The sequence below is a fragment of the Tinamus guttatus genome, unplaced genomic scaffold, assembly GCF_059628265.1.
Source record: "Tinamus guttatus ecotype Peru unplaced genomic scaffold, ASM5962826v1 Tinamus_guttatus_pri_ptg000213l, whole genome shotgun sequence".
Classification (NCBI taxonomy): Eukaryota; Metazoa; Chordata; class Aves; order Tinamiformes; family Tinamidae; genus Tinamus; species Tinamus guttatus.
The window spans coordinates 8,250,324-8,365,628 of NW_028288747.1; the positions used below are offsets into that span (position 1 = coordinate 8,250,324).

General features: G+C 36.9%; 3 protein-coding genes across 9 annotated transcripts; all 3 read right to left on the reverse strand.

Annotated features, from left to right (window-relative positions):
- Positions 1-219: 219 nt before the first annotated feature.
- On the reverse strand, positions 220-25,327 carry CEP135 (centrosomal protein 135). Its single transcript, XM_010218231.2, is given in 26 exon segments — positions 220-463; positions 466-479; positions 2,930-3,076; positions 3,442-3,546; positions 6,922-7,124; positions 8,388-8,597; positions 9,379-9,564; positions 9,640-9,750; positions 9,993-10,161; positions 11,290-11,345; positions 11,822-11,976; positions 12,062-12,177; positions 12,405-12,556; positions 12,701-12,778; positions 13,976-14,119; positions 14,683-14,826; positions 15,335-15,528; positions 16,426-16,576; positions 17,102-17,167; positions 17,430-17,645; positions 19,007-19,135; positions 20,109-20,193; positions 20,739-20,880; positions 21,921-22,088; positions 23,629-23,819; positions 25,072-25,327. Coding segments are annotated over 26 exon segments (3,477 nt in total). The 5' UTR covers positions 25,185-25,327; the 3' UTR covers positions 220-431.
- Positions 25,328-29,395: 4,068 nt separating this feature from the next.
- Positions 29,396-49,691, reverse strand: EXOC1 (exocyst complex component 1). 7 transcript variants are annotated; one of them, XM_088524693.1, is made up of 20 exons: positions 49,522-49,691; positions 48,651-48,781; positions 47,442-47,601; positions 46,629-46,649; positions 45,669-45,856; positions 45,123-45,350; positions 44,764-44,896; positions 44,469-44,578; positions 43,917-43,970; positions 42,348-42,497; positions 41,775-41,880; positions 38,386-38,430; positions 37,304-37,467; positions 35,778-35,888; positions 35,290-35,366; positions 34,584-34,812; positions 33,398-33,581; positions 31,766-31,965; positions 30,563-30,757; positions 29,396-30,061 (listed from the first exon to the last, which is right to left on the reverse strand). In XM_088524693.1, the coding sequence occupies exons 1-20, from the start codon at positions 49,643-49,645 to the stop codon at positions 29,909-29,911; spliced, it is 2,763 nt and encodes a 920-aa protein (XP_088380819.1). In that variant the 5' UTR covers positions 49,646-49,691; the 3' UTR covers positions 29,396-29,908. The 7 variants fall into 7 exon arrangements, with proteins under 7 accessions (XP_088380819.1, XP_088380820.1, XP_088380821.1 ...); XM_088524694.1 differs by lacking the exon at positions 46,629-46,649; XM_088524695.1 differs by lacking the exon at positions 38,386-38,430.
- Positions 49,692-56,542: 6,851 nt separating this feature from the next.
- On the reverse strand, positions 56,543-58,749 carry EXOC1L (exocyst complex component 1 like). The gene is made up of 2 exons (XM_010212309.2): positions 58,603-58,749; positions 56,543-56,845 (listed from the first exon to the last, which is right to left on the reverse strand). Exons 1-2 carry the CDS (start codon positions 58,702-58,704, stop codon positions 56,582-56,584), a joined length of 366 nt encoding a protein of 121 aa, XP_010210611.2. The 5' UTR covers positions 58,705-58,749; the 3' UTR covers positions 56,543-56,581.
- Positions 58,750-115,305: the final 56,556 nt, after the last annotated feature.

Genomic DNA, 115,305 nt, shown 5'->3' on the forward strand with positions numbered 1-115,305 from the left:
AATATAGACAAAATATAAAAGTAAAAAAAAATCTTTAATGTCACTTAACATGTTGCTTATATATTAAAGATGTTTGTAATTTTAGCTGGTGATCACATTTTTTTTTTTATTCAATGTGCAGTAAGAACAACACTACTAGCTGCCCATGCAAGGATGCACAACACCAGTGTGCCTTCCCACTTCTAGTCTTCTGAGTAACACCAACCAAAGGACCTGAATGGCACATAGTTATCAGAAAAGAAACATTCAGAATGAAACAATGATCTAATATATAATTATCTGTATGGGTGGAATTTAAAAGTTTTTCATAAGATTCTGAATGCTAATTGCATCTTTGCTGTTTTCCTCCGATAGGTATATTAGCTATTTTAAAGAGTAGTTGGCACTGCACTTACCTAATACGTCATAGTGTAAAGACCTGCATCACCTCTCTAACAGCTCAAGCGCAACTGCGTGAAGGATCCAGATTTTGTTCTGATCTTTTAAAAAGAAAATTTGAAAAATGTCTCCAGATATGATTTGAAGTACAATACTTTGAAGTAATCTTAAAATATTGGAGGCTTTCAACATTTTCTAAAAAATAACAGGTTTTCTTTTCATTTAGTATTGGGAAAATATGTAAAAGCTCATTTTTACAAAAACATTAAAAGCAGATGAGTAATTTATTACATAACAAAAATTATAAATAATGGATCCATTTAAGAAAAATCTATAAAGATTTTAAGAAAAGTCTATAGTAAACAGTATGAATTCTCAAAACATTGGCATTCTTCGTGTTGTTTAAAAGTGAATGTTTATTAAAGTTTATGTAAACAAAAAACACTTGTTAAAAACGAATACACAGGAAACCATCATTAGTATACATATACATGGGGTCATCATTTTTTTTAGATAAATAAACATGTTCTCCAATATTAATTCACACTATAAGATGAACTTAACCATATAAGATAAGCAAACAGAAATAAAATAATAAAATGAAAACAAGAGGCTGCCCTATCAAGTCGTGATAACAAAACAAGATCAAAACAGTAAGCAAAGATCTACACAACCCAGATAACTGGAAAGAAGAATTTTGCAAAGCTGGTTGTTTCACGGGTTTTCACAGATTTCAAAAGTAATAACTGATCTGGAGAAAATTCAGAGGTAGAATACACGTCAGCCTTCATAATTTTCAAAATAAGTCCTTGTAACAAGGTAATGCTTGTGCAGCTTAAGTATTGGTTATTCCTTGAAACTCACATTTCTGGTGGAGAAAGAAAAAATTTCAAAATGAAGCCATCTGCTTATTATATTTTTGACTATTTAAAATTAGGATAAAAGGTAACAATCAAATCTGATCTCATGATCTCAAGTTATCCAAAATTGTAAATGCATATTATTCTTAATTAATTGCTGAAGTGAACAGAAAAAAAATATTGAAAAGATAAAAAATCAGACCAGAGAAAGTTTTACTACTACAGAACGGTGCAGTATCTAAGACTACAGAACGAGGTACTTGCAGAGCACCTTTACTGTGGCAGGCTCCCAAGAAGGAATGAATAACTAATGCCCACAAGAAAAATGGTAACATAGAGATCATGCTAATGTAAAAATTTATAGGTTGAGAATGCAATATAGTAAAAATCTGCAAATTAATGCAGTTGTTAAAAAAAAAAAAAAAAAACACTTTCTTTAAAAATATACACTTCATGAAAAGATGAAATCCCTGATAATACACTGCACAGAGTCATTGTTAAAAGGCAGTACATAAACAGAAGAATAAAAATCATTCCCCCTACAATATCAGGTATAGCAGATGGACTGTTTAGATTGCTCTTGGCCAAAAGAGAACGTATTTTGACTTGCTATGTAACAAGGAAGAACATAGAGAATTCTCTAAGAAGGCTATTTATCCTCAGAAACATACCATCTAACAGTCTCTAAAGAATGAGACAAAAGTGATCCACCAGTTATTAAGCAAAATATTGGGCTTTTCCAACAGCCCACCAGTAGAGTAAAAGTTTTAAGTGCTACATCATCTCCCCTGTATTTGTGTATCATTTACTCTACCCTTCCTTTTTACTGTCTGACCATAAACTCTCAGAAAGAGAAAAAAAAAAAAGTTTGGAAATGTGGATCACATCACAGCAGCCTGAAAAGGGCAAGCCTGAGCAAAGCCTGAACTCTGACCAGTCTCAAATCGTCCCTAGGAGTTTAGCTAGTTAGGTCTGTGAGCATACTTAGCAATTTCCTAAAATACAGTGCTGGAGAGACAGAATAAAAAGTTAATAACCAGGTCTCTAACATCAAACAGACATTATCTAGAATAAAAAATATTTCTAAAAGTAGAAAAATGACAGTGAAGATAAACAGATGAGAAGTTGATTATGGTCTATGAAGAGCCTAACATTAGATATTAATAATCTTCAAGTACAAACAATGAAAAACACATTCTGATGATTATTCTCAGACACTCCTTTAGAGACAGTTTTGTCTAGCGTGCCAGAATCAACTGCATTTTACTTAAACTTTCCCTGCGGAGAGTCTTTCCTTCATTGCCGTAATTGAGAGAATTTCGTGGCATTTCTGGTTCACTTCCTAATATGAATCATTTGTTGGTTGGACATAACTAATAAAAAGAATAATTTTGCAATATATATTGCTGTCAGGAGTTATGTCCAAATAAGCAGGCAAGGTCTTTGGAAACTGTCAGTTGAAGCAAAACCATTAAAAAGGGAATTAGGGTCTGTTATACTGTCTGGTCTTTTGGAGAGCACTTTGCAGCTTACATTTTCCATCTTTTGTAGTATCAGAGTCAAGAGATGAAGAACTTACCACTTTCTAAAGTGTTTAAGAAGGTAATATAATCATAAAAGTAAATGTTTATAAACAGTTTAAATGTAACCCATATGGAAAAAATTAATCTGATAGAATTCAGATGAGTTACTTTTCAGGTACTGCTCGATCAGCTGCCCTTCCAGCCGCGCGCTCTGGGGAATGCGAAGGAGACCTTAACGTGGAGCTGAGCGGCGACGAAGCCCGTAACGAGGACGTAGCGAGGCCGTGTCGACGCATCTCCTGGATCGCCCGCTCGCTGCCGACACACAGTAATCACAGTTACATAGCACCTCAGCACTGCAGGATGTTAGAGGAGGAAAAACAAACCTTCCCAAGCTTTTTCCTGGTGATGCAGGCAAAACTTTTGTAAAGACCTTTGCTTTCTTACAATGTCACTCAACTTTCTTCTTGTTTTAACAAGAAGGAAAAAAAGAAATTAATGGTAAACTCAGAATATTTCAGAGGGAATTTTTCAACTGAGCAGTTTTCGAGTTGAGAACATTAGATTTTGCATGACACTAGGAACACCGCTTTCCATAAACTTGGAATAATAGCGTATTTAAAAAAGCAACAGTATTAAAGAGGAAAAAGACAGCTCACTACAAAATAACTGCCCCTTACCGTTCAAATCGTTCGGTTGTTAGCTGCCTTTTCAAAACATCGTAGTCAGTCTGCAGCTGCGCAGCTTTACTTCGAAGCATGGAAACCTCTCTGCTATGACTGCTCCTAAAAACCAACCGACCAAGAACAACAACAAACACACAGAAAAAGAAAAAAAAACCATGAAAAGCAACAAAGTTTTCTTTGAACTTTGTTCATCTAGCAGAATTAGTACAAACAAAACAAATACTCAACACCTTTTTCACACACCCCAAAAAGGAAACACATCAGAAGAAGGGAGAACAGAGTAAATAAAACAGCATGTTTCTAGAAGCAACTAAGGTGAGAAAGAAGAGAGAAGCTTGCAAGGCTCTCACCATATCTGTACTACAGTACATCATATTCTCTTTTGGCCAAACTTAAGCATAGACATGGTTTAAAGCAACAGATGAAACAAGTTATTGTTTTATTAATTTACTAGCTCTATTTCAATGTAGGAAGGTCATTAGGTGCACATATTAAAGAAGAAAAAAAATAGTAGCTATCCACAAAAAAATACAGATACGGCTTCAATAAAAAGTGTATCAAGCAGGCTACAGTTCTCGGGCTAGAAATGAACATAACTGAATCAAATCTAAGTAAAACTGGTATTAAAGCAAGCTCACACCAGCTACCTTGCCTGCGGGCCCATTTGCTTCAACAGCAAGAATTTGAAAGGAAAGTAATTTTGTCGATCTTAATAGCAATTAAATGTACTTCTCAGCTAATCACCAGCTTGGACAGTTCAGTGCTTGTTTGCAAAACACCACAAACACCATTAGAAAGCAAACAAAATTATCATCAATTTGAGAGCAAAGTTAGGGGTCTAAATCAGACTAATCAACCATATTATTCCATATAGTCTTCAAAGCCAGTGTGACAAAAGTGCTCAAAAGTCACTTCTGGAGGATGCGAAGATGTCCCAACTTGTGGCTAAAGACCTGGGCTTGAATTCCGCAGACTGGATCCCACTCCTAGCACCATCACAGGCTTCCCGTCTGGCACCTGCTGGTCTGACTCCAGGGAGATACAAGCTACTCAAGTGATTTGATCCAAAACAAACAAAAAAGCATATTTTCTCCTGTGTCCCTACTCTTCAGTAAAATTCTTAGAATGATTTCTTGATCCAGTGTGTAGTGAACAGATGCAGAAGAGAAAAGGTTTCAGCTTTCGATGGTAACGTTATTCTAAGTCCTTCAGAGACTGGCAAATGCTTTCAGGATGAAGGTATGAATTCGGGACCCAGTATCATTATTATGAAATAAAGAAAGAAAGCAAACAGTTCTGTAAGTTCTGAGGTTATTACATGTAAGTGACATTAAAACAAAACTAAGATCAGGAAGTCAATCATCCAAAAATTAGAAGAGACTAAGATTAATTTAATTTGGAACCTTCATATGTAGTAATCACCGTATAATTAGAATATATACCTTTTTTTTCCTCCCAGGACATCTACCTCTTCCACAGTACATACAGATAGCTCTTGACAAGTAGTTTGGCTATTCAATACATTCAATTCATTTAATATTTAATCAATGCAGAGTCTCAGATCTCATCTACTGCCTTATGACTGCAATAGTATACAACTACTACTCACTTCATAAGTTTCACAGACCTCAAAATTATGGCACCAAAGAGCTTCTCAAGCAAAATTTCAATTTCCAAATCTAAAAGCAGAAGTTGGAAGTTGTAATAACTCCCATTTTACCTACAGGAAGTAGAAGCACAGGCACAGTAAGGCAAGAATTGCAAGTAATGTTCAATATTGATAGAAGTTTTTGTTTTGCCAGAACTGAAAATAAGTCCACTGAATTATTTTATTTCACAAGATATGAGTATAACCACCATAGGCTTCAGGAACAGCTATATTTAAATCTTCTGTTCTTTAGTCTCCAAGTACTACAAACTCAAAAAGGGAAACAGGGCATAAACAAATCATTCCCTCATCTGAATATCTGACTAAGAAGATACAGAAAATTTGAGGTACAGATAGTAGAACAACTCAGTGCAATAGAATAGCCCCAGCCCTATCAAAACATAACTATTACTATGAAGTAATTTAAATAGAGCTGCATATTTTTTGTACACCAGAAAGCCAAATTAACATTAAGTGAAAATCTAATTCTTTCTTTCTTCAGTTTTTCATAACTTTTACATTGCTTATTTAGTAGTTAAGATATTTCGACAGTTCATGTTCTTTGTACAGGATCTCGATTTTGGGTAAACAAAACTCAGTGATTCGAAGATATGGAACACTGAGTTGCTCAGGGGAGATCAACAGTGTTGTCCTTTACAAGTTAACTACAGTCTGTATTTTATTAAGGGAACATCATCTATCCCTGTGTCTTCCATACATTTCCTTTCTGCCCTATCTTAGTACTTATTAACTGAGTGTATCTGTTCTTCCTTTCTTAAAATTCTGGATTTGACTTTATTCTTCACCACCTTCTAGATTTGGCTGGTACTGCTCCTTCTTGCTACCTAATTTAAATATACCATTATCTTCACTGGCAAATTCATCGCCGGTGAGTAAAAGGTATTTTCATCACTTGATACCTACAGATGAAACCTCAATTTCCCTGCTTCTAATCATAAGGAAAACTTATTAACTTTAATTTATTAAATCCTTTTCTTCTCTGTTAAATGAATTTCATATGAATAACATATATTTATCTTAACATTAACATATTCAAGCTCACAGATGCCAGTTCTTCAAAGACAAATAACAATGTGACGTTTTGGCTAAAAAGCAGAGCAGAAATCCATTGCTTTCTGAAGCTAAGAAGCGCATCAAAACCTATGAAGGAGAAGTGTCATGAACTTTAAAAAGTTATATATTAGGATGCAAAGTTTAAATGTCCAAACCGTAGTGGAATGCATGCATACATTTGCAGATGCAGCCAACTAAACAATTTTATAAATTATCACATCTTGTCTGGCTCTGAAGTGCCAGAAACAGATCAGCTAACTATGAAGCTTAAGGAAAGCATTTTAGTTACTATCCTGAAAAGATTGGAGTATTAAATCAGACGTGTCAACTTCATGAAAGACATCACCTCCTGTGCCTGATTCATGTGGGAAAGATGCTGATGTGAAAATGAATAACGACCAGCACAGAAAGAACTAAAATGAAGCAAACAATCTGGAGACAGACTGGGAAAAGATCCAGAGAGAGCTTGAGTGCTCCTTCTCAAGCCTGGGAAAACAAGCTCAGCTGGGTATACCGTCCTGCAGTAGGTGTCCCTTGGAACACTGCTAGTGCTAAACTGATGTCTACCACAATTACCTTTGAATAATCAAAGAGATCTGAAAGATCCAAGAGAAGCTTAAGGGGAAACCATGTCATGACAGACCAAAAGGCATGGCTGCTAAAATCCACTCAACCATAGTAAGTATTGAAGATCTGACTATGTGCAAAAATTTCTTTAAAATTTACATAAAACAAACACTGTTAAAACTTACAGTTTGCTCTCAGCGAGTGTTAGCTTGTCTTTCAGCAACTGAATTTCTGAATCTTTTTCATGGGATGTTAAATGGTTCTGAAATTCTTTATCTCTACTAGTAGCCAGCAGTGCTTCAAGGTTCTGAATTGTAAGTCTCTCACTGGATAACTGCTTCTTCATCAATTCCGCCTCTGATTTTATGTCTTCTAGCTCAGCTAGAACCTAAAGTACAAATTCATATTCATTATAAATTTACTGATTTACAAAGACAAGCACACAGAATTCTCTTTCCTGAACACTTGTTACACAAATTGAAATGATTTTAAAGTTCATAAAAATGAAAACTGAAGTTGAGCTCAAAAGATACTAATCCCCCAAAGTTACAAATTATTTAAATTATACTCAGTTATTTAATACTCAGATATGCATCTGTCAAGTGTTTTGCAAGAACTGTAATCACTGAATGCTAGAAATACTTGGGCACGTGATTGGAATACTAACCACTTTTCGCAGCAGTAGGCTACTGCACAGGTTAAAAAAATACCATTTACTTCATTTGATTTGATTGAAATTGATCAAAGATCGGCTTACAGCTAGCTTTTCAGCTTTTTGCAAAAAATAAATATACTTGTTCTCCTCAATCAATTTACAAATATAAACAACTGGGAGGATGAGACTCATTTTCCTCATTTTTGAATACAATAACAGAAAGACAGATCAAATCCCTAAGTATAGACACTACTTCATGTAACAACCAGTTGCAATGAAAAACATTCATCTATTAAAAATATCATATTTTTATTCTATTGAAGCAACTGTTTCATAGAATCACAAAAAAGATTGGGCTTAAAAGGGACCTCTAGAGATCATGTGGTCTAACCTCCTTGCTCAGGCAGAGTCAGCTAAAGCAGGTCGCCCAGGATCGGATCCAGGTGAGTTTTGATTATAGCCAAGGGGGGAGACTCCACATCATCTCTGGACAACCTGCCCCAGAGTTCAGCCACCCTCACAATGCAGAAGTATTTTCCTCTGTTCAAGTGGAATTTCCTGTATTTCCGTTTGTGCCCATTGCCTCTCATCCCTTGTCCTGTCACTGGGCAACACTGAGAAGAGCCTGGCCCTGTCCTCTTGATACACTCCCTTCTCATATCAGAAATGTTACAGTCCATTAATCATTCTTGTGGCACAATTATTTCAAAATATTTTACGCATTTCAGCATAAATCATTAGGGAAAGCCTTTGAGTTCTAAATAAGAGATGCACAATTCATCTTTCTAAAAGAAAAGCTCACATTTGAGTAATTATGGTAAAAAAAAAAAAAAAAAAGCATAAATACTAGCGTCTCTAGTTGGCAAATCTATAGCTATCACATATTGTAATCGTTAATGAACCAAATTCATCATTCCTGTACAAAAATATTATAATATAATGCACATGTTGATTAAAAACAAAATAAGCTATTTTGTTATTTCCTCTGCTACTTACCCTTTCATAATCCATGCTTTTGGATGTCAGCTGCCGAGATAAATGGTCTTTGCCAGACTCAAGCTTCACACACAGTTCTCTCACGGACGCCAGGTCAGCCAAGACAGAAGATTTTTCCTGATTTTCACGTTTAAGTTCCTCTTCCAGTTTGGACATATTTTTTGTAATAGAGGAGATCTGAGATTCGTATGCTTGATGTGCGACAATATGCTAAACAAACACAAGGCCCCAGTGTCAAATGCAATAATTCTCTGTTGAGTAACACTTTTTCCTGTACTTGCATGGTGAACTGAACTTTAGATTATCCTGATTGCCTCCCCTCTCCCTAAATCACAGCAAAGAACTACTACTACTAAGATCATTAAGATTGCAAGGCATTACACAATAGTAGAAGGAGGCTGTATTGCAGCTTAAACACACACAAAAAATACAATCTATTCTTTTCTCAGCTTATAATATCAAGTCTATTGCTCTTTTTTTATTTTTTGGGAGGAAGGGGTAATTAAAAGAAATAGAATATAGCAAGGCCACACGTACTATAGTCTAAAGCTTTCCTGACCTCCATAAACTTACTGTTTCTAAAATAGAAACTTTCCTATTTTCAATAATACTGGTATAGGTCTTTGCATTAATAGCATTCCTGATGGATAATGGTTTTCTCAATTTAGACTGTTCCCAGATATCTATCCATTGATTTGAAGCAATGATTCAAATTATTTATTCAAAACAATTCAAACAATTTAATAAATTTTCAACATAATCATACAGCAATTATTTTTTAAGCACATGAGAGTTTCTTACAGAACCTTTAAACAGGAAATGTGTCTAACCAGTATCCATTATGTTTTCAAAACCTGAAATGTCCACAGTTGAAGCATTCATGTGTACAAATCGTGTATTCCATTAAAACATTAAAATATGTCAACATCATTAGAAACAACTTGAGTGTAACTCACTTGCCTTGAAAGAATTACACTACATAAATTATTACCTCTTGTATCTCTTTTTCTAGAAGTTCTACTCTCTCGCGTAGATGCCTGCGATCTGTATCTACAGAAAGGAGTTCCAGCCTTATTGAGCTGCTTTCTCCTTCAGCTTGATGAGCCTTGATTTCCCAGTCTTCGGCTTGTGAATGGAGCATTCGGAACTTCTCTAACAAATCTTGATTTTCTTTTTCCTAAGGAAACAGTAAAACACTCTCAGTCCAATGCATTTACTGAAAACAATAAATGTCTACAGATTATAGCTTTACCTTTGATGCCATCAGGCTTTCAAATCTGGACACTTCAGTGATGTAATTATGAACTCTAGTCTTCATCTCTTCTTTTTCACGTATTGCATCTTCCAGTTCAGTACTGACAGCCTAAAAAGATTGCAAAAAATTTTGGGGAAAGGAGACTACGCTGAAAGCTTGTTTATTTCTTCTCCACCATATCAACTAGGCTAAAAGTATTAACACTAATTGATTTGCACTTTCTACCCAGTCATTACTAATACCCTAATATTCAACAAATACTGATAACTGCATATATCAAAACAAAACGCAGGATGTAGCAACTTGGATTTACAAGTTATTCAGGCAAGCAATACATAACGCTTCGATACCTGGTTTTCTCTGGTCATTGTAGCCAAGTCATCTTGTAACCGCCTGTTTTCTTTCAGAGCTATTTCCTTTACTCGCCCCATTTCGGCGAGCTCTACATGGGATGCATCAAGTTGGCGATGTAGACTCGTCATCTCACGGTCCCTGTTGCTCAGCATGTCCTTCAGCTGGCTATCAAAGGGAGGATTTTAACAATTTTATTTAAAATGTCCTTTCCCAAACTATAGCACATACTGCTGAAAATTATCAGATAGGGCTTCTCAATATGCAAAAACAAACAAACAACCCACCCCAATGCTAAACTTCTTGCCTGACAAGCAGGTTATTACACAGGCCAAGAGTTAATAAAGTAGGCAAACAAACTAAGGATTTAAAAATCACAGCATACTCCAACAAAATAGAATTCATCTTCAACTTTAAAGATTTAGCTGGCATGAAAAAAAAATACACATTTATTATGCAATTATAGTAATGACAGATGTTTTTGTCTGTGTTTGGTAGTGGTTACAGTTTGTTAGCAATTGCATATCAATATCACAAAAGAAGATGACAGATCCATCCCCATGTAGCTTACACTTGTAAGGCAACAATCAAAGAGTAAAGAAAAATGTAGACAAAAGAAATAGAAATATTTCATGAATGTCCACAGACATTTGCATTAGCTTTTTGCTACATATTCTTCATGCACCAAAGCATAAAAATTTCAGTTAAGCTGCTCTTCAGGTGATTAACCGTTTTCTACTGAGAAGTTATAGGTTGATTATTGAAAATTAATATCGAAAACTGGCGAGAAAGGATTAGATAAAACTCACTAAAAACTAGGAAGCAAGAATCTAAAAGCAGACAATAAATTAAAGTATTTTAATTAAGAGTGTGCCGGTAGTTTAAGCAGGAAGAATTAACTTGCTGATAATTAGAGGTCAATTCTGAGTCTGCATTTAATAATATCTAATCCAGTACATAGAATGCTACAAAGCCACTTTTAATTGAGAATTAAGGTTGTTAATAATTAGGAAAAACAGAAGTAGAAAACAATCATTAATACCTATCCTTAAAGTATCTTAGCAGTCTACCATGTAATTGTAAGGAAAGTGTCTTCAAAAGTCATATATAACTTTTTCAGTGTATGCTCCTTTACCTGACTTAAAAATAGAATAATTATATCAAAGGTAATTAAACACCAAAATAATTAAAACACCAGAGTAATTTTAAAAGCCATCTACTACAACTTTGAGACCACTGAAGATACTCATTGGAGAAAACAAAACTACTAATGAAAGTGTCTCAGTCTTTACTTACTCTGTTGAGGACTCCAACTCTGACAGAGTTAGTCGCAAATGAGTAATTGTTTTTTCCTATGGGAATAAAAGGAAAATTTGTATTAAGTAATATTATATTGCAACACACCAGGATTCTTCAAGTTAAAGACTTTTATAATTAAAAGCTTTATTTTAAGTCTTCAGGAAACAGTAATTGCATCAAGTAATTGCACTTTAAAAATTCCAAGGTTCCTTCCTTTATTGATAAAGAATTGTCTTGACATTCAAAAGAGTGGGCATTCAGCTATAGACTCTGTGACCTCAAGAAAGATCCTTATTTTGATATACCTCCAAATGCAAATAACACTCCTGTATTCCTTAGGATACTGAAGGACTACACTAACAATCATAATTACAATTTTGTTGAGCTGACAAATGACCCTTTGTATTGCACAGATCCAAACATAATACGCCCAGAGCTCTGTGCCGTCTTTATCATCAAGGTAAAGGATCTGCATAAAATTTAACTGCACTCCATATAGAACACAAAGTAGTACTGTTACTACGCATACCTTATTAGCTAAGTTGTCGTCTAAGCATGCAATTCTTTCCGTTTTTTCATCTACAGTTTCTTGAAGACTGTCCTTTTCTTTATCCAATACAGTAATAGTGCTTCTAAGCACATTGACTGTCTCATCCTGGGAGGTGCTCCTCTGGTTTAACCTGTCTACAAATAAAAGAATAAGTATTTTTGATTCTGAAAAGGCAAATAAAAGTAAAAAAAATAAAAACAACAACAAAAGAGGAATTACCTATTTTTTCCTCTAGTTTTAAAATTTCTTCTTGAGCTGACTGGAGTTCATCCTTTTTGAGAGACAACCGGTGCTGTAAATCTTCAACAGACCTCTGGAGTTGTTCATTTAAGAGCCTGGGAAATCAATATGGAGTTGAAAAAAAAAATAGCAATTCTCTCTAGTCCCACTGATGCAGCTTGCATGGGCATCTGCCTTTGTTTTAAGAAATAGCACTTGGACATCATTTAAGAAATTTCTGTTCCACTACATTTATAAGCAGAGAACAGAGTGCTTGGAGGAAGCAATTCTAGGAGGAGGAGAAAGTTTTCACAAGTTATATAATATTTGGTGTTAGACTTACTGAAGTGAACAAAGCTCAGCTTTAAACTGAGAAGAGTCATCTGATGTCTGGACAAGTTTGCTGGACTTCACTTTTAATTCATTTTCCAAAGAATTTATTGTTTCTTTCATGACCGAGATTGTAGCCTTTAGTTCACATCTTTCCATCTCAAACTACAATTGAAAAAGACCATTTACCGTGTAGAAACCTTCTACAATTTCAGTTTTTAAATAAATTTAAGTTGTGAACAGCTAACAAATTACTTGAAAAGTCTATCCTGTAAGTAATGGGAGTTTACTTGCTAAAAATGTACTTACTCCTTGAATATTATTTTCCAATTCTGAAATATCACGCTCCATTTTTGATTTTTCAAGGTTAGCTGCTTCCTGTTGAATCTGAGATAGAAGGATAGGATTACATGTAATAAGATACACATTTTTAGATACAAGCATGATTTTAAAAAGAGCAAGCAAGAAGAGTTTATGTTCTAAATAACTTGAAATTAATTTAAGAAAATAACACATTTATGCAAATACAACCCTGGAAATATGAAACATAACACACATTACAAACTTAAATAGTCCTTCACCAAGCCTATGGAGAAATCATATTTCAAGTGATTTGTCTGATTTCATTTCAGTGCATGAATGCAGTGAAATTATTTTTAAAAATTCTCAAACTTCCCAAAGGCCTGAGCATGATGCTTTTTGTGCAATGCTCTTTTCACATATGAAGTGACTCTAATCTCTAATCCAGTTTCCTTTTCTTCCAAGTGTATCAAAACAAGATCAGTTCCAACCCTTGCTGCTGCTTTTCTTTTTTAGAGAAAAGACATACAATTAAAAATCAAAGCATTTTTAAATCTAGACAGGAACTATTATTAAATAATTAATCAGTGCTTTATAGCTCTGAGAGAAATGCTTTATAACACTGAGAATGATATTTATAGTGCTTTATCTATACTTTACCAAGGAGTTAAAAATATTTGGTTTTCATTGTTTCTAGTATATGTATACATTGTTTACTCCCTGCCATTGCAGAGAAGAAAAGGTTTCCTTTCCATTATGGGATAAGGAGGCTTTAAAAGAGGTGGGCTAAGACTACAGGAAATGAAGCCCGCTTTAAACTGAGATGACACCTTGTGCAAAAAGGGGTTACAAAATGCACGCTGTTTTGCTCTCTGCAGATACACCAAGCTACAGCCATTCACTTAGATAATACACGTATTTTTTGCAACCAAATCTGAAGATGCCTGAGCACCACTTACAAGTAGAACATAAATAATGAAGAAAAACAAACATGCCCATGGTTGGGGCTTCACATGTGAACCCTTCACATCAGGATACCCTGCTTGCCTCCGTGTGTTCAGAACATGTTCCTCTCTCTTCATCCCCACATAGAGACTGAGGTTTCATTGATAATTCAGTCAATTCACCTACCTCTCTCAAGTGAGTTTGAAATCAGACTGTTTTGGATATTATTGAAAGAGGTGACTGACAAACAGCCTGACATAAACAGTATCATCAAATAAACCACAATGTCCTATATACCAGCTCACTGAAAGCAATGAAACTAAAAAAATAATAAATTACCTGTAATTTTTCTCTTAGGCTTTCTTTTTCTGCCATTAGTCTTTTGAAGTCAATCACTGCAATGTCTCTTTCATCTTCCACATGACTTTGAGAAAATAAATTATGTTTTGCTTCTCTTCTTAACCTGTTTAATTCAGCTTGAGACTTCAAAAGTTTGTTGTTTATTAGCATACATAGATTGCAATTAACATGACATATACACTAACAAAATGAGAGTAAGTTTAAATGGGGCCATTATAATAGAAGCGCTATATACCTCTTTTTCCCTAGACATTCAAGATCTTAAATCAGAGGCATGAAAACATCCTCCCAAACTTATATAATTCCATCTACCGCCTAACTTCTATTTTCTTACCAGTTACTTCTATTTTCTTACCTGCTTTCCAACCTATATTCTCACACTACCTTCTCATGCATTCTAGTGACTTTTGCTGACCTTTCTCATGATCTATCCAAAAGTCTGAACAATTACAATAACCTTGAAGCTAATACCCTGACTTTGCAACACACCATTTTACTAAAACAGATAAAAATAATTATATAATATTCTTGGTTATATTCTAATAGGTCTATACTCAAGTTATATGGATAGGCCTATACACAAATCATGTTATGGACAGACGTTTTTTCCCCTCTTTTTAAATAAGCAATAGTACAGTACATGTTAATTAGTTAATTCAGTGACAATTAAAACAATCTCTCTTTACCTGCTCACAAAGAACATTTAATCTGTCTCTTTCTGCAGTCAATAATTTCACATTGGACTGAATTTCTATCATGTGTTTTTCAAATCTGTCTAACATGGACTGTAACTCATCTCTTTCTCTGGTGACCAGTCTAAGATCTTCACTCTACAAAGAGATTAATAAAATTTATGTTAAAATGCACATTAAAATATTTGGATAGTGAAGTAATACAAGAAAAAAAACTCACAGTAGTAATAATATATAAAAAAATGTAATCCCAGAAAAAAGCCTGGCACTACTGGTATAGTTCAACAATAACAACTAATCATAAAAGCAAAAAAGAAAAAAAAAAAAGAAAAAAAAAAGAAAAAAAAAAGAAAAAAAAAAGAAAAAAACCAACAAAATTAACAATTTTCTGTTTCTTTACCAACTAAATTTACCTATTTTAAACAAAAAGGCCAAGAGTAAATTAACATTACAATAAAATTTGAGTAGGAAAATTAGAAGTAAATTCACTAGAGTTCCTCTTAATTATTTTTGTTAAAATTATAAATTAAAAAACAAATGCAGTCATTTGCTGTCACTGAAGTTAAAAATGCATTTGTTAGTTCCTTGAAGGGAACTACAGAATTTCCAAAATTTTTCTAACTGGTCTTGACAGCAGAAGCATTACCTTTTCTGGAGTCCTACGGCTTGGGCTAGGCCTTCGTTTTATCATTTTCTGAAGATATTCAAGTTCTCGCTTATAATAATCTCTATCGTCTTCTAAAGTCTTTACAAATGCATCGAGACGAGATGGAGATTTGTCTCCTAGAGCTATGCCATACCCTAATCTCATTCTTTCTATTTCTAGGACAAGTTCTCGTTCTGCAGAAAAAGAAATAATAACAAATAACTGCGTAAGGACCTCGTGGAAGTCCATGTTGGGATATTTGCTTTTGGGATGAACTAAATCCCTGCAGCAAGTCTACTGAGGACGTAAGGGTTGTGGTTCATGCTAAACACAAGCCAGCAATTGCCCTGGCAGGAATAGGGGCCTAACAGCACATCGGGCTGTAGCAAGAAAGGCACAGCCTTAGGGATGTGGTTATTCTCCTTTAGTTAGCACCCATGAGAACACATCTACAGCACTGCACCCAGTTTTGGCCCCCCTTGTAGAAGACAGACATTGATAAACTTTATTTGTCCTCCCCAGACTCTCCCAGCTGGGAGGGGTGACTAAGGGAACTGAGCTTTGTTCAGCCTGGAGGAGAGATGGTTCCAGGTGGGAACCTAAGGGAGAGCCTGCCAGTGCCAAGAGGAGGATATGCATAAGGTGGAGCCAGGCTCTTCAGTGAGCAGCACTGTGGGGAATAAGAACAATGATTCTGATCCAATACAAAGAAAATATTTTGGAATCTGAAGATACATTAAAAAATAAGTTGCCCAGAGAGGTTGTGGAGCCTAAATAGTTTTCATGTGTAGCTGGACAAAGCTCTAAGAAATATGGTCTGAAAGAGGGAGAGAAAATTTATTCTGTACAAAGCTACTGCATTATTAGTATTAGGGTGTCCTGTAGGATCACAATGAAAGGTTAATCTTTCACTCTGCAATTAAAGAGCAGACCTTTGTGGAAAAAAAAAAAATCAGTTTAATTCTGATTGAGGAACTACTTTTTATTTAACACACATCAAGCCTCTTAGTACTATTAGCTATATCTTAAATATGATGTTACTATCTCAAAAAGTATAGCAAGTTTAAAGGCATTTGTATTTGATAATTTACCTTTTATTTCTAAGCTTTCTACTTTTTCAGACAGTCTTTGTTTCTCTTGTCCAAGCTGGCTTAATAATAGTTCAAGATTCTCTCTATCATCTGATTTTCCAAACAGTTCTTCACTCAGTCTCTCTTTCTCTCTGTGACATGAACACAGCTCCTGAAATAACAAGCAGTGATAATTATTACCAAAAAAAAAAAAAGATATTCAGAAAAAGTTATTTAATATTTTGTTAGACTTCACTACATAAATTTTAAATTTAACATGAATGTTCTACACTCAATGCTTTAACTCCACGCTTACACAAAGGCTTTAACAGCATTTGTTAAAGGCCATCACTGTTTTTATACTAGTTTTATACTACTTTTTATTGAACCAGAATAAGCATTACTTTTGACATACTTTGCAATCTTTCAGCTTATTTTTTAACTATATTATGTAGCTCCTTTAGCTGTTAGATCTATTATTCTTTAAAAACCATTGAATTACTACACTTTACGGCATTTGGAGATAATATAACTTTTATGCTAAAAAAACAATTATCGGTGCTTTGCTTTTTTGAGAAAGGAAAGATCATCTGGATGTCTATGACAACAGTACTACAAACCAGACACGGTGAGTGAAAAGAAGAAATCGTATGAAGAATTTTTTGAAGAGACTTCAACTGAAATTATTTTTACTTACTGACTTAAGCCTTGCTATTGTTTCTTCAAGATCCTGTATTTCACTGTGTTTTCTTTCAATTTCTTTCTATCGACCAAAATTAAAGTACATGTTAAAAGTTATATATTCAAAATGACAACAATTCCTGTGTTACAAACAAACAAAAATACCCTAAGGAGTCCCACTACATATAAATAAATAGATAAATTCCAGATAACATTATGCAAACTGGAAAAAAAAATCTCTGTACTCTTCCTATACAAGTCAATATGTAGTTTGTTGCAGCTAAAAGATATAAAACTCTCTCGGAGCTAGCAGCTGTTTCACATTGTAAAGTGTTAATGATTACCTTGGCTTCTCCTATTTCCTTATCTGCTGTCTCAAGCACAATTTCCTTGTGTCTTTCCAACTCCTGAGCCAAATGGTCTATTTCATTTAGTTCTTGACACAGTTCTTCATTTTTATTGCTTAATTGCACTACTTCACTAGTCACATTTTGTTTAGAATCCAACAGATCTTGAATGCGATTTTCAAGTTCTTTGTTTGTTTGCTGAAGATACTCAACCTAAAAGATATTTTTCATTAAAATATTAATATGCATTGTTAAATAAAATACTAAAAGTTCCTCCAAATCTTTCAAATTACAGTATCTATTAATAAAAAAATGTTTAAAAATGGCAAGATTATCTATTTTTGGAACATAACTATCAACATAGAAAGTTAACTTTACAAAGGTGCAAAGTGAAGGAATTCACTACTACAGTGTATACTTTATATAACCTATCCAAATATGAGGTGTATTCTAAAAATACAAAGTAGTGAAAAGCAGAGATCTGTATACAAACTGTGTAAGGCATCAGTCCAGTAGACCCACAGTATTCAAAGATTTCCTAAACTACACCAGATGTGAGGAAAGTTTCTTTTGTCCACCTGCCTGGCATATGAGCTGGGCTTAGCCTCACCATTACCCCTTCTTGAAAAGGAAGCTTTATCAGATTCCTAAGACCTGTTTTGCCCCAACGCACCTCAGCATTTTAAACATAAGATCTCCAGTAATCCTGCTCTACAAACATTGTTTTTGAAAGTGTTTTTTTCTCAGAATAAATGGAAGAGAACACAGGGACATTCAGCAGCAGTAAAAATACATATACAATAACCTAAACTATCCAAGGAATATTTTGAAAATATATATACGTCAGCATAACAGAGGTGCTGTCACTTCCATCTCAGAATCATTTTTCTCAAACTCCAGAAGGAACATTAGTGTAGACAAGAAAGCAAGCCTAAACTCTCTTTTATTCACAAACACTACTTTGGGGAGGTACCCATCTTCAGAGACTATAATATCAGCACTGAGCCAGAAAAAACGAACCTGCAGGACTAAAAGTGGATTTATGTTGCTCTGGAAGCACAGTGCATGCATCAGGTCACACTCTCTGGGCAGTCAATTTGTGTTCAGCATGACTTACTAATTCAGGATCACTGAACATAGCTGTTCTGCTTCTAAGTTACAGCTCATTCTGTATTCCTGCAGCACTGAACCTGAGCTACCCAATAAGCTCTGCAACCTGACTCTGCAGGCCATTGTGCATCATGCACAACCAGGGTACCAAGTAAAATTCTGCTGGAAACGCAGAATTAATGATGTATATATACACAGGTAGCCTTTACTTTATCTGTAGTCTACCAATTCAGTTACAAATCCTTATTTTGAAAGCAATACTGAATGCATGCCAATATGCATACTGAACATAACCATGTGTATCTTAAGTTTCTTTCATTACAAGTCTTTGAAGAAGAGCAAACAATTTAGACTGAGTTTATATCCAACAGCATTTTTTTTGTAAAAAAAAAGAATAGCTGGAAAAGTTTTTTTTCTGTTTAAGATTGGTAGTATTTTTAGTTTACCAATAATATATCCATTACCTGTAAATTTAAATGGGCAATAAGCTTCTCATTACTTTTACTCCTTGATTCCAGAGATATAACGTCATGAGAGCGACCGCCATCCAATGCTAGCACTAGACGTTCTATTTCTTTATCTCTTAGCTCAACCTTTGAGGAGAAAACATTAGTTCTTTATTTATCATCTTCTACACTGTCTTATAGAACCTTTGTTAAAATGAACACTTATGTGACATGCAGGGAGAAAAGATGCACCAAATTATGTCATGTTCCTTTTTTACATCCAACTGTTTTTGAATTCTGAATTTTGCTGAACAAAGAGATTCTTTGAAAGAAAAATAAGTGAACCAAAATTCAAAGCTAACTTTGTGAAAAGATAATGAGAAAAATAATCTTATCAGATAATTTGCTTGAGGACTAATTAACAGCTTTCATTTCAAGTGAAATTAATAGATGTTGCAAATTAACCAACCGAGGTTAGCATTTACATTTGTGGAAATGGCTTTTAAACCACATAATTCTCTTCAGAATGAAAAACAGGAAGCACTGGAAGAGGAAAACCAGGCCACGAACAAACAAAAAGAAAAAAAAAGATGGTGTTCACTAACCCCCAAATATCTAAAGATATAACATTAAAATGACATATTTTATTGATCCATTCTAAATAAATACTGTAAAATCTCCTGGCCATAGATTAATTTTAAAAATTCAAAATCTATAATTGTTTGAAACTGAAAATATATACATATATACTTTCGTATCAATATATACTTGCAGATGAAATTACGATCTTCAAGCAATGATTCTTATGAACTTAAAAACCCTAGGCACAGAAACTCTACCTACAATTCTCAAAAATGGGTCTTTTGATGTAAATTTTAATATGGAAAGTACTACTTAACAAGAGCAGAAGGAATATTACTGCATTTGAAAGACCAGCAATGCTAAAATACTTTTTAAAATATAAGATTAAAAAAAAAAGTTGGAAAAAATAATTTACGGGATTTAATTTTTTTCTTTTAACAAAACCTTCAATAATTTCCACTAAGGTTAAAATATAAATTATAATCAAGGCTACTGCAATGACTATACAGCCAATTAATAAAAAGTCCTGTACGTATACCTGTTTGCTATAATTTTTCATTCCTCGTTCAGATATCTCCAATTTTTCCTGTAGTTCTGTGACTTCTGACTGAAGTTCATGAATTCTGAAATGTAGTAATATATTGTATTTGTGGATTCATGGAATAATTATGCATATACAACAATTTGGCATTAGTATTTTCTCTTTCCTCATGAAAAAATGTTTCAGTAACAAAAAATAATTTTGTTCAAAGTACTAATGCAGCAAGTGTTCAAAATAAGAAAATCAGAAATATATTTTTAAAGTGATCTGAGCCTTTCATATTACAGAGACCCAACCCTGTATTATGTACTAAATAATGAAGAGTGTCACAGACTTTCAAAATAATTACATTAAAAAAGCTTCTTTCCAGAATGCCTGATTTAAAAAATGGTATAACAGTAAAACTAATAAAGAGATCTTAAAAGAAAACCTTCAAGAAAGTAAACAACATATTAAACACTCATACAACATTATCTTAGGCAGCTCTGTCAGTTATAAGGAACTATATTGCTCTTGAAACAATGAAACAACATGAAACATCTCTTGATGTCTTGAAGCAAGATGATCTCATCTCTGGAAGGCAGAAAAGGAAAAATATATTTCTAATTTAAAAATTCTTTAAATTACCGGTTATCGGCCACCTGAAGCAGGTCTGCAACATACGGGTCTTCTGGCTGAGGAACCGGATAGGCCTGAACGCCTGAGGGGGGAACTGGCTGGTCTATCTGCATGCGTTGGCGCCTGAACGGAATGCTTCTTTTCCTGCCACCTAAAAAAGACCAAACCCAGCTTGTTTTTACAGTTTAAAAAATATTTTTATCATCCAATTAACCTCTGAATTGTTTATTAATTTTTTTCTTATAATTTCTTGTCATTTCAATTTATTAAAAGTTTTGCATCATAGTAGAGTAGGTTATTTGCCTAAATGCAAAATAAAACATAAGACTATTTCCAGAAGGAACGATTACTTCTCATTAAACAACATCACATTGTACGTAATGATGGAAAAATCCCTGAAGAAAAAGGAGTAAGTATAGAGAAAGACACAAAAAGTGGAACATAACATCTTTGAAGTGAAAGATAGGAAATACAAAAAGATGTAAATATATATATAATATATAATACATACACACATATATATGTATATATATACACACACACACACACATATATATAATGTTTTCCCCTAACTGCATACTGATTTTTTTCAGAGGTTCACATAGGTTATCAACAGATTGAGAGAGAAAAGACTTAGGTTCAAAACTTCACAAAATACTTTTCATCATTTCCCTTAGTATGAGAGGAAAAAAAAAAAAAAGAAGAAGAAAAATAGATAAAGGAGAAAGAGATAAATCTAAAAGTTACATCTAGTACATTATAATTTATCAAAAGACACTTTAAGAATTGTTAGCTTCCAGATGGTTGGCTTGTTTGTAACCTGCTACTACTGAATCTTGAGTACAAAAATCTGAATTAGTCCCTATCATCAGTTAATTGGCAAGGTCCAAGCATCAAACAAGACCTGCCTCTGACTAAATTAGCAGCAGCAGCATTAGAAAATTAGCTGTTAATTGAGATTTTCCAGCCATGTTCTAACTTAATGATCATCTGTTGACTTCATATTCTAACTTGCCTATACTACAGCCTAAACTCAGAGCTAAAAGTTTCACAAAGTAATATTATTGTGCTGAACAGTGTTATTTTAGTGTAATAAACTCCCATGCTATACACACACACAAAAGATAATGTCTAGAATAACCAAGAAAAGCCTAGAGAAAAGTAAAACTATTTATGGTTATTTACACTTACCTGGGGTTTGCACCACTGCTTGCAGATTCTTCTCCTGAAGATGCTGAATTTTTTCAGTCTTGGCTTTGTTTTCTTTTTCCAACATTTTAATTTTATGTATATATTGGTTATTCAGAAATTTCAGGTCAGCTGTTTCACGGTCAACTTTCCTTAAGGTTACTTTCAAATCTTTGAGGACAAAAGGAAGGAAAAATAAATAAATAAAGTATTATCCTCCTCATCATTCATTATTCTTCCATGTAGCATTAACATAGATATATAAACGAATTTTGTGTTCTCTTCCCTACAATGATATCTTCAAATGCCTTCAAAGGCATTCTTCAAATGTAGCTTTTATATTCTTTTAAGGATAACTAAACTTCTCCAGGATTCCTGGTTCAGCCAAATTGTTGGCAGTAAAAGGATAAAAAGTCTGAACTTGTTTCATATTCATTTTATTATTTGCTATAATTGCACCGATACACTTGAATTAGAACTTTTGGCATATTGCAATAGCTAGATGTGGGTGTCTACCCCCTTTTGCCCTGGTCAGTCTATATGATGGGAAACTGAGAAACAAGGGCTTGCCGTGGCTGCCCTGTGTCAGTAAACACAGCCTTTGCACACAGGATTAAGCTAGGTGAGACAGGACTGCAGTTTGCTGGTAGAGTAAAAAAATGTCTTAATACTGTGATGAATTACGACTTAAACCACAATAATAAGCAAATAACCTCAGCAAGTAGAATTATTTAAATATGGATTTATATTCCTTAGTCTTACAGTGTATTTCCTGGGTTTCTTTTCATGTTCCCACCACCACCCACCTCAGACCGCTCGCCATACTTTTTATTTTACTAAGCCAGCTGCCCTGCAAGAAACAGTGCGTGCTGCAGCTAGTGTCTAACCAGATGTGTTGATCGGCCAGACGGCTGCTGTCAGACTTCTCCCTCTTTTTCCATCTCCCTTCACTTTCCATCTACCCGCATGGGGGTTGTTTTTTTTGTTTTGTTTTTTCTTTTTGTTATGTTTTAGTTTTCCAAAAATCTTTTAAGACTTTGACACTATTAGAGACTTCAATTGTCCTATCAGATATTGGTGAAACTGGGTCAAACTTAATGGAAATGATAGATGGACAGCATAATCACAATACCTTTGTTTCATTAGGAAAACAAACCCAGAGAGATTAATCAACATACTAATTTTCATAACTTATGACACTTACAAGACTTTGCACTAAAAATAGCAGTGAATTCTTTTAAAAATGCATTATTTTATATCAGTTGAGTGAAATATTGTAGAAGAGAACTAAAAAAGCACTACACATACATATACACATGCAAAGACACACACACACACATATATATATACACACATGCAAAGACACTGTTTTCTATGTATTTATATATATTTATACAATTAAAAACTCTTTGGAGAATAAAGGCACATTTATCTTTTATCCTCCTTCTGAATTTTAACCAAGAAGTAGGATTTCAAGATAGGAAAGCATAAGTGAAAACGTTCAAATGGTTTCACGTTCAATTAAATCAATGATATGCAGAGGCTCAAAAGCTTTTTAACTAGAAAAGTATCTGTAAATGAATCTCAATTCATTAAAGGTGCACTCACATACATAACTATATATATGTGAATTTGTAGATCAGGGATTTGTCCTCAGTTTTATTTTAACACTGAAGGATAAGAGAAAAAAAATGCACAATTTTTTTATTACCTTTAATACGACGATCAGATTGCTCTTTCAGCTTTAGTATTTCTAAGTGTAGTTCATTATTTTCTCTGGTAAGCCTAGCATTCTCTGTTTTATAAGGTTCCAAAATAGCATCATAGTTGCTGAATTCTTTTTCAATCTTCCCAGCAGACAACTTTGCACTGCGCAGGCTCTCTGTTGTATGGACAAGGTCACTAGAATCAAGGAACATGAGATACATTAGACCTGATATCAAACTTGAAATTGCAGATGTGAATTTTTATTCTTACCTCAGGGAGAAAAAAAAGGAAAAGGAAACTGGAAAGGAAAGGGTTGACTATTTACTATAGAACAAAAAGAGTCAAAGAAGGGCAAACAGAGCATTCATGCAAGAAAAACTGAATCATTTACCTAAATAAATAAATACAAGACAGGACAAATGCAAAAAAGAATTGAAAATGTGGAAAAGCACGATCCTGCACCTGACAACCGAATAAACTCTCCTTTCTACAGAGAAAAAAAAAATTAAAATGAACAAATTGTTTTTTTTTTCTCCAAATACTATTTCAGTTGCCGTAATGCTTACTCCAGAAGAAAGTTAATCGAAAAGAATCGGAAGGGTACTACTATCTCCATGGAAATCAAAAACTACATATGATATTAGCGATAAGTAACTATATACACTCTCATGAAAATAATATCAAAGTCAAATGACTAGGAGATTGAAACGATCTGTTAGATATAAGAATAAGACAATGTTAAAGAGAATTCCTCTATAGGCAGATGTGGAATAGTATATCCGTATTAGACACTAGCTAGCACTGGAACTTATGTGCATGTTCAGCCAAATATAAATGGATTACTATGGAAACTACTATGTTCCTAATGGCATCAAAACCACAAAATGGCAGAAATATCAAGGTTAACAGAAAGCTTGTTTTTATTCTGTTATCTATAATGACTGCAGCGATAGCAAACTTAAACGTACACTTCTACAAATGGAATCATAAAAAAATGAGCTGTGAACATTTAGTCACAGTTCAAACATCAGCAAATATAACCAGTTTTAAATATGTCTTTTCAGTACATACCAGTAGTAAATATTATGTTAGAAAACTGTTAGTATATAAAAGAGAATTCTCATATAGGTGTATTATATAGTTACTGAACTCTTATGTAAGAGAACTAGTAGTTCTCTTATGAGGTTAAAAAGTAAAATTTTCTTAGACTATAAACCTTAGAACTATCTACCCATTCTAACAATTTAAATTAAATCTTAAGATGCTCTCATTGCTCACGTAAATCCATCCGACACCCTCACACACAGGAACTAAATACTAGTTTTGAGATAACATTACTGGAAAACAATCTTCAGACTAAGCATTTTCCTTCATATGCCCTAATCAAAAAAAAAAAAAAAAAAAAAGCCTATGACTTAGGTTTTTTTAGTGATCTCCTTTTGGATACCTAAAAAGCTTTTCCACCAGAGGCAAACTCTCCACTCCCAATGGCTGCCGATAGCCCAGCTGATCGAGACGCTTCCTGAGATTAATGAACTTTCGCTCTGTGGCTGTGGTCATTGTAAACACACCTCAAACTTGCTTTCTCCAACTGAAGAGAAACAGGTCACCTGCAAAAGATTGTCTGTTACAGTACCTGTCCTTTAAAATCACAGTAATGCAGAAAACAATGGTGGAATTGTAGACAAAACAATTAAAAACTTTCAGAAAAACATTTTTACACATTTCTTTACAAAGATATATTTACCTTGAAAATCAGTTGCTTCCATCTGAACATTTCATTACATTTTACAATATGAACAAAAAAATCTCTTTCTAGTCTGTAAGAACTGAAGTCTGAAAATCATTTACTATGGAAAGATATTCAAATCAGTGGATTCTGATTCTTTAAAATACATTCATGATATTTTCCACAAGCCAAAGAGGCAGTTCATTTTCCAAAATGACCCATACTTTTTTCTTTTGTATATAAACTTTACTTAGTAAGCCAACCTTTCATAAAAATGTGAAAATATGTAAAATTTTGAAGAGAATAACATTTTGAACTTGACCTTTCTTCTATGTGGGAAAAGAAGGAAAGAAAACGCCATTAGTGCAGTTCAGCCCAATCTGCACAGCTTCCTGAATTATTATTTAAATCATGCTGTTACATAATCCCCCAGAATTTAAAATGGAACCAAGAAAAAAAATGCAGGCATTTTAAAATGATTTGCCAAAAATTAAAATATTTCTCTCTTGTCTGAGGCTGAAAAGGAAGATTTCACCTACTAGTATCAAATCAATACAAACAGGTCTACCAGCAGGACTACAGGTGCCAGGCTCTGCTCACAAATGAGAGGAAATCACCACTCTAGTGAGTGCAGATCTGTGCCAGGCACTGCAAAATAATCATTTGAAGAGGTTCAGGCATTGAGATACTAAGGGGCAACAGCATGGAGAATAATTCCTTGCATGTTGTACTGGGCTGATTGAAAGAGGAAGAATATTTTCTTCTGCAAAACAGTAACAGGCAATCTCAAGCCATTCTTCTAAATGCCCTTCATTCTCCTTGGAGGGGAGGGAAAGGCTGTAAGAGATGACTTTGGTAATTGTGCGTTCACCTTGAGGAGTCTTTATGTTGAATTAAAGAAACGAATGATTGTGTTTTTATGGCTAAACCTAATCTCAGGTATCCATCTCATATTACTTACTAGAGAAGTAAGCTAATAACTCTTGAGCACACTTTTGCCTTAAAAATCATATCAGTTAACAATATGAAGTTTTATTATCACAACTAAAAGCATCTAGTGGTTCCTCTATCTGGCTTCCTTGTGATATAAAGCAAACAGGAGAACTACTGTACCAACTCAGCAGAAACCGAGATTAGTCTGACTCAAAAACCAGCATTGCCAATGTATGAAAGTATAAAACATAAACAAACATGAGTCTTCTTAATTTTCTTATTTTTCCGTAACCTTATATTGTAGTGACTTTGTGAGTCTGAAGTTATACCTAAATTGTTTCCTTAACAGGGCCTTGTTTTTTGAAACGTGACTACACTAAAGATTTATATAGCAGTCAAAGACATTCGCTGTAGTATTCCCTATTGCTAGTGATTCTAATATTTTTTTCCCTCTTCTGAGTGGTAACAGCTATCCCAGAGGCCATAGCCTGCACCATTATCACTTAACCCCATAACATTCTTTTGCAACTTTTTGGACAGCTCTTAACAATTTCATATGATGAGCAATTTTTATTCCTTACATTCAAGTCATTACTCAGATCACTTATCAGTGTTAAATAGCACAAACTTCTTCCTCCAAATCCATAAAAGATACATTTTCCTAAAGAAGTTGGTAAAGAACTCAACACCTTTCCGGAATTCAAGTGTTCATCAAGGGTATTATTTTTAGCCAGTCAGGTCAATCCAGAACGTTGTTGTCTTTAGAAAAAAACTTAAAGAGTCTTGTGAGTCTTTCTGAATCAAGTCAGCAAGGCACATTGAACCTCTTAGACTGGTGTACAGCTGTGCTAGGATGTACTCAAACAACCTTGTTTCGACATGGCATTTCCCACAGAAGGGCTACATGCACTACCTAAGTAGCTCACACAATCCATTATGTAAATATTTTAGGTGCATTAGCACTCCTAGGAAGAAAATACAGTTTCCATTTTAGATGAGAAACATAGAACTAGATAAAGAAATGAAAAGGGTATCTTCAAGCAGGCATCTCCAGACAAGAATTTATCAACATTTCTTAAATCAGTAGATCTTTCATTTACTCACAGGAGTAAGATACAGAGCAAATAGCCCCACATTTTTGTTTTGCCTTTGTTCATAAGAACTGTTAAACAAAGCAACCATCATTGCTCATTTAGTGAGACGTCTAGATGTTTGCAAGCAGAGATTTGAAACCTACATTTTCCTTATGACAATATATGTATTTTGCATCTGTGAACTTCCCTATCACAAGTGACAGAAATGGAACATCAACGTAAAAGATAGACAATAATGCAATTACAGTCTTGAAGAAGTAGGTATACTGATAGTAGGAAAGGATATTCCTTTTATTAGACCAACTGAAACAGGTGAAAAAAGCTTTAGCACGTTCAAGTTCTCCCATCGGCCTCGAAATATCACAGCAAACGTCAAAGTGAATACAGATTAAGGCTGTTCCATATGGAAAACGCAGCAATAAAAAGGAGAACAAAGATGTATCTTAGCAGTGAAAAAAAATGACAATATGATAATTAACCCACATGAAGAGAAATTAAGATTACATAGCCAAGAGTGGAAGGAAATTACCAAATTAAGATGCCATGAAAACAGCTTCTTTATTAAGTTCATAAAGTTAAAAAAGAGATTTTTTTTTCTTTTTGGAAAACACCAGATTCACTTTTCATTCACGAGAGCTGAGCAGAACTGAGGGCATTTGCTCCACAAAGCATCTGTTTCTGGCCTGGAGTAGCTGTAGAGCTCACTCTGCTACAACAAGGAAGATTTTTTTTTATTTGCTTGTTTTCCCAATCATATAAAAAAGGTACCTAGTGGACTAAGCTTACTCTATTCTATTGCACTCAGGAACCACAGCTGCACTGTGAGGGGCAGCTGCTGTAAGGCATTTCCAAGCTATCCCGAGTTAAATCCGAGTTTCCTGCTGTGGCACAACCTGCTGGCAGCCAGTGTGCGGGAGATTTTCGGGCCCTCACTTGCAAGCGCCACCAACCCGACAGCAGAAAGGCAGCCCCGGCTCTAGGAAGGCAGCTCTCTCTCGAGCCGCTTAAACTACGACCTTACCTTACGGCACCGTCTCCCCAAACCGCAACCTACCCGGAAGACGCCTCACCACCACAATCCAGGCCTACGGAGGAGCCGTTCCCTTTGAAACGAGATTATTTTTTTTTCCTTTCGCGCAGATGTTTCGGCAGCGGGAGGCTCGCAGCTAAGAGGGGCCGCGGGGCCGCTCAGCGGCCTAACGGAGCCCGGGCGCGCCCCGCGGGCAGCCCGCCCCCCGCCTCCCTGCCCTCCTGGGCAGCCCGCCGCAGCGCGGCCCGCGGGGCGCCCGCCGCCCCCGTCGGCGCTCACCCGGCCCTCCTGCCCCGCTCCGCAGGCCGCGGCGGGGCCGTTTGAAAATGGCGCGCGGCGCGGCGGCCGCTTCCGCCCCGTCACCGCAGCAACGCGGCGCGCGCCCGTGTCCGCGCCGCCCCCGCGCGCGCGCGCCCGGCGGCCCCGCGGCGGGGCGGGGCTGCGGCGGCGGGGACTGAGGCGCAGCCGGGCGGCGAGCGACCGCGTCCCCCGCGCTGGAGAGGAGGCACCGGGGCGCCCTGCACAAGCCGGCCCTGCACCAGATTGAGGGAGTTTCTCTCCCACGCCTTAATTCCCCCCACCTTAGACTGGTTGAGCACTTTGGCACCTCTAGAGACACTTGAAGGATGAAAGATTAATAAAATATAGCTAGGATTTAATGAGCTACAAGTTCAGGTCACTACAAGGCCCCCAGAAGGTCTTCGCTCCATCAGTTTTATCTTACAACTTGGCAACATCCTCATCAATGTGCTTAGATGTCTGGGCCATACTGAAACTAGGCCTTGCCGTGCAAGCAGTCGAAGCCCAAGAAAGGGCTGGAGTTATGTACAGGTAGAGCTATACTGATATTTAGTCAATATTTAGTTGTAAGAGAGAAAGCCTGTTGTGAAATTAAGTAATTCTAGTTCAGGCCCCAGAGACAAAACAAGGGCAGTAGTTCAAAAACATGAAAATTAACAGTTAACACTCCACAGAAAAAGAGAAGATGATGAACACACTTTAATTAAGAAATACAACCATTGTCACATTATGTCCTTGAACATGAATTCAGTATTCCCACCACCTAACTTCCACATTCCACCATGAGAAAGGAAAAAAAAATGGTAGTCTTTAATGCTTACATAATTTCCAAGAAGCAAAATATTAGTGAAGAGAGTAGCATCATTTTACTGTTCTAGGAAGTTAGTGCTATTTGCAAGAAAAGGGATTATAAATAAACATATCCGGACATTAGGGGAGGGGAAAAAAAAACCCTAGATCCAGAGTGTTTCACAGAATTAATGCTTTCAAACAGTACTTCAACCCAACAGGAGGAGAACCAGTTACTGAAGGTTTCATTTTACACTGAAAGACATTTGAAATAAGAACGTCTTGACATCAGACAAGTAATTATACATGTACATATATTTTCACCCTTTAAAACAAATTGCATTTATAGTGTTTGATTCCCTTACACCCAGGCACAAATTTTGTTAGCTTCTCTTTCCCTTTGCAGAAATTAGTGAGATTGTGCAATGCTGGAGCAGTAGTCTAAAATATCTTGTATAGTGAATTCCATAGTAATTCCTGATCCAGGATAGCAGCGAGCAATCAGCCCTTCAAAGTGCTTGTACTGACGTATAAACTCATCTTGCATAGAATGCCACACCACCTGCCAAAGAAACCAGACTTTAGAAACTGCCATCTGGCACCACGCGCAGCTCATTAACTGATTCTTAGCACAGAGAAGGCAATATATGAAAAATAAAGTTTGTCAACAGCGGGGTACAATAAACCGAGTTGTATCATTAGCAAAAATTAGTTTTTACCCAATATATGCTGCTATACAGTAGCAACTAAATTTCTGAATCACATTAGTGGTTCATTTAAATCTGGTTCACTCCTTTTCCAGCATGTCCCACAAAAAGGGGAATTAGGAAATCATAAAACAAGTTTCTGTGACCTCTTTCTCTTTACCATCATAGTTAAAATCAATATGCTAAACAAATAAAATGGCATGGTTTTATAAGAAGTCCAACTCAAAACAGTGTTTTTCAGAATTACTTGGAAGCTAGAAATGTCCTACAAAATATACATGAAAAAGCAGTAATAAAGTTTGTGCAAGTATTACAAGGGATTCAGAATATTCTTTTTAAACCATAATTTAGTTTACCTGAAGTAAATTCTCTTCTTCACAGAGATGTTTGTCTACCTTCTTGTAGAGGTTATCCAATCCCTTCTTCACTTCCTTACCAGGATATTCCTTTATAACTTTCCGAAGCTCTTGTTTATTGAAAGCCAACTGATAACTTACTTCTTCTTCACGTATCCCTTGAGCCACACGAGCTTCAACACCTTCAAAAAAATGCTAATAATGGTATTTATTAGTTTAGATTTCTCATAGTCATTAAGTATAACTACACGTATGCTTATTTCATGTCCTGTCTTGCTTCGGCTCAACAACATGGCTCCTGTGCACTCTCTCCACTTTTTTTAACTTTTATGGCAATATTGCTCACCGTAAACATCAGAACTCAGCTCACTGATATATCACTCCATAAATACCAATGTAAAACTAAAACTAAATATTTGTAGAAATAATTAGGCTTCTCTCTGCAACCTTATAACCAATACTGAGCCATTCTCAAACTCCTCAATTAATGAGATCACAGCCTAAAAGAGGGGGGGATTTTTAAAGGATAAACTTGGACAATTCATTTGAATAGGAATGGTCTCTACTTCTCTCTATACCATAATTATACGGCAGCAATTTTAATTCATAATTGCCTTCTTTTCTCACCTTCCTGCAAGTAGGTAGCTGAATTTATCATTAAAAACAAAGGGAAGAAGGCCAAACATCTGTGTAAAGCCACAACATCAACTGAGGTTGGAAGCAGTAATAAGCTATTTAATTCACAAAAAGAGAGTAGGTCTTAGACTTTTTTCTTCTCTCAATCTGTCTCTCATAAATGAGTGTCTGAAAGTAGCAGCAGGCTAAAGTTCTTATAAAAGAAAAAAAAGAAAAAAGCAGTTACCTACTTTCAGCAGGTGGAACTGAAATATTTACAGTCTAAAGCTCAGTCAGCATTTGATGGGGCATATTAGAAGTTTCTTACAAGAGTTATAGCAATTATTATTATTTTATTTTGTTTCTGAAACATCCAACATAAACTTCTCTGCAGTTGAGGTGGACAAAGCTCCTGATTGATCACAAGGACAGTAATCTTAGAGGAAAATAACCTAGCTTTTCATAGCAATGGCAGTAGTGATCAACTAATTTAAGGGTCTCAACTGTTTTTAAGGGAGGAAGTGAACATTTAGAGTTCATCTGCTTTACATCATTTAAATATATCAAGCTAAAGTGGAATATACTTGCATTTAATTTCTCAAGAGGCTGTCCAAGTGAGTAGATTACATAAGACTGAAGATGATCAGTATATTTCTGCTTGGCTTCCTTTTTCTCAGACTCAAGACAAGAAATTTTCAAGCGAGAAAGTGTTGCAAAAATATGATGAAAGTTCTCCATCATCACCACATCCCTTGGTGTTTTCTGGCTTTCATTTGCCACTTTCTCAACTGTAAGAGAAAAACAAAACATAGAAAGCTTAAAATACCTGAAGGACAGAAACAATAAGAAAAAAGAGAGAGCCACAATAATATCACAGGAAGAAATTTAGGATTTTATGCCGAAAACAATGATTTATATGATTGCCATAACTATTGTTAAATGAAAGAATATTTGAGAGAGAACAAGAGAAGAAACATAAATGTAGTAGTTCTAAGACTACAGACTTTATCAAAAATAACAGACAGAAAATATTCACTACATAGTCATTTACATAACAGAAATTATTAACATATTTTGTGAAGGCTTAAAAGTATGCTTAATTACCTTTTAAAAATTTAATGTAAGAACTACATAAGAAAATACTTTTCACCCTCTTTCTTACAATAAAAATCTTCGCTAACAATTCTTTTTTTGTTTGCGTTATTTCCCCCATTTCTCTTCAGCATTTTTTGCTTAGCGTATTAATTCTATGGTCAAAATTCATTTTTGTCATCAGCTCTGGGTAATGAAAGTGATAGACTTGCATGTGGGCCTATTACTTTGAAACAAGTTCAGGGCAGAAGAGAAGTTCCATGCTATTGCTCCTTCACTGTACCTACACACAGTGGGAGAAGACGACTTCAGCCACAACAAATGCAGCTCGCTCTGCCTGCTCCTCCATTTTCCAGTTTACCAAGGCCACCAAATCCGATGTCTTCCATAAGAATGTTCATTTAAGACACAGCTTCCTGGGCACCACAGTATCAATAAACAGAGCTGACCATTTTGGTCAGATAACCGAAAGGTCATTCGCAAAAATCTGCTACTGCCAATTTGAGTCTTTTCTTCATTCAAACTAAAGTACTACATCTTTCTTTTTCAACGCTGCATTAAATGTATAAAACTGGTGCAAGCAGGAAATTCTATCAGTTCAGTTTGGTTTCATCTTCATTCTTTATATTTCTTTCTTCTTCCTCATCATACCTTGTTCTGCAAGTTAGCTTTGTACTAGTCCAAAACAACTCAAATTCCTTTTGAAACAAGCTTTCCAAATTCTTCTTGTACTAGTTTTTCTACCATTGTATAGTTTTGCTTGTCTCTTGTCTTTGCTTAGTTTTATCACTTGAACTATACCTTCTTAAAGACAGAAATTTCAGGTGCAATCAACACAAAAACATTCCTAAAATTCACCTATTGGTGAGAATTCTACTGCTGACTGTATATGGACTGTGAAGGGATATCTGTTCAGGGTTGAGCAATATGTTCAGAAATACTGTTACAGTTTCTCAGATGAGCTTCATTGACACTATTTTGTCCTCTTCCCCTGAAAAAAGAGGCCGGGAACAGACGGAGCTGTTCTAAAGCAGGCAGGCAAACGAGCACAGAGAGATGGACAAAATGATACATAAACAGGTCAGAGGAAAGAATCACTTTTAAGCATAACCACCCCAAAAGACCTACCGCTGACAAAAACAGCTCTGATAAGTTTTATATAGGCTTTATCTAGGTCTCCTCGGCGCTCTGCATTTTTGAAAATTGATTCAGCAAGGCCTGCAAACTCTTCAAATTCAGCAACAAATGGAAGGATCCCGACTTTACTCTTCTTTGAAATTTTTACTTCATCCATCTGTTTCATCTGGTTACTCTTAAATTTTAAACAAAAAGAAGTTAATCTCCAATATATGACTTTGGAACATGCCATGAAAAAAAGTCATACTGAAAAACTGAAAAAAAATACAATCGAGAACTATATAAAGGAAGCAAGCAAAACTCTCTTCTTTTACTGGCTATTTACATAAACGTGTCAACCAGAAGCAAGTAACACTTGGACTTGCTTTCAGGTATTCTAACATGGAACTTTCCTGATTCCAAGCAAAAAGGTTCCTTTTGCTAGAAATTTCTTTAAACTTTTTACTGAAATACTCTACTGAATATTATCCAAGAAAGTCAGTCTCATTCATGCCTGGTTTACTGCCTGAAGTACCTCAATTAGAGTTACTATATTGGCTTAGACTCAAACTATAATAAAATACAAATTTAATAGTTATTCCAGCCAATGTGTTTTCATTAAACTTGCCATATTTCATGCAATGAGCGTATTGTATTAGGAAAAGCAAATTTCCAACAATAGCAGCCACCTCTCCTACCAGCAGAAGGTGTACCATTTTATCTCTATCAGCTTCGTGTTAAATAAGAGAAAAATAAATACATCAGAGATGTTTATTTGACATATAATAAGGATTTTGCTTTTCCATGAGCGTAAGACTAGGGAGGTTATTTAAGCAAGTCAAAAAGCAAGAGAGCTGGATTCTACTTGACTTACCTCAGTAAATTCAATAAAATTCCAATTTTAAATAAGTAAGTAAACAGGGCAGATACTTTTAGGATTTCATTGCTGTGAACTAAGTAGTCTTATTTCTTATAAATAAACATTCAAGAAAACCAGAATGGATCAAAGAAAAACACAACCAGCAGTTACATAAATTTCTTTCGGAAGTGGGACCGATACATGGCAATATAGTCACTCATTTTCACTTCAAATTAAAAGCAAAATCCAGCTATAAGGAAATGCAAAAATCAAACTGGAAAGTAATACGCTTCCTGTAGTGTTTTAGTCAGCTTAATCAGAATAACTAAAAGAACTTACAATGCATTTATCAAAGTTTCTTTTAACAGTCACCAAAACATTTCCAAGTGTCGTGCTGAGAAAGGAAGCTGGGTCCACATTTTGTGCTGTCCATACATGATGGCTCATCTTAACTAGCATATAAAGGGAATTAAAGCTATCGATCTTGTCCCCCAGTGCAATAAGATTATTCAGCTCAGGTTCAATACAGCGAAATATTTTTGTCATCATTTGTCGGATCATGTCCTTCCTATTAAAAAATAATTAAAAATTACAGAAAAGTATTACCCTGACAGTTTAGCAAGCTATCTTAGAGCCTCGTTTAATACATATTTTTTAGAAAAAATACATTGCATTTTTATTTAACAGATATCAAGGTTTTCAGAATGTAAAACTGAAAGTCACAGATTTAAAGTACACTGAAAATTGTTCTGTGTGGAGGCTACCACATGCAAATTCAGAATTTTGCTAAGCCTATTTTGCGCGGTAACAAAATCCTGTTTCCTTTCACTTTGTAAGCTATTACTTTTTTCTACTTTATTCAGAAGCATTCCTTCAATGTATTAAAGTTCAAATTTACTGGCACATCCCATGACTAGCTATAAATTTAGTTTATTATTCATTCACACTGAAGGAAACAATGTATCATTATGGAGAAAGAGATACCTTGGAAACATTCAGGCTTCAGCCTAATTAAAGACTAAAAATAAACAACATCAACACCTACTCAGATGATACAGTTTGAGGACCACCAGAAGTATATGAACGAGATAAAGTTCCTCCATCCATTTCCTCTGTTTCATTCTGTAAGAACAAGGAAAACATACACAGGAACCTTACAGGCTAGCTCAAATTCTGTATTAACTGACAAGTACATTTGAGAAAAACAACATAATTATCAGCATTTCTTCTCCCCAAAGAAGGAAATACAATAGTTTGCAAGGCTCTAGCAGAAAAATTCTGGTCATGCTGCCCACAGTGCAGTACTATAAACAATAAAACTCCTGTTGCGTAACATCCTACGTAGCTGACTTTGGGAGGAAACCAAAACATGGCAAGAAACCCATCAGTCTTCTTTAGTTTTTCAATTGGCTGTCCAGAAATAAAGATTCTGCCTGATAAAAAAGAATAAGTTCTGACCCACCTGTTTCACATAACCAACAAATAAATTCAAATAAATTTTTGATGTAGTGACAGGACTGAAATGTACCTTACCGATGTTGTTCCAGGGATGCTCTGATGTTGCTGTAGTTTGAAAAATTTGCTAATGAAGTCCTGTTCTGCCAGACACAGAGGCTCTAGCTCACTTAATACTTGTTCAAAAATCTAAAAGAAAGCCAAATATTAGATCAATATATTGAACAATTGAAACCATTAAAAATGCTTATTTTTTAACTGTTTATAAACTTTAGAAGGCTGATTTCTACTTCACAGAAATGCAAACAATTCATGTTTACCTTATAAATGTTAACTGCATCTTAAACATGTATAAATATGCTTCTTAGAAGGAAAGATGAAAAAGAAAAGAACAATAAACATTTTTCTGCAATGAGTCTAAGTTTTTCAATCTCAGCCCGCAGAAGACTTCCATGCTGTTGCAAATATTAAGTCATTGATTCCTATTTGCTCCTTAGTTGCTGTGAGAAGGTAAAAAGCCCCAGGGAAGAAAAATGAGTGAGCGGTACATGTAGAAGATAACCGCTTTACAGAAAAAAAAAAAAAAAAAAAACTGTAAATTACATCTCTAAAAACAAACTGCAAGTTTCATACTGAACTAAAAATACTCATCATTATTTTTAGATTTAATCTAAAATTGAACAGCAAGTATTTTGGCAATAATTCATTAAAATTTACTAATATTAATTACATTGCAAATCAAGTATTAGACAAATAATTCTAATGTATCTTTATCATCTCTACACACTGCAATATATTTTCTTTGCAAATATTTATGTAAATTATTATATGTTTTAATCCTTAAACAACAACAGGAAAAAATATTCTGGCAAAGTAGTAAATACTTTTTAGATACAAAGTAAATACAGAGTAGCAGAAGAAAAATACTCTTCCATCAAAAAGATGGAAATTCAGTAGAGAAGAAGTAAATTATTTTTATCTTCTACTCTGAGAATAGCCTCTTTCCCACACTTAGAAGTTAATTCCACAAGAATTGAGAAGTATTGACATTTTCAAGTTACCACTTCAAATGGATACTGAGGACAGCCCAGCAATAATTTGGTGTCACTGGTTATAGCAAACCACTTTGAAGGCTTGGCAGTGAAACCAGTATTAAAAAAAAAAAAAAAAAATCCATGCTCAATTCCCAGATGAAAATGGTTATATGTTTTCTTACATTTCACTTGTACTTACATACTGCCAAAATATAACTCATGAACACCTGAGTCAGTTCAAGAATTATTCAGTTCAACTTCTATTTGATTAAAAATACATACTGGGCTTTCTGCTTCATTTTTTAATGTTTTATATTCCTTACACATCAAGTCAATCTTACAAAGGAACTAGGTACAATGTTCTATAATTGCAGGGAAAAGTACACTATGTATTTCTTAGAAATTGCCTTTATTAGAGGGGCAGTGCACATCATTATCATGCTTTGGATTTAAAATGAGCTTTGGTAAATGTTCCCATGTAGTACACATTTATAAACTACACATAAAAGGCATTCAAAAAAGTTATAACACTAAAATAAGAAGAAATTCTATGTGACATTTCTGCTTTACCTTATCAAATTTTGTTCTATCAGCCACATCAAGATCAGAGGCAGACATGTTTCCCATATCCAACAGTGAGGATGACTGAGACCTACGGTTTCCTGAACTCTGAACAGAGAGTTTATTTAGGCTAGAAGTAGATCCAGTCAGTTTTCCAGAACTTCCATGGAGACCTATGAAATAAGAAGACTGTGAGAGAGTGAAGCTAAGGTAGAATAAAACACTTGAGAAGAACAGGTTCATTACAGAGTACCTCAGATGAGTGTTGCTAATAGCCCTGCATTAAAATTGAAGTTAACTGAGCCTTCATCTAAGCTGCAACTACTTTTGCTACATTTTTTTTATTTTTTTCACAACAAGGTAACTGCAATGCTTCAGCAAGTCTCAGAGCTATCGTCCTTTGCCTACATAGCTTACCCTAGCTATTTTTCCTGATCTATAACACTAAGTACACTCTACTGTTTGCTGATGCTTCCTCCTCCCTTTGATTATAATGAACATCAAGATGTTTCTACCTGATATTCCAGGGCCTTCCCTTAGTAGTGAGGAACACATTTTTTCAGGAATTTGGGAAATGTTGGAACATGGTAGAAAAAACTCAGCACAAAAACAAGGTATCATCAATATTTGATCCACAAGTAAACACCTCAAATTTCAACTGCAAAGGAACTTAAAAGCTATTCTGCAACATCTCATTCAATTGTTAGGCTGGTATCCCGTCACAGCTACCATGGTCTAGGGACACAGACAAGACAAAGCTCACATGCCTAATAAAAGATGCTACCTCAACCTACTGGAAAAGTTGGGAAGCTAAGACAAGCTTTCAGGTACTAACATTTTTTAGATCCATTAGTAGCATGGGAAAAGCAGATGGCACCTTTACCTGCAAACCTTGTCTTATCCAACTTTTATGTTGAGCAATTTCAGTTGCACTTCATTCTTGCCTTGCAGAAACAATGATTCTGCTAATGCTTATTTCATTCTGTACAGACTGCTTTAATGTTAGGTAAATGTTCCACGATGCAGCACGACATCTTCACATTGATACACATGCATTGACAATACCAACTAATGCAACTAGTTATACTCACTCTCCGTTTCCTGTTTGACAGCACTTTCTTTTCGAGGCAGTGTAGCTGGGATGGATTAGGTTGCAAGCATCAAAGACAAAGACAAGTTAAAATGCAGTTTGCACAAACCATGCACAAGATGCAAGTTAAGCTCTAACTGGAAAGAAACATGCAGAGAACTATAAGCAGCAAGTAACTACATTGCAAACACATTTAGTTGGAGAGGTACTACTCTAGAAACTCAGTGTCTAAACTACATGGAAAACAGGTAAGTATTAAACTTTACTTTTCCCTACATGGTTTGTTCAGACAAAAAGTACTTTCCTTAGTAACTTTTTTTTTAAGTTCACCCAAACAGAGAAGCCCATTAACTTACTTTTTTAGAGTTAATATTGCAAAAGACTCAGTTTCCAATATCAACTATTCTGTTTAATCTTAATCTTCTGTTTAATCTTAATAAAGAAAATATATTTATGTAATTTTGTACTGAGTCAAAATTTTGTACTGAGTTTCATGTTCTTTTAATTAAAGGAGCCCACCAATACTGTAAAGTAATTTTAACATCGCTGATAAAACTTGCCAGCCTGATGTGTTTTTCTGCTGTTAGTAACTTGATTTTTACATAGAAAATATACCTTTGTTATTCATGCTGCATCAAAAATGAATGATTGCAGATTCAGAGAGGATGAAAACAATTTTTTAGTAAAAAAAAGTATGTTTTTATATTTTTGATTGTCTGTGCAGAATAAAACAGTTTACTCAAGTGGATTTCAATCTGAAATTCAGGGTAAATGGGCATGATAAAACGTCCTCACATTTGTAGTAAATAGAGACTCCCTAACCAGTAAAAGGCATTTGCATACACACACTAAAAGCAATACATGGTATTAAGAGGACCTTGATGAGGATGGATGCTTCAAGCCCCCCAAAATGGAGCAAGCAAGCAAGACCTACTGTAATAGAATAAGTACATACTTATAAGTAAATGCCACAAACATGTCTTAAATACCAGATGTTCTCAAGTAGGAACAATATTGTCAATTTTCATGTCAAACTCATTAATTCCAGATCGGCTTTTATTTTTATCTTTTTTTAAATAGAGCTTTAAGGCTGGTGGATTTAGCACAAGCATCTGCCGCACATCAATTGTGGTTCTCCATCGTGCCCACTTTGCAAGCGCACGGGACTGCACTACAAAACGCAGGGAGGTGCAAAGTTCAGGCTCTGGACGATCAGAGGAGCCGCTCTGAATACTGCATGAGAGAAGCCACATCATGTGACCAGGTGAAAACAGTAGCACTCTTTCCCGCACTTGATTTTATGGTATTTAAGTATCCAAGTCTTGGCTTCATCAGAAGAAAAAACAACAGACTAAGACAAGTGTGAATGCTCATGACCCAGAATATTTTTGCCATAAAAATGCAGACAGAAAACTTTGCACTAACACAGAATGCCAGAATAATTCTCCCAGCATCCCCTCTGCATTTGAGGCATTCAAATAGCAGTGCTATTCCCAAAGCACACCAAAAAAAACGGGGGGGGGGGGGGGGGGAAGGGAGGAGAAAAAAAAAGGAAAAAGGCAAGAACACACACCAAGGCAGCTTGAAATCAGGTCTTCTTTAGTCTTGGAGTACAACTGGAGCATTATACACCTAACGCTATTCCTTAAGCATACTATTAAGAAATGTTATGTTTTGAATTAATGAAGTAAGGTCCATCTAGGAGTATTATGATCACTACCTTCAACGCATAACCCTTACAAAGTACACACTATAAACTGTTACAAAACAAAATCATTAACTGATATTTAATACCAAAATTAACTCACATTCATTTCATGAAACAACTTCTTTTAAAAAAAAGATATAACGTTTGTTTTCCTTCTTTGCAAATGGTACCATTAAGAATGGACCATGATGAGTACTGAGGAGAGAGGTTTTCTGCAAGATTATCTCATTCATTCTCAAATTTGCTTGTGGCCTCAAATATGCAGCCACACGTAGCCATTATTCAAAGTTTATTAAAGTTTATTAATAATCCAGAGTGTCCCACTGGATACAGCTTCCAATTTTGGCATTATTTAAAGACTACCAATTTTTTGAGTACTGTACACTTGGGTCAAGTTTTCCATGCCAAAAAATCAGTCACTAAAGAGACTTAAACAAAAGCATACTTTTTGGTATGTTCATGAAAGTGTAACCTGTTACAAAAATAATCAAATCAAGAGAACCATTAAAAAAATATACCCTTTGTTACTCTACTCCTGGTCTCCATTTTGTGCCGCTTTTAAGCATAATTCAGGTTTTCCAAATATTCAACAGAAACTTTCAAAGTGAAGGCTGGTGAGTTAAATAATCTTTCTCTAAATTGGCAGTACTTCAAAACACTTACAGAAATTAAGAATAATTGTCCTCACAAATGCAAATCACAAGAGATGTAGCAGAATAAAGTATTCTAGAAATCAACTTACGTTCAAGTTGTTTTTGTTCTAAGAGTAAGCTTTTCAAGACTTACAACATTAACTGTTGTGACTGACACACTACGGCAGCACTTGCTCTTCATGGCCACCAGCCTGTCAAGGGTTTTCTTTCCAATTCTCCTTCCCCACCTGGTCAAGGCTCCCCATGCTCCTGCCTTCTTTCTCTCATTATTTTTTTCTTCATCAGCTCAAGACCCAAAATAGGCTTGACAGAACTTATTAGTTCAACTTGTACTTTACTTCTGAATTTCAGATATACAAGCTAGTCAATTATGACAAATACAGATATGCTAAGCAAACACATTTTGAAATGCACTTTAAAATGCAGAATAGCTAATATATTAATGCACCTATATCACTGCTGTTTGCTAAGTGCTCAGGTTACTTTTAGAATCACTTCCCTTGCATGCTCATTTTCCCCCTACCAGGGATGCCTACTTCCTTAAGTGCAAAGGCCTGCAAGTTAATTGAGCATGATTTCCACATATGTAAATCCAGCTGTAAACACAACTAAATGTCACAGGTTTCCTCAGATAGAGTCAACATTAAAACTAGCTTCTTCAAAATCCACCATAAATCTCATTAAAAGCAGAAATAGCAGAAAGCATGCTACCCAAGCTTACTTTAACTAGAAAAGCTATCTATTCAGTAATAAATCGAGTAGTTCTTCATTAAAAATTGACAGTAGATCTGACATACTGTCATATACTGTCATATTTCACAAGATTTCCATTGTGCTCCTTCATCCTTGGGGAAGACCAAAGCTTTGGTACTTGTATTTACCATCGACATCCTACCTTGCCAAATGTAGCCAATTTCCAATTTAGGTATAGAACAGCATTACAGTTTTGGCACTAGAAGTTGTAAGAGGTTGGTTCGTTTGATTGTTTGTTTTTGAATAAAGGAAGATATATGCCTCCTAAAAGCTTACCAAACTTTTTTCCTTCTTTGGTTGTGCCTGTCATCTTGATCTTGGCAACTTCAAAGAAATCTTTTATTTCTCTTTCATACAGTCGTGATAAATAATCCATATAATTCTTAAATGAAAAATAGAAAATTAGTTAACAGTTGGGTGTATATACTATTCATTTTCAAAAATCAGCATGGGAATAAAGTGTACAAAATAAAGTGCTTTGGACATATACATACAAATATGCTTATATTCAAGACATTTAAGTAGTCATGAAGTGACCCATGCAAACAGCTTAATTATTCTTTTTATCATAAAATGAGAAACAGTTTTATGTAAACACTGAGTTTAATATTATATTATGCTTCAGAACAAATACACATAGAAACTTGAAAATAATAAGGATCTAATCAAATACCAACATGAAGTTTCCTATTCCAAAGAGGAACAGGAAAAGGAAAAGGCAGTAAATTACATTTAACATGAAGGAATATTTAAGAAAAATGCGCACAGTGCGCACAGGCAATTCTTCTGATTTTTGTAAAAATAATATATTTTGTAAATTCTCTAGAACCATCTGAGCATTTCGCATACCTTTGTCAGACCTTCATATTTTCCATAGTCTGTGTTCTTGAGCCACTCCATCAGTTTAGCATAACGAAGTAAATCTCTGTGAAACGGATGATGATTGGGTAATGTCAATTCAACAGAGTGCTGGGCAAGCGTGGAACTCTGATCATGACCCTTAACAAAAGAAAGTACTAAAATAAATCTGAAAGTACTGTACAGATATTGCAGAAATTTCCTGAATGACATTCCAAGATGAGATGCATCTGGTCTAACTGTATCTTCCCCACCAAAAAAACAGAGAGGCTTCCTCTCTTTATTCAAAGCATACAGTTACACTAAGTGCCACCAAATGAAGCTGCAAGTTTATTATTCAACTATTTCATTGCACTGTTCCAAAGGCAGAAAACTTAGTGCTGCATTTAATTGAATGCTGAACCTGGTTGTGGGGAAAAGAAAAACAACTTAAAAAGATTACAGATACATTTTTGCAAGTTAATCAATTATTAGGACACAGTAAAGACAAGTCTGTTAAATGTTAGTAGCAGTTTGCTGCAGATGATCTGACACTTCAGTGAGCTGCAATCCAAAATTGTGTTTCTGTTTAAAATTTTCGAAATTTGTTTTCATTTATGAAGAAGAGATGAAAATGCCCCAGTATTTTATGACAACAGCATGAATCACAGCATCGACTTTGTTTAACAGAAATAAATAAAGAACAAGCTCACACTTTCAAGATAATACCTTTAAGCTAAGCACAGCGGAACTTTATTGTTTTATCTAATGATTCCTAAATCAGAAACGTGATATTTGGGAAGCTGCTTTCACATTTACCTCTTCTGATTTAGAAACCTCTGCCTTCTTTAAATTTCACCTGAAGTGAGAATTGAGTATAATTATTTCAGCTAATATATTTAGTATTACACAGTAATAATCATTTAAGTTTCTCCTTACTCATTTTAAGGCAAAGACAAACGGGCTGTACCCAGTTTTTGAAAAAATGAGAAGCAGCAGGAGAAACATATTTGTTAATAAAAGCTAAAGACCACAATTTTGGCATGCCATATAACTGGAATTCTTCTGTAAAATGAAGGAAATACAGAAAACAATTATCCCTGCCATAAAGAGCCACATTTGCAATCTCAAATAAAATTTTCAATAAAATTATCTGGCATAATTCTGCTCCATTTTCTGCATAAAAACAAATACATTAAAAAGTATAAAACTCCTAAGACTGACTGCGCTAATACGTATAAAAGCTGAATTACTTTTCTATTTACAAATACTACAGTCACATGTAATTGTAATATCTGTACAGTTGTACAAATAGAGTTTCCTGAAAATGTTTTCTCCCTGTGTCTGTTTTTCACTCTCTCGGCAAACTCCACAGATCAGATGAATGCTATCTAGCACACAGATAAACAAAGCTTAGGAGCTGATGCAAATTACTAGACGTGAGAAGGGACATAAATCTGATGCTCCACAAACAGGATAGATTTCATATTTGTAAAGTCAAAGATGCAGCTGCTAGTTAGATAAGGCAAGCTTAAAAAAAAAGTTAGTTAGAAAAGCTTGTATCAAACCTGATGTACTCACTGGAACTGAAAGATTGTAGGACCTGTTATAGAGTTGAAGTAGGGTCTGAGTAAACTAATTGGAGATAAGAAAACAAAAACAAAAACAAAACAAAAAAGATACTTAAAGATATCCATCCTCAGGGAACACATCTCAGGACAGTGATTTCTGTGTATTTCAAATTAAGGCTCAAAACCAATGTTTAACAGTTTCACTTTGCATGATTTATGAAGCGCAGATAGCAAAAACTCTGGTGTTTTCAGCCTTCTAAACCCTTGAAATTTATCATTTTTTCTTCCGCAGTGTTGCAAACAAAGTAAATCCTTACATCTCGTGTGCTTAATGGAGATATCAAACCTACTACAGAGCTTTTTCTGTTTGTTTTGTAAATATGAGATTATTTCTAGAGTCACTATAGCTCAGCATGGTTAGTGACCTCTCCCCCTGAAGTGCCTCTAGCAGTCCATTCACTTACTGACCGTACCAAAGAACATGTCCAATTTCAGTTGGATTGTTGTTCTTTTTTGAAAGCGTCTGGGACTGAAGATTCCGAATAAAGTAGTAAGTTAATACCTGTTGAACAAATACGCTGTTCAAGTGACTGGCAAGCCTTCGTGCAAACTGTTCACGCAAGTCACTAAATCGCTGTTGCTGCTCTTTGACCGCATGCAGCATATCATGTCCTGAAAGCAAACAAAAAGAATCCCACAGAGTACAAACTACAGTTATATAACATATGTAGGAACAGAAGGGACCACGCATAACTATTCTGTCAGTGTACAAAAACAACATCTAAGACTATTTGGAAAGGGACTGAAAATAAAGGGAGTATCATAAAAAATAAATCCACGTGTTAGCGAGCCATTACCTGGACGAAGAGCGACATTCATACACTGCAGAAGGGCATCTGCTGCATTAGTGCAGGCCTCAATGCCCCGAGAAGATGTCAGATCTCCCTCTTGGAGGGCCTTTATATGACCTTTAGCCAAATCCATATGATTCTACAAAATAATAAAAAGTACCATTTATTGCCCAAAAGCAGCAATAGCTTTATGCTATTCTGTCAAACAAAGAATGATAAATACAATTCTGTCAGTATAAAAACTTACACAAGCTACTGTAAGAGTAAAACAGGCTTCGTAAGAGGTTGCTAAAGAGGGTGACAACATAAAGGAATTTATACCACAGGTAAACAGTCACGGTAGATGGCACAACAAACATGCTTACCACTAAGAACTCTATCTCAGACAGTAGCTTCACATTGTTCGTGTTGCTGAGATGGATTAGGTGGTTGCTTTCTGAAATCTGATCCATTTGTTCTTTTACACTCTGAAGCATTTCTTCATAACTGCTCAACTTCATTTCAATCTGATCAACTTCCTTCAGAGCTTCGTCCAGCAACTTCATCAAGATATTCACCTGTTTCTCAGAGGCCATGATTGACTGGATATTTGCCTACACAGAAAATTAAACCATAAGACTCTAAGAGACATATTTGAATCTCAAAAGGAAAAGTGAGGTGTACAGAGATTGGCTTCCTCTTTTCTTCTACGCCTCATTTATAAGGCTTACTGCAGAAGATCTGGGCAGTGAATACTGAGTTCCAAGATCTTTAAAATACAAGGCAGTAAGTAATTCTGCTTAGAAGTAGCAACACTCAAATGAACATGTTTTTAAACATGCAGCAGGACATTCTCAACAGACACTACATACTCAGTAGCAAGGCAAACATTTTCACATGCTAACACACTATACATTAGAATAATTCTTTACCCCATCTAGCACTTGCAGCTCTCTAGACAGCTTTTCTGCAAAGGCTTCAGCATTAGATATGGCATATTCACACCCTTCCATCATTATTTCAATATCCTGTTCCTCTCTTGCATTTAGTTCCTGGTATTCATCCACAGCTTCTTCATCACCTCCTGCTACACTTTGATTCTCTCCACTCGGAACTGATTCTTTACATAGGAAAGGGAAATAAAATACATGTTATGAAAAGCAGAAGGCCACAAGCATTTTAAGAGTACTTCAGCATGTTCACACTTATGTATGTTAAACTATCTTCTTTTAATTAGATGGATCCACTAAATCATTTCCACAACAAACACCTGTTGCTAGATAAACATTTCTTTTCAAGTTAAGTCTCAGTTTTCCATGAATTTCAATAAGATTGCCAGAACTGGTTCACAACAGCAATGCCCTCCAAACTACTTAACATATATAAAAAAAAAGCAAAGAGCCACCTTCCTGTACTGTATATATAAAGGGAGACACTGCCTCAGTTCATCCACCTCTCCTGCTGGTAATGAGCACCTGAATATTTTGCAGTACTGTTCTAAAATTACTAGCAGAAATTTCACAGAAACTAGAGCATCTCTTTTGGTACATATAGCACAAAAAGCAAAAGATACTATGGTTAGTTAAGAAATACATCATGAAATACATAAAAATTATCTTTCTGCTCAAGGTAAGTTTCATCACAGGAAAAGGCAATATTGAAGGAAATGAAAATTACATAAGTAAGTTTTTTTTCCCTCATTGCAGTGTTTAATTAAGAAAGCCATTCAAGAGCTAACAAAATTCACAGAACATTACTGTAATCCTTGTGTAATCTGAAACTGTAATCTGAAACTTATCTCTAGCAATTTAGTAAACTATTGCAAGCAGAGAGAAGTTAATTATGAAAACTTACTCACAAAGAAGAATAAAGGAAAAAAAGGTGTTACGCACCTTCTGCAACTTTAGGCAGTTCTGGAGAATTAAAAGGTATAGAAAAGCAGAAGAAAGGAAGCAGAGAATGTTAGCTAGGCAAAAGCATGTACAGCATGCGTACTTTTAAGTGGCAGTAAGTTGAATGTTTTAATTTTGCAAGAACTTGAAAAGTTATTGGTCAATGAAAAACAAATTTTGGTCAACATGGAAAAACAGAGCTGCTTTCCTCCCTTCTAATTACGCTAGTTCTTCTGTACAAACTAGTCTACTATTTAATACCAATCAACAGTTTGGCCACTTCTTATAGACGCACTATCTAGTCACTGTTCCTTGAGAAAAAAATAACTATTTAAAGATACTGTGAATGTAAAAATCATATTTGAGTATATAAAATATAAAGCCCTTACAGCATCCAGGCAGCCACTTAAGCTGCACTTCCAGAAGAATTTAACAGATATTTCATAGTTTGTGAACCAAGAAATAAACTAGAAACCAGATATAAACCTTATATAAAGTATAGCATGCTTTATAAATGTCCCTTTTTAAAGCATTTTTCCAGCTTAGGGCATGTGAGAACCAGAAAGTTTCAGGTAGGTTTTGTTTTGTTCAAGAAACAGAATATCCTAGAAAAGCAATATTCTTAATGATATGTAGAATTTCATTAACTATTATTTTGACACAGTTTTGCAATATAAGGTATGTTTTCCAAGCATCTTGTTTATACGAGGCTTTTAAAAATTAAAAAAAATACAGAATTTATTTACTCAATATACCTGATTTACTCTGACAATCATTAAAATTCACACTTAATATAAAGCTGTTGAAATTTACCTTCTAAAAGCTGGGAACTAACATTTATAAAGTCAATTTTCTTTCTAAGATATCTCTGATTAAGTTTCCAGATACATGAAATGAAAGTGTTCTTTTCCACTGTGCTGCTTGCAACCCATTTGTACACTTTGTCAAAATGTAAATCAAATTCAGGATTCTCCTGTAAAAGATGAGATAATTTCCAGGCTTAATAGTCATAAATAATTTTCTGAACAGCAGAGATGGTTTAGTCATTTAATTATTGAAACGACAGTATAAGAAGAAATTGCACAGATGTCAACCTTAAATTGATATACTAGTACAGGCATCTAGATGCACTGTAAAGAAGCTACAATGTTACAAGAATAAGAAAATAACATGAAGAAAATGTATTTTCAAGCTAGACAGGGCAACAGTAACATATAATACAGAAACCTGTGACAGTTTGAAGAAACACTTTACTTGCCTGCCAAGAAATTCTGTCCTCAGAACGACTTGCGCTGTTAGCCCTCTGCCCAAAACCCATGCCTGGAATTACTGACAATATATACAGCAGAGCACAAGAAAAATTTTCATCTCTGCCTGTTCACTTTAGATGAATTGAATAGGCCAGAATTAGATTATGCTTCTTGTTCTATGGAAAAGAACTGCAGCTCAAGGGTGTACCCTTTCCAATAAGCAGCCTATTTAGCAGTAATGAATTAGAAGACAGAGTTTACTTACACTCTTACATTTTATTCACTAAAAAAGTTTTGAGTGTCTTGTCAAAAGAGTATAGGTAGCCCCATGGGATGGCCATGATTTATTTCAAAGGAAAACTACATTTTGGAATCAAAATTTACATAGGAATTGAAGCAAATAATATGTATATATTTATATATATATATTTATATATATACACACACACATATGTACATGCTTGTCCAGTGTATGTACATACATACACACATATATGGACAAATACTGTACAGACTAGTACTGTACAGGTCCACAGAAATCACTCACAATAAATTAGGCAGACATTCTGAAGATTTCTATTGAAGCATACCTGCACTATTCACCCTCAATTTATGAGGGTTATGTAATAGACCCATACCATATTCAAGATAAATTAACACATTAACAATCAAAGCTATATGACAATGAGTGGCCAAGTAAGTTAACTCTGTATCAGAACTAAAAGTGAGCATCCTAGGTAGAGTATGCACCAAGAAAAAAAAAATCACGTACTTTAACAGCATCTTTGGCATCAACAACAGCAAGATCCCGAAGTGCCCACGCAGTCTGTCTTTTGTAGAAATCTCCCTTGTCAGATTTTTTCACCTTTACCACATTTACTTGCACTGGACGCTCTGTTGTCACTGTTAAATGAGGCACAAGAGTAGTTTTGGAACTGCTTCCCCTGAAAGAGGTTTCATGCTCAGCGCCTGCAGCTCAGTTTAAATTTTAGTCATCCAGATGTGCAGTTCTGTATAGCTTCTGAAGTAATTAAGCCAATTTATGGCTATTTCTTTGATTCATCAGAACTACGGACACATTGCTGCACTACTGGGAGAACACAAAGAAACCACTAGGGATTATACTCTGAATAAAAACACTTTCTTAGATTTGTCAGTTAAAAAAAAAATCTAGTTTGTTAATTTACTGCTATATTGGACAACAGAGACTTCTTGGAAGAAGTACAATATAATGCACTTGCTCTCAAAGGAACATTAGAACTCGGTTCAGTTTCTGTGCCTTTCCAGGGCCCTGTTTCTTTGACTCTAATCAGAACTCTTTACTGCATCATGTTTAGATTGATTAGCCTAGGAATCTACTAAATCTCCTTTTAAGCACTATACAAAGCCTCCTTCAAAAGCCCACTTCATCCCACACAAATAATTTTGATTCCTTCCTTGCTTTTACTCACATATCTTACCGTAACTTGCAGTGTTCTGTTTCTGTTTTAATAGAAGCAATAACACAAGTGACAACTTTTTGCATTAAAAATGAAAGCTTCCATTTATCCTTTTTATAAGCAAGAAATACTGTAAATAAAGCTAAGAAGAAGGCAACTGAATAATAAAAAAAGACATAAACACCATGTAGTATTACTAAGTACCTGTGGCACACAAAAAGCAGTTTCTCTTCTTTTTGCCTGCTTTGCAAACATTCACAATGCTCAACAGGCGTTCATCATTGGGAGTGAAAATATCCCTTTGCAAGGCATGCTTGATTGCAGTCATTTTGTCTCAGCTGAAAGATTTCAAGAACTCATACTACATTCACACTTCAGAGGCTAGCAAAATACACAAAAAGAACAGGTCTTTTACTTAGAGCAACTACATTTTTTAAAGTTACATTTTATAGATAATTTACAAGTCATGATCCAGACATGCATAATTTGATAGAAATCTAGCTACTTTGGGAATAAGTCCAAGATAAAGCTCCTTACCTTACTTTGAAAAGACAAGAGTAATTTCTCAACACTAGGATGATATTTCTGATTAATATAATGGACATCAAAAAGCTCCTTAACAATAAAGTAGAATTCAGAATATTAAGAAAAAGAGGTCAGGTAGGAATCATAATAAAACAAAACAGAATACTCCGTCACTATGTAGCAGCAGAAATTTAGAATAGGTGAGAATAAATGCTGTGAATATCTGTATAAGCAGAAGTACGCATTGAAACACCACCAAATGAGACCAACTGAAGAACCTAATTCTAAAATTCACTGCAGTGATGACCTGAAATGGAGTTTAAAATCCAGAATCATTATTATGACTTATTGATTATATTTTCAGGACTCCCTCCAGATCAGTAGCAGTCGTCCAATCCAGCACTCATATACTGCAATTCCAGGTTTAATTTAAATCTTTACTTTAAGTCTAGAGGGACTGAATGCGACACATATATATTTTAAACATCACTTCATTCTCTCTTGGTAGTGGCCAAAAAAAATTTTTTTGATTCAGTATCAGTACCTCTGCCTCCCATACATACGGAGAAAGGAGTGGAGAAGCATATTATAAAGACAGATAAATTCTAAGTTAGCAGTTAATCCCATGCTATGAAAGAATTGTCAAGTATTCTGATCAAACCCTTTTCTTAATAAAGAGTAAGAGCTTTATATTCTATTTGGTGGACTTCGTAGGGAGACTTCTGTATCATCACCAAGTTCCCTAGCAAAGTATGGTCTAGCCCTCAAGTGCAAAAAAGTCCAAGTCCAAAAAAAAAATGGCACTAGTAGTATTCACATGAATATTCACAGGTCCTCACACTACACAGAGATTTCTCTAGGTAGTCTAGAAATTGCAAAACTTAAGAGATGTTTCAGTGCTTTTATTTAGTTCTGGCATTACCCTCAACTTGTGCCTTAAAATCCTACAATGCATTAAAAACATGATTAATGCACAGCACATGCCTGATGATGAAACTTTATGTAAAAATGTATTGGGATTTCTCTTCTAAGAGATGCATAGGTTGTTTTCTCTGACATACACATAACAAAATCACAAAGGTATCCCTGGCACTTGAAACAGAAAAGTCACTAATGTTTTTCTTAGTCTTCTGTCCCACTACATCCGAGCTAATTGCAAACACTTCAGGACATTCACGTAAATGCTGCTTCTATGACATGCCTACAGCACTGTAATATTCCACTTTTAGTTGCTTTTTAACACCCTCCTTCCCCTTAGAAATACTGGTCTATCTTCTCCTTCTCAAGTTGCTTCAGGTTGTCACTTCAGTTATTCTTCAACAGGAAGATAAACTGAATACACAAGGTACCAACAGCCTGCTACATTTTAGAAATACCATCTTTCTTTCAAGACGTCACCCACTGCTCTAAACCACTCTCAGCCAGACTGCTGCAAATCACTAGCCTCAGAGCAAACTATCCCTGCTGCAAGGGAATGTTAGAAAGCCTCTTTCTTTTACATGAGGCCCAGAGGGGACATCACCTCGCAGGCACCATCTGGGCTGGAAATCCACGGGGATAATTCAACACAGCACTTCGCCCAGGCTGTTACCGAGCGCTGCTTGGCCTCCCTGCATGCGCAGTCCGGAAAACATGACGACCGGAATCCTACCGGGTAACAACCTCACGTAACGGCGCGGCCACGTTGCGAACCCCACGGGAAACCTGTTCGTAGCCAGTGGCCGGACACAGCTCAACCGTTAACGGCACAGTCGCTCGCAGCAGCTTTCCCAGCGCCCATCCAACACCGGCCCCGCCGCCGCCCACCCGTTCCCAGGGGGGGCAGAGCAGAGGGAAGGGGCAGAGGACGCCAGTGCCGCCTCGCTCTCACCGCAAAGCCCTGGCCGGGCCGGGCCGAACCACAGGGTGTTCACGGCGTCTCACGACACGGCGCCACCTCGGCCCGCGGCTCCCGCGCGCGCCACCCTCCCAACGGCCGCCGAGCCCCGCCGCGGCCCTTCCGCCCACGTGACCCTGACCCCGCCCCCACCGGCCCAGCCTCGACACTGACCGGCCGCAGAGCGCTGCTGCGTGCGCATGCGCGTCTCCACCCCCAGGAGGTGCGCAACGGGGGGAGGGCCAGGACTCTGCGAGCCAATGGGAACGCGGGCAGACAGGGGGGAGGGTCTTGCGAGTGCGGGGCGGAGGTGCGCGGGTTGTGGCGGCCGTTAGGGCGGGGCGGTGGCCGTTAGGGCGGGGCGGTGGCCGTTAGGGCGGGGCGGTGGCCGTTAGGGCGGGGCTTCCTCACCTGAGGCGGCCCCGCTGCAGCTCGGCGCGGCGGGGCTATAAAAGCTGAGCGAGCTGCACTGGAGCTATAGTCGTGTGGTGGAGGTCGGGAGTTGGGCGGGTTGTGCTGTGCTCATCTAAGCCTGAGGTGAGCGAGTCCCTTCAGTTTCCTTGTTGGCAGGTGAAACCGGTGGGCAGTTTCTCACGAGCCCGGCCCCCCTACCTTTTTCTGGTGTCTCCTTGCCTCGTGAAAGGTTTACCTTGCTTCATGCTCACCTCTGAGGTGTGTGGATTCAGCTAGCAGGAGAAGAACATGAAAAGCTTCCTGCCAGGCTGAAGTATTAGGATGAAGGAGTACTCTCTAGTGGGGTTGAGATGTTAGGTTTGGTCAAGTCAGCTGCTCTGTGAAACCTTGCTTGGTAATTGAACCATAAAACAGTAATAAAAATAATGCAGATATGACTTCTCTGTATTGCTAACTGTGATGCTTGTTTTATAGACAAGTATGAAGGCAGAGCGCCTGCCCCCCCAAAAATTGTGATTGTGTATTTAAATATCATCTCAGGAGCAATAACATGGGTGGTACGAAAAGCAAAGCTGATACAATGTTCACTGAATTTGGATGTTTCTTGTGTCATCAGTTGGCTGTACGGCAGAGTTAAGTTTTATGTGTCTTAGGAGACATTCCTTTGATTTATTTAGAAGTCCTGTTATATCTGGCATAGGCCATCTACCTTCATTTCGCATTTCCTCTTATCTGTTGCATCTTGAAACAGCCTTACCCTACTTATCAGTGAAATAAGTTAAACAAGTAACATTCTTCTAACTTTTTTTGTGTGTGTGCGCGTGTGTGTGTCTTCTCAGTTCCCTCCCAAGCAACTCCTTGGTGAGAGGAGGTTTTCAGGAAGCAATTGGCTGGTTCAACCCTGTTTCATATGTACTCTTTCCTCATATATACTCTCTTATTTCCATTGTTTAAAGCTGATTAAACTGTTTTTATCACAAATGGATTTTTAGGCATATAATACATTTAATTGATATTTTGCAACTTCTCAGAGGGAAGTTGGGAAGTCAGAAGGAAAACCATCAGGATTATTCCAGCTAATTGCAACATCCAGAATTTGGATCTTCATCATTTCATGAGAAATGATGTCCAAAACTAGCCTTAGCTACTTGAAGCTATCATTACCTTCAGTGAGAAACTGCCTTACAGCTCAAATACTTCTGTGAAGGAGCTTCTTTATATGATCAATATACCTATTTTTTATCATTTTACATCTTCTATTTAAAATTCTTTGCTTTGGCCTTATATTTGTTTGTGTGTCTCTTACCAAAAAAAAACAAAAAAAAAAAACAAAAAAAAACCCACCAACTTCCATATTTCTCTTTTTCTTTCCTTTCCTTTTTAAGAGATTTGGTTGAAAATTACAGCCTTGGTCATGAAGGTCGAAAGAATGCTTGCTTATCTGGGGTTTACAGCAGCTGTGACTGATGCACAATCCCAACTTACAGTTTACAGCTCAAATATCACTGTGAAGGAACTTCTTTGTGATCAATATACCTAATTTTTATCATTATGCATGTAAATTAATATACATGCATTAATATACAAGACTTGTATACAGAGCTAAGAGGAGACTGAAATCATTACAGGTTACTTGAACTGTATGATTTGTGTTGCATTAATACATCACTATGTCTATAAGATGATTGATAAAATCTATTAGCCAGGGCCTTACCAATAAAAAGCCATGGTAAATATCTTTTAAGTTACTGTAATAGTTAACTTGCCAATACATGTGAACTTTTAACATGTGAAATGTCAGTCATTAGTATTTTATCTTCCCACTTGGCTGAAAACATTATATTCAGTAAGATGTACTACTCACTGTTTAATTTTATTTTTTGACTTGCAAAACAAGGTGCTGTTTACATCTTCTGTAATATATCATTCATGAGGGCCAAGGCTTAAAAGAAGTTACAGTCTAGTTTCAGTTAACCAGTGGAAAAAAAGCTGCCTTTGGCTGGATCTATAAAGACTGGACAAAGCAGCCATGCAGGGTTGGGTAGAAGGAAGGGTAGGACTGAATAAAGCTTTTATTAGTCATTCAAAGTCCTCCTTTTTTTTTGTCTCCTTCAAAAATTATTTTAAAAACTCTGCCTTGATCCAAAACTCTCTTTTCCTGGTTTTAAACCTGTGAATCAGGGGCAGCAAGGAACAGTAATCTAAGTCACAGTCCTAATCATAAGTGTTCAGATTTTAATTGCATATATTTCACATATAGTACAGACTTATCAGTTTCATATTTATAAGATAGAAGAATAGAAAGATATAAACTACTTACACAAATCTATTAAATATTTTAGTACACTAATATATGGTCGTTTTTTATCTAGAGCTTTCTCTACCCAGTTTCTAACACAATGCAGAGCTATTGGTCAGAACTTCTCCCTGTGCAAGTACTGAAAAGGATTGCAATGGAGTGTTTATTATTACATGTTTCTTTTTCTTAATATGATACAATACAATAATTCACAGTCCAGATTAGAAGATGTATAACATAATGGTCTGAATTACTTGCAATTAGAAATGTCTTTCAATGTTGGATGTTGGGAAAATAGTTTTTAGGTATGGTTGATACTGCAACGTATACTTGGATTAGACGATCCTAAAGACATTCTGAAAAGAACGCCTAAGCTTCACAAACTATTTTTAGAAATGCAGTCCTCTCCTGATATTTAAGTGGCAAATGTACAACACAAGCCCTCACAAATTCCAGAACATGTGTGACTCATATAAACTGTTTTTACAATGGTCAAGACATAGTTATTACAGCTGTTATAAGGAACATCACTTAGAGCATATGCCTAGAATAAAATATGCAACTTCAAAGATTACCTAATCGAATGTATGACCTTTATATACACACCAACGATAGGACAGCATTAAAAAGTAAAAAGCTGTACATTTTATATTGCCTTCCAAATATTCTCACTTGTTTTTGTTTTAATTTTGAATCTGAAGCACCTTTATAGATGTTTTTAAATGTGGGAGTTCATGTGAAAAGCAACAATGAAGTCACAGTATCCTTGTATGGCTAGCTTATTTTACAGATGGCATACACTGGAAGATGTTAACCAGCTTGTGGTTTCCTGGGAGCTACTTAAGAGTTGACTTGAGGTACTTAGCTGGTTTGGTCCACAGCTAGTCTTCCTGTTCTCTCTTCTCTTCCAAAAGAGAGCAAGTTTTCTCCTGCAGGAAGGTCAGGGCAGAAACTCATCTTTGTTTTTTCAGAATCAGCTGTTGGTTTGCCATTTCTTTCCTCCGTTGCCTACAGGAAGACCAGTCAGCTAGCTTAGCTGTCTGATGTAACATCACTATGCCGCTTAGGGTCAACATTGTTCCCCTTCTGCTTCTGGTCAATGCAACTATAATTTATCATTTATTTCTACCATAATAATGTTTCCAAACAACTCAGCAGAATTCACAGCATGTTAAATGTAACTCTAAGTACTGAGATACATTTAAGTAATGCACTAAATATGCCAATACACAGCTAGCATCAGGTGGAAATTATGCTCAGAATTCTATTTCTATTAACTTTGTAAAGTCTATCATCTGCTTACAAAGTAATTATAACTAGTATTCAGCAGCTACAGCTTATATAGGATCTCCAGAAGTATTTTGTTGGTTCTTGGTCCCAAGGTAGAGAAGAGGCATAAAAACACCTATTTCCTAATAGGCATTTGCTTTGCTGCAATAAATTGTAACAAAGGCACTAATGATATGAAAGAAAAAATTTCTGATAGGTCTGCCAAGGAAAGTAGTTTGCTTAAAAACATTCATTTTATGCTTCTAAGATGGCATCATAAATAATGGATAGGCCAAAGGGATTGCTGAACATCCTGGGGAAAAGTAATTGTAGATGCATAAATGAAGTTGGTCCTATGGAACCTGAAGGCTAAACTCTGATTCAACCAGACCAGGATTTGGTCCTTGTATGGTAGGCAGGTATAATCTCTTTAAGGGAGTTTTCTAATTCTGAGTTTGAGAATGGAAGCATGCATCATTTCTGAACAAATTGCATTTTTTTGCTTTAGTTTTCCTATTTCTAGAATATTAATTAAACTGTCAGTGCTCTTAAAATATTTTAAAATATTCCTGGCTATTAATGAAGAATAACTTATGCCTCTACAAACGTAAGTGCAGTTCAGCACTTGCTCTTACATGAGTGATCACTGTCAAACATGTGAATTATTGTTGAAAGTCTTCTATGTCTTTAGGTATTTGTCTGTGAGACTCTTCTAATGTATACAAATGAATGATCAATTGTTTATATAAAAAGCATATTTCATTTTGGACTTACATGTAAAATTAAAAACTGAGAGATACTGCATATCTCTTACTATCTCTTATTTATGAAATTCTAGTTAGTGAAATTCAACCAGTCACCCTGAGTTATAAAATCCATCTTCAGGATAGAGGACACAGGGAGAGACATAAAAGATTGGAAGCATAAAAGCATATCCTCATAAGTACTAAGCAGTCTCTATTGTTTGATGACCAGATTGAGTCATCATTTAGGTAGGTGCTATCAAAGTTCACAATCTTCAAGTCCTTTTTAAGATACATTTCATTTAGTTTGTTTAACGTTCGAGCAAAGGTATACTTAGATGCACAACTATATGCTTCCATACTGTAGACTTTGTGGAAGTGCATATCAAAATATGGGTTATCCTAAAAAAAGAGAGAGAGGGAAATTATTACATGTATTGCAGGCATTAGAACAACAACTCTCAGGTCTTTTTCTCAGTTTGATGAACTTTGCATATGTCTGTTATTCATATTAAAGGATTTTTCAAAATGTTACAAGGCAGTGGTTTTTAGCTAACTGTTATACTTTGCCATTAGGGACTTTGCCCTGAGGAAAAAAAATTGCCAAATAATACACTCTATTAGGATTATACAATGTTGTTTTGAAAGGTAAGGATTTGTCCTGCTGTCTGAAATGCATAGTATGAAAAGCACTTGCCTTGGGTTATAAATACATCTGTCTGTCAGAGGAAGAATATTGATTGCTCTTCCTGACTAAATTGTAATTCTCCTTTTTTTTTTTTTTTTTTTTTTTTTTTTTTTTTGACTCCTTGGCACACTTAATATTAGCAGCAGCAAAGTTCTATTAAACTCTGAATATGATTTACAACATTATGAATATTTACAGCAACGTTAATCATCCTATAATTATGAGTTTGAGGTTCGTTGTTATTGGGAAATTCTCTAGCTGCCTTTGTTGGGGAAGGGCAGGGACATTTTGAGCAGCAAGATAACGCAGAGGATGTAAAGGAGTATTACTTGGGACTTTTTCCACCCCTGGCCTATGCTGCAAAGATCCCACTGGTTACAAGTGTACAATGAACTTGAGGTCATCTCCATGTCCAGGTTCCTAATTTTAGATTTAAGAGCAATATGCAGAGGGCCTGTAGATTCCTACACAGAGCATGTCTGAGTGATTCTTCCTGGACAGTTGTGGGAGGCTTGCTTCAAAGGGGAACTGCCAATGTGACAAAATGAGTTGTCATTTTCCTTGGAGCAAGACTCAAACATTTTGTCAGCTCTTGATTTCCATTTCACTGGTGTAAGGTAGTCTGAACTCAATCTTATGTTCATTTGAAAGCACTATATTCTTTCCTTGGACAATATTTTCTATGTGTGAATGGTTGTTAAAATATCTTTTTGGTAAGATATTCTCTTCAGCTTATACTTCCAGTTTTTATGCAATAGCATTTAATTCTATACTTTTGGTATGTTTTGTATTGTATTATTTTAGCCTTCTAAAGTTGTATCTGAGAGATTATAAATTTTTTAGCAGTTGAGATAATGAGCCAAGTTTAACCAGATATTTTATCGACACATTTAGTGAAAGATACTTTACTGACACTAATATGAAACTCTTGCACATAATGTGAGAGAAATTGTTATGTGTCAGAGGCAAAATTTGACCCTATTTCTTAAGCCAATACACCAAACCATGTACTTAGATGACATTTTATACAATGACACAAGTCATCTTTGCCACATAGAGAACAGGTTCATGAATTCACATGACAGAGCCATATGGAGTTAAATTTTGTTTTCAAATACATGTATTTAAATCTATAGAATCTATAGAATTAACCCAGATTTATACTGAGTACTGCAGTTATAGAGTTTTATTGTCAGTTACAATAAATAAACTAGCAATCACCTAGCTTATTCTCGGATCTGAAAGGGAATTCACAGACTAATGAAAAACAGATAAACAAAATCAACTTTACTTACAAGCAGTACAAATGCAATCCAGAGTCTCTGAAGATGCAATAAACAACAATAAAAAAACTTTTTAACATAATTTTCTTTTTTTAGATAATGCACTTTAATTGCACTTCAATATTTGTATAACAAATTGCAACACAAGAAATTTACTCTATATATATTTAATAATACATAACACTTACAGTATCTGCTTCTTTTCCATCAATCATTTCCAGGTCTTTCAAAAACCACTTTTCAACTATTTCATATTTCTCCTCTCGATCTACTCTGAAGTGTTTAACCATACATATTTCTACTTCTTCACCTTTAGTCACTGCAAAAAAAAAAAAAAAAAAAAAAAGGTAAAAGTTTATGGTTTATGTATGCAAGCAAATACTTCCTGGCAAGTTTTCTGATAATAGATGACTTAAACTGCATTTTAAATAATAACTAACGTCAGTTAGAACTGCATATCTTTATACTGGACTTACTGGTTTTGTTTTGCACAGTGATTAGAGATAGACTAATGTTCTCAGTCTACAAAGCCCATGAGTTTTAGCAGATCCATGTTATTCATCCTGTGAAAACCTGCATTTAAAATCAGGAGCAATATAAAGAAAACCCAATTCTGACACTGGATCCCTGTGGTTGATCTGCTTATCCTATTTACTCCAAGGGGGATTCTTCTGGGGATGCCACAGTTATGAAGCTGTGAAACCACTATCAAGGCTCTGTATTTATGACTTGTGCTATATTTTCCATTCTGTGGATGGGAGATTTCTTGTGTGGCCATTATTTTATAAAATATAATTTTGCTACAAAATACATATGAATACCACTTAACAAAAATAACATTAAAATTTTTTCTCAAAGTTGTCTGGTTCTATCTTTATAGAATTTACTATTTTCTTCCTATTACGCAGGAAATAAGGGGAAAAGAGTATGAAGACACTCTTTGTAGTCACTACCATTATTAATTGATTACGTTAAGTGCTGTGTAGATCAGACCTCTGTAAAATGCAGTAATTAGCATGAAAAGCATTGTAGTCTGAACACGGATTTTTAGATCAATTTCAATTTCTCCTTCTTTTTTTTTTCCCTTGCATCTCCTGCACATTCAGCCTAACAACTGGAGGACTGACCACTTCTCCAAGCCATCTTGCAGCCTCAGGTAAGTGCCAGATGTCACTTCCTTTTGTCATTTTGCCTTCATAGCATGAGACTACAGACAAAGGACCAAAGACAGTTGCTATGGACAGAACACTAAGTCACTCCATTAATGTGTGTTTTTTTTTTCTTTTACGTTTCTGTAGAACATGTGGCAATAGTTTTTCTTTTAATTCTAAATATTGTCTTGGTTTTTAAAAACCCATTTTGAAACTGACCTAACGTTACCTTCTCAGATAAGCCCCTTAGCTTATATCTGTCAAAATATCTTTTACTTCTCACCTGTTTGTAAGAAAACAGTTGCAAAATAAACTAAGGTTACGTATTGATATCCCTTTCTACCTTCCAAGCAAAATAATGAACAATATATAAATAGGGTATAATTTCTCTCATCCTATAGCTTCTTGAACAGTCTCCTGGGAAGTCCCTATCACAGTCGTTCTCTTTTTGGTCCTATGTGCAAGACCAATCACAGCTCCTAGGTGATGTTTCAAAGAATTCCTTTTTTTTTTTTTTTTTTTTTTTTTTTGCTTTCAAGAAAATCTGTGAAGTTAATCATGGAATGTGTTCTTAATTTTCAACTTCTTTCATTGTGGGTTTTTTGTTTGTTTTTGCTTATTTGTGTGGGTACACATAAGGCTTCCTCAGACTTAAGAAAAACAGTCCTTTCAGAAACATAACTGGATATCTTGGGGGCCTGCAGAACCCCTGGACTACCATTCCTCTACTGCTTGTGTAGAAATCATAAAGAATAAGGACACTTAAGAACTGCTGTAATGGAAAGGACACTGCTAAACTGCTGTAACAGAAAGAATGAATCTAGAAACATGTACTGCCCAGAGATGAAAATTGTATTTGTATTTTTAAATGCAATTTACTTCACAAACTAATTTGACAGACTTGTAAATATTTTTTTTCTTGTAAGATTAGCACTTCTCAGATCTACCTTATTCTCATTGTGTTAAACTTTAAACACTTCTAAACTTTAAAAGCTTCTTCTTGTGCGGAGTGTGGATATGGCAGTGCCTTGAAAGAGCTTGGGTCATTTCTTAAGGTCTTTGATGGAACAAACACCCTCTCGGGAGCCTCTGTCTTCCAATGGATAATATAATGTTATCCCTACCATTCTTCCCAGCCATATCAAGATAGAGTTGCTGAAAATTCCTGAATGTGGTTGTATTTCAGCTTCACTTTCTCTTCTCATGTTATTGTCTTCACTTAAGAACTGGGACTATAATGCAAATAAGGAACAATTATGTTGAGCATACGTTGTGAAAATAAGATTTCCACACTGAGATTTTGTTGTAACAATAGACTTTAAAGGGTATATACTTCTGTAGTTTCCTCCTTACACATAATTTGAGTGATTTTCTTTTGTTATGTTTAACTTGAAGTTAATGGTAATTACAATGAGCCTGCATTAAGATTCGAGATAGTATGATTTGTTCTTAACTAACTGTATGGATAGCATTGATACTTTTGCCAAATGCTCTTTAAAAGTCATTAAATAATAATAATAAAAAATTAAAATCTTCACTCTCAATATTTATTGAAATTCTAATGCCTGGAAATGCCAGTCTGTTACTAACACAGAAATGTTAGTCAAACTGAAAAAAAAAATTCAACTGATAACCACAGATGTTGGATGCAGCCCATCTTTCAGAATCAAATTTCCACTTTACTCACCACTGACTTGCTATTCCTAGGTATATTAGTGGATACTGGAGAGTCCTCACTCATAATACGCAACATAAATTCTCTTTTATGTCTTCAGAGAGTTCTATTAAATTAATTTTAATGGCTTTCTTTAATGGCTTGTTCTTCACTGACTTGAAAATAAAATTTCAGTAAGGATTTTAAAGGTACAGAATTTTATTTTTTCTTTAAATGTTTCATAGTGAACTGTTTAGTTCCACTGCCCACAACTTCAAACATCTACCAAATAGTTCTGTAAGCTATAAGATCAAGTTGGTGGTTTGTGCATTTAGAAGAACTACAAAACTCAGGAATCCCTTTCTTGAAGAGGAAATTACTTTCACAGTCCTAATATATAAAGTTTTTTATACTGAAAACCTTTGAGGCTAAGTAGATAGCTTGCTCAGTAACTCATAAGTAAAATAGTGTAAATACTCTGAAGACTTTCGGTATTTACAAAAATGAGTAAAGGATGTGGCTAAAATCAGTATTTCCACAGTATTGCAGTATTCTTACTTCCAGTATTGCAAGTGCTTTTCTCAAAGTGCGCTCATTTAAGTTTGTCAGAACCATCTTAGTTTACTCAAACTTCTTGGAAATCACTCACTGAAATATTTAAGCCACAAGATTAATTTATTGCTACTTCTGTAAGTGGAAATGTAGTGCTTAGGCACAAAATCCAAAATCGGGCACAGTGCAAAAGCTCTAGAACTTCCAGCCGTTCCGGGCCAGAGCCCTGTGCTCTCCCGCCTTCACGCACCCACCGCGCGCCGCGGGGAAGTATCGCTCTTTCAGAAGCCCAGTGGCCCCTTGAGCTTCGCACAGGCTCCGAACGCTTTTGGAAGGCTGCGTTGCGAGCGGCCCGTCGCCGTGCGCGTTCCAACGCTCCGGGCGTTCGGAGCGCGTCAGGAAGGGGAGGAAACGCCCCGCCGCAGGGAGGTGGGTGCAGCCGGGGGTCCCGCACCGAGCTGGGGCTGCTCTGCGCGGAGCCGCCCTCGCTGCGCGCAGCCCTGCGCGCTTGGCCCCGCACGGCCGCCCGCCCGGGCCCCCAGCCCCGCGCCCGCCCGCGGAGCCCCCGTTGCGGCAGCGCGGTACCTGCGGCGCACAGGTAGAGGCGCCCCGCGCCCGCGCCCTCCACCTCGATGAACTCGTGCAGCCGCTGCCGCAGCGGCCCGAAGAGCCTCTTGGCCAGCTCCTCCTTCAGCAGCGAGGACATGGTCCCTGCGGCTGCCCGCGCGGCCTCAGCGGCGGCCGCCGGACCCCCGCGCCGTGGGGCCGCGGGGCCGCGCCGGGTGCCCGCGGGCAACCCGCGCAGGCTGCGCGGTGGGGGCGGGCGAGGCGTCCCGGCCGCGCGGGGCCGCGCCGGCGAGCGGGGCCGCCATGGCCGAAGCAGCCCCGGCGGGACCCGCTGCGGCGCGGCCGCCCCGCGCTGCCGCTGCCGCCGCCGCCGAGGGGAGGCCGCCACCACGGGGGCCGTTAAGGGGCGGCCGGGCCGCGCAGCTCCACGCCCCGCAGCTGCCGCCCCGTCCCGTCCCGTCGCGCCGCCCCGCCCCGCGGGAGCCGCCCTGCCCGCCGGCCCCCCGCTCCCCGCGGGAGCGAGAACAGGCACGTAGGGAAGTGCGCGGCTGATAACGGCCGCTTCCCGAAAGCCTCATGTTGCTTGGAGCGTTTTTAGGTAGCCCTATGGCTGTTACTGACGTTTGCAGCCAGGGGCAAAAGCACCTCGTGCCAGTGCTTAGGAGCAGAAAGCGGGTGACCTGAAGGAGAGCTCGGCTCCGAGCAACAGGAGTCCTGAGAGGACACGGGCAGCCGGGGCGGCAGAAGAAGTCACCCTCTGAAGTATTGTTACATTTGTGACAGGCTTCATACAAGCTAGATCCATAAGGCAGGAATGTTTTCAGGAATTCTTGATGTTCATGGCACTCTTCAGATGTCCTAGGGACAAGTCCTTTCATTTCATCTGCAGTAGCCTCTGAAAGAGCTTTATGTTTGGTCTCATTCTTGGTTGCTTGTTCAGTTTGGGTATACGGATTCTTATATCCAAGCTACCTTATGTAATGTTCATACTTACATTCTCATTGCTGCTTACAAAGTAATCTGATATAGAAAACATCTGACTGCTGAAATGAAGACTTAGAAGTTGAGGGAGGAAATTGATTTTTTTTTCCAAAAAATAAGGTCTTGTCAATATTATTAGAATAGTTTATTGCTATAGATCTATATGGTGATTTGCTGGCATGAAGCAGAATGAAATCAGGTAAAATTATGTTGCTATAAAATTAATGAGAATCATCATGCTAGATAGTAAGCATATTGACTACATGAGTGAAAATGGACGGAGAAGAAACAGCTGTAAGATTTTAATTCGCTCTGCTTCCTTTTGGTCTCAGGTATCTGGAAAGATATCTGTGATTCTTAAATCTATAGAAGAAATTTCACCCCTACATTCAGAGAGTGAAGTTGGTCTAAGCTTCCGTTTTTGGTTGTATTTAGTTAGTACAGAGCATAAAGACAAATTTCACCTCCTTAAAGATTATATGAATCTTACAAAAAGAGCTTATCTCTGCATGATGCTGACTTGGAAACGCAGACAACTGCATGTCAGACAAGTGCTTTAGTGTGAAGACCTTCGAGCAGATAGCTGATGCTCAGAGATATCCACATCCATGGTGCCCATTCACATCCATGCCTCGAATTTGGGGCTGGCTGCACGGCAGCTTGCAGCTCACAGGGCTGCAGAATCGCCAGGGCTCTGCTGAGGCCCCTCACGCTCACATTGCGCTTCATCACTATCGTGCTTGGAGGTTAGTCTTCGTACTCAGTGCCAGAATCCTCATTAGGAAACTATGTCTGGCTCAGCCACAGTCTGTGGTTCATGTTATAGCTCATATGCTGGATTTTTTTTTGTTTTTGACTTTTGGGCAACAAATATCCAGATGCCTTCAGAAATTTTGAGAGCTTTTATTTTTTAAAATCATGCAATAGGTGCATTGCTACCAATTCTGATAACAAGCCTGCTCTCTGAGCAGTGCTAATGGATGCCCAGCTGTTTCTCCAGCTTGTGTCTACACCTGCTTGGGCTTCGCTGCACGGGAAGGTCTCAGCTGCACGGGAAGATCTCAGCATCCACCGTGCGCATGGGCCGAGCCCGAGTCCTCCAGCAAACACCTGCGTCCAACGGCTGCATATTGTGCCAGAAAGCACTACCAGTGTACTGACAGGTACATTACTCAGTCTTCATATTTAGAAATCTTTTGGAAAAGAAGCAAAAGTTTTTGATACTTTCAATAGCAATTTGTATATATTCATCTGATTCTTTCATACAACCATCCAGAAAAAAAAAGATATAAAGGCATTTGTAAAAAAAATTCTATAGGTTTATTTCTTAGCTGTTGTTTGTGCAGATAGTACTCGAAAGATCCTATCCTGTGATATCACTGTTTGCTTCTCTATCTTCTTTATCTACCTATCTCCTCTAAAATCAAATTAAATTTCAAAAAGTACTGTAGAAATTAAATTACTTCTTCAATATCCTGTAATGGATTTTGAAATGCTGCATTAAGAAACTACTCTGAGTATATTCCTTAAGAGTTTTAATGTTGATTTTAATGCTCACTGTTAGTAAGAAATAGAAAAAAATCATAATTGTTTATTGCTCTTGATTCGTTTGATTCTTGATTCACAGATTCATCCGCCCTGTACTAGAATGTAGCAGGAGAGTTTCAATAAACTGATATCAAGATTAGCTAGAGAATTCTGGATGATGCCTAAAACTTTTTTTAAAAAAATATTTTTTCATCTCTACCCTACACTCTGTAATAGTTTCTTTTCCATTATGAGAGCACTTTGGGTAGAAATGGCCATAGCATTTTGCAGATGACTCACAAGTATTTTTCCTACTCTCCACCTCTCTGCCCCTTAGCTGACTCAGAATAGAGGCTTGCTAAACTTCAGCATCTTTCTCTACACTATACAGCTAATTTTGAGGTGTAAATGTTTTCCTGTCAATATATGAAAGAGTGTAAATTCTTACAGCAATTAAACAATATCTGCAATGCCTACATAGAGCTGCTTGCCTGCTTTACAGATTCTATCATCTATCTGCTTTTTTTTGTTATTTTTTGTTCTCCCCTTTGCTTCTCTTCTGGTATCTCCCTTTCTCTCTCCCTCCCCTTTCCAGCTTTTCCTCAAAAGCACGCACAATTCTAGAGGCTGTTGGTAAATTCTTGTGTTCTGCAGTTTGAAGCTCTCCAGATCATATAGACACGGTCCTGCTTAGAAAGTTCTCCCTTAGCATGACCTTGTGCTAGCTTTGTTATTGGGAACTGTACAGGGAACTGTAGGAAACAGCCTCCTAGAAGCCACTTCGATGATTTGTGCCATGATATTTCAGTCCCCCTTTAGTTATGTGACTGGGAACCAGCATCCTAGCAGTTACATATCTTATTGCCAGCAGTTAGGCAGTAGCTCACCCAGCTAGCAAGAACCTACTAATCACAGCTCAGGATCAGCTTCCCAGTCTGCCAGTCACAATTAGCTATGACTGTCAAGACAGGTTAATTACAGATGTCTTTCAGAGCTGGGTGCCCTCCACTACCCCCAGTAATCTGCAAAGGAGCCCTTGGCAGCATGAAGCATTCAACAGGGAAACATCTTAGACCTTCCTGCCAAATACTAATTACTCTTGTTCTTTTTCATGCTCTGTGTTTTCTCTGAAAACTTAAATGTCTGAGTATAGTTTTCTTTATTATACTCAAAACATTAACTCTAATAGGTGTAGTAGCAGGTCTTAATAGGATAAATGTCTCTACTTTTAATCTTTATTGTTTCTCAGACACACAGTTCTGGGAAAAAGCAATTCACCAGCTTTAGTACAGATATTTATGATGGTCCCTATACTCCTATGGTTGTACTAATGTGCATTAGTATATACATTCAACTGATTACCTGGAGCCTGATCCAAAACCCATTAAGTCAGTAACAAGATTTCCTGTGATTTTGGTGGGCTTCAGAGTCACTGCTCTGAAACAGCAGAATGGTCACCATATTTAATTTTTTTTCTGTCCTTGACAAATGAAGGGATTAACAGTGGTGCTTTTAACTATTTTTGATGAATAATTAGACTTCTATGATTCAAGAAAACACATTTTTACAAAATAAATAATTGCTGGTTTAAGACAGTGTGGAAGAGATGAGTCACCTCCTGCTCCTAAGGAAGAAGCGTCCTGGCAGCAGCAGGAATGGGCTGTTCCCCTTAGGAAGGTGGCCCAGGAGCACCAGGTGCCCTGTCACAGGCAGCGTCATCCCCGCAGCGCTCAGGGCCATGTGCTAAAGACAACAGTTCCCAGTGTCACAGGCCCAGGTGTCCTGGGCGAAGGCGAGGTGACGAAGCACGTCCAAGGGACCAGCGGCAGGACGGAGCACAGCACAGGCAGCGCCTGAGGCCCGGGCTCCCCTGGTGGGGCTGGACCTGGCAGGCAACGCCTGGGGTGCTCGCAGGGCTCTGGCGCCTACGGTCACCTGCTGTAACCGAGCATGCCCGTCTGGTCCCACTGACTGAAATAAGCTGTGCAAAAGGGGACATTTACGCTGCTCGAGAGGTGGGAATTCACTGCGTTCTGCATCCTGAAGCCCTACAGATGATGTACATTGATCTCCATTTAAAATTTACACCGAGAATCACAACGTTCATGGAAGCATCTTGTATACCATTCCTTACTTGACAATGCTGTGGAATAAAAGGAAAGAAGGAGAATATAACGTTCAGAATAATCTCTCAAACCTGCAAAGGATCCCGGTAGATTAAAAAACGTAATTTACCATCTTTAAATTAGGCTTTAGTGTTGCTTCTCTCTGAGGCTTCAGATACAGATTTCTCAGCTTACACTTCATCTGTTTTCTGTATGTATTCTTCACAGCTTTTCACATCCATTTGTCACATCATAGATGAGGTTTTAGAGTATAAACTAGAGTATAAATTAGAAACTGCCAAAAACATGCTGCAATGAGCTGGCTGTAGAGCAAGATTTCAGAAAGTGAATTCTGAATGGTCGTTACATGTTATCTCTTATTATTAATGCTCCAGTTTTCTCAGACTTATATTCCCACTGGTATTTCTAGATAATCTATAAATATCCATGCATCATGGCCATCTATTCATGTGTTACTGATGGCTATATCAGTAAAATTAGATCTCACTGCTGTGAAGCATAAAACTGGTCAAATAATACTGAAACTTGTAAGAGGAAACAGAGGTTACACTGATTCATGCAGCAGTGCAGATAGATGAGATAGGTTCAAATTTTTTTATTCAGTTTTAAAGTAGAAGAATACAAGTGCTTGCTAGAGAAGGTATGAGTTGGTTAAAATGTTTTTGTAGACTTTTTTTTTTGCCCTGAAGTCCATTGGGGATCCCATTGAAAGAGCCCTGCACCAAGCTCAGGACATATGGTTGCTCGAAGAGTGGATGTTGCAAGACCTCATCGGTTTGGATAAAGAACACTAAAATCTGCATAGGTTCGGTTTCTCTAATGGTGTGCTGTAGTTTTCCAGTTTTTTTAAAAAGTAGTGTTACTGACTTCTGGGAAGAAAGGAAATGAAAAGAATTTATCTGAGATAAACTTTTATGTTGTTTTACAGATGAAATTAGAGGCGTATTGTGAAAAAAAAACATTTCACAGGAGGTATCCAGTACTTCTCTTCTATGGATAATTTACACACACATTGATTTTAAACATGTCTGAGCAAAAGATTGGGGCCTTGGTAAGTCAGCTCATAAGAGTAGGATTGTTCAGCAAAGCACATAATAATGCACTGATGAATTAGAGCCATATTTAAAAAATGCGATAAAATCCTGGCATGATGGATTCAGCACTTCATTATTCAGACATAATCCATTCAATCTCATACTGTTTTATTTTATTTTTTTTCCCTTTGTGGATGTAAAGCACTGAAGACTAAGTTAAAAATAAATCTTGTACCTTTCTAGACATGCCAATAATTGTTGCCCTTCTGATAGCTGGAACTGCTTGCAGGCTTAACTCTCAGGATCCTGACAGATATGGGTAAAACAGCAACTTTTATGGCATGTTCTATAAAAATACCAGAAAGTGAGTACAGTAGAAAATTACTTTGACCAGAAGTACCCTGATAAAAATATATGAAGCAGATTAGACTGTGAAGCAAACTAAATTACCTGTTTATGTTTTCTTTGAACAAAGAGTTTTTCTTGAAAAGTTGCTCTGAACAACATGGATACTCTGTCAGAAGCCTCTTCATACTTTTTAATGATGATCTTCATCTCTACCTTTGTAGTCTCTAGTAATAATTTTCATTTGCCTTGGCACAGGAACTATTCTCTTCTCTCATGAAAATTGAACATTATTATTAATGGAGATAGTCAATTACTTCAGATTAATGTGGATTTATATTTAAAATCAATACATCAGCATGATGCAAAGCACTCTTAAAACACTGCAAACTTCTGCTGGACATCTAATCCATTTTTAAAAGATTCATAAAGAGTCGGGAATCTATACAAGTAGATAATTTGTATGGATAGCCTATTTAGGGGATGAGCACACATTTGACAGTTGCAAGGCTTGAAGTACATTTTATTCTATACAGATATTTACAGTATGCTGTCTTATGTTGTCAGTCACTCAAAAAGGTTAACGTCAAATACATTCAGCTTAGAAATAAAATACAAAAATATTGAGAGTGAATTTAATCCATCATGGGATAAAGCCAGTGAGAAAAATGATGGACACACTCCTAATGCTTTTGGAGGTCTCTGCCATTGTTAAAGAGTAACTTTAGCCCATTATAAAGTATTGGTTTCAGTATAAGGGTAATTAGCTGAAAAGTAATGGCCAGTCTTTGCAAAGTATGTGATGTGGTCTTAAACTAGTTTCTAGTTTCCTCTACATGAAACCAAAATTACTGAGTATGATGTAGGCAGATAGCAATTCTGAGTTGTCCAGTTTAGCAGGACTTCTAAACATGGCATGGAAGAAACTCCATAGAAAAGTAGACTTCATAAGGATACTAGGTCATTTGCCTTCCTCAAGGCAGGATCAACTCTATCTAGGTCATTTGCTACACTGCTTCAGAATGAAGCCACAACATCTGTAATGGTTTTAAAGCCATGTGCCTTGCATGCCAAACTATAACTTTAAAGAACCCTCTGTTTGCCTGAACAACCTGGCTCTTTTAGGGTTTTCTGGATGCGGAGAACAAGCATGATTTGATGTGGAGTGTGTGAAAAAAGAGCAGGTGTTCAAGAAAAAGTTCTACTTTTTTGACTTAGGATCTCCTTGGACGTTTGGTGATGCGAACTTGGCTTAGTTTTTTTTGTTTTTTGTTTTTCTTTACTCCTCCTTTAATTCTTACATTCTAATTCTTACAACTGGTGGGAGCTGTTATTAATGTCCTCAGCACAGGAAAAGGACTGATTGTCATTAATGTCTTAGTGGACATCAGAGAATCCACATTTTGATTTCCTTTATCTGATGAAACACAAATACCAACTGAAGTGCCTTCTTCCTTGTGTGGAATTTCAGATGTCTAAAATATTTGCCTGTTTCTTTCATGAGACCATCCTTTCTTTAGCTGCCTGTTTCTATGAAATCTGAAGAAAGTTGATTTTTGAGAGGCAACTGCTTCACATCAGTTTTTGATATTAACTAAGTCACACACATAAGCTGCATGTGTGGAAATAATGATTGCATGCACATGCAAACGTGCATCTTGTATGATTGCAGATGTCCTATTTTCTAGGCTGGAATGCTGCAGACTTAAATCATGAATATACTTAAATAATGTACACCACGTGTCACTGTTTCCTTTGCCTATGTTATGATTTAATTGCTTTGTTTGTTCCCCTCCATCTGCAACACCTTGAAGGGTATGAATAAGCACATTATAGCAACTAGTCTCATGTTCCAAACTAGGAACATGCATAAATGTGTAAGGCTTTGCAAAACATCTCTTCAGTCACTCAAGTGATAACTTTTTGTACACTTTTTTTTCTAGATACATTGACAGGAGTCCAAAAGTGCAATGGGCAATGTTCAGCTTTGACTGTTGCATTTTAGAAGAGATCTGTTACTCACACCAGTGATTATTTTGCAAGGAACCCAGTTGGTATTTTTATTGTTTTTTTGAATTCTTCATAATAAGAACAATCAAGACAAAGATAAAATATTATCCTTGATCCCAGTATCTTTAGACATGCCCTAGTTCTTGTGTTGTGGTGAATAATCATTTCCTGTTTCCACGCTGTTTGTGATTTTATAGACTTTGACTACATATTAAGTTCCCCTTATAAGTTTGTTTACTTATCCTGTTGCATATTGAAAGTCCTACCTATTCCTTGGTGTGGAATGTAGTAGTTCAGCACCACTTCTTACAAAAAAAAAAATCGTATCTCAAATGGTTCCCTGTGGCTACTGTAGAAGCCTTTGTAATTAAAGTATGTTAAGTGCTTGTGGGGACAGGTAGGATACAATTCACATAATTACACAGACCAATATTTGCATATTCTGTTTACTTCAGAACAAAGATTTTGAAAAACTTAAGTATTTGCTGGATAGTTGCCATGAGCAAAGGAGCCAACAGGAGTTCAGCCAGGTAAGTAAAATAGATTTCTGCTAATAAAAAATTAATCCGGTAATACAAGTGCTCCATGTACATAACCATTGCATTTATGCAAATATCATTTAGAAGGACAAAGAGCATTTGTTGGGAGTGTGCAACATTATTGATGCCTTTGCCATTTTAGACTATTTCACTTGAAGCTGTTGTTCTTATGTGGAGTATTAGAGTGCTAATCTGGCTGATACCAGTTTCCCAATCTTGAGGGACCTACACTTGGCAGTCTTTGTTGTGGTAATAAAAAACAGCAGATTACAGTATATTATCTTGGCAATGTATATGCAAGCCTCATGGGAAACCTGGTCCTTCAGTATGTATTATTAGGTGTGAAGACTGCTCTATTAAAATATGCTGATAAATTGAAATAATTGTGACTACATCTAATGTAGAAGTAACAAAGCAGGTTGAAGGTTTGCTGTTTTGTTACTGGAAAAACCTTCCACAGAACAGAGAAAGCAAAAGCAAGGGTAAAATGAGCTCATTAAGAATCTGTGAAAATAGTTCTTTGATACCAGGGCAATGAATATTCAAGTAGAAAAATTTCTGTCTGAATATACGAGGACTTTCTAGACTTTCAAATCAGTTCAAAGACAATCTCTGTAGGGTTAGTGATGTTTTTACTGCCAATTAGCCAGGACAAGAACATACAGGGACAAGATGTATTTCTGGCCTGTAATATCCTTAGGTAAATAGAGTAATCCCCTTATAGTCTAACGAGCAAAGAAATCTGGATTATATTTTGTTAGTGAATACAAAATAAACAAGCTTTTCAGAGTTAGTAGGGTTTTGTTTAGTTCCATTAGCAGGATAAACCTTTTCTATAATCATAAAACTTGGGCTAAAGCATTTGCCAAATATTGACAAACATTTTTTTTTGAGAGACAGTAACATTAGTTGTCTCATTCAATGGGAAGGTGACTGATAAACTAAATGTCACCTCTACAAAACTTCCAGCTTATAGTTTTAACAAGCCTTTTGTTCTGCAGTTCATTGATTTATAGTATGATAACTATTTTACCAAACATTTCTTAATTGGCAAATGTGTCCCACACTGATGAGGTGATTTTAAGTTCAGTTCTTGGAGTATTGGTGGCAGGTTGGTCTTAGTATCTATTAAGGTGCTTGGGCTAACAAACACTTGTTCACACTTTATCATCAGCGTTTGGCTCTAATAACCTATATTGACGACTCTCCTCATTCCCATAGTGGCAGCCCTGACAATTACTTCCATGTAACCTAGAAGACCAAACCTTGCTCTGCTTTCCTCTTCCAAGACCAGACAGGGCTGGCTTTATCTCTCTTCATCTCTGCCTAGCTAATGGGAATGTGGCAATTCTCTCCCTTCTCTTTGTATCACAAAGTAGTGGGATGCAATGTTGCTTCATGCTCTTCCATGAGGTGTAGCAAGTCATAGACCAAATGGCAGTGCAGTGGTCGAGGCAAGAGCTATCACAGCCTGTTCCCCTGTCCCCTTTCACCTCGGATGTGAGGGGGTCCTGACCACGGGGATGGTGACAAATGAGCAACTTCATTGGAGACTTAGAGTCATGAGACCTTTTGGAGTTGTATGCTTCCTATACAAGGCGATGAAGGAAACTGTGGCAAATAGGACTCTTTAGCAAGGAGAATGATTCACTTTCTATGTTATACAAGGAAAAAGAAAAAGACGGAAAGACAAAATCCAGGCTAGTGTGAACCTTGCAATGTTGCTCAGGCACCTTTGTGCCCAAACCAAGAAAAAAGTGTTTTTGCAATCCTTTTGCCAGTGAGTTACTTCTGTCAGGGTTCAATTTCATGTTTACCACAGTGTGTCTTGAGATAGCTATTGTGTATCCTATGAGCTTCCATGAACTGTTTTTCATTAAATAATTAGCAGGTGAGGGACAGGGTTGAGATATAAATTCTGAAGATGAACAAAACTTTTCAGTATTTATCTAATGAAAAACAGCTTGAATTTCACCAAGCCATCATCTATCAAAAGAAGGTTACACCAATCTTTGAAGAAGCGATATCTTCAAATAAAAGTAAAACCAAAGTTCTCTTCATGAAATGTTAATCATACCTCAAAACCTTGATCTTGCCAGATAAAACACTGATGTAGATATATCTTTCTGGTATTTCTAAAAGAAATACCTGTCTTTTCTTGCAGTTAGTATTGAACAGTGTCCGAAGTAGCTAAGAAGTTAATGTTTACTATAGCAAAAAAAAAAAAAAAAGGCGCTATGCCAAAGTAGCAAATCTGTGCTATACAGAAGGCTACTCTTCATAAGTTTAAACATAATCATTTAAATGTATAATTCCTTAAACCATTTGACAAATTTCCCAGCCTCAAGTATATTATGTCACCATAAGCATTCTCCAACTTTCAGTGCATTGTCTTGTTTGAAATTCATAACGGAGACAAAAGAGCAAGAATACTGGGGAAAGGCAGATCTTGCAATGCAAAAGTTTGTCTGTTGATACATGCAAGGAGCACAAGTTTTAAGATCTGTGTTGTTCTCCTTTCTTTTGCATTTTGGGATAATATGACTGCATTGGAAGTGATTAAGGCAAAGTAATTTGAAATGTGGGCTTCATGCATTAAATTAATAAGAAACAGCAGTGCACTTTAAATTCATTTCCTTATTTTATCTGAGTTAGACTCACTGTAGAAATAAGCCATGTAGCTAAGAGATGAAATATAGCCTTTTGCTACTGCAAAAGAAGACTATGTCGAAATTAGGAATAGACTCATTGACTGCCTCAGGGATTTCTTAAGCACCTGTCCTAATTTTTGACAGATGTTAGAATGATAGAATAGTTTAATTCCACTATATCATTTTGTAATTTAACTCTGGAGGATAGGATTAGATTCTGGCTTTCTTTTGTTTGTTTGTTCATTTTTGTTTTCCTTAACAAAGGAAGAGTGAAAGCTTTTCAGCTTTATAAAGCTGATTTTGTAGGAAGCTGGCGTGTTCATTAAAAATTATAAGATTTTTTTTTTTTTTTAAATTAGGGACACATTTCAAAAGCACAGAAGAAAAATAAGTGCTTCACCAATTTTTTGCTGTCTTTCTGTAAAAATAATCAAACTTTCAAAGTGTACTTTGAAAGTGAATAATGAGAATGACCATACAGTGTTTGATGATTTTGATATGGGTTGACATATTCATCAATATATCATATTGGTGAATTAGAAAACTTTACAGAGATAATATTGTTGCCCCTAGGATAGCAGCATTCATTCTAGACATGCAGAAAGGAGAGCTGCACAAAAAAATATACATATAAAAATAAACAAAAGACAAACTTGTTACGTAGACAAAGAATTTTGAGTATTTCTAATAATAGGATGCAGTGGTAAATCAGTTTCTGGTGTTATGCTAGAAATACTATTCAATCTAATTTAAATTACAGTTGCATTATGCTTTGACATGGAAGCTTCCTTAGAGCTAAAGCTGAAGGTTTTCAATATTTCAAGATTATACATAAGGAATATTTTTTATTGTCAATTCTATGCCTCTTTATATATTTCTAGACTATTAACTGAAAACATTCTTACTTCTTCTAGTCTTCCTTCAAAGGATGAGTAGCTAAGGCTAGAAATCCATCTAAGTAGTTTTCTAATGCTATGTAGCCAGTGGATTCCTGTTGCAATGAAAGCAGCAGTTTTATATCTTTATCAGCCAGGTGTTTTAGTTAATGGATTATGATGTTCTGTGTAGGGACCTTTGAAGTGAGGACCTTGATTTGTCTCTGCTGAGTGAAGAAAGTGGGGAACTTACTGGCTCTATTAGAGCACGGCAGTGGCTCTGTAGAATAGTCTGCAGTATTCTGGAGAGCCCAGAAATGCTTTTGGTTATTGGTGTGTTTAGTGACACACGTAGGAAGGCAATGAGAGACTTCACAGAAATACTTAATGGAATCCAATACTAATTCTATGTAGGTATAAAAAGTTAAGTATTTTAAATCAGACTCTTTTGTCAAAACTAAGTGTATAAAAGTCAATGTTTAATATTTGCAAAGATAAATCAAGCTCTGAATAATGGCCAGGCTACATTATAATAATGCAACTCAATTTAAACTCAAAGGAAACATTCTGCATGTTTTATCAAAGTGCACTGGTTCATGGTGATCATAGTTCTACAATTCTTTTAATAAACAGAATTCAGCAAACATAGAAATCTAGTTTCTTGGCCTTGCAAAAATGTGAAAGTAGCAAATGTGATATAATAATCTGTTACACTGCAGAATATCCCATTAATGAAATCATGTGTAAGAGGTGTTATGCTTTATTTAAATACTGTAGTGATTGTATTATTTATAAAACAATAATGGAGAGAGGAAGCACAGTTGACCCACTGACTTCTCTTTGCTAAGAGGTATAATCAGCTACTAATGGAAACAGTGAATGCAATAATGCTGCTGTGTTGTGGGTCTGATTACCTGGAGTCCTATTACTCAGCCTTATCAAGATAATTTTGATTAAGTTTTAGTTCCTATAAACTTAGGCACAAAGAGTTAACATCCCATACTAAAGATGTTTTTTTCAACACTGGAGTGCTTTATAGTAAGGTTTCTTTGTGTGTAGTACTACCTGCTGCTCTATCTTAAATTTCCCTTACAAAATCCTTCACAAGGGGAAAGAAATATTATGTTCATGCCTATAATTTTACTGTATTATGTGAATTTGCTAGTATATTATAATTATACATTATAGTTACAGCTAGAGCTCCTGAACCACCACTGAAATAGCTTGGAATTTTCTTCATTCACTATAATGGAAGTTGGGTCCCAAAGAAACTATGAGATACAGATTCGGTAAATAATTGCCTGGTAAATTGTACTTGAAAACTGCAAAAAATCAAAAAGTGGCATATAAAGGAATATTATACCTTCCTTCAGTTCCCCTGCACCTCATCTGGAAAAGAATTTAGGGGTTGGCAAATCAACAAAGGTGAAGGATCATTTCCGTACACAAAGACAAAAATCTCTGATACTAAACAGGCAAAATTCTCTTTGAAATTGCATGTAACCTGCAGCCTCTGGCATTTTTTCAAGGGGACATGGAGAGATGAATTGCCTAGGGCAGAGCTGCTTGCCCAGAAAACGGAAGTGACCAAATAACTGTCTAATTTGGGGGGTTGTATTCTGCTGTAATAACTGTTCAAATAAAGGTCAGACAGTGTCTGTCTTCTGGGTATAGAGTTAAATGTCAATTTTCTGCAGCTTTTATTGGATTGCCATTTTTATTGCTATTAAATGTAATAAGATATACTTAATGTAATACTCTAATTAGATCAAATTGACAGTTACTACAGTAAATGTTTTAATAGTTTATTAATCATAGCTTTATAGATGGCTGATTGGAATTCTTCAGGACAAGCAGGTATGACGTCATATAAAATATTTAATTAAAAACATCTTGTGTGACTCATTAAAATAAAGTTCTATCATGCTGACTTATAAAATAATTGTGTTTTGATGAGGTATTACAAATATGGAATTTCTAACACACATTTTTTTAAATCTCAGTTATAAAAGCATTTCCGGACCACACTGACCCTTATGTACATTGAATAACAGTTATTTACTGACTCTAGCTGTGCAGTTTTGGAGCCAGATGGACCTGGTACTGATAAAAGATATTGGCATTTAACCTCATTTCTAAATCAAAATATATTATTAAAAAATATATATATATATTTACTATCAATCCTGTAAGGTCTCATGGAAATCTACACATGAAGTTCATTAAGTTACTTTGTTGTTGTTGTTGTTATATCTGGCCCTGATTAAACTGTATTGGGTTTAATTAGAATAAATACCAATCTGTATATCTTACAAACACATACACAGCTTATAACAACAACAAAAAAAGGCAAATAAATTGACTTAGATTTTTTTTATTATTATTATGATGCTGAGTTTATTCCATAAAGCTAATATCAAAACATGGCATTCCTTCCCTGATGCTTTTGTATTTTTATTAACAAAATAAACTGATGTGAGGTAGTGGTAAACATCAGTACGTAAGATTGGTTTTGTGGAAGAAGAAGGTCTCATTCTAACGAGGCCATTTTTCTGACTGCAAACAGACTTTAAGCAGTTCCCTGCTTTCTGGGAGCACTGCAGCAACAAGCTTTCCTCAAGCAGCTTCGAGTTAGATGGCACATTACTGCATCTGCTTTTGGTAAAATTAACTCTGATGCAAGATTCTTGCTACTGCTAGCAGAAGTGAATTGGTAAATCACTGCAGAAACCCTTTAGCTTATATTCTTAGCCGCTTGTTTTATGGAGAAGGAATTCCCCTTGTGCTTTTCTCCAAGCCTGGTTCTATGAAGAAGGAGTGTGCTCAGCACTTTCCAACCAACATAATTTCAGAGGGAATTGAGAACTCAGTGCTTACAGAGCTGGCAAACATTTCTCCAAGTACCACAGGGTTCAACTCTCTAATTTTGCAGAGAGGTTTTAAATAGGATTTTAAAAATCTGCCCCATTGCATGTATATTTGCTCAATATCATATTAAGTGCAATACAGTGACAGTGATTGATTCACAGGTTCAGCAGGGGGTAACAAAAAGATCATACAGCATTGAGCTGCTGGGATAATACCTAGAGGGAAGTCTGCACTTGAGATGTGTAGGATATGACTATGAGTGGTCCGTAGAATCTAGAGCAACAACAATAAAATATGAACTGAAGAACTGGGCCCTTTTGAAACTTGGTTAAAGTATCTCAACACAGTCATGATTTTCAAAAGTGAGGATTTTGTTATATACCTTCTAATCCAAAACATTTGTTTCCTTTAATATTCAGATTTCTCTTTCTAATTTGGATAAAGCAGTTTAGGATAGCTGCAATTATGTTAGGTACTTAAACACCTGTAAGTATTCTGGGGTGAGACGCTTGAAGGTTACATTTTTGAGAAAGTCTTGCCCTCATTTCATTTATAACATGGGCTGGGAGCTCGCAGTTTCTGCATGTTTGGCTGAAGAGGCAGAAATAGTGAGGCGTAAGCTCTCTTTCTCTGAAACATCTGGCGCTTCTCCCATCTCCAAAATTCTACTAACTCTCTGTGCTCTGGATAGAAAAGTTCGAGTGAAGAAGGATACAGAGTTGTTCCTGGTAATCTGTGAATCTTCTCTTTATAAACTCCAGCCAAATTTTCCCTTTGGAGGCAGGAAACCCCAACCAAATTGGCAAAGAATTTCAAAGAAATCACTCTAAGCAAGCTTACACAAAATAGGAAATGAATACAATCTAGAAAATCAACTCCCAAAATCATAGGGCAAGAGTTTCACTCTGCCGAATGAGAAATGCCCCAAAGAGTCCATGAAGTTGTTTATTGCTAATTTACTGTGGAAGATGGTTGGGTGCTCCAGCCCCTCACAGCACCTCTGTGGCAGTGTTGCCTCCCACCTTTGCCTCTGGGCAATTCTCTTCTGCAGCGCAGCGGCTACTTCTACCTAAATTTTCTCCACCTATAAGTGAACTAAGCAAGTGGAACTTCTAGCTCAAAATACTTAAATTTAAGGTTATATTTCCTGTGAAATCTTGCATTCCATAATGAGTTTGAAGAGTGGCTGCCAGAGAGCATTTTCTCTCTTACAAAGTAGGAACCTTCAATAATATATTTTTAAGAGAGTAATTTGTTTAATCCTAAGAGAGAGCTGCAATAATCTAAGGTCATTTAAGTGAAAAGAAGCTGCAAAGAAGAACTAAGAGCAGCGACACCTGGGTCAGAACAAACATTTAAAGAAGTAGTGTGTTAATACTTAAAGAATTTATTCATGCATTTTTTATAACTTCTAGCTTTTGTAGCTGAATGTAATGAATGGATCTCCAAGAGCTTGAGTCATCATGCCCGTAGCTGTTGCCAGTTTCCAGGCATTAACTTTAATTATTGATGCTTTCCCTAATAGACCTGATGGCACATTTTTAAAGTAAAGATTCTGCCTTACCAAAGGCATGCCCTGCTGCCTGGCACACCGACGGCCATTGGCAGAGTAAATATGGAGTTTCAACTTGGTCTTTAAATCAAAGCTTTGTTTTTTAGTTTCTGTTCTTTAATTACACTGTGCAGTGCTTTCACCTTTAGGGTAGGTCTTCTTTGAAGGAGTAAGTTTATAAATAGAGAAGCAAACTAACTGTGGAGGGTTAGAGGCAATTTTCAAAACTTGCAAAGTTGTTTTAGAACATTTGGGTCTTCAGTACACTTTTTTTTTTTCTTTTAACAACATCTTTTTACACATTCCATTCCTTCCATTCCTTCCATTAGATAGAACAAATGGGCAATGAAAGGTTCAACAACTTGGATATCAGATTTAGAAGTAAACTTTAATTAAAGAATTCCTGACACAAATACATTTTAATTTACAATTTTATGAACATCAGTGCCAACTCACCTTTAAACCCTCCTGTTTGAAAAAGATCCTCTTTTAGTTTCAGAGTAAATGACACACAAACTTTCAACAGGTAGATTCAGAATGATTCATGCATTTTGGTTGCAGCTTCTTTGCAAACAAAACTTGAGCTGTTTGAACTTGTATAAATAATTTGTCTCGCTTAATTGTCTTTTTATAGATAGTGAAAAGGATGTTGTTAAAAAGGATATGTAGTTACATATATATTTTATTATATCCTATGATCAATCAGGCCTCAGTGTAGTTTTATGCTAAAGGTAAAAGCATATACAGAGCAGAGGTCATGACTGAAATAAGGCAAAAAAAAAAAAAACAGGCTAAAGAGGCTGTATATTTCTCATATATCACTGCCAAGTATTATAGATAAGATGATCTTTGTTCAGTTTTATTGCATTTTATTTGGCTTATTTTTCTTATGCATTAAGATTCAGGTCTAAAACCCGCTCATGTTAACTGGAATCTTTCAGTTGTCTCTTGAGGTTTGCATCAAGTCATAATGAACAGAGAGCGCATGGCACTGAATAATATTCTTATATAGTAAGACAGATTTTTCTCTAATATAATGATATCCTTTCCACAGAGATGCTGTGGATAAATTCACTTGTGGCATAAGTGGCAGCATTGGTTTCATGAGAACTGTGTCTGATTTGGAAGGTGGATATAAAAGGTGAAGTAATGTACCCTACATCAGTTAAATGAGAAGAGCAGCATCAAAAACATGAAAGGGATATATAACAGGGAAAACAGCAAGGATTTGTAAAAGTATCCTAACGTTATGTCATGCTTGTCAATATTCTTATGTTAATAATAATTATATAAAAATCGTAAGAAGAAAATCATAAGAGCAGGACTGCTGCTATCTGGTTCCCAGGCACCTCCTTTCACCTAGGGAAATATCCAAGCTAGCAATTTTTTCGGATGCTTTTATATCGTAGCTTAGGGCATCCCTGTCTATGCTATAAATTCAGGAGATTTATGGAAACACTAAAGATGTGAGATGATTCAAAGCAGCAGTTCATAATTATTTCCTAGCAGTTTCTATTTTTCTTGTGAATCCAATGTCTCTTTATGACACAACTCTCCTCCTATCAGCCTCTTGAGTTCAAAATATATTTTGGGGCTTCTTTGGCAGTCTCAGGCAGAAACCTGGTTGCCGAAGAGCATAAATGATGTAAATCTACAGTGGGTATTGTTCCATTCCCACATTTGCTGTTTAGTTTTGGTTTTAGATTTATGGGCTTATTTTTTACAGCAACTCAATCAACTTGGGCTGAGGGAAAAAAAATATATTATCAACATTGTTTTTAGAAATACGATATGATAAAACTTGCATTTAGAATTTTTCTATTAAAATTATTTTCTAACATCTTTTCTTATATCTTAAGAAGACCTTGTCAGACTTTTTTGACAGCAATTAATGACTGAACTTTGTTTATATAATATTGGTATTTTTAAAGATGAAAGAATACATAGGTCAAATAATATTTTGATAGACAAAATATCATAAAAATGTACAGTTTATATAAGTGCATTTTTGAAGTAAAACAGTTTCTTTTTTGGAATAGCTTTTTTCATGTAAGTTATGAGGGAGGCTTGGAGAGACACAAAGATGCCTGGTGGAGTTGCTACTATTAGTGATCCATCTTGTCCTTTCCCAATTTCTTAGGTTGAATAGCGTGCTACCCATCTATAGGGAATTAGTTGTCCTGTCTCCACGATGTAAGGAATGAGAGAGACCACATTTTTTATTTCGCATTTTATTCTGTTTTGTTGTTAAAACATTTTCATTGGCTTCCCTGTTATCACCACAGTATTATCATCTTTCCTCTGATGAGCAAACCATCAGCTTTGCTCCTTTGCTGTCCCAAACCAAACAGCCTGTACTGAATATCAGTAGCTGAGGGCCGTGCTCAGTTCACCAGTTTCATTGCCATGGTCTAAAGGACCTATCTGTTTGTTTATAGTCTCCAGAGGATCCTTTCAATTCACCTACAGTTTTGACCTTTAGCCTTAACTAATTATCGTAGAGAGCAATCTCATTTATCATAACGACTTTTTAAAAGCATCTATGACAAGAGAGATTGCACCATTTTGCTTTCTCTCAAAAATGTAGAACCATGAACTTGTCAGGAACTTGCTGAGCAGTCATTTAATGTTTGAGTAATGACTGTCTTTCTCTGGACTAGATGACATGATGCAGCATTCCTGGGCTGTGGCATTTCATCACCGGAGTGCAGAAACCACCAGCGATGTGGTTTATAGCTGCTGAGCTGAGTGCATGTTGTTACTAATGCTGCATGTGGAAGCTTCCTGTAAGCTGGTGGGAAGCCTGGGAAGCTCCACAAATCCATTGTCCATCCCATTCATCTACATATTTGACCTGTATGTTAGGGGGCAGATAGAAAAGCAGACGCTCCTGAGATCTGTACCTAATGACGTTTATGGTACAAAAGGGAAGTTCTAAGCACAGCATTATTCATCATGGATGAGCCCAGGAAAGAACAAATGTGATGTAGGGAATGGCCATGCAAACCCTTTAATCAGCATGCGCTGCTGTTGCTGTTGATAGAAGCTGTTGTAGTCCCTCAACAGTCGGTACTTACGCTCCTTGTGTTAGCACAAGGGTGCATGTGGCCGCACGAGAAGCCGGGCTGGGGACCGAACTCAAGTTGAAACCAATCCAAAAGCAGCAAGAAGAGATGAGCTGTCTGGACTGGTTTGCTCTTTGGCTTTGCAATTGCTTTCACCAGCAGAAGGAAAGGGCAAGGTAGTTGGAAGAACAGCAGCAGATGCAGGTGGAACAACTTTGGGCTTAGTTATCTTAAAGCACAATTCTAGTGAACAGTCAGAGAACCCCAGAGCAGGGATGTTTTCCCAGGCTATTTCTGCAAATAGAAAATTTCTCCAAACAGAAGAATCCTGACACTTTTAGTTGCTCCTCATGTATTATCCTGTACTGGATAATACATTTTGATTACTTACTATTTCTAAGTTCTTTTCTAATATACTGCCAACCTTCCAGTCCTATTCCCTTCTAGGATCCATTGGATTTATTCTCTTTAATATCGTTGAAAGATAAAAGTAATTGGAAAGTGATATAGTGAACAATGAATATTATATTCCCTTGCAAGTAGCCATGCAATATTTAGCAGGACAGGCTCTTTTCAGCATCTAAATGTGTTGCGGAGCTCCCAACAGCGGAGTGGTTTCTTTCCAAGTTGCAATTTTTAGATAGGCAGCTTATGACATCTGCTGCTGAGTTTACAAAAACGGGCTTCTGTAGTAGATGGAACCTGTCTCATAAGGAGGAAATGGTGAAATAAAACCCTCGTGATTGAGATTCTGCTTACATATTGCATAAAAGATGCATGCTCTACTGCAAAGATCTCGGGTCCTTTTTTATTTACTTTGCGTATGTGGCTAACTTTGAGATGCTGTGTGTCTTGTAAACTGGAAAAGGAGAGATTTCTATTATTCTGTTAGTAATACTAATAAATATTTAACTGTCTCTCTGCCTGTTTAGACCTCTTTGTGGAAGATAGGGAAAAATGCTATTATTTTAAGACAATTATTTTGAAACAACACTGAAACTGAATTGAGAAACCACCTTTAATTAATGAATCCAAAATATGTAAATTATGGCAAAGAAGTCAAATCTCCGTCCAGGAGACATGTTGGGAACTAGATGAATTCCCAGACGAGAGCCCATGAGAACGGCTGAGCACCCCCCGACCCCAGCAAGTGCCGCTCCATCCTCACTCATCCCAACCCGGGTTGTCCTTAGGAAAGTGGCCACCGGGTGGTGCTGCGCGACAGCTAACGGGGCCGCCCGCAGAAAGCCGCCTTGTCCAGCACGGAGCGGACAGCCCGCTCCTGCTTTCGGCTCTCCAGAGCCGCCCGCCTGGGCACGGCTCGGCCCCGGTTAGCGCAGAGGCTGCGGGGCGCTCCCGGGGCGGCCTTTGGAAAGCGCTGTAGGGGCAGGATGCTGCACGCCCGGGGAGAGCCAGCCCTGCGCACAGCCTTGGAACAGCTGCTGGGTGAAAGGACTGTCATTTTCTTCTGAAGAAGAAACAAACAAACACAAATTTGCCCGAGAGATTTTTTTTTTTTTTTGTATACTGTTCTCAATCACACACATTTGTTTATGTTGTTATGCTTCAAATGCACAGTGATAGAATGCTTTACCAGACCTTCACTTTGAAAAATAATATCCAGGTAATTTCATATATCCCATTAAAAGGCTGCACAAGGGTGCTGTATGTTGAATTGTCCACCAATTCATTTGTACATAAAGATCTCACAATGGAATAATAAGAGCTGGGTTATTTTGTGGACTCTTGGCAATAACAAGACTACAAACTTCAAAGTTCATGTATCATTTCTCTCATTCCCCAAAAAGTTTGGGGTGAACTAGTCAATCTTAGACCCAAACATTCTTAAAACTGACTCGGGAAAATCTACTTTTTGTTCAGTGGATATTCATCATTCCATGTATCAGTCTTCTGATTCTCCCAAATTTTCTCTTGCTCTAAGGCATATATTCACATGTCTGCATGCCACTAGCTCTCCAAGACACTGGCCTCCCACTATTTTTTTTCTTCTGAGGAAAGATATTTTCTTTTCATAGCACTCTTTGACCTTTTTTTCAACTCCTATTGCTACATGGTCCAACTTTCTTTGCTTCTATGTCCACATTTCATGTTTTGGCTGATAGTTTTTTTTCCATTATTTTTCACCACATCCGCACAGAAGAAGGAAAGATTCTACAGTCAGAGACTTGCTGCTATCCCACAAAAAGCTGCATTTGGAGCATTCTCTATGTTTGTGGTTTTGGGCAATCACCCTCTCCCCCAACCAAGCAAAAGGCTGCAAAGCTTTTCTTTATATCTATATCGGAGTGCTTCTGCCTCCTGAAACTTAGTTTTCTCTTGACCAAAATGTGACCCTCACTTAATATTATATGTGAGAAATGGCTGCCATAAATTATTTCTTTTGTATCATGAGTACATTACAATATCCATCTTCTCTCCATCCACTCTTATTCTATATTTTGTGACGTTTTCTATTTCAATTTGACAAAACAGAGAGTTAAGTTTGAAATCTCACAAAATGAAATTAATTTTTGAACTGAATCTACTGGTTTTAGTTAAGCCGAAATAAAGGTTCAATTCTGTTTGTTTCCCTCAAATACTATCCAACCTGGGCAATCACCCCAGGAAATATAATTATTCACGCTGCTGGCAGCATGTCTTTACCGACATTCCCTCAGCTTTCTTTTTTGGAAGTCGGTTTCCTTGTTGTTATCCTCTGACCATTTTATTCCTCACCGCTAGGCATCAGCATTGCTCTCACTATATGTATAATATTTCCTAGCTAAGAAATGCTGCTGTTCAGCCTCAGCAAGGGAGTGATTCATTGGTGCAGTGTGAGGCTTCAGTGTGCTTGAACCATATTGAACCAAAGTTTTTTTTTTTTTAAATCAAGATGAATAATTAGTTGGTGTCTGCTATATACGCATGTGTGTACTATATGCATATTTAGTGCTTTAAAAGGGATAGTTCTCAAAAGCTCAAAAACAAACAAAAAACAACCAAACAAAATACCCCAATCAACTTGAGAGAATAAGAATTGGGGACTGTCATCACACTTTATAAAATGCCAAACTCACAATCCTGTGATCAAAAAAGAAGCTTCTCCTGCGGATTGTGAGAGATCCTCAGAAATCATGGAAGAATAAAGTAGGAGTTAAAACAGGAATCAGGGAAGATCTGAATTAAAGAATAATGTTGAAAATATCGAAAGAGTCATGTATGATATGATTACAGCCTACAGATATTTATACAAGGAAAAGAAAGTTTTAAATTTTGTTAGCTGACAGGAATAGTCAATCCTCTCTTATCTGATCTGATGGGAAACCAGCTGCCTGACTCAGGTTCCTGCAGAGCCTGTCTGGGCAGCTCTGCATCGACAGCACAGCCCATCTGAAATGGGACAAACTCCGGCACAGGCAGTTGCAAGCTGTCTGCAAGAAAAGTTTTAGTGATTAGAAACTGGAACTAGACAAATTCAAGTTAAAATAAGATGATAAAATAAATTAAAAAGTGGGTGTTATTAGCCATTGAAATTACTTCCTTGAGATAATTCTCCATCAGTAGAAACACTTCTAGGAGAGGTAGATTTTTTTTTTCCTGAATGATAAGCGACAGGAAGTCAGGAATTAACTCAGAGGAATCAGTGCCCTGTGTTAGCAGATGATCCAAATGATGACTTCTGACTTTGAAGACTGACTCTTTCCTCATAGTTTTTCTGTGAAAGTGGTTTTCTATTGAGGTTTGCTCATTTTGAAAAATGATAAAACCACTTCAAGTGATAATTTGAAATGTAAAATACTTTTTTAATATAATTCTTTTATACAGGAAAAGGCTTTGCTTTTAAAAAATTGTGTGATTATTGTTTGACTGGATTTATCCACTGAGCACAAAGAGTAGACACTGTTACATTCTCAAGCAGGATGTATGTTCATCATTAAATTTATTCTAATATTATTTTATTTAAATTTGCTATCTTACATATAAATTGTTTATGTTTTTATGCGTTATTCTGTGTTACTTAAATATATTCAAATATAAGCTTTTATATAATAACATATTTTAAAACTTTAAGAATAAATTAACTAAGAATTCAAAATACCTCTTATACATTCTGCCTATTTTTCTATATCATTTTTAGTAATTTAGACAAGATGATTTTCTTTGTTTAAAATGATGGAATACTTTTAAGTGAAGAAGCACTTAAGATTTTTGACTGTATGATAGGCAGGATAATGGCAGCATCTTAAAACGGACCAAGCAAAAGCATCATTCCTCATTAAATACACAGCCATGAAATACATTTTGTTTGGAAACAACCCCAACGCTCCAATATACTATGGATCATTTTGAAGTGTTCGAGGTAACCATGTTTATGAGAAAATCATGAAATATGGGACATGTAGGCCGAGTGAGCTGATGAAGTCTCCCGTACGCACTGACACAGGAACCTGTCCTCTCAAGCCAGCGCACCCTCCAGCCTCTGGAAGATGGCAGCTGTGTTAGTGCAGGCCTGGACTGCAGTGCACATATTCCCTGTGGGCTAATGTTGTTACGCGGCTTCTGGCCTGGAGCTGCATGCAGCTGGCTTGAAGCCTGGGCACAGCAAACACAATTGCATCCAGTTGGATGGATCTGCCTTACGGTACTGAAAAAGGAGGCACCAGAACAGATTTCCAAGAGCTGCAGGGGTGGCCCTGCAAACCCCCAAATTTTTGAATTTGCTCTGCTGCATATGAAATTTGTTCGGTTGATGACTGTAATTATAAGACATTGTTTCCTGATAGAGCAGGAGACTAATCTTGGTGATGGAAGAGATCACCCGTCTTATGTCCTACAAAAGACATTCCTATGATTTAGCCTCACAGCAGGTTATCAGTGATGTGCAAACCTCCGAATAGGTGCACACTTAATTGAATTAAATGGGTCGAATATTCCATTTCTGCATTATGGAACAAACAGTAGGTGAGTGCGTGTGTCTGTGTGTGTGCAGAAGAAAGTCTGTTTTGAAGCAGACATAAATCTCTTTCTCAGCATGCACATACAGTTACTGTTGAACCAGTCAGAAGAGTCAAAACACAAAAATATTTGCATATTGTATTTTGAAATGTAAGCAATTTGAATGTCCAAAATTCTTGCAGACTTAATGGTCTTTCCCAGGGTTGGTTATGTATCCCAGTCCCATTTTCAAGGGGTGTCTTGAATTGCCCTCTTTGTATGGTTTTTGAAAGTCTCTCCCTATTCTTCATTCAAAAGCAAGAATATGAAGCCTTTCATAGGTCTTCTTAGCCTTTCATAACCTTTCAAGAAAGAAGATACATTCTACCTCTCCTCTAGTTGTGATCTTTGTTTTGAGAGAAAACTGATTGAGTGGAATGGAGGGAAGATTTCTCACTTCATTTCTGACCTCATTTCTCAGTTTCTGATGATACCATCTTAAAAAGAGTCACAGATTTACCCTAGCTACAGGGTAGCTTCTAATACCTCCAGACTCTTTGTTTTTTTTTCTTCTCTTGATGCCATCGAGGGATCACCATGGCTTCAACCTGCAGTAAATTGCTTTTGTTCTAGAGGCCCATACATACTAAAAGAAAGACAAAGCCATTTCAGAGGAATAACACCAGGGAAATTATCAGATTGGGTTGTCATGTTGTTGCAGTGTAATACAGTTTTGTGTAGTTAAGCAGCAGCAGATGTATCATGAAATTAGACTCCATAAATAATTTATCAGGCCATTTTTAATGTTATTCCATATCTGTCTAATTTTTATAGGGAGATTTTCTTCCTATCGCTTGGTCCAATTTGATTTAAAACAAAAATATGTCTGGATTTAGCAGGACAGAGCCCTAAAAAAATTAAATTTTTTATGGCTTCTGGACATTTTTAAAAAAATTGAATCAGGCACCTTATGAGGACATTGGTCCTTCCTCTGCAGATCTCCTTAAATTGACTCATATGACTGTGTAATTTCCGGTTATTGCTGCTTGGTTGGAGAAGGGCAGGTCAAATGGAAAAACAATATGGATATAATTATTAAGGCACAGAATTTTATTGTGACACAATAATGAATTTTTAATTAAGTAAAATGGATAGTTTTGGCAAATGCACACAGTGAAATATATTATATACGCAAACTTTTTAGCATCTACCCCTTTCCTTCATGCTTTACTCATTTTTCCACTGCCCCTCTTAGTCCTCAGCTTGATGGCTTCATTAAGGTGGGTACAGTGAGTTGTTGTCATCCTGGCTGCGTCCTGGGGACGAGTAAAATGATGGTGGTTTCTTCTTGCTCACTTTAGGATATGCTTGTATCATTTTTGTATGTTAACATGCTGTACAAGTTGTTCTTTCTTCTCTGATTCACAAATCCACGTTGCATCTGGATTTACTGTATATGACGTTTTCTTTGTTGCCTCTATAATGGGTCTTGCTGAGCTCCCAAGGTTGCCTTCCTCTGCTGACCAGCCGTTGATGTTGTGTGAGTTGTGGATAGGCCTGGAGCCTACCAGGTCATCCTGCACTCTCAAGGTGCCTGCTGTCATCCCACGTCTACGCGCCTCTGGGCAGCGCTTTTATTCTCCAGACCAACACACTTCACTCTACACAGAATAACTACTTGCCTGTTAATTGCAGAAATATATATGTGTTAAACCACAGACTTGTACCAAGCCAAGCAACACCTAAAACAAAGTAGGTAATAGGTGTCGTTTCTTTAGATAATTGCTGCTAAACAAGACAAAACAAAGCCCCAGGCAGGCCAAGACAAGTTCGGATGAATCCTGACCGGTTTGAATGCCTGTGTCAGCATCACGAAAAGCCTGCGGCCTGGTCAGGCAGCAGCAGGCCCGTATCCACCGGCGACAAGGCCGCCTGCGCAGGCTGGTCACGGCACGCGGGGCCCAGCAGGCAGCCTGCTCCCACGTCACCTGCACCCCTCACGGCCCCCGCTTCTTTAGGGACATCTGCCTTTCTCTGGGTCTAACACCTACGCTCTACAAGTGCCCTTCACATCTCCGGGAGGAAGAAGTATGAACTGCGGCTCATAGGGTCTGTGGGAAGAGCCATGATACTCTTTCTGCATTTATTTTGTCACTGCTAGATTGAGTCGTCAATATTATTATTTACTTTATATATTACTGGAAGACAGATAGTCCCAGTTAAAAAGAATAATTTACTTCTATACCGGTAAAAAATATATTTCCTTTTGAATACTTAAAGAGCAGAGTAGAAAGTTTATTAATAGTCTAAATCTTTCATTTTTCAACAGGAGATTCACAATATTCTTTTTATGGCCAGAAAAAAAAAGATCTCTTGTTCACTGCTCTCTGTGGAGTTATTACAGATTGTTGCTTGTAAAAGGTAACATAACCAAATATTAAAGAAGAATATTTTTTCTTGCAGCTGTGGGGGGAATTTTTTAGTCACTAAATGCAAATATAACCTATTTGAATAGCTCAGGAAATCAGTCTTTTGCAGAACTGTTACTACCTTTGTTTGCTTTTATTTGTCACTGTATCTAGTGTTGTTCTGGATTTACACTGGGACAGCTGCAAGCAGATCCAGCTTTCTGAGTTCAATAGTTACTCCTGATTTACATTGCTCTGAATAAATGGAGAGTAGGCTCTCAAAAAATGTTGTTATAACCAAAGCACATAATATGAAAGTTCTCACTTTTCCACAAAAGTGTATAATCTTACCTTTCTACTTACGAGGCTTTATATTCCTCTACTATGGAAACTGAACAATAAGTTAAAAAGGAGGTTTCAAGTTAGCTTTTTGTAGTTTCCAAAGTAGAGATTCCCTCTATTTCGGAGACATTAAATTGTCTTGAGAAATTTTGGATATTGCCACTGAGGTTTGCTTCCAAGTTTTGAGATGAATTTATACCTTTTGTTTTCCTAGTTTCTTAAAGACAGGAATAACAGTTATCTCAGAAAGCTCAAACTCTTATTTCTTGGCTATTATAAAATTAGTGAGTATTTTAAAGATACTTGCTTGTCTCAAGGTGGATTGAAGCCATTGCAAGGCATGATATTGAGAAGTGCTGTGAGAATTGCTAATGAGAAGTCTGACAATCATCTAACTAAAGAACATAATATCTGAATATAGCAAAGAGCAAAAGATATGGCAGTCCACATTAAAGAGATTTCCCTTAGTGTGGAAACCGGCAATAAAATACTGTACTTCTGCTCTGGAGTTTGGTCTCTGAACAGGGACTGTGAGTTGGAACATACATGAACAGCTTGAACAGCTTGTTCCTTAGTTGTTCCTTACTCTGGGAGAAAAAAAAACAAGGCAGGGAAAATTTCTAATCATTTCGTCAATTCTAATAATTTCTAATAGAACTGTAACATCCACTTCTAGAGTCAATGTGCTGTAGTGACAGAAGTGGCTCAAGATAAGCTTTCATCATGCTCCAGAGAAAGGGAGAATTTCTCCTCGAATAAATTTAGCATGGTATCATCGTTAAAAGAAAAGAAAGATTAAGAAAGGAAAGAGGAGAAGAAGAAGACAAATGAGTGAAGTTTTGCAGACTAAGTCCCAGTTGTGAGGTAGTCATGCTCAATATCATCACCCTTCCCTTCATGCAAGTGCCATGAATATGAGAGGTGGAGTTTTAGAAGAGCCTGTGGTCTTGGTGCCAAAGTGGTTCAAGGAATCTGTTTGCTTAACTGTTGGGAATGTTCTGCCAAGTGCAACCCATGGTAGGATACTGAAAACCTGTACAAAAAATGATGTGAATTAAGTATCTAAAAATTACTGGTGAGCTTACTACTCCTTTCAGCTCTGCCAGTGAATTACCTGCCATTTTAAGGAGCCCAGTACCTGATGCTCTCAGTTAAGCTGATGCTGTCAGTTCTGTTCCTGTGGTATATCAAAGTGTAGACTTCTAAAAATGTGGCCTTACAGTTTTACAATGCACCTAAAGCTTTTACAGGCATCAAAACTACTTGATGGTCTTCAGTGAACACATGGAATGGATATTCTCTTTGCTTCTGTCTCTCCCTTTTCCCCTCAGCATTTAACATTGCAGTTTGTTATTGTGAGGGACTGAGTTCTGTGATCTAGGTGAGCCCTCCAGTCTAGGATAGCCCTCCAGTCTAGACTACCCTATGAGCTGTGGGTTGGGCGCTGTCCTAAACAGCAGGACATACAAGTTTAAAGTTTCCTAGGTTGAGAAAATCTTCATTTCTCTGCTAGTGTTTGCACATAAAGTAGCCTCTGAGTAGCTTTGTGCAGTCAGAATGTAGGTGTTTGTTTGTAAGTCCAGAAGCGAAAACATAGCACTCAGGAGAAATGCAGGCTTAGGGCTACATCTTGCTACTTAGACCTAAGGCACTCACTGAAAATTGGAAGTAAATGTAACATCTCAATAATTAATCATAAGAGGTTTGTTAAGTAATAAGACTTTCAGTACTGGAGAGGTGATTGAGTCACCTAGGAAGCAGAGTAGAATTTTAGAGTCAAAACTTATGGCTAAGATTTCTTATTTTGATTATAGGCTGCTTAAAGAGCCCAGAGGATGAAAAAGGGCAAGTATCTTCTATATGCATAGAACTTCTCAGCTGTCAGAAGAACCTCAGAATACACTGCTGCTATTCAATGCTAATACTGTTCTTGATGTAATTTGTTGAAATAATTATGTATTCCTTAAAACAAAACAGTGTGGAAGCCTACAGGTGTCTGGTGAGTTCCCATACTTTTCAGAGGTAAGCAGACCAATTCCTTGTCACACATGGGATTTATTTGAATAAAGGTTATGTAACTTTTATTATCACATTCTGTTAAAAAAGTAATGGAATGCATCATATCAGACTTCAGGGTGTTGTTTCAATCATCACTGTTTTAGAATCCACTGAACTTTGACAGACTTCTTTTTTGGCTCCTCACAGAATGACACGTGGTCAGAGAACAAGGCCTCAGGTAGGATGTCCATTTTTTGAGACGGAGCTTATGTTTTTTTTAGAACTAGTTATGGAGGAAGAGATGACTGCTTCCTGCCAGGTCCATGGCAAAGCATTTGGAGTGTAACCTCAATTGTTTATTTGCAATGCAATGTCAGTTGGTTATCATCTCCCCAGCCTATCCCAGGGTGGGGAGAGCCCTGAGATCATCCTCTGCCTGTGCCTCAGCCTCTGCTCACTTTCTGTTTCTCCACTTCAGCAAAGTAATCGAGGTGGTACTTCTCCCGGTGCTGGTTGTTATGGATCTGCTTTCTGTGGCAGTTTTCTAAAGCTTTGTATAAATTAGAAGAAAAAATCTCTATTTCATTTGTGGGTTCACTGTGTTGACATTCACCAAGCACTGAGCATTCAGTGGATCACAATGAATATGAGACCTGCAGAGAGATCCTCTTTGCAGAACTTCCCTGCTTCTTGCTGCTCTGTCAGTTTTTGGGACTGCATGCAGATGACATCCCAAATCTGTACAAAAAATGGCTTTTCACTTTCTTAAAAGACGTATGGAACTTAAATACAAAAATGAGTTTCATGTAATTTTCAGACTGGGAACTCAAACATCAGTCAGGAAGTTTCAGTTTCACGTCTTACAATATTCTAGAAGAGGATTAGCTTGACTTTCTTGCATGTTGCTGCATAAATACTGATAAAATGCCTGGATAATAACAATATGTGTTACTAAAGTCTGACCTAGTTCCACTGTGAGCAATTTGATTGATTTGGATGGGAAGTTGGACTAGTCTGGTATTGTCGAAATAAAGGCCCTTTATTATGATGATTGTTATTTATTTATTTATTCATGTAGAGCTGATGTTGTACATATGGCCAGATACTGAAAAGTCTAGGAAATAACACTAATCAAGTGGCATATTTTAGATTGCCATAAAATATGGCAAGCATATTTTAGATTGCCATGGAAGCATGTTAAAATTGCCAATAAATTGTTAACCAAAACTGAACATAGAATTTCTAAAATGAAAATTTTGACTTCAGAAGTCACATGATTCTTTGGAATTAATTTTTCTTTGTTGTTTGAATATTCTCATCCTATCCTCATGCTCAAGCTTCAGTATTGCACAGAAAAAAATTAGGACATCGTGCCTAATTGGGTAACTCATATCAGAATTTATTTTATTACAAGTGAATTAAAAAAGTCAGAGAAAATAAATCATTTCCTGAATTAATTAATGTATCACTTGCTAGCTTGTCATTCAACCCTTGTTAATTTGATCTACTGACAAAGTTAATTAAGAAGATATATGTGCTTCTAAAACTAATGAATATTTTAAGCACTTTGGTCCTTTAACATCTTCCTCAATTGATTTAATAGACAACTGCAGTATCATGTCATTCTCTCCTGGACAGAGAAGCCTTCAGTGACCTGGAACAGAACAGTAATGAGGCACAGCAGGCAGATCTAATAGAAGGCAGCCATTCTTGGAAGTGACAGCTGTGTTGGAAAGCTGAAGGGTAACAGCAGAACTTCTGCATTAGAGCAGATTTTCCTCATAATTGATACATGGCTGAAGCCAGAGATTAATCATCGCTTACTGTCTTAAATACAACTATGAAACTATGGAAACAACAAATGTATTATCTTCCTGCTTACCTACTTAAAATATTCTTACTACAGGGTTGGCTTTGTTACATGTCGAGGCATGTTCTCATACCAGAAAATATTTATTGAGACATCTGTTTTTCTGCTCTGTATCGCTTGAGGAAGGAGTACTGCAAAAACTCACAGAGAGGTGAAAAAAGGAGAGATTTAAGTGCTGGCAGTTGTCTCTTTTATGTTATAACCAATTTCTTCTCTTGTGTCCATCCTGATGGCATCCAACTGCTTCATAAAATATTTCTTTTATGAGTCAAATTTTACAATCTGTTTTGGGATGTTTTAGTTGGCAAAGTAGGTGTGAATGTACTCTGTTCATTCACATATGATTATTTTAATAAGAATTTAAACTCCCTTTTCAAGCACAGAAAAGGTGTATAGCAAAACTCATATCAGGTTCTGTACTGTAGCCATGTAGAAACAATGCTACTATTAAAACAAAAAGATTTTATTTTATCTGTAACTTTATCTTACTTTACCTGTGGTCATTTAAAACAACATTCTATTCTTATTTCCCTTTTTTCCTTCTTTGCTTATTCTTCTCCCTCAAAATTAGAAAGGGTCGTGCAACCCTTCTTCCCTCAGTCTTACAGCTACAACTTACTGCTTCCTGAGCCAGTTTTTAAAAGACGGAATATTTTATCTTATGTTATCTTCATGTTATCTTGAGCCTGAGAGTCACACTGTAGATGTTCTTCACAATATTTTATGTACCTAGAATACCTGCGAAATTATTTCTACACCATATGCTTTCCATCTCACTGGTATGTTTACATTTTCAGTCCAACTGTCTTCACGACACCAGTTGTACAACTTTTTATATGCTGGACTTATCACCATAACATTTTGTACATGTCTGTACAAAAGTGTGCAGCTGAAGTGTAAGGGAACAATACAATCCAAACAAGAATAGTACAGGTTGTTCATCATCGAGATAATAATAACCCTCTAGTACAATTGTGAAACACAGAGAAACTCCCCATTCCCTTGTAAAGCTAGAAGGTGAATGGTACAAAAAGGAGGCATATCCTCATGACTTTACTAAAAAGAAAAAATAAGCGGGACCCGAAGTCACTGTGTTATCTGTGCCATATGAGCAAGGCAAGGAAATGCCTGGCAAATCAGAGTAATGCGCCGCTTTTTGCTGTGTCTCGCCAGATGGATTTAGAAGTTATAGTCAAAGCTGTAGCTGCTTACCTTGCTCTAAACCAAGAAATCAGGGAAATGGCTCACAAAACCAACATCCAGCCCAACTTTGACTTTCATGCTTTGCCATCTGTTCCGACAGTGTTCAGCTTGGGCAGAATTGTCCTTTAAAGTCCAGAACTATTTAGCCTGATCACACATTTCTGACTCCTCACATATATGTGCACCCTCTTTACCAAACTTTTCACATACTGTAATAAAACATCAACCTACAAAGAAATGTCTTGGACTGTCTCTTAACAATCTTCCAGCTAGAAATTATGTCAGGAGTCCAGCAAAAGATGGAATAAAATAAATCTGTTCTCCCTATTGTTGATCTTTTATAAAAAGGTGGATACTTCTTGCTGCTTCTGTTTTCTTTCCCGTTCAGATTGTTTCCTGACTTCACAATTGTTTCCTCACAAGGGGATTCCTTAAAGCAAAAGTGATGTTGCCATTTAGTTTTCCGTGTTTTCTTATCGTTCTGGTAGGCAGGTTAACAAGGAGCAAGGTACTGAACAGTGTTATGTAAAGCATACTCACCTGCAGGCCAAACTCAAGAATTGTAGACATGTCTCATCAAGAATGCCTCACAAGATTTCATAACACACTAAGCACAAAGGAATTGCATGCTTTTAAGGTATCTGAAATTTGAAAAAAAAGGGGCAAAAAAAGACTATCATGAAAATAAATTGTCTACTGATGGAAGAGGGCTCTGGGTTTGACCTGCATCCTACAAAGCAGATATTGGTATTTACTGTCTCCTGAGAGGCCTGGGCACTTTGCATGCATGTAGGGATAGAGACAACTAATGACCAACGTTGTAGAATTAGGGTTTGAACTGTAGGAACAGCAAAGCTCTGCTGCTGATGTAGATGAACTGCAAAGTGGATCATTGGCTATTTTTGCATTTAATCACTGATTTCTGAAAACAGTGATTTTTATCCCACTAATATCCTATCCCACTAACATTGCACAGCATTTTTATAAGCCTGTAGAATGCTACAGATTGCTGTAATCTAGAATTATACCATTCCGTTTTGTTTTCATGGCATCATAACTGCTTTTATGAAAACAAATACAGAATCAATGGACAGATTTTTAGAGGTGTTATCTATGTACAGTCCTTGATGACTTTAGATAGAATGTTGGCTGCTTGATATGTCTGAGATTCTGGCCACTTTTTTCTACTTTCAGAAGTTAATATTTCTGTGTGAAAGAAAGAAAGAAACACAAATGATATCTCAGGCTCTACCAGTAAAAAGAAGTAATCTCTTAATATGATTTTACACACACACACACACACACACAAGATTTACAAAGATCAAAGTAAAAGCTAACAACATATCCTTCTTTTAATAAGCATAGAAGAATGGAGAATAATCACTTTAAAGAGAGATGAAAATTGTAAACAAAATTATCATTCATTAAATTATTAATGCATGTGCAGAGGTCTAGAAAACAACTTGGTGCCAGGCTAACACTAAATGATTTTAGCTTGTAGTGCCAAGCAGTATAATTTCATTGCTTCCTTGTTCCCTCTAAGCTTACGTTTGATAGGTTTCTGCAAATCTTCATTTTTAAAGTGGAAGTGATTTGCTTCACTTTCAATGGATCAGACTTTCCAACCAAAATAAACATTTCATCCATAAGCGCCAGTCTGCTCTGACTGTAAATTTTACATGTGTTCCTTGTTTGTTTGTATCATATCCCTCATCAACAAAAATAGCTGCAGGATTGAAAAGAGTAACAGTACTTAACAGATAATTTCCTAGGTCCTCCTAGGTGGGCTATGAAATGATTATTTTAGATGGCTTTTGTTCTCCCAGTATATGACATTTTGTGTTCTATTGTTAAGCATGTGAGTTATTCAAAGTCTCCTGCTTCTGTTTGGCAGACATTCCAGACTTTATTCGGTACTTTACAACAGCTCAGTAACGTTAGCATTTTTGTGTCTCTTAAAGAGGAGATTGCCCTGCCCTTTCTTTTACCCCAGAAAGTAGTGCTCCAAAATTTGAAATGTGAGGATATGCCACACAATTGCCAGAGGTGTGACTGCAGTTTGCATCAGTAAAATTTTCACTTGCCACTAGGCTGATGAAAATTATTTTGCAATTATATCCTATTTACTACTTTATATAGTTAGATATGCAATTTAAATATATTGTAGTTTTTATTCTTTATTGATTCACCCCCCTTCTCAGATTGTGTCTTTAAATTTGGACTCTTTATGCTAGGTCTTACTTTAAAGCTGTACTGTATGAATCTCTATCCGTTTCAGGGAATCTCTGGACTATTTTGCCAGAGCAAATTATCATCATAATCTGTGGTGAATCCGGCTTGCTTACGTCAGCAACATCTGAAGTAGATGAGAGTTTGGCTGTTTGCTGAAGTCACTGTGAACAACAAAGCATAGAAGCTGTAAACTGTGATGTGTATGTACGACCTGTGAGAGGAATACTGGATTGTATTCCGGAATATCTGCACTCAAAAAGTGCTTGTAATTGGAAACAGAAAGGTTTTTTTTCAGCAAAAAATTGAATGGCTACTTGTATGCTTTTATGGGAGATCCAACAGGAAACAGAAGGGGTTTGGAGAAGAGCTTGACGTTATTAATACTGGCAGTCACAGTAATAATAAAATGAAAATAAAAGTCATAACAAATGAAATGCATGTAAACATTGCCATTTCTGAGGAAACATTTCTAGAGTTAGAAAGTTCTACCCAGCCAACCTGGGTCTCGTGGGTCAACAGACTTGCTTCAGGTGGAGTCATGGTGGAGGAGACCTTGCAAGACACTGTTTAAAATCCCCTGAAATTCAGACTAGGAAAAAAGGCACAAGAAGAATGTAACCACCTGTGCTCGTACACTGGACAAGATTATTGTGAATGATCAACTGGGATTTGTTAAGGCCTTAAAATAAATGAATGCCAGATTCAGTGGACACTTTTCTTTAGAGGTGCACCATGTGCAACCTTCTTTTTTCCTATGGTGATAGAGGCATCAATTTCTCTTGTTTTAGGAGAAAAGCTGCTTTGGCTTTTTGTTTGTTTCTTGTGTTGCACTGTTGCTGTATGAAGCACCAAAAAAACTTCAAATTAGAAGATGTAGCATCTAACAAAAAAATTTACTCACCCCTCTGCAGAGATACTACTTTTCTGTTCTTCTCATAAGGAGAGAATAGGATCCAGCTCTGGTGTGTATTAATACAGTCTTTAGCAATTATCAGGAGTGGAGGAAAAGCAGATTTCATAAACTGAATAAGAGAACTTTCCAAATGTTTCGGATAATGACAGGAATTCTGGTTCTCCTCAGCTATGTCAATCCTGTAACTGAGACTTTTGTTTGTCTCTCGTGTAAGTGAAGAAGAACCTATGAAAGGAAGATCTGTGAAGTAGGTTCTGGTTCTTGCAGGCTGCTTTTCCTTGGGCAGTTCCATAGAATTAATCACTAAGAAAACAACTGACATATAATTATAGAAGAGGTCAGAGGTGATTTTTAAAAAAAAGGCACTAACAATTCCTGATGTCATGTAATTGTCATGTATCTCAAGAGCTGAGCTGTATAATTGGCTTGAAGAATGACAGAACAAGCCACTGAACAACCAGCTTCTGACGGCCATCGAGTCCTGCTCCCGCTATACCTCCCAGAAACCTGACAGTTCCCAAATCCTCTTCTGGTTAATCCTGGAAACAAAGTGGAATTGAGTGTTACGGTTTATTTGTGGGCAAAGCCTGGTGCCACTGTACCTTGTTTTTCTCCTTGTTTGCTATTGTGTATCCTAACTTTATGTGGGAGTTATTCTGTAAGTTAATGAAAATGTGTCTTTCCACTATTCGGTGACTTCTTGTACTGCATAGGCCTGTAGTTTGGATGTGGTTTGCAGGTTAAGGTTGTGCTTGGGAGCTCAGCTTTGAGTAAGGATTTGAGCTTGGAGTAGGAGAGCTTTCCCATCTGCCAAGATGAATGTGAGCCTAGTGCCAGCCATAGAGCAGGGGCTGTTCTTCCCTGCTCCCTCATGGGAGCAAGAGCAAGGTCACACTTACTGACTTCCAAGAGAAGCTGGACAGACTATTGCAAGATATTCATTTTGAAATGCTTTCCTTACTATGAGATATTGCATAGAATAAAAAGGTTTCTCAAACCAAGAGACAAAACGGTGCATCAGCACACGTCACAGACCGTGAGCTCAGCGCACTGCTCTTGTGAGCAACCTGCGAGCCAAGGATAGGCTGCCTGCCTGGCTGTTCCCTTACAGAATCACCACCTGCTCTCACGTATGTGTGCCCGTGTGTGCACACGTCTGTCCTAAATGTGCCTAAATATCCCCAAGTGAGGACACTAACTGCTGGCAGAATGGCTTTCACTTGCTGCAAGTTCATTGCTGAGACTTACGTAACTCTCATCCCTCATTTGTAGCACATGTAAAGGGGAATTTGGAGAAACTAAGCAATAGCAAAGGGTGGATCTGGAACATTCTAGGTAATATCATATCTTCTACTTTTCCTGTGGGATAAGGTGCTGAATTTTGACGCCCCAAAACTGGAACAGAGACACACAAAATTATAAACTGTAACACATTTTGAACTTTGTTTTTCTCTCCAGTGTTTTTAAGTCTGTACAAGGAAGAGAACCTTCCTCTTTTCCTCGATTTTTCTGGAAGTTGGGTAAATGTGAGTATCTCAGATTTCATTTTTTAAAAGCATTTGTCATAGGTAGGTGGATACAAATAAGTGCTGAAGAATATATACACATATGCATGTATATATATTTATATATATATATTTTTTTCCAGTCATGAATTCAGTCATGAAGCCAATACCATGATTTGGAAGCATGTGCTAACATTATGTTTCCAAGTTGTCTGCACAAGGGCACCCTTTCTAAATTGTCCCCTTAAAAAAAACTGTATTGGCTTCCAGTGCAATACCTTAAGTCTCTAAGGCTTACATGCACATACATAAAAATCTTTTCTGGGCTAGGCAGATATGTGCAACTTCCAGGTTTCTAATACGCTGGAAAAAGTGAAATAAGCTGCTACCTTGGAGACAAGAATTGTTTAATACAAAGGCCATTTATGAAAGGCAGGATATACTGGGAAAGAGAGAAATTCAACTTTTGTCACTGTGAAACAGGCTATTACCCCTTAAGGAAGGTGAGTGAAACTCTTTGCAGCATGTTACCATTAATAGCTTCTTTATCATTGCATCTTATGTAATGAAACGAGCACTACTGTTGCTGGAAATGCAGATTCTTGGCCCCCACATGCTCCCAATTGTAGAATATTGAGCTGTAGTTTCAGGAGTTTTATTCAAATCCACTGTGAGAGCCAGGCCAAAAGAAAAGTCACATTTGAGATACTCTGCTGTGCTCCCAAAGATAACAGAACCACTGAAGAGTGAACTAAATAAAGACAAATTACTTCTTTTTCCCACTGTGCCCTTTAGAGAGGTACTTGAATTAGACTTCAATAGTCTAATTCTCTTACATTGTGCCTCAAGATATAGAAGATGTCACTTGAGACTTGTGTAATTTTAAAAATTAGTCTTACTATTAAAGAAGACCTAACAGGATCATGCCTAGAATAAAGATCAGAATATACTGATTGATTGGTGCTATAGCTACTGTATTTCCTATGTATTTGTAACGTCAACAGGTGTTCATAGACAAAAGGACTCTAGAGAAAACAGCATTAACATATCCAATCAGCTTAATAGCTTTGTGTTGTGATGTACATGTCTTGTGCAAGTAAGCATTTTGGGAGAATATGAATTGCCTCTATTGTTAGTGTTGTTATTAAAATGGTTTATCTCCCTGCTTCTGATGCAGTACATCTTCCCCAAGGTACATTGGAAGTTCAGTCATGATGAATTGCAGTCTTGAAGACTGCACCACTCACTTGTCCTCTGAGCACGTGGGGACTGCCACTGTCCCAGCCAGAGGCACATCGGCTGTGACTGTGCTCCCCATGCTGTGATGTGTGGAAGGATGGAAACCTGCCTGTGCATCTCCCATTTCCTGCACCTAAGCATCTCCTTCTGCATGATAATCTCTACTGAAAAGCTTGATGACAGCAAGAGTTTCCATAACAGGTATGGTCTTCAGGGGTAGCATGCCCCAGTTACCCACAACATGTCCCCAAATTGTCCTGTTTGACTGTGCTTGTAATGCAGACCTTCGGTTAATTGTTGTCCATAATAGAGGATGAATGTTAACCGAAGATAATCTTTAAAAAGATACCATAAAACATACTGTGACAGAGCCTTGTCTATTACATATACTTCCTTTTACTGTGCTGTAGTGATTGTACTATCCTGGTAGCAAGAGGGAAAAACCTGGCCAGGGATAGCTGAACAGGCTGAGCGACCCAGAACCATGACCAGCATCCCAGTGCTCGTGGCCTGGGTGGACAGAGGCAGAGTTATACAGCTCAGGCTCTCCTATCAGCTCTCGCATCAGCTCTCCCATCAGGTGTTATCAGTATATTCCTGACCTATCAGGTATTCCTGATATCCCTGTAAAATGCTCATAATAGCCTAAGGTAGAGCACTGAAACAGCTTTTGCATGCTGAACAAATCGAAAGTGAGCAGTAAAACACATTTCCTCTGGGATCTCTAAGCAGCAGAGAAGCAGTTGGGTAGTACTGAAGCAGAGACTTTGGAAGAAAGTTGAACTCTTTGCTGCTGGCATCACTTCTTGTAGATCTTTGTTTTGCTTTGACATTTGTTTACTTAAGGTAAGTTGTTAGATGTGACAGCGTGAATCTGAGACAGCAACAACAGTGAAAGAAGAGCTGCAAGGCAAATAGTTTAGGACAACTTTCATACTCTGATATGAACCAAACTCAGTTTTCTCCCATGTTATCTTTTTGATTTTTATTATTCAACAGGCTGTGGGCCATGTTCTGCTCTTAGCTGTACTTGCAGAAAACAAAACAAAACAAATCAAAACCCAAGAAAAACAAAACCTGAAGTTTGCAGGATCTGAACTGAGGTCAGACGAGTTACTCTGGGTTCTGTGTATTATGATTAAATGATTCCTCTAGTCCTATAGTTTAAGTAACTTTCTACTTGGTTTGTTTCACAGGCAACACATCCCTTCACAGAAAGGATTTTGTTTTGATTCGAATGAAAGAAACGCCATTTGTGGTATAATTGCGTGGACATGCATGTGCTCTGTGTGTGTTTGTATGTACACACATTCAAAATGCCACAATGCCATTGTTAGGACTGCAGATAAAGCATTCCTAAACTTGTACATATAGGATTATCCTTCAGTCCCTTGCTACACGTCTGAAACAGCTGTTATATCCCTGATTTTGATCCTAATTGCCAGGATCAAAATTTTGCCTTTGCTAAATACCCCAAATCCATTAGCTGTCGCAGGGAGCTGGGCTCCTGTTGCTTGGGCTCTGAGCCAGAAGCCTACTGAGAGACAGCAGCCCTGCAGTTGTCTTTGGCAATGCTCCATGAAAGAAGATCTCCCAAATTAACAGGGCTCTTGTGCCCCTAACTGAATGCTGGCAGTGCAATACTCCCGGGCTCTGCCTCAGGAGAGCCCTGTGCTCCCTGCTCTGAAAGGCTCAGGAGCTTTCGGGCAGAAGGCAGAAGGGATTTTTCCAGTGAGATTTGTTGACAGAAATGGAATAGTAACTCTTAGGGATTCTGGGTTTCCTTCTGACTGGAAAAGATATTTAACTATACTTCTAGTCAATATACTGTTAAATATTACCCTGTGGTACGGGCACAAGCAAATACCAGCAATCCTTATATTTGCTGCCCAACTGAAATGGAATTTAGATCCTGGACTTCATCAGCCCAGGCTGGTCCTGCTGCCCCGCAAGGAAGAAGGGGCAGCTGCAGGGGCAGCCCGAGCCCCGGGCATCGGGCACCTCCACCAAGTGCGGCCTGGGCCAGGGAGCGAGGCCAGGGCTGGGTCCAGGCCAGCAGGGCCGCCGCGAGGCCGCGACGTGGCTGCGACACGGCGCTGCATGCGGCTGAGGCAGGGCCAAAAGTCTGTTCAGACCTCCGGAAGTTTCAAAGCAAATATACTTTTGTAACTGGTGAAACCAATACTTTGCAGTGCTGTTATTGCTTTCACAGTCTGACAGCAGATTTCAGTGGGAGTTATTTGTTGCAGACTTCCACTGATGAAGTGTTAAGAAGTCAATCCGTGAGGCCTCATAAGATGTCTCAGTATATTCAGTGGGCAGTTTTCCTCTGAAACACCTGATTGTGCAGTGTAGCAAATCTTACATGGGCCAGTAGAGGATGAGATTTTATTACACTTTCCTTTCCATGTAAATCTAGAATTCATTTTGCCATCCAAAATTCGGAAGATTTTTATTTCCATTAAAAACATTTCTGAACGCAGCATAAGTTATTCACAAGTTTCACTATGGAATTGTATTTGTAGGATGGCAAATTCCTAACGTTCTTCTCATAGATTAAGTAGTGCCAGATTTATAGTCATTTTTTATTACTTGCCAACTACAGAGCAAAATGAAAGAAGAAGAATGGAAGAAAAGTCTGTAAGAACTCAATTTAGGAGTGTCCCACCTCCAGGTATGCCAGAGTCCTTGGTCACTTTAGAGTCAGACTGTTGCTGTACACAGCTTCACAGTACTATATTGTGTGTGCATTTTAGTTTGTTATCTATTTTGGAAAAGGAACTTTAAGGTCAAATGATAAATGCTACATGATGAACTGCATCAGAGCTGATCCCAAAAGACTTTTTTTTTTAAAGGATTTGGGGGAAATTTAAGGTATGAGGCCACACTATGGTGACACTGCTTCATTTAAAAGGAAGCAGGACAGCTAGGAGACATTCATTAGTAAATCCAGTCAGTGGGACCTACTGGTTCAGAAAGATGATAATCACATAGAGTACAGTAGCTGTAGTAGGATATAAATATATCTAAGTGGGTTTACACCTAGCCTGTATCCCTGATACCAGACATCTGAAATGTGTTTTTTTTTAAGTGAAATGGAACTTAGTAGATGTTGTGGAGGCAGTAGGTTTAGGAGGAGCAATGTTTGAGTGCTGGCTAGTCTTAAAAACCTGGATGTAAGATGCTTGTTACACAGCAAACTGCAGGAAGACTCAAATGGTCTTTCAAACCAATTTGCACTTAACTAGCTGAGAAAAAAGAAAACCCACAGAATATCTAGGAAGTAACAATTCCTAGGCGAGCCTGATGTCTGTTGTCCTCCATTTGGGAAAACCATCTGAACGAACATTGGTCTTCAGAGCCATATGAAAACCTGCTATCAGAGCTACCATGCAGATGGGTTTGTTTGCTGCTATTATTGTGAATGATACACCACTGCTACTGCTGTGGACACAGCATGAGAATAAAGCCGAGTGAAAAGAAATTAAATTGACCCATTCAATATTTCTAGTCAATATACTGTTAAATATTTAACAGCTTGATTTGGTGTCATAAAAGGAGACAACATTCAGACAACAGACAATAACATTCAGACCACAACAGACTCGTAATGATAGTTTTGAGATGGTCTAGAGTATCCTGCAGTTTCAACTATAACAACTTAAAATTGTTAAAAATGTAAATGGGCTTTTGCTAAAATTTAAATGTGTTCATATTATGAAAGTAAGTAACTGAAACCAGGCTGAAAATGGTTATTACCTCTATTTCATTGCATTATTAAATCCTATAAATAGCGATATTGTCAGTTACTTCAATGCTTGTGCTACTGCACCTAAGTTGCAAATCTTCTCCTAAATGCCTACCAAGGCAGAGTAAATGCACTTTCCTTTCACTTAGGGCCAAGTGGAAACCAGCACCAAATCTTGTAGTGGAAAATGTTTACAATTCAAAGAGTTCTTTATTAATAAAGACAATGAGCTACATTCAGGTATGCTGAAGAGTTACAACAGAAAATATTGGGGCACGTGCACTTCATGCATAAATTTAGATCAATGAGCTCAAGACTTGTTAATCGGTCTCCTTTAATCCAGCGACGGTCTCAGTCTGCTGATGTAAATATTGTTATGTAAATAACAAGCGGACACAAAGCCAGAGTTTTTTTAATAAATTAAAACATTTGTTGGTTACTTCAGCATATAGCACTCACTAAAGAGGGGCAAAGTGCTGAGACTTTCCAGCATCCCCTTGGTTTTGGGGCAGTGAGGAAGCCTGTAAAATTAATTTATGTTCACAAACATTTGCAAAAGCAAGCATATTTATTACTTCCTTTCTCCCTCCCCAAATGTGATTCATATTCTTAAAATTAATTTTTCTTGCCAAAAAAATATGTTTTTTTAAAGCATTACCATTAAAATTCCTCATCAGGCACATTATCTTTGGAAAGCTCACTGAACTGTTTTCTCAGGAATATATTAAGAATTTGAAAGAAAACAGTTCTTTGTTTGTATTAAGTGTGTGAAATAATTCTCTAGACCAAAATAAAAAGATGAATCTTCTTTAAGAATATATCAACATATATCATCATAACCCTGATTTCAAAATTTAGTCCACATAGGTATTGCTTACATTCCTGAAAACCATTTTAAAAACTGAAGATGTAGAACTCAGTTCAGAGCCCTATTGCTAAGTCTGTGGACCTAGCATTTTATGTTGTCTGAACACGACATTATGTTATATTCTGGTTCCTCAGGCTTGGAATGTTAATGTCCCACTCTCTTCTCAATCACATTAGAAGTTTTAGACAAAATGAGCCACACTCAAAAAGGAGTGCTGTAGGCTGGAGGTCACAGCTTTTATAAAAGGTATTTCAAAGACTTAGATCCCTTGGAGGTATCAACTAATGCTTGATGTTGGGGATGAGTTCAGGAGCATTATCTTTCAAACATTTTTTTGTGGGATAGAGATGTTTCACAGGTAATCTGATGCCCCACATGTCCAGAGATAAAGAAACCAACAGATTAGGAAAGATGTGCTGTTACTGCAAGATCAAGAAACGCTAATGAATAATTAGAGATAAGAAAGAGAGAGATGTTAGAGATAGAGCTGTTAGAAAACCTAACATATTTTTTTCAGGTTCCTGAGTAAACTTATTTCTAAGACTGTTCTCTCTTTAAAAAAAATCTCCTCAGAGGATGAAAATCTTTTAATCTGGCATCCATTCCAGGGTGTAATTATCATTAGGGATGAATCTGGACCAGTGTGCTGAAACAGATACAGAAGATGCATGTCTCATAAACTACTACTTAAAATGTATGGGAAATGTTTTGTAGCTGCAGAAGATTGACTTTGCACTAGTTATTTGGTTGTGTGTAATGATAATCTATCATAGCACCAGGGCAACATTAATAGATCTGCTTAAGTAGAACAACATGACCGCAGGAATGCTAGAGGCTAAAACTGTGGTGCCTTTCTTTTTATCTGCTCCACATTTATTGGTCATTACAGGTTGATAAGAATCGTGCAACAAGCAAAATAAAGGCTTTCTGTTATGAAGTACAACATCAAGTGAAATACGAGAATTTCTGTGAAATATGAAATTAAGTATAGTTGAAGGAAAAATGATCAGTTCCTGACAATATATGAGTGGAAATAAGATGGTAGTAGTCACAAGAGCTTTGTCTTTGGGAGACTCCTCTCCAGCCTTGACATGCCTTCAGGGGCAATTGAGCCATCTGAACTAGACACTGAACTCTGAGTCTCTTTGTAAATGAAGTTCATAACTGAAACTTTAGCATTTAGCTAGATTTTATGAATCTTCTGCACCTTAGACATCTTCAAATGGAGTTCAAAATCAAGTATTCCAAGTCCAAGACAGTGATTTCTTGAAATCATATTTTTCAAAATTACGTTTTACTAGTGTTTAAATTGCATTCATTCCTAACTGAAGGAGAACTTGCACTGAGTACAGCTTGCAACAAACACCATTTCCCATGTAGTTTGAATACTCTGGTAGAAGGCAGGAGTCAGGTACATAGTAGTATACAAGAAAAAGACGAAGAAATACTTAAAGTCATCAGTTTATAGATTTAAAAGAAAGAAAGAAAAAAAGAATAAAGAATAAGAGCTTTAGTCATCCATAGCATATATAATTAAACTCATTTGAACATTAAGAATTTCTAAGTGTCCTTAAACTGGGAAAGGTTGTGAGATGCTCTAGAGTACAGAAGCAAAGTGTTATAAATGAATTCAAAGTGATTGGAGTGTGTCAATTTTTGTGGAAGATAATATCCCAAGTGTCACTTGTGAATCAAACTTAAAGAATATATTAAAAAGACCACTTCAGTCTTAGAACAAAAGATTAAGAATGAGAGTCATGAAATTATGCTCTCTGAAAGGGGGAAATTGCACATGGCAGTGATCAGTGATTCTGTATGAACAAGCAGAGCATGTTAATCACTTGATAGTATCAGGTTTCCTCATAAGTGCTGTCCCCCTTTCAAATCATGCTGGGAGCAATATAGAGTAGGATCTGCTCCACTTTTCCATAGGTGAACTTTGTGAGTGTGTGCAGCGGCATGGCGATAAAAGTAACATACTGTTAATAAAGTTTAGAAAACCACCGATTGTTTAAGAATGATTTTTTTATTTAGTCTTACTCACGTGCACATGTTGTCATCTTTACCTTAAACTTTGCATTAAACCTCCTTGCTGTGCTTTGCTGTTCTTCGTAGGCTAATCCCATCTCGCATCTATTTCAAGTCGAGTTTACGTTGCTGCACTAGGCTGAGCAGCGCTGCCAAACCCCATCAGTTTGCGAGAGAGACAAGCCCTGTATGAGAGAGAGAAACTTTACAAATCGGCAAGGTGAGTAGCTGAATATGGAAACCACCATAGCAGCCCTGTTTATTAATCAGGACAAGAGGGAATTCATCTCCAAGGTTTTTGAGGCTATTTAGGAGGAAGATGAAGTAAAATTCTATATGCAGTATAGCATATTGCATGTACAGTACTATGTATATACAAAATCTTCAGTCCTGAGTCACCAGATTTTAAGATTGTCTGGAACAAAACCTCAGCTGGTGTAAATTCAGGTAACTCAACTGATATCTTTCCTCAGCAAAAGTGTGTGACTCACACCAACACAGCACTTGAACATTTTTTCTCACTTAACTATTTTCAACAGTTAGAAGCTGCCTCTGAATTCAGAGCTTTCATCATAAGGGACTAATGTCAAATCATTTATGTCCAGTGAAATGTGAGCTCTCCAATCCTGACATACACTGAAGAGGTAGCTTTAGATTAAAAATTTCTAAAACAGACACTAAATATGTTGACCGTTGACTGGGCCTTATCATCTACTATATGAAGACAGAGTAGCTTCATTGTTTCAGTATTTCAGCAATGTCAAACCAGAGTAAAGAGCAGTAGTTCTTCCCCATGGCCTGAACAATTGATAAAACGGCACATTCTGTGTCCATCTTCTTAAGTATAATTGTTCAGGTGGAAAATTCATTTTCATTATAATATATTAAAATATAATAAACATATTTTCATTAATTCTGATCCTCAGTCTCTTTCTTCTCTTTCTTTGGTGACATTTTTTTCTTGTCATGGAAAGGTCATGACATTTCAAGGTGTTCACTTCCTGAAGCACAACTTCTTGGAGTAATGAGATTCAGCTGATCTGTCAGTAAAAATCTGCCATGAGCAGAAACAAATACAGCAAAGCAAAGCTGGGGAGCATCTTCTCATGGTCTCTCCCAGTGGTGTGATGGCTGCCCATGTTCTGAATGGTATTACAAGATTGCCTGCAAAAGACAAAAGAAACATGATCGTATGTCACTGAGTGTAGTTATTATTTTAACCTCTGTTTTCAAGCCTCCTGTTAGCTTACATAGTGATTCAAAGTCAGACAAACTTTCGTTTGTCTTAACCTTAAAAACTGTCATGTCAAAAGTCTTTGTAAGGATGTTTTCAGTTCCTTAGTGAGTGTAAATAAGTTTCAGTCTGCATATGTTAGTTTGAACTTTTCTGACTGAAATTTTTAGATCTTGTGTGGTTGTTACTCAGTAAAACAACACTAAGGACCTTTATCTCAATGGTAGGTAATTTTTAATGCTGGTATCTGTAGAATGTGTAACTGTAGCACATTAATTAATAGTAGGTTTGGAGCTGATTCAAAAAGTCATGTATTTTTTGCCCTGATTTTCTTACTGCAGAAAAATTCATAGTTTCTTTTTCTGTTTGTTTTTTGTTGTTGCTTTTTGTTTGTTTGTTTAGCATGTTTTGCATTCACTTTTCATGTGCATCTTGCTGCTCTGTAAAATTGTGCTCAGTCACAAGCTTGAAACTCATCTTTAAATCTCCCAGTTGTGCCCATATGTTCAGGAGCAGTGAAGAGTCTTCTGGAGGGAGAAGTAATGTCCAGTCCATTTAACCCCCATACAGCCTTCTATCTAGTAATCTTTGAGAATTTCTTGCAACTTTTGGAAAAAGAGAAGCAATTTGACCTAAAATTATAGCATTATTTATACCCAGATTATCTTGCTTTCTTTTTAGCTGCTTTTATGCTTTAGGCTGATAGCATTTCTTTTGATAAGTTTCTATCAGTTCACACCCATCTAAACAACAATTGTGTTGGTAATTTTAAGCATGCAGTGTTGGAACGATTGGTTATTTTGTCCTGGGGCTCCCAGTTTCGTATTTCAGTCTCTCTGATATGCTTCTTTCTTTCACCAATAAAGGTATTTTCTTACATAGATTATGTGTGCGCTTGCAGTGCTCTTTGAGAAGACAGCAGTATGAAAGCACAAGTCAAAGAATTTAGGTAGAAAAATCTTGTTGGTGTACACTGCTTTGACTTTTCCCCAAAGCATATGATATCATCATGCTCTTCCTGACAGGTGAAATGTTTTTTGTCTTAAATTTCCAAATTTATTTTTTTAAAAATGCCTTTCTGCTGGCTGTCATTCATTTTTGCATTTTGTAACCTATTTTGATGCATTTTCTGCTTTTGTTCTGCTTCATTCCCTAGCTTTGCCAGGTTTGCTTGTTTTGGTTCCTCAGTGCCCAGTCCACCATTACACTGGACTGTAAAATTTCTCTCACTTCAGTGAGTAAACTCAAAACTCTAGGATGCAGAGTTCTTGAAAATGCATGTTTAATGGCATGTGTCATAACAGCATTTTTTAGCATCTGTTACACTGAACTTTTTGACTTTTGGGGTGATAGGACTGTACTGTTTATAACCTCCTATGCGGTCTTCAGCTTGGGCAAAGCTTCTGCTGGAAACCTGACACGATGAGCCCCTTCCACTGCTTCTGTCCGTCCTGAGGTTGGTTTTCAGGAAACCAAGCAGCAGTTCTTTTCTCCCATTTAGTTACATAGCTGGAAAGATGACTTAGGAAGCTCAGCTTGTGCCCGACATCTGCTGGTGATGCACAGTCAGGCTGATCTGGTTTTAGTGAGGTGGTTACCTGTCCGAGGAGTAAAGCCGAAGGCAGACTTGAACTTGCTAAATTGGACTCTCTGTTTAGAGGTGGCTGCAGCAGCTGGAGGCTGGTGCATTATAACAGTCTCCCTTGTGTGACTGTGTGCTTCCTCGTGGCAGTTCTGCTGCTGGGACATATGTGCACAGCAGCCAGAAGGTATGAAAGGAACCTCCGGAATGGTGTGTTACTGGCTCCATGGTGATTCCTCTATGAAGTTTTCTACGCACTAGGGAATTTGTGCACTCCCATAATATCTGAAGTGGTGAAAGGGAAACAATGAAATAATTATAGAAGTATCCTACTGGCTTGAGAAAATATATTAAACTTGGCCAGGCTTCTGTTGTCCTTACTAAATTCCAAGGAAGGAAGTAGAGGATAAGAGACTGTAACACCTCTGTTGAACAGTTCCTTTCAGTGTGCATCTGTGTGTGTCTGTTATTTACACATGCACATGGGCGTATTATGAATAGAATCATAGAATCACAGAATGCTTAAGGTTGGAAGGGACCTCTAAAGGTCATCTAGTCCAACCCCCTGCACATGCAGGGTCACCTAGAGCACGTGGCACAGTTATGAATATGTCTTGATTTTCTTTTAGATGTGTAGAATTGAAGACTACTCATAGGAAAATGATATGCAGTTTTGAACACTATGTTCACATAAAAGAAATTAGTAGGCCATTTTTTGCATATTTACACTGCTCAGAAGTCTGAAAATAAATTTTCTTTCCAAATAATTTTTTAAATCTGCCTTTTACTATTTTTGTTTAATTTTGTTTTAACAAAGACCGAAGTCAACAATACCTGCTTTTCCTGATTTACTTAGAACTTCTATAAAAATATATTTAATTTTGTGCCAGAATAAGCAATTTTGCCAGAGCTTTGGAAGAATAGAAAGTTTTAATTGTTATATACCAAATTGTTATATACCAAATTGTTATATACCAAATTGTTATATACCAAATCAAGCCAACGGTGTCTGGTAGAATTATGTACCTCGACATTGCTTATTTAAAAATAATACAATAGCAAACCACTTTCTTAAAAGGAAAATCCGTTACATAATTGCATGTTTCTGTAATACTACAGTTCTGTGGTCCTGACTCAAACTAAACTGTAAGAGCATCAAGGCAGGAATTATTTTAAAACCGAGTATTTGTATGAAACCCAATACCTTCAAGTTTGTGTTCTTTTTGTAGACTTTATTGGCATCCTCCCACAATTAGATTAAAAAATAATTATCGTACCAACTCCAGGGCTCTCACTGAGATGTGGAGTGCTACAGTGGTGCGGACGACAGTGCGCTGGGAGAGCTGGGAGAACTGGCATTTGTGGTAGTAGTTGGAATAGTCTATCATCTTAATCAGCCTTTGTAAATGCTTCTTCACCCTCAGTCGCATTTTTCATAAGGAAAAAAAGTATCTATTTTTTTGTCCAGGAGGAACCCATGTGATATGAACAGACAGATTTTCAATGAGAGGGAAACAGCCTGCAGTTCATGTAGCTTTCGTTTGGATGGTTTGTTCTGAGGAGTCATTTTTACTACTCCAACGTAAGTAGTATTGTATATAGCTGCATGTGTATTCAGATGATGCCAAAGTGTCAGCTATTTAAAAGAGAAAGTGTCACTTTTGTTTTCTAAAATGTAAGAACTTCCATAAGGAATTAATCTAGCAGCTACTAGCTCAGCCAGTTATAGGTTTTGCACCCTGGAGCAGATACAAAAAAACTGTTGCTTCTCGGTTGTCCAAGTTAATGTTTTTATTTGTTTGTTTTTAATAAGAATGGATCATTTAAAAGTTGTCTATTACTATATTTTTTTTACAATTTGTGCCATTTATATTATATAACCTAAAGAAATTTAGAAAATCAATAGTGTGGTACAGAGATGAACCTAGGAACTAAGGATGAGGAAAATACTATGCTGTACTTGGTACACATATATAATGAAAGGATGCTCCTAACCTAAGAATCTTGCAGGCATCTTTCTCATGGTGACACATTATTTTCTTATGCATATATATCCCCTTTTGTATATTTCCAAAGTACCGAGGAAATGTTTACATGCTGCATCTATGCAGAGAAATTGTATACAACAGGCACTAACTATAGCTCCCTAGTGAGCTGAGGAAAGTCCTATGGTGATTCTGAGAATAATATTCTGTGAACAGAATACACTGAACACACTGAACTGTGTTTTCACCTCTTTTCAGAGATACATCAGAGCTTAGGTAATATGTCAAATTCAGCCTAAGACTGTTATTTTCTCTGCAGCCAGTGGGAGCACATTTGCCAAAATATAGCAGAGTTCTATAAGCAAAATTTCCAGGAAGCTTCCTTCCTCCAAGTTGGATTTATGCATATATTATGAATAAACCATTCCTAGACAACATGAGTTTGTTTAAAATAGAAATGATCCTATTACAAAATCATCAGCTCAACTCACAGCCTTGTGGAAGGTAGGAGGAAAGTTCCTAAGTGTTGATACCATCCAGCCTCACATTTTTTCTTTTCTTCTTAGGGTCTTTTATTTATAAAACCTACAAATTCTGAAAGCAATGTTGATTTTTTAAATTTTATTAATTATGTGTCATTAAGTGACAGGTTGCTCAAACCCCTATTTTCCTAGGTAGGTCTAATCATGCTTCTTTTTAAACAATCACAATCGTTAATTTTTTTTTGAGCCTTATTAGAGAAAAATAGGTTGGAAGTATCTTGGAGATTAGCCACTTTTCAAGTATCTTATGTTATTCATCTACTGTCATTATTATTTGATGTATTGCTTTTTTTGAATAGAAATTACATTTTGTACTATGCTCAGGACTTCATAAATATATAAAATGTTCTGATTCAATTCCTGTGGAATTAACGGGGAATGTTGGTGGAACAATTAATTAAAAATCACTTCCCTCCGCCTTTTTTACATTGTTCATATATATGTGTGTTTACAGGCAAGCACTGTGTCACTGTGTAAGTTTGGCATGATCATGCTGAAGAGTCCTAGCCCTGTCCAACTTGCTTTGTACTGAACTTACTACACTTTTCAGCACTTTTAGCTGTGGGTGATTAGCACTCCAGTATTCCACATTTGGTTGTACCAGGGGATTGTAGTAGTGCTAAGCGTGCTAGTACTAGTACTAGTATTTCTTTCCTAGTGAGTCATAACATCCAGTTTGTTTTCCTTGCTGTTGTTTTAACTTCGCCAGGCAAAGAGCCTGTACCCTTGTAGAACCATCCATGGGGATTCCAGTATCTCTTGCTTCCTTGACAGTAGCTGTCTTACTGTATTGATGTATAGGTACAACATGGGCTATTTTTCTCCACAAGCATTACTTTTCGCTTAGCAACATTGATCTTTTCCCCTCAAGACTGTAAACAATGTTCCTTCCTACCTTAATTAATTCCTCCCAAATTAAGAATGAGGAAACAGTCTGTTTTTGCCCATGCTATCTGGCTGTGAACAGGACACCTCAGCCTCTCCGTGCCCAGTGACTCAAATTTAGTTGTAATTTCAATAGACATCCACTAATCTGGAAAGAGCTGCACTAACACTGCCGAATTTAGTCACTGTTGTGAGGAATTATTCTGAATAAAATAATAATATTTTCAAAAAATATAGGACCTTAAATGGATTGGGTTTTATTTGTTGTTTCCTACTTATAGGGAAATATATCTGCATTATTAGTAATATATGGAGACAATACCTTAAAGAAGTACAATATCTGAGTAGGGATTAATATTTGATGTTTGAGACTTGCCTCCACTAAGTTTAGTTTTCTAAAATATAAACAGGTAGGAATAATATCCATATTTGCAACTTGTTCATTGCATAGAGGGCAAAAAAGTGTTTATGTACCCACTCAAAGTTGAGGCACTGGCATGCTTGCTCACAGTGACCTAGATCAAGCATTCTGCACTAATAAAGTTCAGAATATTTTGATGAAGGAAATGCAGTATGGATAAAAACTCTTAATGTTTAAGTTCAGATATGGGCGGAATGATTTCTCATCATTATTATTAAATCAAAGTCACAGAAAAAAAATATGTCTAGACCTTCTCACAGGCTGCGTGTACATGTTCACAGAAAGGCAATGGGTTCAGTGACATGCTATCTGACCTTGACTTTTCTGAAGATGGAAATGATGCTGGTTTCACATACTCAGCTGTTTGATTTCCTTTCCACTAGCCATAATTAACATTATTCAAGCAACATTCAGAAGAACATAAATATTTCAGAGTAGCTAATTACAGTATCCAAAACATCCTCCAAGCTATTCTTTTAATGAGGATGTGCTTTGTTCCTGCAATAGTGTAACATTAATTTCATCAAGCAATTAAATAGATACAATACAGAAAGAGGTGTTTTCTCCTGCTTACAAAGATGCTCTATTACTTGACTTTCTGTGAGTTGCTTGTGTAAAGTCAATAGTCATAAGCTATCAAAACAAATAAACTGAGGTCCAAGTTCAGAGAACTTACTCTGTTAAAATTCACATATTTCATTAGGAATTTTCTGTGACTATAAATGTAAGTTTGGGTTTAATGCAAATATACATTTTATTAATAGTTACATTCTTCTTCTAGGATATGCTCAGAAAAATGGCACATGTGGTCAAATCTGTTTGCCATACCTGTATATCAGGATATGCAAAGCCACATTGATACTCTTTAAAATTAGGACAAAGGCACAGCCTAAAATGAAAATGCAGTTTGTGCTGTGTTGGAAGTACTGGAAAACTCCAGTCCACTAGGATTCAGATAATGTAACTCAGGGCACAAATAGATTTGCATGTTTAATGATTACTGCTTTGGCTCATTAACAGGAATCAGATGAAAACAAAATTTGAGTTTCACATGAAAGATTAGGGAACAATTCAAATGAGAGCACAGAGAGCAGTATTAAATGTTCCCTTTTTTTCTGGTAAATGAAGGATCAGAATTTTTCTAACTGGAAATTTTTGGCATCATCCTCAAAATTTCTTTTAATATTTTTTATGCAAATGGGTTCAGCAAAAATTTTCAGAATGCAATGTTAAAACAGGTCACAAATATAGGTTTTTTTTGGTTTTGAGGGAGTTTTTTCAACTGAAAATAAATTTATTTCAGGAAGTACCATTTTTCTATTCTTAGAATACTCTGTGTACCACTCAACAAATGAGGAAGGTTTACAGGTATTTAACTGTCAACTTTATCAAGCATTGTAATTTATTTGATTTCACTGTGCGTTAAATATTTAACAAAAGCTACTAGTTAACAAAA

What these genes read in the sequence shown, in the direction of transcription:
- EXOC1 (XM_088524693.1), bottom strand. Translation starts at nt 49,645, where the DNA reads ATGACTGCAATCAAGCATGCCTTGCAAAGGGATATTTTCACTCCCAAT. An exon ending in CTGCTTTTTGTGTGCCACAG is followed by an intron (nt 48,782 to 49,521) that starts GTACTTAGTAAT and finishes CTCATTTAACAG; the next exon opens with TGACAACAGAGCGTCCAGTG. An exon ending in GAAACTTTGATAAATGCATT is followed by an intron (nt 33,582 to 34,583) that starts GTAAGTTCTTTT and finishes TTAAAATTTAAG; the next exon opens with AGTAACCAGATGAAACAGAT.
- EXOC1L (XM_010212309.2), bottom strand. Translation starts at nt 58,704, where the DNA reads ATGGTTAAACACTTCAGAGTAGATCGAGAGGAGAAATATGAAATAGTT. An exon ending in ATGGAAAAGAAGCAGATACT is followed by an intron (nt 56,846 to 58,602) that starts GTAAGTGTTATG and finishes CTCTTTTTTTAG; the next exon opens with GATAACCCATATTTTGATAT.